The sequence below is a fragment of the Podarcis liolepis genome (assembly GCF_965112155.1).
Source record: "Podarcis liolepis genome assembly, chromosome: 10".
Classification (NCBI taxonomy): domain Eukaryota; kingdom Metazoa; phylum Chordata; class Lepidosauria; order Squamata; family Lacertidae; genus Podarcis; species Podarcis liolepis.
This window is the reverse complement of record NC_139562.1, coordinates 38716182-38860360: the sequence shown is the minus strand read 5'-3', so window position 1 is coordinate 38860360 and position 144179 is coordinate 38716182. Positions and strand designations below refer to the sequence as shown.

The 144179-nt window shown below is 41.4% G+C and overlaps 3 protein-coding genes across 8 annotated transcripts in view; 1 reads left to right on the top strand and 2 right to left on the bottom strand.

Annotated features, from left to right (window-relative positions):
- Positions 1-49679: 49679 nt before the first annotated feature.
- RASSF9 (Ras association domain family member 9) lies at positions 49680-87741 on the bottom strand. Of its 4 annotated transcripts, none has more exons than XR_014516534.1 (3): positions 87516-87741; positions 50675-54634; positions 49680-50628 (listed from the first exon to the last, which is right to left on the bottom strand). XR_014516534.1 is itself a non-coding variant. In XM_083463104.1 (2 exons), the coding sequence occupies exons 1-2, from the start codon at positions 87560-87562 to the stop codon at positions 53368-53370; spliced, it is 1314 nt and encodes a 437-aa protein (XP_083319230.1). In that variant the 5' UTR covers positions 87563-87741; the 3' UTR covers positions 49680-53367. The 4 variants fall into 4 exon arrangements, 2 of the variants coding, with proteins under 2 accessions (XP_083319230.1, XP_083319231.1); XR_014516535.1 differs by lacking the exon at positions 87516-87741 and adding an exon at positions 86882-87039; XM_083463104.1 differs by having other exon boundaries at positions 49680-54634.
- A 19924-nt stretch (positions 87742-107665) lies between these two features.
- On the top strand, positions 107666-121314 carry NTS (neurotensin). The gene is made up of 4 exons (XM_083462518.1): positions 107666-107929; positions 112837-112898; positions 119293-119517; positions 120950-121314. The coding sequence occupies exons 1-4, from the start codon at positions 107860-107862 to the stop codon at positions 121094-121096; spliced, it is 504 nt and encodes a 167-aa protein (XP_083318644.1). The 5' UTR covers positions 107666-107859; the 3' UTR covers positions 121097-121314.
- A 19275-nt stretch (positions 121315-140589) lies between these two features.
- The window catches only part of MGAT4C (MGAT4 family member C), a 287250-nt gene continuing 283660 nt past the window's right edge, over positions 140590-144179 (bottom strand). For all 3 annotated transcript variants that reach the window (XM_083463101.1, XM_083463102.1, XM_083463103.1), the window contains one exon: positions 140590-144179. This exon is cut by the window's right edge and continues 4756 nt beyond it. The gene's annotated coding sequence lies outside the window, so the exon portion shown is untranslated.

Sequence of the window (144179 nt, the reverse complement as noted above, 5' to 3'; positions counted from 1 at the left end):
AAGGTGTCAATTAAAACGGGCTTTAAAGGGTTAAAAACATATAAGAGGAGCCTTCTTTAAAAGTTTTATACTTGAAGAATAAAAAGCAGAAAATCATACTTGTGGTTTAAAACATACACACTAAAGAATATGAATAGTAGGACAGAAGTTTAGTACAATTAAAAAACTGGGAGATGTAGTTTCCTCCAAAATCAATCCTCCTATGTACCCAAATGTAACTTACAATTAGGCTTTAGACTCCATATTTGCTTTGCACATAAATGAGTCAAATTATGTCTTTCTGTGAGGAAAAACACCATCTGCATATTTCTGGCTAAGCCGGGACAATTTATTGCAGTGCTTTGCGCATTTAGGATAATGCCCAAAGGATTGTGACTCATGCAACAGAAATTAATATTACATTGGTGAATGGTGATAGATAGATGTTTGTCATGCCACTTTTCAAGTAATTCTCAAGTTGTCTCAAGGGAAAGTGGGAAGTGAAGTAGTTTTCTCTGATGAGACACTAAATTTTCACTATCTTGATTCAAGTTCCCAGCATGAAGAGAGAAAAGGTATTCACCCCTTTGTGACCTTAAAGCAGGTGTTGAACACCTTTCTAACCCATCTTAATGGCTACTTTTGGTATTGTTACATGTAGTGGGGAGCAGAGAGATGGCATGCTAAATATAGATAGATGGAAGGGAGAATCTTTTCTTCTGGAAGGCAAGTTCCTAAACAAAAGTGGCAGAGAGAAAAATCACACAAGAAGAAAAGAGACCAAATCCATTCTCAGGTGAAATGCTTTATCTTGCAAAGGGATAAAATACATGGAGGCTTTATGGCTGTGTATGTGAAGATCACAACAAGTGAGAGGGAGAGTAGTGAGCAAAGGCTAAAGATGGGTTGAGAAGATAGAACAAGTGAACAAAAGAGAGAGGGAATTTGTGGGCCACTGGAAATTGCCGGTCTTCAGCTCCCATAACCTGTAACCATTGCCTATACTGGCTGAAACTGGTGAGAATTGGCATGTAATACCAGGGGGAGGTTTCCCCCTGTGGCAGAAATTCCCTTTGCAGGTTTAACAACAGAGGCTCACCCCAAAGTCCCAATCAGTCAAACTTTATTCAGTAATACATTGCAGGACAAAGTTCAAAGAGTCTGTGAGAGCACACAAACACTATTCCAACACTATTCCAACACTACTCCAGCACCTCACCACCTCTCATTCAGCCACGGCCTTGAAAATCAATTTACTCAGCCCATTTTCACTATATGCATCATAGCCTTGCTTACATGGAATTGTTTTTCACTTTAACATTCAGCCTTTAGGTTCCCCCTTAATTGATTTGTACCAGTTTTGTAGTCTTGCGTCTGTGACACTTGCCTCTTTGAGAATGCGTTTGACAGAAATTCCACATTACTCCTCCACTGCATAGTAGAATGTATATTCACTTGGCTTCAACAGAGGAAGAGGCAAGATAGCTAGACCAGCTATTGACATAGCTAGGAACATCCTTTCCTCCCTGTTGGTGGTTGAAGAACACAGCAACCACCCAGGTTTTATCTGTTTGCTTGTTTTTTGGTAAGTCACTCTGAGGATAAAATAATCCAAATGAATAATTGGTTGTGCCCAACAATAAGCCTCAGTTGCTGTTCTGCATATTGGCTTCCTTCCAAGCCAACCATCAATGACACACACAGTTCAATGACATCTTTTCCAATGCCTTTCACAAGGGCTGTGCCACTCAGTAAGCAGCTAGTCACACCAGACATATTAGCAGAAGCTCCAAGAACCACAAATCTCTATAGCTAGAAATGCAAGCACTCAGTGTGTGTGTGTGTGTGGCCTTTAACAAACCCACTGAGAGCAAGCCCTACAAAGTTTTGGTTGGTGATGGTGGTGGGTTAAGATGGATGCATTGCTTCCCCCCCCCCCTTCTGCCTTCATTTCTCTAGAATTGATACACACCCTTTCGTGTTATGAATTGAGAGCAGTGCCTCAATGCTGCTGAGAAAAATATTAGTGCAAATACCTAGCCTTGCTCAGAGTAATTTCTTTTATTACCAGATGCCTGACTAATAGTTCTTAGGATATCTCCTGCACAAGGGCTAATTAATATTTGCGGTTCCACAACCGTTTTTCATCTCTTGCCCATCTCTTTTATATTTACCCCAATTGAATTTCCCAGACATGATTCTCCAATTATCTCAGCATTACTCCCTAATCCTCTCATTATGGATATTGACAACTACTGACGGATTTTTTCCAGTGGCATATTAGGACTGGCTCCTGGATTACTTTACTGTGTTTGTTGTAGCTGGCATGCTTTATAACAAGGTATAGGAGGATAAAGAAAGCCAGGTACATTCAGAGATTAAATTGCATTATGTACATACATAATATGATGGCTATGGTCTAGCTGCTGGAGTATATTGGCTCATGACATGCTGATTTTTTTTTCCATGCTGAAAAAAATAGAATCTATTGAAAATCTTTGGCAGGTGCTTCAATCTGTCCCAAGTGAAATGAGTGAGATGTACAAACATTTGTACTTGGCTCCAAGTTTTGGATGGTCCTTGGGCACGACAGCCTCCCTGGGTGCCCTTCCCTTCAATGAGCCTGTATCGCTTCATCATCATTTTAATCAGCTTCTGCTGTTCCTTTTACATAACACCACCACCATTTGCTTGCTTGCCAGGCTAAGAGTCAATGAGCAAGCAGGCAGTGACATCTGCTGCTTCTCCTTCCCACCATCACCATTTTCTGGGTCAGAGGGACTGGTGGATGGGCAAGCAGACTACAATAGAGAAAAGGAGAAGCACCTTGGGCTGTGGGCCCTCAGCAGATGCTAAACTGTACCATCACATGATACCAGTCCTGGACTGTGTTCTTGCTTCAGAGAAATTACTCTTAATTATGAAATTAAATTTTAAAACATTTCGACAGTGGAATTTGCTGCCAAGGAGTGTGGTGGAGTCTCCTTTTTTGGAGGTCTTTAAGCAGAGGCTTGACAACCATATGTCAGGAGTGCTCTGATGTTGTTTCCTGCTTGGCAGGGGGTTGAACTCTATGGCCCTTGTGGTCTCTTCCAACTCTATGATTCTATGATTCTATGATTCCTATGCAATCACAATTCCCCATACCTAAATTTTCAAGCTAAACTTCAAATCACACACACACAAAAGCAGCATAAAAAGAGTACATTCTATGCTTGTAGTTTGGGGGATACACATGCTTATTTCGATAAACATCTAAGGACCATGGGAAGCCATGGATATTTCTTAAGGAGGGTTGCAAAGTTAATGGTCCAAAGAAAACTAAGCAGCATCAGATAACAGGCCTATTGTTTCTGGTAGATCTGCTTGAAGGTGGCAATGGTAAAACCAATCCTCAAGAAGCCCTCCCTTTCTAAGTAATTACCAGCCAGTTGGCAGTGTCCCTTTCCTGGACAAGGTTCTTGAGAGGGTGGTTGCAGACCAGATCCAGACACTCTTGCAGGAAATGGACCTTTTCTGCAGTGGTCTCCTGCTAGTGGAATGCTCCCCCAGTACCTTCATACATATTTGTAAGGGTCTGACAAAAACATCTCTCTTCTCTCAGGTCTTTGATTAATTAAACAAACGAAACTGAAGTGGGGTTATTGTTTTTGTTTATTATGTTATGTACGGTAATTTTGTGTTTTTGTATTATAAACCACCCTGTGACCCTGAAGGGCAGTATAAAAATTTAACAAACAACAGTGATGAAGACTGGGTGATGGCAAAGCTAGAGTAGACTTGGCCTCTGAAAAAACTTGCATTCCAGGTCAGTCCCTCCATGAGGTGAACAATAAAAGCTCTGTTTGAAGTCTAAAGACCAACCATTTTAATGGTCAATCATTTAGGAGCTGAGCTCAATCACACACCAATTAATCAGTCAATGTCGTCAACCCTACTTTATAAAGACTGGAATGTAAAAGTGTCCAAAACGTTCCTGTTCCTGATGTCTTGATGGTACCTCTTAAAAAAAAAAAATAAAAAACATTTTCCCCTATTAAATATGTTAACAAATACATAAAGAGAAATGAGGAAGCACAGGAAGCACCTGTCTTCCATGAAAAGATAGATGCTTAGTAACCAAGCATAGTAATCCACAAACTGACGTCATATCTTCCACCATTGACCTGACAGGTTACTGTGCTAGTTCATGCTTGATAGGAAGCATAGACCATAAAGATTGCCTGTTGCCAAATGAATGGTATACCAGCTTTCTTTCTGCTACCACTACATATGTTTTAGAGATTTCTGCAACCATTTAAAACAAAAAATGGGATATTTTAGAAAAGTAAACTTTTCTAAAATGATCATAATGCTGTTTCCCACGATTCCCACGTAGGATAAGAAGTGTTCTGCTGGACCACTCCAAAAGTCTATTTACTACAGCATCCTTTTTCCCATAGTGGCCAACCAGATACCTATGGGATGCTGATAAGCAGGGCATAGGCATATAATAACTTAAGAAGAGTCTGATGGATCAGGCCAATTGCCTACCTGGTTTGCATCCTGTTCTCATAGTGGCCATCCAGATGCTTGTGAGAAACTCAAATACAAGAGTGCTTTGCCTTCCAATGGTTTCCAGCAACTGGCATTCAGAAGCACCACTCTTCCAACCTTGGAGCTAGACAGTGAAGGCAGAACACAATAGCCCTCTCTTGCTATTAACCCACAGCAACAGATATTCAGGGACACAATTGCTTCCATTAATTTAGATATATTGGCTAACACCTAGCAATAGACCTGTTTTCCATGAATTTGTCTAAAGTTTTCTAAGCTTGTGGCCATCACCACCCAATCCCAGAAATCAATGTCACATTGCAGGAAGAATTATTTTCTTTTGTCTGCCCTGAATTGCCTGTCAATCAATTTAACTGGATAACCTTAAGAGTGTGTGTGTGTGTGTGTGTGTGTGTGTGTGTGTGTATGGGGGAGGGAGAGAGAAATCATGTTTCTCTTTCAACATGTTGCTTTGTGAAGCCTGTTGGAATTCCCTAGACTATTCCCACCTTGTTTTAAGTTTTAATTGATAGCAATGTTATCATAGGGGAGGGATCTAAAACATGTGAATCATTTATTGAAAAAAAAATTATCTGCCAAATCTGCAAAGAATGCACCTGTGAGATGTATAATTTGTATTGATTGATGGATCAATTGGTATAGAGCACTCAGAATATCTGATTGCCACCTAAATCTTATTTTCTGTCTGGCTTCATATATTCACTATTAGTTTGCATGAAATTTTAAATTCACACAGACTAATTACAGCTATAATAGCAACCACCGTTGTCCTTTTCATCAAGGGATCTTAGATAAGGCCTGACTTCGTGGGAGTACCAATTAAATACAATTAGAACTGGAGCAACCTCCCTTTTGTGTCAAAACACTTGGCAGAATTTATGCTATCTTTGCAAGATGCAAATTTACTACCTTTTCAGATGTCTGATAAATTTCGTCTGCCTTATTTGAACTGAGGAATGGAAACTGAGAACAGCTACTGAAATTCAGACAAAATTTAAAACGAATATTGTAATTCCATTGCTTCTGCAATCTGATACAAATACTATTATAGCACTTTTTGACATCTACCGCAATTATGCCTCATCTTTCCATGAATTAGTACTATGTATTTTTTATTATATCTATAAACCTTTTAGGTAACAAAATGGCTGGTGGGGGTAACCAAAACATATTTAGCATTTTTCAAACATCCAGGATATAAATTCCATAATCAAGGTTTATTTGCACTGAGTGACTGGGGCAACCCAGTCAGATGAGCAGGGCACAAGTAATAAATAAATATGATTATTATTCATTACCTTGTCTGCTTATGGAATTGTAGAACTGAAGTGTTGGAAATTCAACTAAAGCATCCATGGCCATCCAACCTCTGCTTTAAAATCTCCAAAGAAGAAGTCTCCACCACATCCCAAGGGAGTCTGTTACAATGTCTAACAGCTGTTACTGTCAGAAAGTTCTTCCTAATGTTTAGTCTGAATCTCCTTTCTTGTAACTTGAAGACATTGATATGGGTCCCATCCCCCAGAGCAAAAGAAAACAAGCTTGTTCCATCTTCCATGTGGCAGCCCTTAAGATATTGGAAGATGGCTATCATATCACCTTTTTTCCAGCCTAAACATCAACTGTTCTTCATATGGTTTGTTTTCCAGACTCTTGGTCCGTTCTCCTCTGCAACTGCTGCTTGACACTTAGTGGCTATACAGTACTGGAATAAGAAGGCATTCTGGATTGTTTTTATCAGTGCTATTTTTCTATAAAAGAGGCACCAGAACTCACCATGAACACCTCCCCCGTTCTCTTAAAATGGCAATTGCGCCCACCTGAGAGGTGCCGGAGCAGAGTTCTAATGAATTCTGGCTGAAAAAAAGCCCTGGTTTTTATTATAGTTAAAGTACAAACAAGGACAATTAAAAAGTGCCACGATTTAGTCAAAGTTGAAGCACTTTTAACTTAACAGGTTAAACACTTGCTGGAATGAATATGGCTTCAATTTTTCCACTGTATCTGGAATCCATCCCACCTGATAGTGAGCATATTCCCACTGCAGCTAACATTCAGTCGTGTGTGGTTCTGCTTCCTAAATGTCTTGTGCGAGGGCTAAATCTCAAAAAAAATTAAGGGGGGGTTATCATTATTTATTATTATATTATGCATTTTGTGTTCTTATTTTGTAAACCACCCTGTGATCTTTGGATGAAAGGCAATATATGAATTAAACAAACAAACAAACAAACAGAACTAACTAACTAACTAACTAGTTAACTAACTAATTCATTTCTTTCTTTGACATTTGGCACAGCATAACTGTCATAATGCACTTTAACGTGGGAATCCTATTTAGGGAACCCAGAACAGGTCTGACACACACATTTTATGACTGTTGATTATGCTGCAGATATGAACTATCAAACTCTGACCTAACTGGAATTTCCTTCACTCCAATGGCTTTGTGCCCAAATGAGCAGATTCTAGCTGATGAAAGTGTGAATGACACATACTAGGAAGTTGTCCACCATAACAAGACAATGCCTTCTCACCAAGAGTTGCTTTTACATCCTGGTTCTGAATATATTTTCTGGAAAGAATACAACATTTCTTCTATATGGATAGGACCCAGTAGTTTGACATCACTGAGCAATGTGACTATGGGCCATGTATTGGTTTCTTACTCTTCCTCATCTAACTATGGGCTGCAATTCAGTGATATGAGTGTGCACATAGTATTGAAGAAGAAGAAAAAGGTTCTATCTCTGGGAAATCCACACAGAGCTGGGAAAAATTCAGGTCCAAAACTTTGGAGAGTTTATTTTAATTAGTGTAGACAGCATTGAGCTCATATATATGACAGTTCCTGCCTTAGGTCTCTAGTCCATCTATCAAATAAGAACCATCTGTTATTAATCATATCTAAGTTCACCCCATCATTCATCTATTATGTTAAGGCATGAGTGCTAAGACTACAACAGTAGTATCACCCACAATGCTTGGCAAAAACCTGAGATTTGAAGAAAGTATGAACAAAGAATATATTGGCAGTGGAACATAAGAGAAAGACCTCCCCACCCCACCCAAAAAAGAAAAAAGAAACAAAAACAGGGCGCTCTTGGAGCAGGACTTAATGGATTGAGTTTTACGTAACAGATTCATCAAAGATAGCATTTTGACCATGTCTAATTTGCAGGAAACTAAGAAAAGTCCCTAAAACAAAATCTGAACTTCTTGGCAAGAATTATAGGGAAAGAGTAAGCAATATTTCTTATACTCCTGACCCGATTCATCTTTGTAGCCACATCAGGCAGTACTTCTGAACTGATGTCACTGTTTGATATAAAGTACATCACATCAGTATTGTCCAGTGTGTACCTAAGACAGTCTTTGTCCTTCACTTCCCTTTGTTCTTACAACACGATCCCCTGAAGCAGCTCTCTTTATTCTATGAGATCAAAAGAAGAACACGCAGATGGAGATTTAGACTCTAGCTCACCTGAAAAGAGAACAATGCATTGAAAACCCAAACATCCCAGCACTTTTAGACAGTGGCCTATGTCTTGCATTGTGAAAGCTGTATCTCAATTGCTCATGATGTGTCTGGTTTGCAGGGCATTTTGTCTAATTAATGGCTTGTTTCTGAATTGTGACATATAATTGGACACCTGTCTTTTGCAGGAAACTTATAATTATTACATGCTGAGCAAGGAAACAATACAGTTGGGAATTCTTCTGTGTGCTTTATCGACCAGATTTTGTGTTTTCTTTTCAAGTACGGTAGCTTTTATCTCAATCCACACTCTTCTTCCAGATGCCTACAGTCATCTGCTTAAGTGAGATTTACTTTGGGGGAATGGTTCAGGGAAAATGGGTTATACCCCTCCCTGAGTGTTATAGTCTTGATGCAATTTGCCCACCCTTCTGCAGCTGTTTTTAAAAGAAATTTAGAGAAATGCATAGCTTACCATGAATCTTCAACATTTCATCTAGTGTATCCCTTAGACCCATTAGGTGACTGTATGATAAACAATCAATATTAATATATTTACTACAGGGAATAGGATTCTATAGACTTCTAGGTATTGTTGGATTCCAACTCCCATCAGCCCCAGTTTGGATGGCCAATGATCACAGATGATGGGAGCTGGAGTCCAATAACATCTGAGGGGCCTCAGATTCCCTGGTCCTATTTTACAGCAACACAACAAAGCACTCCTTTTAATCATCACCACCATTGTCATCAACTCTTGAGTGTTTTAGATACTCATTCATCATCTTAATGATATAGTTTAAATTTGGTAAATAAAAATGTGAACAAATATGGCAAAATCCTACAAATAATTTATTCCAAAACCAAATATGGTATCCATAGCTTGAGCCACATAAATGGGAAAGGGCCCAGTGGTATTCCCCTGCCAGCTCATTGTGGGAACAACAGATTCAGTCATGTATCAGTGATTTTTGCCTTCCCCTGTGTTCTGTGCTGCATTTATGAGGCATTAGGATATCCATTTGAATGAAAGAGAAAGAACATGGGGCAAGAAGCCTTGGGTTTTTGCCATTCTTTTGAAGTCCTAACTTTAGAGATCAAACACCCCTCTCTCTCTCTCTCTCTCTCTCTCTCTCTCTCTCTCTCTCTCTCACACACACACACACACACACACACACAGCTTCCTAGATTGGGACTGTAAGGACTGGTTCACAGAGAAGTCCCTTCCCATCGGCTTCTACAGCTGTTGGTGTATCTTCAGATAGATCAGGGGTCTGCAACCTTTAAGACAAAAAGAGCCACTTGGACCCGTTTCCGAAGGGAAAAAAAACTGGGAGCCGCAAAACCATTGCGACATTTAAAACAAATATATCTCCAGAGCCGCGATCTGACAGCGGGCGGGAAGGTGACGTTGGGACTAACGCACGCACCGCCCCCATGCGACGTCACAGCCAGTACAGCGCCCGCCACAGTGGGGAGTGTCGGGGCGCACAATGCGCCTCCTCCCCTCGCTAGTATCCGCCCCGGAGCCGCGGTAAAGGTGTAAAAGAGCCACATGCGGCTCCGGAGCCGCGGGTTGCAGACCCCTGAGATAGATGTTCATAGAATCATAGAACTGTAGAGTTGGAAAGGACCCTGAGGATCATCTAGTGTTGTGAAGGTGTCCTGGTTGTAAGTGGTCGGTTGCTCTGCCACCTCCGCTGTTTGTTCCCACCAGCCCATATTGTGCCTGCAGCTCAGCTCCTGTGCTCCTGGAAGAGCTGGCACTTGATAATTAGTCTCCACCTCTACGTTCCTGTAGACCTGCCTCTGTTACACTCTCTGTTTGTAATGTTGGATCCACCCCATGCTGTGTTGTGTTGGCGTTTCTTTCTGGAGTGTCAGGGTTGAAAAGTTCTTGTACAGGTTTGGTTGCTTGTGAGTAATGCAGCATGTGGAAGGCCCCAGATGGGTTTTGAGAGACACACTTAGACATGGCACAACCACTACTTGTAATCACACACACACACTTGGAACATAAACATACGGCAGGGATGGGAAACTTGTGGCCCTTCATATATTGTTGGATTCCAACTCTCATGAGCTTCAGCCAATGGTCAGTCCAACAACAGCTGAAGGGCCACACGTTTCCCATCACTAACATAGGAATGCCCATAGTGCCTCAAGACAACTGATCCACTTGGCTCAGCATGCTGCTTTCCAACAATGCCACTAGCCAGGTACAGTGGTACCTCAGGTTAAGTACTTAATTTGTTCCGGAGGTCCGTACTTAACCTGAAACTGTTCTCAACCTGAAGCACCACTTTAGCTAATGGGGCCTCCTGCTGCTGCCGCACCGCTGGAGCACGATTTCTGTTCTCATCCTGAAGCAAAGTTCTTAACCTGAAGCACTATTTCTGGGTTAGCGGAGTCTGTAACCTGAAGCGTATGTAACCTGAATCGTATGTAACCCAAGGTACCACTGTACTTCAGGCAATCTCACAAGGTGAGAAGATATACTTGAGGTGCAGCATATGCTTTACATGTACCATATCCTAAACTCGATCTTTTGCATCTGCAGTGAAAAGTACCTCAGGAGAATAGCCCTGCCTGAAAGCTTGGAGAGACACTTTTAGGACATGAATAATACACAATTAAACCAGTGGATTGGCCCACTCTGTCCTAAATTTAGAAAATAGTGTAAATATCACTCCTAATCCCTATAGTGGTGATATCCACTCTAATCCCCTCATTTAGTAGCATTCAGAATTTAAAGAGTTGATAGCCTCTGTGAACTGAAAATTACTAGTTCCATGTCCGGGAAGAATTTGTGGAGTCGTAGAGAAAGTTAGGATCAGCTTTGTATATAACAGAAAGTACTTATGTGGATGAGTGATTCTGAAAAAGACACAGAGATAAAAGATGCCAGGTCAGAATGAAGATCTAGCCTTGCACACATTCCTTATATAATTTATATTATGAGCCTGTACTCCACATAATGAAGCAAATGGGGCTGATTCATGTCATGACCTCACACATGACTCGGATTGCGATATTAACAAGGCATGTCAAGGCAGATCAGTTTTCAACCTTCTAAGTATCTCTGCTGCCTCTAGTCAACCCCCCACTCCCTGCCAAAAGTTAAATGCACACCTTTCCCTCTCTCTTTTTTTGGAGAAATGAAAGCAAGCTATGGGAAGGTGAGGGGTGTAGAAAAGAAGTGGGGGAGATGGACCTCTCATTTTGATGGGGGCCTCTAGCTTTTAATCAGAGTGAATTATATTTCCTACACAATGATCTCTAGAAAAGAAGTTGAAGTAAAAAATATTGAGTTTTGGCTGTGCAAGCAGGGCACAAGCCACTAAGTTAGACAAGGGTGGCTTCCTTCCCATTCATTCTTTTGCCAAACAGTTAAAACTATAGGCTCTTTCTTCTTCACATAGGGTACTACCAGGAATATATATTTCAAATAATACAATAGCCCTAAGAAATTTTGGAAGTTTTCTTACCTTCCCTCATCTTTTTCTTACCCTTCCCTCATCTGCTCAGTTTTCCAACTACATGCCCGTCCCCCAAAAGGAAACCTTGAGGGAAAAGTAGCTTCTGTTTTCTCACCTGCAAATGGTAAAGGCTGCCTTTGTGGGAGAAATATCTATATTTCTGTAATATGGCACAGTTCATGCCCTCAGATGTAGTGGAGGCTGGTCCATCAGGGTGAATGGGGCACTACCTAGACTTAGCTTGCTGGCAGGCAGGCAGCCCCCCCCCATTCTATTACTTACACATTGTCCAGCTGATGACACCAGAATTGTTTGGTTCTGCCTGTCATTGGGTCTGGCTCCACCTACTGTTGGCCTCCCTGATTTCTGGCCTACCGGTCACAATGGGCACAAACCACCACTGGTCAGAAGAGGTGATCATGACTGTAATTTGCATCCATTTCTGGCAGAAAACAAGTTAGCAACTTCTATTCTTTTGTTGTTGTTGTTCCCTTCATGAAAATACTTGGATGAATCCGATTGAAATTTGGTATGCTTGATCCTCTCTGGAGAGGCTCCATTGCTTACAAATTTAATCTACTTATGTGAAAAGGAAAAAAAAAAGATGCACCATCACCATCAATAATAATAACAATTATTATTATTATTATTATTATTATTATTATTATTATTATTATTATTATCATCACAATCATCTGAGGCAAAACAGTGTTTCCAATTTAACAGATCAGATTTAGACACCCCCCCACACACACCCCAAATTGAATTTGAACAACTCAGAGCACATCTGAAACAGACTGGGCTGCTTCTAATCACTATAAATATGTGGCTTTTGTGGCTGCTGTACCCTGTTTATATTGACATGTGGAGTTTGCCCATTTCCCTTGTACAAATCCATCCTTGGAGAAGGACACACTAAAAAGGAAAAGGAGAAATGTAATTCACTCATCTGTCCTTTCATCAAAATTTGCTAAAATGGAGTGAAAAATCATTTTTTCAATAGCTCCATCATTTCTTTTACCAGGTCAAACTGGTCATCTGAAGCAATTGTACTTTAAATGCAAGCTGTCAGATCATTTACACACCTCATGATTGGTAAGCTACCCAATGACTACCTGGTTAGGTCTGCTCACCTTACAAAGTATATGAGAGTGAGGGATTGTGCTATGCTTTCAACAAAGCTTATGAATCACACTTAAATGAATGGTGATATCTGCATTCACGTGACACTAACCATTTTCATGAAACAAAAAGGGAGATAGAACTTCACTGTTGGCACCCATTCTCTTTTCCGTCTTGCCTTCTGTGGGAGCAATATGACTCTGATACCTAGGTTGTAAATCTTTATGAAATCTCAGCTAGTTATTTAAGTTTTCCCAGTGACTAATGAATTGCAATATATTAAAAAGAGAAATTTTATGTTTATGGGATGAGTCATGCCGGATCCTGTTGAGAGTTTGCGCTAATTTATTACAGTCACCCCTGAACAACACTACTAAGTTGCTCATAAGCTCCTTTAAAAAGTTTGTTTTGCAGACAGAGTACAACTTTTCTTTTCCTGTTTAAAAGATGAAACCCTGTAATCATTCCTTGCTACACACACTTAAGTAATTCTGCCAGCTACAGAAAACTAGTGTACGTATTTTGAAGATGGCTCCTCTAGCTCAGATAGATTTCCAGCCGTTAAAATATGCCCTGATTATGTCAGTAGTCTACCAGCCTAGAACATGGAAATCATGCTGAACTACACCAATTACTCAGCATGTCTAATTCTTTTAAGCCAGGATGAAGGCAGCCACACAGCAATACACCCACTGGTTATTTTACATAAAACCATTTATATTCCCCTGGAAATGGCCCCCAAGATCATTTGGTCACAGTGATAGTTATCCTGAAGATGTGCAGGTAATCCTGCTGACATAAAAAGCACAGTCTTCATTTAAGTTAAAGCAAGAAAAGTTTTAATTCTTTCTAATAGTTTTTCCTTTCTTTCACCTGGATAGTGTAAGGTTTGGGATTTTCTAATACTCCCCCCCCCCAAACCATGGTCATGTGTTTAGTTAACAGAACCACAAGGAAAAACATCAGGGCTAATGAAGCAATAGATAGACACAGACACAGAATATTCAGATTAAAAAAAATACTTTGTATCTGACCAGCATATTCAGCTGTCCAAAAAACTTCACATGCATTACTTAGCTGTAATCCTTACAACCACTCTCTAAGGCAGGAGTGGTGAACTTGTGGCCCTCCAGATGTTGTTGGACTAAAAATCACATCATCACAGACTATAGGCCATGCTGGAGGAGGCTGTTGGGTGCTGGAGTCCAATAATATCTGGAGGACCACAAATTAACTGCTCTAATGTAACTCACAAGTCATTGTCCTCCATACTGCAAATGTGGCTTTCCTAGGTCCACCTAGGAAAGTCAGGGGCTTGCTGATTCAGAACTCAGACTCTTTGCCACTGAGCTACACCAGTTCTCAACCATAGTGGTTGGGAAAATGAGTAAGTGTGTCAAAAGAAATAGCTGTCCAATGTTTCTATTTGGTCACATGTTTGTAGTTATTGGGGCGGGGACCGTGAAGCTTGCAAGTGTGATGCAGGAACCACAAATGGTAGTGGTATAGCTTCATTCAATCCAATCTTGTTCTCCCAGATTTAATTAGCCCTGGGCTGGCCGTTTTAGGGATACCTCATAAATTGGAATATACACACTACTCCTAGGCAATGGCAATGCACTTATGATCTCCAATGTATAAAGGCACATCTTACTAGAGCTCCTCAAGTTCTTAGCACTCTAGTGAAGGGATTTTTCGATTTCCCAGGATGCCTTGCCTTGTTTAGAGGGGAATTCGGATGGCAAACTGTGCCCACTCCACTAGCAAAATAACCCTTCATTCACTTACCCAGTAAGCCCCATCGAACTCTAGGCATCTTACTTCCAGAGCTTTTTTTCTAGGGTAAAAAAACAGTTCTGGTACTCACCTTTTCTCAACACTAATTTAAATGCCAGCATTTCTCCTCCTCACCTACTCTTTCCCTCAGTTGGCTTAAAAAGCAAACGCCCTCTTTCCCTCTCCCAGTTCTAAACCTCCTTCTCATTCCCCAGCCTCACCACTTCCTTTCTCAACTCCCTCCAGCCCTTTCTCTCCCCAAACATAAGAATGCCAAAGTGTTTCTAAACATCCCCTCACTGCCCCAGATGGCTTGCTGTCTCTGTGCCTCTCACTCTTTATTTCACACACCCTAACCTGCTCTTCCTTCCCCTTCATGGTCACTCTTCAGGGCAGGGTCATTGGCTATTGCTAGACGCAGGAAATTAATGCAGCTGTGGGGTTGGGGCTGACACACACAGACACTGACGCAGACACACACACACACACACACAGAGAGAGAGAGAGAGAGAGAGAGAGAGAGAGAGAGAGAGAGAGAGAGAGAGACTTTGTGTGCATGATTTGAGGAGTAAAAAGTGCCGGTACTGTGTACCATTGATTACTACCAGGAAAAAAGCACCACTTACTTCTAAGTCACACTAAGGATTGTGCTGTTAGGCCAGATTCAGTTTTATTTATTTCTATTTATTTACTTAAAAACATTTATAAACTGTTTGATGTTTTTAAAAACTAAGCAGTGTACAGTGCTCTCTTTTTTAAGCATACTGCCTAAAACCAATAAAACAGCAATATAAAATAGATATCAGGAGGCATATAAGGCATCAACGGTCACATGTGTCTGATAGAAAATACTTCTAATTCATTGCAGTGACTTTACATGGTCATGTTTGAAAGCTCTTTGCCTTCACATCACAGTGACATTCTCAATGCCAGCATAGCATAGTGCCTTGGGGCAGCTGGTGCTAGCTTTGAGATTATCTGTGCAAAGAGTAGCTTTCAGATATAAATGGCTTTCAAATGTCATAGCCACCATCAAAAAGTGCATCTGTACAGAAGAGGATCCCACCCCCCTTAGCTTCTGCAGTAGTCCATATGTCACCAGCAATGTCTAGGCCTAAACTTTGAATTTTCTTTCATGAGCACCAGGGGAGAAACTCAGTTGAGCTGTCTGCATTGAATAAATTCCTAAAGTAGATGTCAGAAGAGGAAGACATTGTGTGGGTCTCTGTTCTGACATGAGCCATAAATAATAATAAATGCCATTACCATTCTGCTTAGATCCAGGAGAGAGGGAAGCATCTTCAATCCTCTCACCTCACCTAGACTGTTTTCAAGGGAAGTCCTACAGAGAGTGCATCACAGTAATCTAGATGTGTGGTTACAACAGCATGCAGCAGAATGGCACGGCTATTCAGATACAGGAGCAGCCAGAGCCGACACACCAGCCTGAACTAGTAGCTATTCTTTGCCACACAAGCCTAAAGTGTTGGTCTTGGATCCAGGAGTATCCCCAGTCTGAACCTGCTCCTTCAGGGGAGTGCAGCTCCAAGAAGAGGATGTATACCCAATTCTTGGACCTGGAAACCACCAGCTGAAAGTTTAGTTTGGAAGGTCCCTGTGGGGAAAGTGTGAAGGCCAGAAGAAGAAAACAAGCATTTCCCCTTTCTTTGACTGCAGTAACCAAGTTTACATTACTTTGTTTCAGTTTTGACAGTGTAAATCACTGAAGTTCAGACTCCTGTCAGATTGTCAGCAATCACAAAGCAGCCTCAGAAATGTGCACATACTTAGTGAGAAAATGACAAGGTAATGACTAACTATGACAAAAGTATATAGGTTTGGATGGGCAAATCTATCATGAGGTTGTACCAATTAACGCCCTGGAAAGAGCTTGAATTCTTTCACACAAAACTAATCACAGTTATTATGTGGTAAGTTAGGATTTCTGAAAACATGAAGTCACCATGTGCCAATAGTTTGCAACTGATCAAAAGGAATATATAAAATTCAAAGCAATTTTTCAAGCTGAATATATGAAAGGTTGCAGGTAGCAGGGGACTTATGTTGCTTAGATCATTCAGAATTAATGCAAACATATATTTAGCTTAACTCTCTCTGACAAGATTAGGTTAACTCTCTCTGGCAAATTAGGAATGGGCTCACCTAAAATAAGTGAATCTTAATTAAGCCCAAATTAAGTTGTTTTACACACAGGCCAATTCAAAATCAAAGGTCTCATCGAGCTCCTAAAGATGTCATCAGGAATATGAAATCCTCATTCCAATTTCCTCATGCCAATACATCCCTTCCAAGCTCATCATTCTGTTGCTCCCTTTCCTCTGTTTAAAAGTTATCTGATAGCAGCAAGGGATTGGGAGAGAAATTCGAACCTACTTAATTTGCACTTTCTGAAACAATATACGAACTGAAGCAGAGCAATCCTTTGATATTTGTACTTCTCCAAAATTTGTAATGCAATTCTCCAGCCAGGTAATGTGTACCAAAATGCACATACTATGGTAAAGGTTGCATATGAGTGCTGACATAATGAAAACAGAATGCACAAATGCATGATATTATGGGAAATAGTATGTCCTGAACTCTTGGCCTACCTGGCAGCAAGTCAGTATGTCAAGTCCCCAGTCCAGGGCCAATCCACAAGCCCAAAGTCCAAACTGAAGCACAATCCCACAGAGATCCTGCAACATCCAAGCTAAGGACCATCAACATGAACAGCTGAGTAGACAAAGTGCTTCTGCTCTGCTGCGCTTTGGTACTTTGCATACTGATTGAGGCATCTGGGCTTGATGAGACATGGGACCATCACCTGTCCCAAGCCTACTTCAGCTGAGGAACCACACAACTCTTCCCAGAGCTAGCAACCCCACCTGGCCAGCTAGTGAGCTGGGCTGTGGGCCCTTGTCTGCTTCAGCCTCGTGGAGTGCCCCTCCCACTGCTCCCTATGCCTCAGAGCCTGCTGTGTTCTATGAGACAGGGCCCCCTCTGGCTCTGGGGATGGGTCCTGCTGGTCTGGTTCCTGTGCACTGACCTCCATCCCCTCGTCATCCTCCATCACAAACAAGATATGAAATGGAATCATTCAAACAGAGGACTGACCTCAGTAAAGTAGAATAATGAGGGTTGCTGCAGCAGCCTTGGTTAAGTTCCAGAACACTTGAGTAAGTTCTTGGCATCTGTAAGGATCCAGAATATCTAGCTGCTTCATGGCCTAATGAAAGCTAAAAGTGCAGCCCTGATCACCCTTGGCAGGTATGCTTTAGTAGAAAAGGTCTGCTGAAAGTGCAATATCAGTCAACCATAATCTTCAGAGACATGTGGTCTCAGCTTGTAATTAGATTGCTAGTTTCAATTCCCAGTTCCAAACTTCAACTGCATTACTATATGTGACAAGTGCATCAACAGACTTCACCTGTATTGCTATCGGTGATACCTGTACCAGCAAAGATTTCAGCATATCATCCCAGAGATTAAACAGGGAATGAACGGTTGTCTGAAACCAACAGAGAGGTACTTAAAGAGCAGCAATGCACAACATGCGACCTCCAGATGTTGCTGGATATTTCTCTTACTATTGGCCAGGCTGGCTTGGGTCGATGGGAGTTGGAGTCCAACAACATCTGGTGGCCACTGGTTCCCAAAACTGCTACCACAGAAATACACTTGTGCTATAAAACCTTAGTCATAAAGCAGCAGTTATATTGGGCATGCCCAAGCTATAGCTAAGGTGTGTTTCTTCGCTTTCCATTATAAAAAATTCCCAATTTATATGCGGAAACTTTCAAGCTGAAACTTGATGGACAGATTAAGTACCAGAGACAAGTTTAGTATCTGAAAAATCTGAGTGACTTGAAGATATAGAGCCAGAGATTCAGGCAATGATTGAAGGAAGTTTACATCTAATTGAAGGTTTTTAAATTATGCCAATAAAGTATGTAAAGGAACAGAAGCATGTTCACAGGCATTTCTGTGATGAAACCTTGTGTGTGCTTTGGAATCACAATAGTACCATGTATTTTTGTGTGTGATGCACAAAAAGCTGAACAAATAATAAATATTAATATTGGTATTGGCATGAGTTAGTTATTTGTTCAAAATGAAATGTTCAATTAAATTAGTTAATATTAACCAAATGGAGTAGATAATATGAAATTCTCTATCTTACCAATCAAAAGATGATTTACTAAAAAAATGCTACAACATTGGAAGTATGCTCCACTGGATTCAGTAGGACTTACACCTGGGTAGACATTATATGCTACTCTTCTTTCTTAGAATGAAGAAAAAATACTGTCACCCTGGCTATTTAGTGAGGTGTAAATACTGAATAGATAACCCACATATTATTTCATGTTGAACAGTAAAGCAATCATGGATTGCTGTGCTCGTTCATGCCCCACATGTTTATAACAAACAGCATTTGAAATAAAGCCTTGATTCTGTTAATGATTCTGTCATCTTTAACCACACCTTTAAACTCATCCTCATGTACCAGAATGTATTTCTGATATTACTGAGACTAGAACGCATGATTAATGATAAATGCTTAAGGCTATTTTGACTGTAAGTCCTGGAAGACCTGCTCCCTGCTTTGCAGGCTTTCCCCCACCTGACCTGGGAGGGTAGGGCCCGGACTGACTCCAGCTAAAAAAGCAGGGGCTGCTGAACAGGCTGTTGGGCTGGAGTGTTTTGTTGGGGGAGGGGTTGTTGCTGTTGGTTTTTCCTATCTTTATTAAAGATCTTATTGTGATTTATGTGGAAATTGTTCAGTTCGGTTGTGTATTTTTGATGTTTTATTTATTGTTCATGACTACTTTTGTTAGGTTGTAGTTATGTATTTTATTCATGTTGTAAGCCGTCCTGAGCATGGTTTGAACTGTGGGAAGTCAGCTTACAAATAAAATTATGTCTGTATCTATGTTAAGTGTTTTGCAGCTAGGGGGTTCTGGATGTGCTTAAAGGAGTTTTCCTGATCTTTATAACAGACTATACATTATCTTGTACTTGGGCCCTATAATAATTTATGATTACAAAGCACAAATGCACAGAAATAAAGAAGATTTAACATCAGATGAAAGGGGGGGGGGTCGACGAAATTTGCTTGAAGGTATATAGGTTTGTCTCAGAGTCTGAAAACTTACTGAGTTAAGATGTTATCATAAAACACCTTTTAGTGAATAAACAAAAGTAATCCCTTTGAGTTGGATCCAATTTTTATTCATTTTATGCCCTATTAATGATCAGCTAACTAATGTAATGCTTCAGTTCGAGAAACATGATATACTGATGCATTTTAAATTTAAAATCCCCTAGTAGAGGTGCTTATGATAAAGCCCCTATTATTGTAATTCACTGTAATGCAGAGATGACATCTGATTACTTCAATAAAGAATGGGCTCTTTTGTTCAGTTTACAATCCGACTTTGAAATCGCTTGGAAGAAAAGAGGGGAATAATGTCACACTGGAGGGCTCATGAACGCGAGTTTGATTTTCATTCACGAATATGGGACCCTGGGCTATTTTCTATTGAAGTCCTAACTTTTATATCAAAGTTCCATTTCCATGTAATTTAGCAACAGATAGGGTTACGAGCTTGGGTGTTCTGTGCAGCTACCAAGTAGTTCAAAGGATACGGCTCTCTGAGACTCAAAGGGTTGGGTCCAAAGGGGATTTCTGTATCGTCGTTTCACCACTTTACACATTGCGCTGCATCAAGTGATGTGTGCGCAAAAAGTGGCCCAGAATTGAGATCAGTTTCTCTGCTTGCACTTCCACAGGTGGAAAAATCAACACTGCTGTTGAACTTGCCTATTTCCACCTTGTATAAACCCTTGCATAAGCTGTTGCAAAACAGGACTACTGCTTGTTTTACTCCCTAGACACGAACTGAGCACAGTAACTGTTTTACCACTTCCTCCTTATCCTCACATAGTGTACCATGAAGGCAGCATGTTCCAGCTAGATGCAAATAGTGCTACAAGAATCTTTGTGCTCATAAATTTTTCGGGAAAGCCTGGGAAGCTGGCCCTGCTGTATGTGATCCTGAGTATCATTGCAATAAAAGTTCTCATAGCTTCTCAATTGGTAGTTTCTGCATAGCAGACCCCCCCCCCCCGGTCTAAATTTAGTTTGCAGTTTTAAAACTATATGAGACAATAATAAAACTATACGAGGCAGTAATAAACTGACTGCTTCCCACAAATTAAAGGATGAGCAGGATGGATGTGTGCTAAAGGTGCATGTATGGGCATCAGGTATCTTGCTGGTTTTCAAGGGGATGACTCTACACACTTTAACAATGTACTCTTATTCTTGTCTAAAGTGTATAGAGTCATCCCCTTGAAAACCAGCAAGATACCTGATGCCCATACATACACCTTTAGCACACATGCATCCTGTTCATCCTATAGTTTAACTAAACTATAGAATTCACCAGCACAAAATGTGGTGATAGCTACTAGGTCACTTAGGTCATGACTACTTAGGTCACTTGAAAAGGATCTTCCACTGGCCACTTGTCATGGCAGCTGCATTCAACCTTTGTAAACCAGTTAATGGGGGACAACCATAAGAGAGGACTATTGTATTCATGTACTGCTAGTGGTATACCCAGAGGCATCTGGCTGGCCACTGGATGCTGCACTAGGATAAGTCAGATGCATAAGGAACCTTATTATGTTCTAATGCCATACCCTGAGTTATTTTGCTTGCTGTCTTTTCTGAAGCACTTTTCCAGTTCAATTCTACCTCCAGCTATATGGCTGTTTTGTAAAGCATCTGTTATCATCAAAAGTTTATCATTATTTATATAACTTGAATACATTTGTAACTAAAATATTTAAAAAATATATTCATACATTTGAAGTCAATATGTGATTTTAGAAATAATATTTTTAAAGATAAGGTTTTTGCTCTGTAGTATGTCCTGCAGTGTAAACATAAAGGAGACGCAGATATCACAACAGCTACTTTGGGAAATAGAATCAAAGACCCTCAGAGTCTGTAGGTATCTCAAAGGCCATCTAGTCTCAAAGGCCATCTAGTCTAAAGCCCTGCCAATGCAGAAATCTAGTCTTTGTTGAAGGCAGGTTGTGTGAACCAGTGACTAGTGCATTGGTGCCACCTCTGTTGTCATGGACTTGATCAAGGTGTAATCTTTTGACTCATCCAGCAATTAAAAGCTACATGGATGATCAAATGGGGAATGGAAAATGTTATTGGTCAAAATGTGGTTCTAGTAAAATTTATGTCTTATGGAATATTCAGATTTATTGGGCAGTGTGAGGTTGGCATCACACTCATACAACTAAAAGGAAAGGGGAATATTGGTGTTAGATTGAAGCCAGGTTCCACCTACCCTGGGCAGAAAGGCTCTTTGCACCATACAAAGCTTTGGATCCAGCAGATTGCGGGAGGGAATGTTTTTCAATCCCCCCCATGCTTTGTAGACCCCAGTGCTACCTCCCACATTATTTTGGAAGCCCACAACCCTGAGAGCAGGAGTAAAGTCTGGATCCAACCATCACTACACCATTCAGGATACAGGTTTATGTAACAGCAGCACTGAAAATGGGAGAAAGGATTTATTATCAAATTGCCTCCAAGAAGTATGGCAAATAGCATTATCTACGTGTTTGTTCATTTTTCAAACCAGTCCACATGTCTATATATGCTTAAAAAACAGAGACTAATCTCATGTACTTTTCATTAGCCTCATGCTAAATTAACATGATCTTGTTTGTTGAAATGCCCTAGGCGGTCATTTAATCCAAAATAGGTTCTAAGCCAAAACACCACTAGATAGCATCAGAATGGAAGAGCTCTGGCGGTTAATAGCATGGCCTTCAGTGGCAGGGCAGGAGCTGCCACTATGAGTGAATCAACAACAACTATCTGTAATACAATATTCATGCCTAAAAAGCACAGAAATGAAATAGAAGCCTTCCATCTGCTGTTGTGTTCAATGCATCTGGTCCATGACCAACATAGCACAACACATGCATGCAGTTATTTGTGACAAAGGAGAGCAGAGGGAATTTCCTGGTCTGAATATTTTAGTATCTAACAAAAACACAACAAGGCTGTTTAAATGAATGCAGGAGAGTTTCTGGTGTGTTTGTATGCACCTTCCCTCTCAAATACCAGTAGTTTATTCATGCTAAATTCCAACTGTGATGTATTCATCTTGTGTTTTCTTCACATTGACAGCTCAGTTTGGATCACCTATTCCTGATCTGTGTCAATATAGCTATAGAAACTGGAAAGCTGTTTGTTTGTTCATTTTTAAAACCAGTCCACATTTCTGTTTACATTTTGACACCTCTTCATAGGATCATATAACTGTGGAGTTGGAAGGAAACCAAGGGTCATCTAGTCCAGCCATCTGCAATGCAAGAACGTTTTTGCCCAATGTGGGGCTTGAACCCCTGACCCAGAGATTAAGAGTCTCATATTCTACTGACTGAGCTCTTAAGATATCTTAACCACATTCTTGCAGATCAAGAAGCAAGTTTTTATCTATGTTTGTATACAATTGAATCTCTTGACAGGATTGTTATTATTATTATTTCCTGTACATGACTGCTCAGAAGTAAACCTCACCAAGTACACACTTACTTGGAAGTAAGTCTCATTGATTAGGATTGCAGTCCTAACATATGTGAGACTTCGCTCATGATACATGGACATCATGTTACTGAACTTGAACCCTCACATTTTCACCATAGGTCAACAGGCCTTTTTATAAAGTGGTACCTCGCGTTAAGTACTTAATTTGTTCTGGAGGTCTGTACTTAACCTGAAACTGTTCTTAACCTGAAGCATGACTTTAGCTAATGGGGCCTCCTGCTGCTGCCGCGCCACCAGAGCATGATTTCTGCTCTCACCCTGAAGCAAAGTTCTTAACCTGAAGCACTATTTCTGGTTTAGCGGAGTCTGTAACCTGAAGCGTATGTAACCTGAAGCGTATGTAACCCGAGGTACCACTGTATATTGTTTGAAAGGTACTAATGTATTTGAAACATGTAGGAAATGCAAGCATGGCTGCCAGTGTGGTGTAGTGGTTAAGAGTGGTAGTCTCGAAATCTGGTGAACCGGGTTCGCGTCTCCGCTCCTCCACATGCAGCTGCAGGGTGACCTTGGGCTAGTCACACTTCTTTGAAGTCTCTCAGCCCCACTCACCTCACAGAGTGTTTGTTGTGGGGGAGGAAGGGAAAGGAGAATGTTAGCCACTTTGAGACTCCTTCGGGTAGTGATAAAGTGGGATATCAAATCCAAACTACTACTACTACTACTACTACTACTACTACTATTCTTCTTCTTCTTCTTCTTCTTCTTCTTCTTCTTCTTCTTCTTCTTCTTCTTCTTCTTCATGATAGGCCAAGGTACATGGGCGCACGTTGCTTGCATGTTTGCCAAACCTTCAAACATTACAATACAGACGCAAAAACAGAGACATGTCTGACTTGCAAGGCTAACATGGGAGCCTACCTTTTGTACAGCATGAGAAGCAGGCCTTGTCTTGGATTTCTGGTCTTACATGTTTCCTAGTCATCTGGGTTAGTGCCTACCTACATTTGCAGTTTGCCATACAGCTCAAGGATATCTCTGTTTTTATCAACAGCGGTACTTGGTCATTAAAACTTACAGAATCCTGGGGGCAAAACTGGAGATTAGAAAACAAAGCTTCTTAGCAGAGATTTAAGGCAACAAAGATTTATAGCAAATGAGATTAGTTCTGCATTAGCAATCTTGTCTGAACCTTTCAAAGTTCCACTGCTAATGCTGAGGCAGTCATTTCAGGCAAGAAATTCCCTGGTTCTTTTTATCCGTGAGGGAGCAAAAACAGTTCACCTGGGATGACATCTAAACCCAACAGTGCAAAAATTTCCACTGGAATGTCAACTCTGAATATCCTGGTGGAATTATAGCCTATGAACTTCCACCTCTGAGCTTCAATTGCATCTCCATAAAAACTAACCAAGACCAGCCTCTAAACAAGTTGTGCCAACTTTCATGGCACAATTTTGTCTTTTTACTACCAACATCAGCCAAGATGCCCCTCCACATGTTTTGGACTACAAGTCCCATCAACCCCAGCCAACATAGAAGTGATATGTAGTTCAAAACATCTGGGGGGGGGCACCAGGTTGGATGAGGCTGATCTAGGTTTTTTACAGCGTGAAGGGAGCAGTTCAAAAGTCTAGTTCCCTTGATTTTTTCTGTACAAACTTTTTAACAAGGACAAAAAATGTGCTACTAAATATGTGAGCCGCTTCATACACATAAGCATACAAAGAGAGATTTGTATGGAGGGGGAGAGAGAGACTCTTTTAATGATTGGGATCCCACATTAGAAAAAAAGCACTACAATTCCAACTTTTTGACTTTTCATTTCAGACTCCAAAAGCAAAGTTGGCATCAAGGATAAGCATATAGTTGGGCATCGGCCAAAGGCCAACACAACACTCCAGCAAGGGGCACACTAACAACAGCACCCTTGGCTGCTGCAGTCCAGCTCACCGTGGGAAGAAGCCCCTGGAGGTTTCCAAAACCTGGAGATGACATTGCCAAAAGGAGAACTCAGTGACCAACATAGCAGATGAGGAGATCTGGCCACTGAAAATGGTCCTAGCTCCAGCACTGTGAAGTTTCATCAAATGGAATGAAGCAGTGTTGTCTCACAATGCTCAAATTACTAAATAAGGAGAGCTTGTAGGATATGACCAACATCCCATCTAGTCTAGCAGTCCTGGTCTCTTGCTCTTCTACTTTTAAGGCTAACTGGGTTCTGGGAGATGGAGGGTCTGAAATGCTTTCTAATGACACCATGTCAGCCAGCTGCCACTCCAGTTCTGCTTCCTCTTCCTCCTCTCCCATTATTTCCCAACTTTCTCCCTCATCTGCCTTTGAGCTGAGACTTCTCCCAAACCACTGTCTTCCTCTTCCTCCTCCCTGGAAGGGTCAGGATGGAGAGGCGGTCTTCACCATTCCTCCTCTGTCCAGTCCCTGACAATACAGGAAGCCCACAAGCAAGACCTGAAGCATCAAGGTCCTATGCAGTGTTTAGGGATGGTGTCTGATAAACAACAAAGCCTGCACAGTTCAGACACAGAGACTGGGAAGCTACTTTGTGATCCTTTCCCTGACGCCACCAACGGACCATCTGCTTTTGCATGCGCTTCTCTCCCACATACAGCCATTGTGTGCCATATGCACAGTTCAATATTTGATTAAGAGCAAAATAAAAGCTTGTCATAGACCTAATTAGATATACATGCAACCAGATGATTGCTGTTATTAAGCAAAGCTGTCTTTAAAGGCTCTGGCTTAAACACCCAGCTCAGTAAAAATCATACTTTTAAGTTTTCAAGTGTGCCCTGCAATTGCATTGTAATGTTTTTGAAAAGCATGCTAAGAAAAGCCTTTTAAAGCTCTTTGTTACTTTCTGTAGCAGGTTATAAATAATTTCCTGCAGAGCCAGGTTAGGTAAGGGTAGTTTAGACTTAGCTTTGAAAATTTAAACGAACCCTTGAACATATTTGATGTTCAAAAGGTGCCCATGTTGTGCTATAACAATATACATTTTTGTGCAGTGAATTTTTTCCATAATTTTCCAAGAGAAAATGCATAGTAGTGTAAATGTTGGCAAAATGGAATAAAGTGCTGTGTGACTGCAGTGAAGGTTCCAACTAGTTCACAGTTAAGTAAGGAGAAAGTTTCTATTGCATACCAGGCATGTCTCTTAAAGAGGTGGGCTGCATACAGAACACCCCTTCCCTCTTTTTGGCTTAACAATGAACAGCTAAACTTCTGGGTCAAAACATATTTCTGAGGTTTAGGGTCAGAGGCCCAAGCAAATGAATTTGGGGTAATATTGGAGGTTAGCCACCCAGGGTGTGTAGGGTTGTAACCTTAAATTCTCACCCCTGCAGAGTTTTGCTTTTGATAAAGAGACATCAGAGTTCAGTGTTACTTTCTGATATGAAGCCTTTAACTGAGTGGTGAGGCAAATTTATTATTATTTTTAGAAAGGTTCATAGACCACTCTATTGCAAAACTCTCTAAGCTGTGCACAGCATAAAAATATAAATAAAACCGTTGAAATCCACATAACCATTTAACCCCTCCTCCCCAAATATACCATATTTACTCGATTCTGCTACTCACCTTTTCTGACCAAATTATGTTGCAAAAGTTAAGGTGTGCATTAGATCTGATGGCACATTTACATTCCCCAGCACATACTTTTTTTTGGTTTCAAGGTTCTGAAAATTGAGGTGTGCATTAGATTCAATGGTGCATTAGACTTGAGAAATATTTGTCATAAAACAATTATTAATACAACACAAATAAACTCATTAAAACTTAAAAACACAGAATATACATATAAAAAAACCTGGATAGGTTTGCACAAGCATAGGGACATTTTAATGTAGTTATCCTTCATATTCTGACTTCAGGAGCAGAGTTGAGCCACGAAAATAGATTACAGGTCTAAACCCTGACATGACCTGGCACAAATTAAGTCCCAGCTGTTACTCATACAAAAAGCCCCTTAGGCATCTCTGCTTCAAGACTCTTTAACAGAAGATGAGAAGGAGCAGTGCTGGAAGACATGGCCCCATTTGATTACTGTCTTTGCACCCTCCCTCTTTATAAATGCACTACAAGCAGTAATAAAACCAGTTTAGCTTTGGGTGTCCCCTTTTCCATCCCCCAAAGCACTTGAGCACACCCAGCTCAATTATTACCTGTTGGGAAGATGTGAGAGAAGACAGTGGGCCAATTTCTGACAGCGAGGAAGTGAGATTGCAAAATACAGAATGCAAATCTGTTAGTATATTAAGAGCAGGGGGGACGGGGGATGACACAATGAATGGGAATGACCCAGGGAAAGCTCTGGAAGAGCTACATCAGCTTATGCTTGCCATACGTCTGGGGTTCCCCAGACATGTCCTCTTTTCAATGGCCAACATCTCCATCTGGGTTTTTTTTTTTTGCAGTTTACAAGAAATGTCTGTGGGTTTTGTTTGTTTTTTGTATATATTGCTGGCTCAGCCTTCCTGATCCCCCAGCTGAGCCAGCCATATATATATATATGTCCTCTTTTTTGCTCTTCCAATTATGGCAACCTTACATCAGTTGGACCTCTGTGTGCCATCAACCCTCCATAAATGGGTGAAGTTGTTCACTGGTGTAGAATAGGAAGACCAGGTGTGGAGGAGGGAGAGGAACATGAAGAGGAAGTGGGGGAAGAAGAAGAATGCAGGGAGCATGCATGACTAATGGCTAAGGATGTTGGGAGTTGTAGTTCAGCAATATCTGGAGGTCCAAAGTCCTATACGCTTTATATAACCTTTACCACTATGTCATATTTGCAGTGAAAATGACCCCTGGAAACTATTTATCATGAGGTGAGAGGAGGGAACCAGATATTTGCACCCACAGTAGCTTCTGGTGTTGCAAACAATAGGAAGGTATTATTCGGCCTGTGTGTGTGTGCATTTAACATAATGGGTAGTTATCTTTCTTACAATTATACCTCCTACCTACCTCCTACCCTCACCTGTCCTATGTCTAGTTGAAAAGCTAAGACCCAATTCCATATATCATAAAAAGGTTACATCTAGCATTTCAATGGCACCTGAATATACCCACTCCATTAACTGTAATATTATCCATTACATTCCCCCCTTTCCCTCTAAGTCACTGGGTTCTCTCTTGCGAGGTAAAATAACTGCATTTATATAATGTAGCAATTTAAAATATATGGTCTTTTAGGCAGTGATTCAGAAGTATGTGATTCAGATAATATCTCATTTTCTGCCATTTGGTTGATGATTTCAATGCGGTAGTTGCCTAATGAAGTCCACTCTGAGTTGAATGACTGCAAATGTGAATCCACTGCTTAATCTTTCTCCCCTTTTCATAGTAAAGAAAGCTTTCTAATATGCAGTATAAGTGGTCTTTAAATGCTTGGTTGAGGCAAGATAGTCTCCAGTACCAGCAACAAATCTTCAGCGTAGAATTAGTATAAATCAGGAATTGGGAACTTTGTGGCCTTTCAGATGTTTTTGGACTTTTGACTCCCATCAATCCTAGTCATTATGACCTAGAGTCGAGGGATGATGGCAGTTGTGGTCCATCAACATCTGGAGAGCTGCAGGTTCTCTATCCTTTTTATAGAAAGTTACAAGTATAGGTTTCCCACTATTCACATTATACAGGTGTATAAAGATCATGACCAGTGTAGTTTTTCAGAGTTGCATAGTGGAAGGAAAACCATTGCTGGTCTTTATGTAGACACTTGTTTTCTAGTTCTTGTTCCAAGGTTTTGCAATGTCTTTAAAAATGTTTGTGTGTATTCAGCAGGAACAACTGATACCACCTTCAAGCCAAAAGCAATTGCATGAGGGATCCAGTTTTTATTGGAGTAGTGTTTCTGCAGAGATGCAGTTAACCTTTCCCACCTACCTAAAGTGCAAAGTTATTAACTGCCCAACGAGAGGAATACATACCACTTCAGATTTGGAACCTGCTGTAGCTTCCTCCAGTTTGTACCCATAACCTCAGTATAGGTCTTCTTGCCTTTACCAGCCAGCTAATCGGCAACTCAACACAAGCTTTGCCAGAGAACCAGTTACCATTTTCCATTGATATAGACAAGAAAACAGCCCGGCCCTCTGCTTTGGGCTAAAGACTTATGGCACTCAGAAGTCATTTGTTATCCTAATACTTTTCTAGTTGTGGCCCATTGAGAGCCATATTTCCTCAAGAAATAAACATTTTAATTTTTTTGTGTTTGCCAAGAACTGCACTGCAATATCCAGAAAACTGTAAAATCTGAGGGGTATCTATCAGCTAATTAAGTTCATAATGAACAATGGGTTCCACTTCTCCCAAACACAAGGGTACAACTATTCCTCATAAGATGTATCATGATAATTTAAAATTAATATGGTTCAAAGGCACATGGGGCCACCATCTTGCTAAAGCTAAGCAGGTCTGGCTTTAGTCAGAGTTGAAATGCGTGACCATCTGGGAGCCCTATGTCTAGGGTTCAATGAACACCTTGGGTTCAATGATGGAATAAAGGCAGAATATAAATGAATAAAACCATGTTAATGTAAAATATTTATTGTTGTTGTTGTTGTTGTTGTTATTATTATTATTATTATTATTATTATTATTATTATTATTATTATTACTACTACTACTACTACTACTATATTGATGTCCACGGTGGCAAAATGTCCTTCTGGTATACTTGTGGACAATAGAACTACTTTTTAAGTAGCTGAAAATGTCTTTTGATCTTTGTGGTGTTCTCTCTGTCTGGAAATGCACACTCAATACTGTGACAAAAGTAAAGACATGCAAGATTTCTGGCAGAATGCCTATTAAAATTGTTGGCCCTGGAGCTATTGACACAAAAGGACTCCCCCCACCCCCAGGAACTACCCAGCACAATGATCAAACAAAAGGGAAAAGTAATGAAGCTACAAATATTTGTTAAACAAGACATATGTTAATTAAAAGAAGCTACAACCTTGGATTAGAAATTGTTTCTCCAGGGAGTTTTATTATCCATGAGGAAGAACAGTGTTGCAACTCCTGGGATTCTCAAATTAGCAAAACTACAATCTGTTTTTGTTAGGAAAATTTCCCATGGGATTCTAGATTTTCCACCCCCCACTCCTTCCTTTCCCCTAGTTACTCAAGTGTCATGAAAAATCAGAATAAACCTCATCAGGGGAAAAAATACAGCAGCCAAACACTGTAGGAAGTAGAAAAGGTTGATGGATCATTGCATGGAAGCTCAGATAAGCATTCCAGGCTCCCTTCATTGCACAAAGGGGATCTCATGCAATCAAGAGGTAGTGGGGAAGCACAGCTGGCCTGGTAAGGTCTCACAGCTTCCTGCGGACAACCACACATCAGGGGTCGAAGTCCCAGGGCACCTTATGTGTGTTGACTTTTCCCTAACAGATGCCCACACGTAATGCATGAACATCTGGACATGGCCAGGGGAAGCCATGTAATCTCAGGGGAAAGCCTCACCAATTCTTGATCATGTGAGTGAGTAATGTGTGAAAGGGACATCACTTACGCAGGATTATATAGTAGTAGTAGTAGTAGTAGTAGTAGTAGTAATAATAATAATAATAATATTAATAATAATAATAAATTATTTATACCCCGCCCACCCCAGCCAAAACCGGGCTAACACCAAACATAAAAACAATTGAGTAGAATACAGCTTAAAAACCAAAATTAAAATGCAACATTAAAACATTAAAATGCAGCCTCATTTCAGTGGAACTCAATCAAAAACTTTTTGGGGGATAAAAAGTCAAGTCTTCACCAAGGCTAACTATCCAGACTGGTCCTACTTGGGGCAGAAAAAAGCCAGGGAAGTCCCCAAATAGGAGTTCCAACACAGAAGGAGAAAGGAAAAATGAAAGAGGGGGAGGGAATCAAATTGATTCCAAGCCAAAGGTCAGGCGGAACAACTCTTAATGAGAAGAGAGTACTCTGTGATAAAACTGAAAGGAGTTTCATGTAAATGAGGTTTGAAAAATGAGTTCACTTAAGTCCTTTGTGGGTGCCGCATGAGGGAGGGCACCTCTTCCGTATATTATCTTTATTCCACATGACTTTGCAACAAAGGTTTTGGGAAGTCTCCTCTACTTGTAGATGCTCCTTGTGTGATTTTAAATCCTGCTTGCGCAGGTTTCTAAATTGCAAAATGAGCCCTCATGAATAGAAAAGGCTCCTTGCTGAAGACCACCCTGTAGAGCTCCATGTGGAATCAAGACAGCATGCCAGAGAGGGTGAGGGACTTGGCACTGCACGCTTGCAAGTTTGTTATTCTCAGAAGTGTAGCAAACACCTCAATCTACTATATATTTTGTAAAGCTGTTTGTTTCCTATGCATTTGGATACCTTTTAAGATATCGTAACCAAATGTTGCATGATGGTTCCTGAATCTAGGAGCAGTTTTTCATCTGTGTTTGAGTGCAATTGGATGCCATTTTGACTCAAGATTTTAACCACTGGTCTCAACCACACCCAAACCGCTTTGTTTCTTTCTTCCTTACATCTCCTGATCAATGCAGTGAATGAGACTGCTAGCAGGGGTATAAATAAACAGTAAAGAACAGTAAAGCATGCCACTGCATGTTGCTGCTATGACCTTCTTGGTGGTTTGATTAGCTCAATCCCATAAATGGCTTCCCTTGCCGCTTGTAATATTTCCAGCTGCAAAAAGGATTCCTGGCAGTCTTCTTTTAATTTTTTAAAATTAATTTTCTCAATAAACAATCATTACATTGATTAGGATAGATAGTAGGGGGCTAGTCTCCAATCCGGTTGCCACCACTAGGGGGGTAAGACAGGGCTGTTTGCTTGCCCCTGCTCTGTTTAACTTCTATATTAATTCGCTAGTGGAGCATATGGCAAATGCTGATTTCCATCCACCAAAACTGGCAGGACGAGCCTTAAATGTCCTACTGTATGCGGACGATGCCGCCCTATTAGCTACCTCCCCCATCGGATTAAGGAGGATGCTTCGAGCTCTTCATGAATATGAGACCCAACACGAGCTCCAATTAAATTATGCCAAGACCAAAATAATGGTCTTTGCTGCTCGACCAAAACCTAATTTATGGTCAATTAATGGTATTCCTTTAGAGCAGGTCAGTTGCTTCAAGTACCTGGGTCAGGTTGTAAGATCAAATAGGTCCTTCCTGGCGCACAGAGAATACATAGCCTCAAACGCATCCAAAGCAGCCCTGGTGATTAGAACCCTGTACTCCAAGAAACAGGCACAAACTGTCAATGTTGCCTTACGTCTCTTTAAAATGAAAGTCCTCCCTCTTCTGCTGGTGGGCATTGCCTTGGGCTCACGTAGGGATTTTGAAAAATTGGAATCTATCCAAACCCAATTCCTCAGGGCCATACTCAGGATCCCCCCCTCCGTGGCAGGCGCGATCATGAGATTGGAAACCGGTTGCCAAGCCTTTAGGTATGTGGCCCTGAAAGCAAAGCTATGGCTATGGCTCAAGCTCTGTTTCAGACCGGTGGGTTTGGCCCCCTTGATTCTGAGGGATAACTTTAAATCTCCATGGGAAGGGGAGATAGTGGAGGAAGTGCAGAAGTGTGGGTTGTCCTCCCTTTATATAGAGTCCATGACGTATAGCCACGCAAAGGCGGTGATCGCGCAAAGATTAAGGGATATTGCCAGACAGGAGGACATAGCCCGTGTGAAACCTGGGTTGTTTCTGGGGGAGCAGTTGTATCGGGCTGCTCCAGCTCGCTACCTGGCGGATATCCACTACGTGGAATACCGCAGACTATTTACTGCGGCTAGGCTGAATGTTCTTGACTCGGCGGTCCTGAAGGGAAGATATGGAGGAGTTCCATATGACCAGAGATTATGCCACTGTGCATTGGGTGAGGTAGAATCCACAGAGCACATTTTATTGAGCTGTCCCTTCTACAACGATTTAAGACAGTATCTTATAACTCCATACTTACCCCAGCTCAGTTCCCGACAAAGAGGAAAGCAGACAGCATATCTGCTAAATAAGTCTTCTGGGAAAACAACCATGTCAGTGGCTAAATTTCTTTTCCTGGCACTCAAGTGTCGGAAACGTATAACTGAATGCTTTGATGTGGGTTATCTGTGAGAGGTCTATTTCTGTGGCCCTACCTTACTTATGTATCTCCTATGATGTTATAGTTTATAATTATTGTGCAATGTTTTAATTCTGACTATCGGTCGAATAAAGAAATTGATTGATTGAATCATTACATTAAAAATAAAATAAAATAAAAAAGACACAAAATAAAACAGGGAAACCATCTATATTCACTCTTAATATTACTCCATGTTTCAGGATTCCTCAAATCCCTTGGTTTCCCTCCCCTCCCTCCCCTGGTTCCTTTGTATTATTTTCATTTATGCATGTCAACAAAAAAAAATCTCTATCTCTAATTACATCCTTATTTAAACATTCTCCATAACATTACAAGTGGTTGTTTTTTTAATCCACCTGGCAGTCTTCCTTGATCTCCAGATGTTTGGGACTACAACTTGTATCACCCCTAACCACTGGTTGTGCTGGCTGGGCCTGGTGGAGTCCATAACATTTGGAGGGCACTTGGCTGGGGGATGGTTGGTTCCTAGAGTACTATTTAAGGCCCCAAGTGTTGGCAATACCAGACCTTTACATTTAAGTTTCTCATCATTTTAGGACCTGGGCCCAAATACCTGTGTCCCTACATGCCAGTGGTGGATGTTCCATTAGGAAAAATGGGGCATTGCCCCACCAAGCTCAGCGTACCCTCAGTCAGCCTGCACCTTTCTGCCTTCTTTCAGTTTCCGCTTGCTTAGACACAGTCTTTCTCTTATAAAACACAACAAGGAGGAGGGCAGGACAAAGCTTAATTGGCTCTGCTGGCCATTGGCTCTGGCTGAATCTTTCATTGGCCTTACACCCTGTCAGTCAAAATGGGCACCAGTCACCACCACTGTGACATGCATTTTATTTTAGACAACATTAACAGAACTTTGCACTTACTATAATGATACATGCATTTTGGTGGTCTTATAAAGAACTTACATCAAACAATCTCTTTTTGAGGGATGTCTTCTGTAGATTGCAGTTATCGTAAGGAGATGTGGAGAGGGATTGTAACATTATAACTTGTTTTAATTGGTCTGTCTTGTCCTATTGGAAACTTTATGTGGCTTTCAGTGTTTAAACGGTGGAAACACCAACTGAGTCACACCATATTCTAACACTCTACCATAACACAAGTCTACTTTTATTCATTGTGTATAAGAGAAGGGTGGGTTTGGATAGTGTGTGTGTGTGTGTGTGTGTGTGTGTGTGTGTGTGTGTGTGTTGACCTGGATTGTCCTGCAAATTGGCTTTTATTGAGCATCAATGCACATTTGTAATCTCCTTTCACATGCTCCTTCTTGCAGAAGTGGCATACGGTGAATCCAACCCCATAGCAAAGCTCACAGTGGCATGATCAGTTCCTATGCAATATGGAAACATTATCCAGTTCCATTGTAGTTTAAACCACACTGAAGGATCCCATAATTTTTAAACTGCAGGATAGGGTTTTCTGAAAGTCACCTGGGTATTAGCCACGCCACTCCCTTTGAAATTAATATTAAAGCATTAAGTATAAATCCCAACCGGAGGCATCTTCTGAAAATAAAGGCTTATATAAAGTGTCCCAGATGGAGTGTTGCTGATTAAATGAGTTTCTCTGTTCAAACATATAACATTGGGACCAAAATATGGAGTCATTTGCTAACTCAAAAGCTTTAGGACTACTTAGGACCTTTTAAACTAAAACCAGTGATCTTGCCTCAGTCTGCATCTATTAACATGGAAAGCATATTTCCTAATTGTTGCTGGTACGATGGTGATTAGTTATACAGTGGTACCTTGGGTTAAGTACTTAATTCGTTCCGGAGGTCCGTTCTTAAAATGAAACTGTTCTTAACCTTGAAGCACCACTTTAGCTAATGGGGCCTCCTGCTGCCGCCACGCTGCTGGAGCACAATTTCTGTTCTCATCCTGAAACAAAGTTCTTAACCCAAGGTAATATTCTGGGTTAGCGGAGTCTGTAACCTGAAGCGTATGTAATCTGAAGCATATGTAACCCGAGGTACCACTGTACCACACAATGCTTTACAGAGAAATATGAGCAAAACATAGGTCACTATTCTGGTTATATTTCAGTCTATGGTCTGAAGCAGTAATGCTTCTGACCACAAGTTGTTGGAAAGGACAGCACTCTTTTCCTTGGCTCTTACTTGAGGGTTTCCCACAGGCTTCTGGGTTGCCACTGTGAGAACAAAATGCTAGCCTAGATGGACCATTTGCCTGACACATCAGGCTCTTCCTATATGGAAAGTGGTCAAGGCTCCAACTCTCCCTAAATACTGGGGCTGTTTCTATATTCTGGTGCCTAAGGTAAATTACAGCTCATAGTTATTGCTTTCTGGGAATGTTATTTATTTTTATTGTGTTTATATCCCACCTTACATCATGGAACCCTGAGGGTTCCCATGAGGTCATCCATCCAGGCCTTGACCAGACACAGGCCTCCTTATCTTCAGCTAGGTGGTGGCCTCATGAACTTTCATTTTTGTCAGCATCGTTATCTAGCATTGCAATTCTCCAGGTTTCCTTTCTTCCTCATGCTCCAATCTGCCAATCTGGCTGGCACATTTACACCATGCCAACTGCCACCTTGCCTCTTTCCCTTTCCATCATGGTTTGTGGGAATGACTCAACTGGAAGCAGGTCAGGGAAGCAACACAGCTCTACCACACTATCTACTGCTGAATAGATTCATCTTGTCTGTAGTTCATGTGTAGGACTGTGTGCTGTGCATGCAGTACAGCCCAAGCTGGTTTGATATTTTGGACAGTAGTCTAAAATTAGCTATCTGCACCAGTGGGCATGTAACAATTTGAGTACCAGTCTAAGACTGGAGAGACCCAGGGTTGAAATCTACTTATCCATGAAGTTCAATGGATGCTCTTAGACCAGGAACAATCTCTCAGGGTTGGTATAATGTGAGGATGATTTCCATTCAGCTAGAGAACTACAAAACCAGCGCTGCTAATTCAAAAGACTTGGGACTACTTTGTGAACTAAAGGCTCTGATCTTACCTTTTTTAAAACAAGTCTGCTTTGATGGAAGCTAATAACATTCCTTCTACACTCTCTTCTACAAAGCAACATACATTCACCCAGGCTGGGGACCATAAACACGGTTTCAAGAAACAGTTATTTCACCATCATTCTAACCCTCCAAGGTGGTGGCCCCCAAAGCTGCAAGAGGCAATAAAAACATATGCAGGAGATGGAATAAAGTTTTGTGCAACTGTGGGGAGGCCTTCAGGCAGTGATCTTTGCTATTAGATATGTGAGTTACAAGCATGCCCTCCCCTCTGTGCAATGCTTGTTGGAATGAAAAGGGAGAGAGGAAGAGGTCAAGGTAGCAAGCCATGAATAAATACAGTCTTGAGTATGTAGTTTTTGATGTTGCTTCAAGTTGAGAGCAGACATACACGAAACACAAGCTACATATGCATTTTCCAGTAAATGAGTGAAAGACAAGGGAACAGAACACCTTTTAGTTATGTCTATTCATAAAGGCCAGAGGTTAGTTATGTCTCAATGGAGCGAGTGCTAGGAGTGAGTTACAAATACCCTTTATTACTACAGAAGGGATGTATACGGTTCAATATAAAGGAATGAGGCATTTTTCTAAAACAGGGTTGTTATAATTCAGACATTTTTCTCTCTCCAGTGAGGGGTCCTTCTAAGGCTTTGAAAAAGCTTATTTCTTGTTGGGTTCAATCCTTTAGATATGATGATAGTTGCTTTGTGCCTTTGTGTAACATCAGTATCAGCAAAAACAGTGCCCAGCATTATCCTGAGGGGGAAAAATGCAGCCTTATAAGCTTCTGCCTTATCTTTCATACACAGATTTCACAGTGGCACAACTCTGACGCCTTTTGCACAGCGTGCTTCTCCAAGTACAGAATTCAGTTCCTGGGTTTATCTTCGCTTCCTGTCTAATCGTCTCCTTGTTTTGACACAATGCCACTAAAATATCTCTTGAAAGCTAATTTAGATTAAAAGTAATCCTCCAAACATCATTGTCACGACACTCCAGGAGAATCAAGCTGAATTGACAAGAGAAATGGATACAATATTCTTCATGTTTTGCTAGAGGAGCTAGAGGAAGAGAAGGGAAATATTGTTGCATGAAACATTGACAGGGAAGCTGGAAGCAGAGATTTGTGTTCATATCCACAGGTAAAACCTACAGACCAATTAAATGGTGATATTTGGACTCCAACTCTTTAGACACCAATTGGATTGATATCCAAATGCTGCATATGAACACAAACAAGCTTCTACTGCAATTCAGTTATTCCCTGTGAAGCACAGAAGCACCAAAATATAAGATGTCAAAAGGGGGCAGGCAAATCCTCCAAGTGATGCTGAAATTAAAAGCAAATCATCATCATTTTGCAGCAGATTATTATTTTACAAAGAAATATGATCAGCAGACATCTGCATTTCACCTTCTCAGCAGCAAGAAGATATTATCCCACTTAATGTAGCATAGTACACATAGAGGGGAGATGGGGAATCTGTGGCCTTCTGGTAGTTGTTACACCAATCCCCAGCAGCTGCGGCCAACAACACTTGGAAGCCCACACTGGAGGCTAACACTGACTTAGGTTAGGCTGTGTTCCATGTAGTTGTCAGGGACTGGGCAGAGGAGGAATGGTGGGGACCGCCTCCCCATCCTGACCCTTCCAGGACGGAGGAAGAGAAAGACAGTATAGATTTACAACAGGGGTTTGAGGGAGGTATCAGCTCAGAGGCAGATGAGAGGGAAAGCTGGGAAATCATGGGAGAGCCGCAACAACACCCGGCTGATACGTTGTCATGAGAAAGCCTTCCAGACCCTCCATCTCCCAGAACTTGGCAAGCCTTACAAGTAGGAGAGCAAAGAGCTCAAAGACAGAGGGCACATAGCAGCACCCATAGAAGTGATGAATGAGGAAGTGGGAGAGATGGGGGGGGTGGAGATTCACTCGGGACAACTCCATTATCCAAGAGGCTGGGTTCTATAGCCTCTCTCTGTAAAGACTGAAATAAAAAAAGATGGTAAGAAACTTTTCCTTGTCTTTATACTTTCCTGGGCAATCAGCTGGGAGCTGCTGATAGCATCCTGGCATTAGTATTGTTACAAGGCAACCTACTCTCTGAGCAGTGAGAGACTCAGAGGTTCCAGAGCTTACCCGGGTAACGGTTTCCTCAAAATGAAGGCCAGCAGAGTCTGTGGTGTCTTAATGATATACCTATATACAAACGGAGCATAGAATGGAGGGGCTCACAGCACTAATACTCCCATAGATTTTGTTTCCTCTTTAGGTTTCCAGAGAAGCTCGCCAAGTTCAGTTTAGGCTCAGCACAGAGCAAAACATGTCTACCCCTCTGCAGCTTCTAGCTTTCTGCCTTTTCAGCTCTCTCTCACACAGCTTTCTAGCCCAGCCCACCTTTGGTCTAATGTTCTCCATCACATAGCTATAGCTATTGCAAGCAACTCATTCTCTGAAGTGGCCAGCTATGGTAAGAAAAGAAACTGGTCTGACCAGTTTGGCAACTTCCTCTCAGGTTCTAGATTCTAACCGTCACTACATACAGAATACCATCCATTGGGAGGGACCCAGGGCAGCAGCACCCCCCCCCAAAAAAAATCCCCTCTCATATCACTATATTTGGACATACTGTATTAAGATAAATGTTTTTACTTCCAACATAAATTTGTCAATTTGTCTCTCCACGCCTTTATTTTGGGGATGGTGGCTTCACACAGAACCTCTTCACCCCAAATGGCTTTTTCGCTTCAATGGAGTGGTGAGCATCAGATGCACAAAAGGGCTCATTGCAGGATGCTTAGGATTTCAGATGAGAGTTGTTGCCTGCTACCTGGCACTAGGTGGTATAATATTTGCTTTGCGATAGCCAGCAAATAAAAACTCAGCATGCACAGGATTTATTTTCAAGCAAAGGGCTTCAAATCAGAGTACTAATCCCACTTACAGTTAGTGTGGCCAATTTAGTTTTTTCCAGGTACTCTGGTGGCTAAAACTTGAGAGGCGAATTTATTTATGTCCTGCCTTTATTTCTGAACGGGGATACAGCAAAGCGAAATAAAACAAACCGAATGATTTTCCTGCACAGGAATTAATGCATGTTTGGCACCTAAAACTGAAACAGAATATCTAAATATTAGCAGCGGCAGTCATACATACAAAAGAATTATGAGAGTATTTTGAACATGCAGGGCTTATCCACACTTACCTTTCCTCTGCTCTTTCTAGGCAGAGACTGTACTTTAAATCTCGGCTTTCCCTGTGAAAATCTACTCTTTAGCACTCAATCAGAGAAAATGTTAATCTGCAGAAAACCCAAACTGATCTTTCCTCTGACTGAGCTGTAAAGAGCAGGATAAGTGTGGATAAGCCCTGACTTATTTTTTAAGTTGTGAGTTAAGGGTAGAAATCTAACTTGAATGTTAAGAAGGCAAGAAAACTTCACTGATACCCACATAGCTAATCCCAATTATAGAATGTCATTACAGACATACTGGCTCAGAAAAGAAATTCAATGGAAACACCAATAAGATCAACTGAAATTCCAAAGTACTAATTCATGTCAGATTACTCCGTAGCTCTCTATCCTTTCCATGTCTTGCTGTCATTTTCTCTCTTCCCCCTTCCACATACACAATTTAATATTTTCTATCATTTTTCTTTACCTCACTAGTCCTTTGTTCTTGAGCATCCTATTTTTTCTGACCTCTGAGGGTCAGAAAACCATGTTCTTTATATTATATCTATTCTTTTTTTTTAAAAAAAAAATATTAATTTAGTTTTTCCTCAACTCACTTCCTCTTTGATTTGGCATGTTCCTTCCTTTTTATCTTTCAGTCAGCAGTTTCAGTATCCCTCCTATTGACTCCAGCCACAGCAGAAGAGGGAGAGCATTGTTGTATAATCAAAGAGTGTTTTCCACGTCCTGTGATTCTGACCTTATTGACTCTTTAAATCTTTTTTTTTTGCGGACCTAAAATCTTCAGTTAAATAGAACTGCAGGATCATCCCCCTCCATTCATGCACACCAGACAAAAAATAAAAAACACCTGAGCACAAAGTAAGTTAAATAACTTTAAAGCTAAAGGGAAGAAAGCAGAGCAGACCATCACTGGGACCAAAAAAAAAAAAAAAAGGTTGCATATATCTGGGGGCATAAGTTAATTGCAAGTTGTGTCCCACATTCACCTGGCTTCCAATTACTTTCTTGCTTTTTGTGACCTCAGTATTTTCTGCATTTTCTGCATTTATTTCAATATGTTTTCACTTCCAACCTGATTATAGAAAGCGGCCATTCTGCTTAGAAAAAAACTGCAGGTGATTTGGCTATATAGAAGAAACCCAGCAATTTCACCAGGGCACCTTTTCATAAAACTGGCTACAACAAAGATCAGATTGACCCTTCATGCAACAGGACACAAAATTACATCCTTTCATGGATGCCTCTTTGGAGAGTCCCACTGCAGTCACTACAACAGGTGGGTGTTACAACCCCAGCTTCAAAGAGCAACAGGGAGAGAAGAAGAGGGGCTTCTGTGTGGTCCTACAGCTCAGACTGTGTTAGATAACAGAGCCCCAGAGCCAAGATTGGATGTGCAAGTCTGGCAACCCTCTGAGCTGGACCCCCCCCCATCATCAGACCCTTCTTATATAATGGGTTGTGTTTGCCAGTGGCCTCTTGATCACACCGTCCATTGTGCCTGTGAGTTTGGACCCACTAGGCAATGGAGGGTTGGCATAAGATGGATATGGGTATGCCAAAAGTTTTGTTATGATACCAGCTTCCATCATGGATTCACAATAGGACAAGTACAACTTGCTACTCTGCCCAAAACATCAGAAAAGTCTAAATCAGGGGTAACCTACGTACTACTCCCCAGATGTTGATTGACTAACAGTCTCATCATTCATGGGCTTTGCCTGTATTGACAGGGGCTAATGGGAGCTTGAGACCAGCAGTATCTTGAGGGCACCACTTTGGCTGGCCATGGTTTATAGAATGCAATGCTCAATAACACCTAGTCTGCTGCAAAAGAAGCAGCGGGTTTCAATGTCCAGATAATGGTTTGCTCTATAACATTTGCCCATAGGCTTTTTTCTCCTCTTATCTTTCACTGGCTCATTTTAATTGCTGCGGCTGAGTGAAAAGAATAAAACAAGCAAAAAAAACCCCCTGAAAACAGAAGCAAACAAAGGCAGAATTTGTCAATAAAAAGCTAACCGTTTCAGGCATTTCTTAGGTCCCCAGTTTCCTGTAAGTTGTTGGGTTTCACAAGCTCCTTTCCAAGCTTTCCGTAATACATAATTATTGCACAAATCCACACAGTTAAAAAGAACAACCCCAAACTCTCCGGCAATCTAAGGAAACTATGAGTATAATAATACATCAAACATTTAGCGCCATTTTAAATATGAATTGTAACCTATGTTGCAAGCCATTTTATTGTTACCATTTATTATTTATTAAATTTGTACACTGTCCTTCATCTGAAGATCACAGGGCAGTTCACAGCATAAGAATACAAAATGAGAATACAAAATAAATAAGAACAAAAACAAAAATACAAACCAATAACACCCCTTGCACAAATACAATTAAAAGTATATAAAATGTTAATCAGCCAAAGGCCTCTTTAAAAAGAAACATTTTTGTCGGGTGCCTAAAGACATGTAACAAGAGCACCAGGTGAGCCTCCTCAAACATAATTCTGGAAATGGCCATCCGAGTACATCCAAGCTACAAAGTGGTGTCATCTGCCCCTAACTCGGGCAGCCACTCCAGAGGAATAAGGTAAAGGTAAAGGGACCCCTGACCATTAAGTCCAGTCATGGCCAACTCTGGGGTTGCGGCACTCATCTCGCTTTATTGGCCGAGGGAGCCAGAGTACAGCTTCCAGGTCATGTGGCCAGCATGACTAAGCTGCTTCTGGCAAACCAGAGCAGTGCAGGGAAACACCGTTTACCTTCCCGCCAGAGAAGTACCTATTTATCTACTTTGCACTTTGACATGCTTTCGAACTGCTAGGTGGGCAGGAGCAGGGACTGAGCAATAGGAGCTCACCCCATCGCGGGGATTCGAACCGCTGACCTTCTGATCAGCAAGCCCTAGGCTCTGTGGTTTAGACCACAGCACCACCCGCATCCCCAGAGGAATACCATGCTATCAAAAGCCACTGAGAACTCAGGAAGTAATAACAAGGAGAAATTGTCTCTGCCTCTTTCTTTTGCCTCTCTGCATGGTGACAAAGGTCACCATACAGGGTGATCAAACCAATTTCTGTGCCAAACCAGGCCTAAACCCCAATTTAAATGGATCTAGAAAATCATTTTCCTTCAAGAGCACCTGGATTTGCCATAGCCAGAAACTACAAACACCTGTCTATACATGCAGCTGAAGTTAGCAGTGTCCATGGGGGAAGATTTTAAATGTATACAATTACACTCATAGGCCTTATTGCTGTCTCAGTTTAGCACAAGTCTAATCTGTATTCCCATTTCCTAGTTCATGGCTACATGAAGCCACATGCCCATTGAGAGGATATTAACATATGGACGGTGTGAGTTGTGGAATGTAGGCAGCTGGCTTTGTAGTCATCAGGTGATGGCCGTACAAAACTATGAAAAATGTGGGGGGGGGGGGACAAAAGTTTGTCATCATAAAAAGAAATAAAGATCTATATTGAAACTTCCATAATAACTTACAAGTGTGGAGCTAGTCAAGCAATGTTGTGAGCAAAATCCAGAACGAAATGCATCTGAAAGGAGTCACAGAGCTATTTTGTGTGTTATTTTGAACCCTAATGTGCCATTAGTGGTTTGTTTCCACAATTATGAAAACTGTGTCACCTCAGATCATAATTCTCTGTCATGGTTCTTGTAAAAAATTTCCCACAACAACTTATATTATTCCAATTTCACTGATGATTTATGTGTCCTGCTCTTACTGAAGTGGGTGAGCTCCCTTCTCAGAACAAAAGTGCAAAAGGCAGGTGGCCCTTAAATACTGCAGGACTCTCAAAAACATGGAACAGAAGGAAACTAACAGCAACCATTGGTTTCTGATAGAAGGAATAACAAATTAAAGTGCCAGAACTGTATAGCTGCCTCAGTTATTGCTCTTGGCAGTGCTTTCTGATTCACTGCTGTCATCTTTTTTACAAATAGGAGTAAATGCATTGGCAAAATGTAATCATAAAGCATTTAGGGCATTCATAAGTACACAGGTAGCTGAACAATTTGCTCCCTTTCAGTGTAAAAACAATGCAGTGGTTATGTATTAGCTTTCAGACATGAAGTGAAAATCAATAGTACACACGAACATTTCATTTTGCTAGTATCTGGGGCTATGCAATTTTCTGATTTGGTTTCTCTACAGGAGGAGCCCACACAGGTTAGGAACCAAGAGTGCAGTCTGGCACTGTTAAAATCAATGGACTTTTTTTGCCATGGATCTATTCATTAGAGAGAGAGGGAGGGAAGGAGGGAGAGACCAGTACAATATGGAGAAAATTGTTCTCCTCTCATAACAGTAGAACATGTAGACATCCAATGAAGCTGAGTGTTGGAAGATTCAGGACAGATTAAAGAAAGTACTTGTACATGCAGTACAGTTAAACTATGGAATTCACTCCCACAAGAGGCTGTGATGGCCTCCTAGATGGCTTTAAAAGAGGATTAGATAAATTCATGGAGGACAAAGCCGTCAATGGCTACAAGCTATGATAGCTATGCTCTGCCTCCTGCTATGTTTGAATCCTGGGATGACTTGAATATACCTGATTTGATTTGGATCCAGGATTCAGCCAGAGCAGTTCCACAGCTCTAACTGCATTCTTCCCTGTGAACTAGCACAATGTTGTGTCATCTGCTGTAGCCTTTGCCCACATGGTGTCCTCCAGATGTTTTGGACGATGACTCCCACCAGCTCCAGCCAGCATAGCAACATGCTTCCGTGATGCCACCAATATGCAATCATATCCAATCTGCAAATATCTGTGCTGGGATAGAGGACTGCATTCTAAGAACACAAAACGTTCTGGTGTAGCCAACCTGTTGTTTCATAAGTGTTGCCGTCAGGAGGGTAGTTTAGAAGAGGAAAGACTTTTCAATCGGTGAAACTTATTAACAGCAGAGTTAAAATATGTTACTGCAGAGGATAATTCGTTCATGGGTGCTATCTTCCAAATTACCAAGGCATGAAATAAATTTAAGCATTTAAAAAGTATGTTAATGAAAGTAATTCCCTATACATCTATTTGCAAAATCTAATGTATACAGCACTATATATCTATGGTATATACAGATCTGGATCCATTTATCTGTCATAGAGTTTAACTCTTTTCAGAACTGGATACTGCGTTTGAAAAGAGATCATGTAAGCAGGTTCAAGACCTGCTCTCCCCTAAATAAACAAATAAAGTGGTGCATGACTTTAGCCATCTTCAGACTTTGAAGGGAAGCATTGCCGGATGACAGTCTAATAATCTGGCAGATCCATGTTCTAGATCCAAAGCCATTATCTTGAGGCTTGAGCTGTTGTTAATTATGGGGTGCATTTAAAATACCATTGTGCAAAATGTTAGTCCAATGGGACATTACATGTGCACTAGGTAAAGGGTAAAGGGACCCCTGACCATTAGGTCCAGTCGTGACCGACTCTGGGGTTGTGGCACTCATCTCACTTTATTGGCCGAGGGAGCCGGCGTACAGCTTCTGGGTCATGTGGCCAGCATGACTAAACTGCTTCTGGCAAACCAGAGCAGCACACGGAAACGCCATTTACCTTCCCGCCGGAGCAGTACCTATTTATCTACTTGCACTTTGACGTACTTTCGAACTGCTAGGTTGGCAGGAGCAGGGACCGAGCAACTGGAGCTCACCCCATTGCGGGGATTCGAACCGCCGACCTTCTGATCGGCAAGTCCTAGGCTCTGTGGTTTAACCCACAGCACCACCCATGTCCCACACATGTGCACTAGATTCCATGTCCCACACATGTGCACTAGATTCCAGTTATTTATTTTTTTCACAAAAAATAAATAAATACTGAATTAGGGGGGAATCAATAAGTATCCATTTTAATCTAGTAAACCAATGTGTTTAATTTTTGTCAATGTTTGCCCAGACAATTTAACCAATGAGTGTTTTTGCTTTACTCAAGCAAACATACAAGTTTGTATGTTCAAGAAATGTCTAGAATGAAATAAAAGTTTCCATTTAAATCATGAGCAGCCTAAGAAGAAGCATCAATTGCTCCCACATATGCCTCAGCTTTAATTCTCAATCAATACGCCATTAACTAAAATTCTGATGAGCTCGTGTGAGGCAGCCTGTGAATGTTGTGATTCAGACAAGAACATGATAGACGCATCACTTCAACATCCCTCCCCAAAAAATTGTGTCTGGAGACTGTGGTAAAATAATTCCCTTATTAGACACTAGGCCTGTCAGTCACAAAACTGAACAGACACACCAGCTTGCTCCACCCGCCCTTTAAGGTATGGCATGCTCCTTATAGGACAAGCTTGGGGAACAATTTTTGCAGACACACTGCCTGCAGTTCTGTTTGTTTCTGAAACTCCAGGAGAACCCAGATTTGCTTCTAAGTGATTTTGAAAGAGTTACTCATCTCAGCAATCTCTCAAATCCCTGTGAATTAGCCTGATTTGGCTCAGGACTCACCTGAATCTCAAACACACCCCTACTTATCAGCTTGTCTTAGATTTTCAGAGGAGGCTCCAAAAGGACAAATAAGGACAGGGTGAAAGGGAACTTTTATACATCCCACTAGAAGGGTGTCTTTTTGGGTAGAGGGATCCATGTGGCCTTGGAGGGAAATGTTCAGTGTGAAAAGAATGAAGAATCCCCCCCCCATCCCTGCTGACTGTCAATTTCTTCCTTCATACGATCACCAACGAAACAATCAATAGTCTGCAAGCTAAAAAGGTCAGTATCAATATTAAAACCCCAGGCCGTCTTGTTCTGATGGTTTTGACATTTGCTCTAAGTATGTCTAAATGAACCTCTCTGCTGAGCATCACAAAAATACCTTTCCATGCCTCCATGTCTGAACAATAGCTGATGTCCTTATGGATTCTTCTGAAAGGGAAGTAGTTGATGTGATTAAGATATACTGTTTTTTATGAGAGTCATCATACCAGTTCTATTGCTTGGCAGCAATGTGTGGCTGTACCCTTATTTATACAACAGCAGGATGCTAAATTGGAGGGAGATATTATACCACTTGAAAATCTCATCTGAGGGAATATCCCCATTGCAAGAAGAAAGTTGACTTCTGTTGGCTTTTTTAAAAAACCAAGGACATCACCTAAAATTCATTTCTACCCCTGCTTACAGAAGGGCTGCCTAGTTTTTCTTACCTCCTGCATTCCACCTACTAGAGGAACATGTATGTTTGCCTAAGGTTGTAGGCAGAACTGAGAAACAGGTTGTTTTGTAGAGCTTGAGGACCAGCCATTATACGTTTTCTGCTTGGCTATAACCTGAAATCTGCAAAGCACCTGTGAAGGCCTCATTTGAATGTCTGCCAGTCCTTTGCATACTCAATATTAAGCCTCTTACTAAATGCAGAGATGGATGACATGAGCTTGTGATTCTCAGAAACTGGAATCAGGGGCATGTTGCCTCCACCAAAGGAGATAGTAGCCATGGACAGCCTTATTCTCCATGAATTTTCTACTTGTCTCTTAAAGCCAGGCAAGTTGGTGGCTATCACTACTTCTTGTAGGAGTGACTACCATAGGTAATGAAGCTCCATGTCAAAAAGTACTTTATTTTATCTGTCATTAATCTTCCAACATTCAGCTTCATTGGATGTTGCTGAGGGAGAAAAGTTTTTCTCTGCTCACTTTCTCCACAACACACACTATTTTATACACTTCATATCTCTTCTTACTCACCTTTTCTCTGAACTGAAACACCCCAAACATTATAAGCTTTCCTCATTGGGGAGTTTTCCATGCCCTTCATCATTTTGGTTGCAATGAAGGTGACTTGTAGGAATGTAGGAAGCTGTCTTACAACTAGTCAGACCATTGGTTCATTTAGGACAGTACTGTCTACAATGATTGGCAGTGCTACTAGGCTTACAGACAGACTCCCAGCGCTACCTTGAGATGCCAGGGATTAAACTGGGCACCTTTCACATGCAAAGCATGTAACTAAGTTACTGCAACTGAGTTACAACCCTTCCCTGTAGAAGACATGGGTAGTTTAAAGGAAGGTTGAGGTCTCCTAGCAGATCTCAAAGCAATCTGCAGTAGTTCATCAAGTACCTATTGACTCCCAATTGTTTAACAACAGCAATGACAAGGCTCCCCTCCCACCATAAATCAAGGCTGTCAAAATGAGAAAAAACAAAAATGGATTGCTGTGTGAGAAGACTCTTGTACTGAGCACATGTGCAAAATAGGCTCATCATGTTGCACGTGACTCAGTGGATCTTGGGGTTCAAGTAAGAAAAAAACATATTAAATCCTGCACACTTAAAAGCCGGCCAACCCTGACCTAAGAGATGTAACAGTAAGGGCCAGAATGAATGATCCATTTTCAGTCACCTTAAAGCCTTAGGAATATCCAGTGGGATTTTGTTTAATTTATTTTCTTTAAATAGTTTGCCACAGTGCTTTTGGAAGCCCCTTCCTATTCAATATAATTTGCAATGTGACATGTGGAACTTCTGTTAGAACATAGGCCCAAAGTCCACTCAGACTTGTGAAACTATGGCTGCTTACACACCATACATTTAAAGCGTTGTTTTCCCCCAGTGAATCCTGGGAACTATAGTTTGTCCCTCAATGGCAAATTCCCAACATCCTTAACAAGCTATAGTTCTCAGGGTTCTTTCTTGGGGGGGGGGCGTACTTGAATTGTATGATGAATAGCCTGGGTATGCTCTTCAACCTCAGCCACAAGATATGCCCATGTTTTCTCTCCAGCTGGGTGCGTGAACACATATAAACACACATAATGATTATTTATTTCTTTATTCCATCTCTACACCTTTTTTTTTAGAGGCTTCTTTTCCTTGCTCCTTTCTTCCTGTTACAAAATGAACTCCATTTATTATGAAGATGTGCTGATAGGCTTGTCTTTTACAACTTGCAATGACTCAGTGCTCTTCCTTAGTAAAGTACTCACCTATGAATACAACATCTGCACCCATAGTAAAATAACCAGTTTGTCCTGCGTCCAAACAAAAACAAAGTACTTCAGAGAGACCTGCCTCCAGCACATAAACAATTTTCATTGTCAATATTTTAAGTGTTGTATTAACAAATCTTCTTAGCTCAGACTACTGAATGATAAGTGAACCAGAGAAAGCAGCAGCCTGGCTAAAAGTAGCCATGTAGCATATTATGAAAACTACATGGGTTAGTTAATCTTGTCAAAGGGCTACAGAATTAAACTGACTAATGATTCTTCATGTAATCCTGTATTTGAATTAATGTATAGATTTGAAGATGTTTCAATTACAAAAGTGTGGTAATGCATTAAACACCTTAATCACATTAAGCATTATTCTAAAATATAAATATATATTTTTGCTTGTATATTCTCATTTCAAAGTTGGCAGAGATCAAATTCATTCATGAAACACCGATGAGAGAGGGCAAGATGTGTTTACCTTCTGCTTTAAAAAGTTCAATTTATTTCAGTAGGAAAGTAAAGCATGTGAATAGTAGCTCCTATTGAAATCAATCTACACATATTTATATTTCAAATAACTGCATGGAGGCCTAGAAAACAGCCATCATGGGAGTAGTCATGTCCAGCTTCATTGGACATCCATACATTCTAGTGTTATGAGAGAGGGAGAACAACTTCCCTCTAAAAACTTTCTCTGTGTCTTACAAATTTGTATAAACTCATGCCGCCTCTTATTAACCTTTTATCCCTTTTTTATAATAATTTTTATTAGTTTTCAATTACAACAATCCAATAATAGCCTCATTATAACAATGCCAAATTATAATATAATTAATAATACCAATCATTGAGATGCCAAATTATACAATTTAGGTGGCGCCCTGCATACTAGAATTGATGGTTTGATGATTTACTTTATTTTTGCTTTCCAAAATCCTTATTAACCTTTTCTCTAAATGGAAAAGCCACAGATGCTGTATCCTTCTTCTCATAGGGGAGCTGTTTCATCCCTTTGTTATTTCTCCTTGATCCTTTCTGAACCCTTTCTAGCTCTACAATATCCGTTTTGAGGTGAGACTATGAATGAAAGCAAGTGCTGATCCTTATGCACCAAAAGGACATTACCCATGCCCAAAATACATATATCAGCATGCTCAAATGTAAATAATAATAATAATAATAATAATAATAATAATAATAATAATAATAATAATAATAATAATAATAATAATGTTTAAGGGGCCAAAAAGTGGTCATAGAATGCTGAATGCATGTTGTTTAGGGCAGGGAAGATGACTGCAGTATCCTCGAGGAAGTTATGGTGGACTGACCGGGACCTTGAACATGAACATTCCACACAGTAATAACAAAAAGGCAGGATTCTTTATTTCTTCAACTTCACTTTATTTTCAAAAACACATATAGCGCAACTGTAATTACTGCCCATGTACATTTCTATGCAACTGAATGTTAATTAAGTTAAGTTACGAGGCAGTCGTCTAGATAAAAAAGACCTGTTAAATGATCTGTCAGTTACCATAAATATTTTAATTTAAACATCTCTCTTTAATCTGGAGACATAGTGATAGAGCTTAAGAAGTTATTTTGTACATGTTACTATAGGAGAATACAGACAACAATAAATGATTATTAGTTGAGAGGTTTCAGCGTCTGGCCCTGAACAACTAAAGTTATTTGCACTTAATTCCCATTAGCATTAATGAGGCATGTTAGTCATGCTGAAGTCAAGTTCTGTTGATTCCAATGGGATTTCAGCCCAGCTAACTTCTATTGGATTGGGGCCTGTGTCTCACCTAACTTGGTACATTGCCACCATCACAGCAGTCGAGGATCCTCTGTCACTTTATGAGAACAGATCGTTCATGAAAAGCCTAACACACTAATTTATTTTTTACGAAATTAAGTTGCAGAATAAATCTCCCCTATCCCATTCCTGAAAAACTCATTCCCTTGACCCAAAACTCTGTGGTGTATATATGACCACTTGGAATACACCAGAGTTGTTGGACAAGGATGATTATGTAGAAGTGAGTCCCAGACAAAGTTTACTTTCACATTGTGTGTTAGAAGGGCAGAGTCTAGTGACTTAATCACCACTCAGGCATACTGAAATCAGAATGCAAAATTACATGCCAAGTCTGCAACCTTAAGCATTAGGAGTAAGCCCTGGTAAATTCATTGTTGCATGGCCTATTCGGATAGATGTTTGGTGATAGCTCAATATCACCATGAAAGCATGGGTTACCCATGTTCCCTTTGATCACTGTTCCCAGTTTTCCAGGTTTTGCACAAAGGCAAGAATTACACATCTCTTGGATATGGGTACAAACAACCTTCTCTTCCTCTTTTACTGAGACCTGGTTGCAGGGGATGAGGAAGAACAAGTCCTTTATTCCTCCTCTGTTGCTACTTTCATGAAAAGTACAAATCCGGTATTACCGGATTCCAAACAATGTACTGAGAGACAACGGTTGTGAAGTAGATGCAGATACCCTTCTTCCTACTATTTTTTTAGTCTTGTCTCACACTCTTCCCAGAGGAGCACACCTTGGCAATATCTGGTTGCAGGTTAGGTTGTTTATTTGCATAACTTGGCTGCTCCCTATTCTATAAGTAATGAACAAATACAAAAACTAGGCTTCCTCAACCTCAGCCCTCCAAATGTTTTTGGCCTACAATACCCATCATCCCTGACCACTGGTCCTGGGAGTTGTAGGCCAAAAACATCTGGAGGGCTGAGGTTGAGGAAGCCTGACAAAGACTCACAAGAAAGATAGAGAAGGGATGACAATGTTAAATTGGTTGACCCAACCAACAAGAACATTTTAACACATGCCAGAACAACAACAAAAAAGTAGATGTAGGGAGGGAAGAGAAACATCATGGAAGCAGGGTGGGAATCAACTTTTACATTAAGTTTGAATTAATTTGATGTTAATTTGTTTGAAAAGCAATAAAAAGTAATTGGCAAAAAAATGAGATGTAGAAAAGTATGCATGTGAAAGTTTGTCCTATTTCTTTCAGTGGGAATGGGGAACTTGTGGCCCTCCAGACATTTTGACTCAAAATACCATTAGACTCAACTGTCAGGGATGGTGGGAGCTGTATACTACATTTCCAGAGCCACAGGTTCCCTGCCCCTCATTGCACTATGCACTGAAGAAAGTCCCAATGTCTATCACCCTGCACCTCCCCAAATCAAGAACGTATTAACTCTAAAAATTGCAAAGAAGGGTGCATGGGAAGTAAAAATCGGCCCTTAAGTGTAGGTGAAATTCACTCAGTCAAATAAGTCCTCAAAGTTAATTATCACAATGTGAGGGCAAGAAGAACTAGCAAACTACAGCTTGTACAACATGAAAGACCTGAATTTATAAACATAAACTGCAGGAATACACCAGACAACAAATTAATGAGAGATATTAAACTGTTCTTAATATTTGAGATTTGAGAATTACATTGCAAATCGCAAAAAATAAAAAATAAAATGTTCAGAAGCGTTAATAAATTACTACAAATCTATGATAGCTGGCCAGTAATTTATGTGTTTCCATTAAGAAATGATAGTTTAGAAAGTTCAATAATAAAGCATTTAATATCGTGTCAAACAATGCAGCCACATTTTTTTAAAAAAGGCAGTCAACCAAAAATTCTAAATGAAAAATCTCTTCATAACATCCTGACCGTAGCCTGAAGAATTCAGAAAAAGGTTTTCCTTGTCAAGCTATTATTATTAGATTTATTAACCAACCTTCACCTTAAGGTTCTGGGGTGGATTACAACAACATAAGCAATACAAATTAAAACCAAACCATAATTTTTAGAAAGGTTTTATCAAGTGTCTTTTTCCAGCCATTTTGAAAACAAACAAACCTCCCAATTAGAACGCAATGAATATAGCTTCTGTTTAGGCATTCTAAATATTTCTATTTTGTTGTTGTCTAAAAGCAGGCTTCTCACACAGGTGTTCCATCTGGCAGCCATGTACTGTAGCCGACCAGTTTTTTTTTTAACAGATGGCATACATACTGCTTGAAGCCTGGGTCTAACATTTTGACAGGCCTGGTCTAAAATATCAGTTCAGGAGCTAACGAAATTCATTCTTGTCTATGTCTTCATGCCCAGGACCTTGATATCGGATACATTTTGTTGGACGTTTGCAGTAACAATAAGCAATATACCAAATAAAGGGTCCCAGGTCTTATTTCGTCCTGTGGCAGTGTAAAACCTATTCATTTACTCTTCAGTTGAATAATATGGAGGAAAGAAGCAGCTGATCTGTAAAATGTGCATCAGCTTCAGAGAGATGGAAGACCAATTTTTCAGAAGCAAACAATGGGTAAAGGTGCTCATAAGGAACTACTGCAACTCAAAGTTGTGGAAGCTCCTAAATATTGTTTTGTGCATAACAAAGTCCCAGGTATATTGTATATGGAGTTTGTGGTTCATCAAATAATTCCCCTTCCCCCTTCTATGGCTAGGCCTAACCCTACGTTTGTCAGCTTTGCTCTGCACACAGGGCAGGGAAGCTCTTTCAAAGGTTATAACATGTATAATGTGATGTCCACACTGGTCTTTTATATGGTCAAGTGAGCAAGGTTATCATCACCAGAGATGTTATAATGCATTGGCAGTGGGTTCTATGTAAAATACTGAGAAACAATACTTCACGGAAAACTGGTGTACAAACAGATGATGTACAAATGTATACTGTATAACCCATAGGGTAGCTGCTTTTCCTGATTTAGATTTCAGTTCATCGCCACCAAAGTCTATTTGGTTTTTATTATTATTAAATGCCTCTGAACTGTCCTACAGGAACTTTGCTATTAGGCTGAACGGACTAAATTATTTCTATCAGTAAGTTTAGAACATATGAAAATCAGCTATAATTTTTATTTTTATGACAAGGAGTTCTCTAACTTGGAAGCTCTTATGCCACCAGAACTTGGCCCCATAAGAAGATACCACTTATCTACCTCATCCTAATGTTTCTCCAGGGCATTATATATTACTAATTTGTTCTCAGGAAAGCAAGGACAGTTTTCAGCTATGTAGACAACAGCAACGTCTCCCCTATTGCTGTTTCCGAGTCCTGACTGTGAGTGGAACTGATTCCAGTATCAGAGTCTGTATCATTTATGTCTAGACTAGTCACTTTGTGAAGGAGATCAGTCCCTGTAAAACTCTTGGTGGAAATTTCACTGTCCTTTGCTTGCTCCTCATTAGGTGGGTGCCTGATTTCACTTTTGGCCTTAGCATGCAAAGCATTAAGCTCTTCCACAATCAGTTCATACTCCTTTTCCTTCTTTTGAAGCATCAGGTCCCTATATTTTAACTCCTGCTGGATGCAGTTTAGTTGAGAATGGATCCTTAAGGCATCTTTCATGCTTTTCTCCAATTCGTTCTTGACACTTCCTACATCGGAACTCTCCATTTCCTCCTTAGGCGGTTCCTCTGTCCTCATGTCTCCGTTTCTTCCAATGTCATTAACCTCTCGTTCAATTTCAGCAGAGAGCTTTTCAATAAGCTCTTTGTGGTGCTTTAGTCCTTCTTCCACTTGTAACAACCCCTCTCCTTTGCCCGAGCTTTCTGGCATCTGCTGGTTGCTGTGAGGCATGTCTGTTTCTTCTTCAGCATCACTGGATGTCGCCATTAAATAAGACTCCTGCACATAATTTCCTCCATCACCTTCAAGCTGATCTAGGTGAAATTTGGCTTCACACTGTTCGATTTCTAGATCCAGTTCCTTCATTCTGTTGATTTGCTGGTGAATGGTGTGGTCCTGAGAAAGGATCAAGTGGATGAGAGTCTCTATGTTGTCCCTCTCTTGCAGGACTCCTTCTTGTTTAAGTTTGGCCAGCTTCCGGAAGGTTTTCCTAACAATCCTCTTTTGCTTGTCCACTGGCAACATCTTCATGTAATTGGCCGGGCTCAGGTCCCAGGGTTTTTCAAGATTTGGTACGAGCTTGGCTTCAGCTGTCCTCCACAATGGAAACGGGGGGAAGGCATCTGCCTTGACCAAGACAAAGTGCAAATTAGGCTGCTCTTCCCCCCAGGCTTTCCAGAGTCTCAGCATTTTAGTGAGAGGTGGAAGGACCCTCTCAGAACCTCTCCATTTTTCTATGATGCAGTAATCCTTGGGCTGTCCAAAAAGAAACTTCTTTTCTGCATAGGTGGCTTGATGTTCCTCAAGCAGAGCTTCAATTACTTGAGTGCAAGTTGTGCGCTTTGTCAATCCGCTAACAATTTTCTCTTCCTGACAAACCCAGACCACAATTTCTCGCTCTGTAGAACCCATCTCTTTTTCTGGTGACCTGGAATTAAAGAAAGCAAATATTATACAAAGCACTTGCTATCTCTGAAGCTTTGAACATGATACGTATTTGAGGTGTTTAAACTGTGGGTAGATTTCAACCTTTTAAAACCATCATGGAGGGTGGGGGTGAGGAAATTCACAAGTTCAAAGAGGTTATGGCTGTGATCTGCATGCTCATTAAAGCTACTCTTTATATTAACATGCGGGAAGTAACTCTATGTAGTTTCACGTTCAATTCTTTATAGCTGTCCATGGTAGCTTGCTAGCTGATACAGAACAATGATGTATAATAATAATAATAATAATAATAATAATAATAATAATAATATATGCAACACTTCCTCCCAAAGGAGCCCAGGAAATCTTACAGAGGAAACTGCAGCCACCTCAGTTTCTGCTCCCAGACTTTGGAACTCCCTTCCTTGATAAGCTAGACTGGCTCCCTCCTTGCTGTCCTTTCGCCAGCATGTGAAGACGGTTTTATTCTGACAGACTTTGAGGAACTGACTGGTTATTTTTTTGAAATAAAAAGCTTTTAATAGTGTGGCACTGTTGCTAGCCGTACTTTAATAGACTTGCTTTTGTATTGTTTAAATTTTGTTATAGTTTAATTGCATTTTGACTATAATCTTTAGTAGATTTTTAGCTTTCTGTGTTTTATACGTGTTTGTTTTAATTTTTGTGAGCTGCCTTGAGTCCTGGTTCTGGGAGAAAGGTAGGAAATACATACATACATACATACATACAACCACCAGTAGCAAGCAGGGGGAGGTCACCCACCCAAGGAAAATTGCATTTACCCTAGAGTACATGGTACATAATTGGCATTATCCAGACACAAGCCAGGTCTGCTCAGCCTTGCACCCCATGTCCCATGGAGCTCAGTAGGACTTGCATCTCAGTAGACAAAGTTATTTTCAGTGGAACTTTTTCTAGCGTTCCCCCATTACTCAGAACTGTATTCTGACAGTGAAAGCTGCTGTGGGAACTTTGTTGAAATGAAAGGCTGGAAATCTTTAAAATAAATAAGTGAATACATTTGAATCCTGAACAGGCATGTACAGTGCATTGACAGCTCTTTGCTGCACTTCTTAATGCCATCCTCTTAATGCAATGCAGCAGGATGGTGCATATGTGCTGTATGTGCAAGCTTACTCGTCTCTGGATTAGTGAGGCCAATATACTCCTCTCAGGAGTAGTGCTTCAAGGTAACAAGCTTTAATTTATTATAAGGCTGATTATACATCTACAAAGTTTGCTATAAGGGTGCTGAGAGTTGCTAAGAGATCCCTATTTCCACCATAGCTACAGCTCCCAGAATTCTCTGGACTGTTAAACAATTCTGATAATCGTAACTTTGTGATTCTCAAGAGAGGTTGTCCGCAATGAGCATTCTGTACATTGAAAGTGACAGACAGACAAATTTTGATGAAATTGTGGGTGATTTTGCTATGAGGAAGGCTAGGGAGAAAACATTTTAGCCTTACTGTATTTGATGGTTGTAGTTTACTTCCATTTTAAAACTAACTTTTTAATGACAGCATAAAGTAGATTCTAAAAGTGTCACACTGTCAGGTAATCATGGTCATATTATTTACACTTCCCAGGCAATATAATTTGTAAACTCAAGGTGTTTTTTTCAGGATAACATAATTACAAAAGTTTTTCAGTGTTAATTCTATGCATTTTTAAAAATCACCATGGTATTTAAGTTAACAATAACATCTTATGTCCTGTAGAGGAGAAATTGAGAATTGCAGAATTTTAAATACCCATCAGCATCCTTCACTTCACTCAATTTTATTTGCGCGTAGAGGTCCCCAAGACACCCCCCCAAAAGAAAAACACAATTGACACTTAATTTTTGTTTAAGGTTTTTGGCATAATTTTGGCCACAACTTTATTCAAATTGTCAAATTACAGCAATGTGAGTGGTTGCTTCGGCATTGGTAGCACTAACTGACCCCACACGGGGACAGCTCTGACATTTGCACACACACCCCCCCCTGCGAAGTCAGCAAGGGTAAGTCACCTGGGGAGAGAGACGGGACTGGGAACCATGCCTCACCTCTCCCCAGAATGCTCCCAGGGGCTCTTGTGTGGCCCTAGCCCCTTGCCAGGGGGTTTCGTACAAAAGCATGGGGAGCCCCTGGGTTCCTTTAACGGAAAACCCTTGAAGCAGCAGCAACAGCATTTTGGATGGGCAGGCACAGCCGAATCCATACCCCTCCACCAACCAATTCCAAGACCAATGCCTAACCGCAAACCTTACAAGTTGTGATGATTTGCTACGCAGTAGGCAAAAACCAAGTGGCACACACTAATCAGCCAAATGGACAAAATTCCTACTAGGCCCCTGCCCCAAAGCAAACGACCCCATGACAGGCATAGCAAGGTCAAGCAAACAGCCTAAAATTAGGGAAGGGAGGGCGGGTGATCCGAAGTAAGCAGCGAAAAGAGGGAGTTCCTCGCTGCGAGCATTGTATTTAACAAACAGGGCTGTCAATCAACAAATGGCAACATCTAGATTTCCCCAGTAGAAGCCCGCCCCTGCTTAAAGGATGGCAAAAACATTTGCCTAGTAACGGTGAGGTGTCTTGTCAGCCCCGCCCGCAACCTGTGCTTTCCATGAGGAGAACACACTTTAGAACACTTTTCTCCTAGTCATGAGGATGGGGGATTGGGGGGGGGGCTCTCTTCATCTAAATCCAGCCCTGTCTGTGAAGGGAATAGGGGCCTCCTAACAACTCTCAGCACCCTTAACAAACTACATTTCCTAAGCTCCTTTGGGGGGAAGCCATGTAGTAGTGCAGATGGAGTCAGGGAGGGGAAATCCTGAAAAAGACCAATGACTTAGCATGTTCAATGGACACAGAATGCTGACACAGAATGTTGGAGGTGGAGGGAAACCAGAAAACTAGGAGGGAAGGGGTGGATGAAATGGAGTATCTTGAAAGAGGGTTTGGCCAGCTTGCTCTAATCCTGAACAGAAGCACTCCACAGCACAATGCTTCTCTGCAGGCCCCCTTGTTAATATTTGATTCTCAAACAAAGTAACTGACATGGGGCCTCTCCCAATCAAAAGGTCTGTGGAAGGCTGCAAAAAGGATGTGATGGAAAGGTTGACAGTTGCAAGCGGTTGTTAATCTACAAGAGAAGTCAGCTTGACACAGGTCGAAGTTTAGAAATGTGAAAGTATACCAATACATTTCTCTCAGTAACCACTCAATTTACCCCTCCCTCACACACAAAACACTGGGAACTCAAACATTGCACACTTGTAAGCCTCCTCCCACCTGTTCTGCACGCAGTCATATTTCCCATTGTTATGCTGTGCCACACAGATTACACTCCTCCATCCCGTTGGCTTGCTATCCAGAACTAACATTTAACTCCCTAGTTCCCATGCTGCCTTAAGGCTGTGCTGGCTGCTACGTAATATTGGTAGCAGCAGCCTAATTCAAAGGAAAGCTGCAGGGATTGAGGAAGGGTTGGTGTGACTATTAAAAGTACGCTTTCTCAAATGTACCAAGTATTTTATAGTCTGAATATTGTCTATGTTTTGCATCAACAGAATTAAAAATGTGTGAAGCACACAGGAACTTTGGGAGCTGCTTTATACTAAGTTCATCTTAGCTCAGTTGTCTGCATTGACTGGCTGTGACTCTCCAGATCTCTTCCAGATGAACCTGGAGATTGAAGCTGGAACCTTCTGCATGCAAAACATAGATGCTGTACCACTGAGCCACACACCTTTCCTTGTATTTTTCACTTTTCATCCTGTTTAATGTTTATAACAACATCATGGTAGTATTGTTGTTTTGCTGATTAAAAAAAGAATGAGTTAGTGACTGTGGGTGTCACCATTGGGTGGCCCCAGAGATCTCAATCTTTTGCAGGAAGCCCTAAATATAGCTTGGCCTCTGCAGTGAATGGGAGAGAGTTTTCCAGAGCCTGAGAAGGCTGACACAGGGAACAGAGAGCAAGAAGCCAGAAGAAGAAAAAATTAGTTTGTTGTCCTCTCACTTTTTTATGCCCCAAGAGCTGTGTGTGCTGGGGGTAAGGATAATAAAATCCTGACAGAAACAAGTCAACGTTAGTCCCACGTCCGGAATGGAAATCAGTCCAGCAAATATGATCAGTATTTGCTGTTGACACTTTCTTTCCTCAAATGATACAGATTGTTTTACGTCTCCCGCATCCCATTTGTATTATGTTACCCATGCATTGAAATGAATAGGGTAGATTAAACATAATGGAAACATTAAAAAAATGATTCTGGATCTTTGGGTGACATCTGTGTGGGCATGAGCCAATTGTGCCCAAGTCACTGTGGACCAGACTATTCCCAATCCATGTCCCTTTTGCATTTGTCCATTCCATCTCACTTTCACATCCATCTATGAATTGTTTATTTTAGGGGGGGGGATCCATATTTAAATCCACCTTTCTTTGAACAGAGAGCTGCATTGTAGCATTTCAAGACACACAAAAGCCAATGGATAGTACTGTATGTTCCATTCCACATGTTTGTCTGGGAGGTACAGGTCATGTTGTTAATTCATATTGCAATTCCAAACAGCAAATTCCTCAGGTATTCCTAGAATTCTGCTGCATATAGAGCCAGTAGTTGTGACACACATTCACATCAGAGACTCATTGTTTTTATGCAACTCATTCAAACAGTCATGAGCTATCATGGAGGTTTTTCTACGAAAAAAATGAAGTGTTGGAGTGACCATCATTTTGGCAAAGTATAGTTCTGCATAGATATAATTGTGAAACAGTGAGCTGCAACCAATGTTAGTCATATTCAGAGTAGGCCAATTGGGTGATTTTTAAGTTTTATTCAGAATAGATCTACTGAAATTAATGGTCCTAACTTAGTCATGTTAATTACTTTCAATGGGTCTACACTGTGTAAAACTTAGCTGAATACCACCCAGTGAAATTAATGGACACGATTAATTCAGACCCATTAATTTTAGCAGGTCTGTTCTAAGTAGAACTTGGTTGCCTACAACCCAGTGATACTATTTTATTTTTACAGCTATCAATTTAAGTACATCGATTCATAACATAGGGAAAGGAAAGAGTGAAAGACCCAGTCCGACAACATTATTTCTGAATGTGTCACCAGATACAAAATAAATATCTGCCACCTTTTGGGATGTTTACATAGCCCGAGATGCCGTATAAATGCCATTGTGAGCTCACAAACTGGCTGTTAAAATAGAACGTATATATAAATTGCAACAGAGACAACAGGTGAGCACTAAATGTCAACAAATTCTGAGCTGTATTTGCCTTAAGTTTCAGCAATCATAAAAAGTTAGTCCCACAAATGGAACAGTTTCTGAAGGTGTTTCGATATTCTGTGGCTAAAATGAAAAGCAAAGTAACCCATGATGATTATGCACATTAACACAAGAGTTATCAAGTACAAATAACTAGCAGGTGCTGATAAAAAAGAGAAAGGAGCAGTCTACCAGGAACTATTCAGCTCTATGGAACTATTTGACACCTGTTTGAAATCTCACCTCCATATACCTGACCACAGCAGAAGTGGTCAACCCTTCTATTTTATCTAGTATTGATTAAGATAATAGTACAGGCTGCTGCATTGATACAGAAATCCTGCAAAGCTTCGGGGAGGATATTCTGGATGCCAAGATTTCTATGGGCTTCTATGGCTGAAAAAAATGGAATGCCACACCTCACCATGTTCCTAAACATTTATTAGTATTTTTCTCTGCTGCACAAATGAATCCATCGATTATATTGTTGTTAATTGTTGTTAATTGTAACAATTATATTGTTGTTAACCTAGGGTCATTTCCATTTGGCACATGTTTTAAATATTCATAGTAGGTCAAAATCTTTATTTCACCAACCAAAGCATCATGACATAGGGTGAAAGGCTGCAAGTTCTCCAGAACTCTCCATCAAGTTATGGAGTAGACAAAGAACTTTTTTGGGGGGGGAGGGATGGTGGTTGATGGTAGGACCATGAGTTTGTATCTGGTCAATGTCTTAAAATGGAAAATAGCAGGAGGCAGCAGATAGTAGAAGCCAAAGTAGCAATAGTGCCATATGATGTGAGATATTGTTATTGCATCACCCTCCTGGCTATGGTGATATTGCTGCTCCCTGGTATGGGCCAATCAGATGTTAGCAAGGGCAGATAAGCACAAGACTGGCAGCAGGTGGAGGGGGTATAACACCTGGGCCCACAGCTGCTGACAATCCATGGCTTCCTCCACCCTCACTGCTGCTCCACCTCATCCTTGGCAAGGGACAGCACCACTGCAGCCAGGAAGGTGGTCCAGCCAGGAAGGTGGTCCAGTAGTGGCATCCCACCTTACGTAACATGAATGCCGTTTGGATAACTCTACTTTTTAGTTGGAGTGAAATTTCTCTTAGGGAATAAAGTCCAATCTTCACAAGATCCTCTTCCTCCATTTTAAGGTTCCGCTGTTCAGTGGTGAAATTCAGTATTTTCCACATCACATAAAATATTTCCCCTCTATTTGCTTTTTAAAAAACCTAGCATATCACCTTGAATTAATTTCCACATTGGTTGACATTAAGACTGCCTAGGTTTACTTTATTTGTGCTTTCCACCTATCAGAGAACCTGTGTTTTCTCCCATGTGTGAAGATCTGGTTTAATAACAGCCTTAGTAACAGCCGTTTTTTGTATTGGGAGAGATGGGGAAATCGGCTGTTGTTTTGTTGGCCACTCAATAAGGATGAGAAATTAAAGCAAATCAAATGGAACAACTGTATGTTGCCCTTTCTATAACACAAATTGTTAATGGCTATTTTTAGGCACACAACTTTAAGGGTCCTTGAGAATGAAAACCTGGAAACCTCACAAGAGCTAAATAATGGCAGGGAGCAGTAACTTTGCAAGAAATGAAAAGAGCAGTTGTAACATGTGATTATGTGATAAAAGATTGTATCATACTCTGGCTAAGCATTTTTAAATTCCAAAAGATTCATTTTGAAATGTTGCTCTGCTTCTAAGGTGGTTGGGTGCGCATGGTATATGTCTGTATCTTTAGACAGCTTCCTGGAGCAGCTTTAATCCTAAACAGGAATAGTTGCCTAGAGAGTGGAAATATCTAAGCAAAGGATGGGCAGGAATCTGCCAGGAAATGCTTTATGCATAGGATGTCCTGCTACAGGGCAGGGACTTGTGCCAGATGATTCACTACATTCCCTTCCAACCCCACAGCTGTGCTTCTATGATATACCCACCCTAAATGAAACCTGCATTAGCCTTGATTTCCTTCAGTTGTCATATGACATGCTTTCTAAATTTCATAAACAAATACCAAGAAGAAGTGTAAGGAACCTCCAACTTCAAGAATGCTTGTATTGTTTTGAAGCTACAGAATGGCTAATCTGTGGTGTCACCATTACGGTTCATGTTAAGCACAACAGTCCTATTTTCAGTTTTTAGAGACCCACTATAAGGCTTCTGGTTGTGGCTACTGCTTTTTAGCCTGGGGAACACCTTCAATCTTTGCAAACCCTCCAGAGGTCATATGCCAGTGGTGCCTTTGGCCACCATACACTTGCACACACTCTCTCATATACATGCAAAAAAGCTAAAGGTTAAGTCTAGTCAAAGGCGACTATGGGGTGCAGTACTCATCTCACTTTCAGGCCGAAGGAGCTGGTGTTTGTCCAGAGACAGCTTTCCGGGTCATGTGGCCAACATGACTAAAACGCTTCTGGTGCAACGGAATACCATTTACATGGCCCCATTCTGATGCAGATCAACTGAGAAGATTACTCATCACTGGGGATGTCAGAGGAATCTGTTCAAATGCCCTAGCAATCTGTTTCCTTCCATCAACTCAGTTTGCATAGACTTGTGCAAAATAAACCAATTGCAACACTGGAAAGTCAAACCAGATGAAAAGGTGAACGAATATCATAGCTGGATGAGACATGTTTCTACATACCTAGTTATCATCCCCTCTGTGCTCCTCAAATGATTGATCTGATGACTTGGGAGGGAGAGATGTGCTATGTACCTCTGTCCTAGACAAATTGCTGTTGCAGACCAGCCCTTTAATCTTCTCAATAGAGGAATAATAATAATGAGATATGAATACTGAATACAATTATGGTAACAATTTTAAGTTGTACTCGAGAATGTACATTTATTTATTACCTTAAGCAATCTGGAGGAGTCTGTGGAGACAGAGGTTTGGCAAGATACAAAATAATAAAAATAAAAATGGTGATAATAGCTAGAGAAGGAGGCTGGCAGCTTTGGTGTCTCAGCTGTGCCAAACTAAAGAGTAATATAGGAACCATGGGAGAAACAGCAAACTTGCTTACAGAAAGAGAGAGAGAGATGTAAGAACAGTGGAAATAACATTTTTTAAAAAAGAAAAGTACTCTTATTAGCACCACTTGATCTTTACTATTTTTTTCTGATAGGGACTGACCTGATCTTCCCTTATCACATAACACAGTTTTCCATGGGCTTTCACACTTCCCAAATGTTTTGATGCAGTTTTCAGTTCAAAAAGCATGCTCAAAACAAAACACATTTTAAAATATGGTCTTAAATAGGTATTAAAGGGTGCAATCATATGATCCGTGGGAGGCCATATGACTTTGCAGGTGTTTCTGTTTCATGTCAGCCATGACACGGAGAAAGGATCACATAGAGGGGAAAGGGTATATAGGAAAAACTTGGCAGAGAAAAGGAAAAGGGCATTTTGGGGACTGATTAGGAGTGGCGTTGGATTCAGTGAATTCCAAGCCCTCCCATTATCTCAGTATGCCATGACGGTGGTAGATGGAATAAATGCCAGCCTTGGACGTGGCATACTAACCCCTCCCAACCTTTTACCCTGGCAGGCATGAGACTGGCTGGGCTTGGGAACTGGTAGTTCTATTGCCTCCTCCAACCTCATCGGTTTGCTTTGCCCATAAGAATTTGAAAACAACAACACATTAACACGGAAATAGGATGAAACGGACTTATGGAAAGCTGACACAGACCAGAAACAGACTGATTCACTCATCCTTAAGCACTATTAGATATTTCATATAAGGCTGATGCAAATATCTCAGCCTAAGGAGATAATGTAGTAAATTTGAATGGAAGCCCAGTAGGCAAGGTAGAAATCCATGAATAGTTACAGAGAAGATAAAATAGGAATGTAAGAAGAGGTTGCCTTGTACTTTTATAATTTCCTGGCAGTCTTCCATGTCTTGATCTGCTTTCCAGAATGGGTAGCGTACCATGGCCTAAGGTGTTTTTGTTTTTTTGTTTTTTTAACAATAATTACACTTCAAAATGAAATTTGGTAGACAATAAGGAGTATTCACTGACACGGATTCAATTCTAAAATAGAATCTCAGTGGCTTATTGTTCCATATTTGATTATGCAAGACAGGGTGAGCCTTGGATGACCATTATGATAATCTGATCTGCTGTCCTTTGCTTAACCAGGAGTAGTGTCAACAGCAATTGTTGTTGAAACGAAAGCTATTGCAGCAACAGATGTTCTCAAATTCCAGGAGGCTCCAAGTTCAATCCCTGAGAAAGACCCCTGAAACCCTGGAGAGTCACTGCCAGAGTGTAGACAGTACTGAAGGAGATGGAACCAATAGTCTGATTCAGTGTAAGGCAGATTTCTGAGTGTTTCCAAAAACTCTGCCACCACAGTAGCTGGATAGGATTGGGAAATGTTTCTGTTGCAGGTTCAATCCCTGGCAAACCATGGAGAGATGGTGCTAGTCAGTGTAAACAATACCAGTCTAGGTGGATCTATGACAGGATTCCTCAAACTTGGCCCTCCAGATGTTTTGAGACTACAATTCCCATCATCCCTGACCACTGGTCCTGCTAGTTAGGGATCATGGGAGTCGTAGGCCAAAAACATCTGGAGGGCCGAGTTTGAGGAACCCTGATCTATGGCCTGACTCAGGAGGATGTCAGCTTCCTATGTTCCCTCTGCTCCTACAGTACATCAATCATGAACCCACAGTACCCATGCAAGTAAGGCACTAATCAACAGCTGATGACAATGGGAATGTCAGACAATGTCATCCTACTCAGGTTACGCCCCTTCCATATAAAATCCACAAGAATGCAGGTGGGAAATCTCTGCTTAGAGCTTCTTGTGGTCTCATGGTTAGCAGGCCTAAATGGAGGCTTCTCAGGAGAAGGCCTCATGTTTTTGAGATACTCTCTGTTACACACAGAGACATACAAGTTCAGAACACAGACTGCAACACGTATCTAGTTATATATGTCGGAGATGAACAAGCCCTGCTTCAAGAGGGAGGGGTGAAAGCCATATGGCTAAGAAGGACTGAAAGTTATAGTAGCACACAGGAGGCAACAGCATCAACAGACTATTCACTCAGTAGGAAAGAAAAGACTTTGTGAAACAGGCACTGTGGATTTGAGCTCCACTGCTGAGAGATGCTAATGCATCCTTCACAAGGCAAAGCCCAACTTTTGGACATACTGACAGCAAAAATAACATTAATTTCTTCAACAGGTAATAGAAGGTAGAGTTCCATGGATGCAGGATGGGGGACCTGTAGCCCTCCAGATGTTGTTGGGGCTCCCACCATTCCAAGCTAGCAGGACCAAGTGTCAGGGATGATGGGAACATCATCCAGGAACATCTGCAGAGCCACAGGTTCCTAGCCCTGCACTAGAGCAACTCATAAACTATAGAGCAGACAAAAGAATACCTTATGATATGATTATGTGTATTCTCCTAGCCAATGACACAACCCCTTGCCAGCCTCTCACTTACCCATTCCATATAGAACAGAACTGAAGCAGAAGAGGATTTAGGAGTGATTGTATCTGCCCCAGCCTGCACAACCCTGGATTTATTATCATTTACGGTCATTTGGTTTCCTTTACCGCTTCTTTCATGTAAAGCATGCTATTAATTCAAAACTTATCAAGCAGTGCCATGCAGCTGTAATATCTCAAACATCTGTTCTTTGTCATCTCACATTTCAGAAAATTAAGTCAGTAAGATCTAATATCATATGGTCTTTTCAGGCAAATTACATCATAATTCTTTAATTATAGCTAATCCTGGTAATACCCAACAAAGAAGCTCTGAACTTAGCTTCTGCTTGTTCAGTAACCATTTAATACCATAAGGGGTTGTGTTTCTTTGTTCTTCTGTCCAAAAATGGAGCTTATGTAAAAATAATGATTATTAATAATGAGTTGCTTCATTACATATGTTTGCATTAAGAAATAAGCAGCTTCCATTGCCATTTGAGGACTGATTCTACATGTTCAGAAATATAATATGGTATGGCTCTCCTAGGACTGCACCATTTCAGAATGCATTTCTACACAACGAAAACATCAAGGTAAGGAGTACTTGTTGAACGTTGTGTCTGAACTGAAGAGAAGACAACATGTATGTATTGCTATGTAAAGAGATGTTAATGGGAAGCAAAGGTCTTCTGGTGAGTCCCAGCTCGGAAACCTGTGAAGTTGGAAAAGAGAGGGACCGAGAGAAGACACATAAACTACATGTATTGTTTGATCACCACTGAGTAACAAGAAGCAGCTAGCGATGGGTGGGGAATCCATGCACAGTCAGATTTTCACTCTTGTACAGATTTACATATATGAGGTGGTCCAATGGCTGCCTGTCCATTTTCATTAAAAAAGTAATTTCAGCCACCTAGGAGCAGCTACCTGGTGTGTGGGGCTCCTGTTGCTCATGTGTGTTGAAATCAGTAGAGCAAATCCCACGGGGATTAACAGGTCTTGATGATATGCCTCACACTCTTACAGAAATTTAGCATATTTTATGTGCATTTTACATTCAAATCTCCCTTAGAGTTTCGGGGGGAATTCAACAACAACAAAATAAAATGTGTATAAAATACACAAAATTCCCCATGAATGATAGAACAACATCACTTAAATGGACTTGCTGCATTGATTTCAATATGTGCAACAGCAGGAGACCCATTTGCTAGTTAGCGGCTTGTAGGCTGCTGTACTTACTTTTTGAACACAGATCTATCTATCGACCCACTATCTATCGGACCCACCTGGCAAGCAGGTGGGAATTTCCCCTTTATTTTGTACATTACATTTGTGTAGATTTCTAAAGAATTATACAGATTTGTCCTCAGAAACCCACACAGCAATGGGATGGATTGGAATCTATTCCCATTCTGTGATGAGCTGAATTTTAATTTAATTTTATTATTTATTAAATATAGTCATCGCTTGTCACCCAAAGGTCTCCAGGCAACTCACAGCAAAGAAAAATATACAATATATAATACCATAGTGTATCATACAACAAACACCCGTGGAAAAACAAAAAAGCACACATATCAGCTTTAGATAGTCGTACCTTGGTTCTTGAACGCCTTGTGACTCAAACCTTTTGGCTCCCAAACGCTGCAAACCTGGAAGTGAGTATTCCAGTTTGCGAACTTTTTTGGAAGCCAAATGTCCGACGCGGAAGCTGCACCAATCAGAAGCTGCACCTTGGTTTTCGAACATTTTCAGAAGTCGAACGGACTTCCGGAACAGATTCCGTTTGAGAACCAAGGTACGACTGTAGTAGCAAAAAATAGTAATAATACTCAAATGATAAACAAAGCAATGCTTTAAATAAAAAAATTCCTTCCAGTAGCACCTTAAAGACCAACTAAGTTAGTTCTTGGTATGAGCTTTCGTGTGCATGCACACTTCTTCAGATACACAGAAGAATACATGTGTATCTGAAGAAGTGTGCATGCACACGAAAGCTCATACCAAGAACTAACTTAGTTGGTCTTTAAGGTGCTACTGGAAGGAATTTTTTTATTTTGACTATGGCAGACCAACACGGCTACCTATCTACTACTGAAAGCAATGCTTTGATCCCCTAGCAAATAAACAAAACCTCAGCCTCCTCCTAGTCTAAAAATCACGCACATCAAACCAGCAATTTTCCCCATTTAACTTCCCCACCCCACCCTGAAGTCTGGTGTCAAGGCCAGTTGTTACAAAGCAGTGGTCAGTGGGTCTAGTGTCCTCCAGGGATGGTCTGTCATCTCTCCTCTCCCTTCAGGGGCAGCAGTAGCAAAGCAAAGCAGGAAGGTGGTAACAAAAGTTTTGCCTGCTTTGCAGTTGACCCAGCTACTGCTCCTCTCCTGCTTCAGTCTTGGCCCCCTCCCTATAGGCAGCCCAAACAGATCTGGCGTTAGGACATGTCTCTCCTAAACTCAGGTGCTGCAGCTTCAGTGCCAACCCCCACCCCAGATAGTATAGTATACTAACTAGCTGCCGTTTAAAGTAAAGTTTCTAAGATGAGATCACTTCTACTTTCAATCTATAGAAATCAAAGACATATTCAGGTCTGGCTTTCCCCCTGGAGTTTTCCCTATTTTTTATACTGCAAAAACTAAATAAATATGGATTTATCAAAGGGCCTTAAGGCAGAGCTGTTCAAGTTATGACTGCATTTTGTTTGAAACTCAAAGCTTTTCAAGCTCCATGCTTATGGGGTGGTGAAACTTAGGTATGCTGGGGATATTGTTTGTTATGGTATTTTCACTTTCATGCTGGAGGTAAAAAAAGAGCTAAAATGAAAAATCTAAAGGAGAGAGAGAGAGAGAGAGAGAGAGAGAGAGAGAGAGAGAGAAAGAAAGAAAGAAAGAAAGAAAGAAAGAAAGAAAGAAAGAACATGTACACACAGAGAGAGACTGAATACCCACATTACTATCTTAGCTTCTTTCCAGCAAGTTCTGGTAGCATACAGATGAAGAAGATACAGTGGTACCTCAGGTTAAGTACTTAATTCGTTCTGGAGGTCCGTTCCTAACCTGAAACTGTTCTTAACCTGAAGCACCACTTTAGCAAATGGGGCCTCCTGCTGCCACCGCACCACCGGAGCACAATTTCTGTTCTCATCCTGAAGCAAAGTTCTTAACCTGAAGCACTATTTCTGGGTTAGCGGAGTCTGTAACCTGAAGCGTATGTAACCTGAGGTACCACTGTAATCACATTTGCCATACTCATTTTAGATACCTTATGATGGAGATGCAGGAATCAAACAGGTACCGTATGTGAACAACTTCTACAGCTGCCTGGATCAAGCACACAAGCCATGGTTCTCTGGGCTTGACTAATCTGTGATGACTTTTGTGCTCTGAGGCTAATGCAACATCTCAGCGGATAGAATGTTCAAAGCCCACAATGTCCGAGTTGCCTCAGATGCTGTGAATCTTGTTAGCAAAGTTCATCTATTTCTGGCCTATCTCGAACAATCAAACAGCACTGCAAACGTACAGATGAAATAACCTGTTGTTTGATAGGAAAGAGTATTTTCCATGGTCTGTTGGAGCACTATGACCAAAGAGCAATGAACTAAGGAGAACCATGATGCATAACTGAATCTGGATTTCATTGCTTGAGAACACATACCCCAAATACTTTACAGGAATAAAGCTTGAACAAATAATCAGCCTGAAAGGAGTTAGTCTGAACAAAGCACTGACCTTTGATGCAGTATGTTCCATGTTAGGTTGCTATCTGGGCAGTTACTCCAGGAAACTGACATGTTTGCACTTCAACATTTCAATATCGTTTACGCAGCATAACATAGTAGCTCAACCAAAGCACATTCACAAAGGACTCAGCAAAGAAGTTAGTCAAAATTATTCTTTAAAACCACCCTGATTCTGCACACATTTAGGCCATGTTCACACCATACATTTAAAGCACTATGATACCACTTTGAACAGTCATGACTTCTCCCAAAGGATTCTGGGACTGTAGTTTATTAAGGGTTCTGAGAGTTGTTAGGAGAACTGTATCCCTCAAAACTACAAAGTTCCCTGTGAAGAGGGATCGGTTGTTAAAAAACCAATCTGAGAATTGTAGCTCTGGGAGAGGAAAAGAGGTTTCCTAACAACTCTCAGCCCCCTTAACAAACTACAGCTCCCAGAATTCTTTGGGGGAGCCATGATTGTTAAAGTGATATCATAGTGCTTTAAATGTATGGTGTGAATGTGGCCTCAGAAACAAGTCCTACTGTTTTCCACAGAACTTCCAAGTATGTGACTAAGAATGGAATGGGGACATTTAAGAATAATTAAAATCTTGGCCTGAAAGTCTTCCTGGAGGTAAAAAATAATAATAAATGAGTAATTACTGAGAGACCACATGATTAATTATAATTTAGTTTTTAGGATAACTGACTGATGAAAGAAGTGAGCAATGGAACTGCTACATATTTTGCCATGATAAATCAAAATGGATTGTATCTGACCAAGTTTTCCTCGAAGTAGACTTACTAAAATGAATGAACCTAAGTTAGCCATGACTATTAATTTCAATGGGCTTACTCTGACTAGAGTATACAACCCAATGCACTAGCAAAATGCTCTGGAAAGCAAAGGGGTTTAGTGGATGGTGAGCCACAGAGTTTTGCCATGTACAGCAATGCAATATACTGTATGCCAGTATGGCCCCTCTCAGGCTGCCCAGTGTCGGGACTAGAGATGTGTAGGCTTTTTCTCTTGTGCAACAGAGTCCCTAACCATTCATTTATATGGGATAAAGTAAAGGTGTGTGCTCTTTGTGGCTAGAGCTAAGCATGCTGTCCTCGCTTCCTCGCAGAGAGAGTAGTTTATTTTTATTTATTTGCCTTTCCCCCAACAATTGCCAAAGGCTGCATCACATTTCATTTGCCTCATAGAACTTAGGCAGTCAGTATGAGTCAAATGGCTCACCACAAAACTGTGCCAATTGAGACTGCATGCAGGGACATGCTTAACCTTTCAAAAATAAGTCATTGTAGTAGTCAGAGGGCCTGGAACTCTTCTGAGTATGCAGAAGCGGAAACCATTGGTTGCTTCAACAGTCTTGTAAAGACATCAGGATATTATGGGTGTGTTTTTTTTTCTTTTATATGCTTCCTGTGTTTTTATATTGGTTTTAGGTTATGGTTTTGTTTCTTTTAATATATTGTTTATTTTTCAGACTATACACTGCTTAGAGTTTTTAAGAATATGAAATGGTTGACAAATTCTTTTAAATACATGTAAATAAACAGGAGTTTGGATGCAGAATAAGCTAAGCAAATCTATTTTATTTATGTATTTATTATTTCCATTTTACAACTTACTATCTGAAGATCTTGAAGCAGTTTACAATAAATAGAAACACAGGTATGAGTACAATCAAAACCATAGCAAATGATTTACATAAAAGTGAAATGGCTACATATACTGTATCAATAAATAGAAACACAATGTTGTTCTAAATAAAGCCAGAAAGCCCAATGGGCTCTTGCCCCACTCACCCTGCTCATCTCTTATCTCTCGCCTGAGAGCACCAAGTTTTATATCGGAGCAGGCTTTTACCCTCATTTGGTGTTATAAACCTACTTCCCTCTATGCACTCCCAACTACATAATCGTAACAGGCTTGGTGCTGCACAACCGCAGCTCCTGAGAAATCAGCACTGGTAGCAGAAAATAGTAGATTCTTTCCAGAACAGATACCCCCTCCCCAAATTCTCCCCAGTCTAATGTAAGTCCTGGGATGGGCTTGCCTGTGATTAACTCAGCTCTTCTGAAATACTGATTTAGATCAAAGAATAGATATGTCACATGCAATGCAGTCATGACAGTTATCATTGACTGTACAATTACCCCACTATCCTCTCAGCTATCTCCAAAGGTGTATAAGGACTGGGATTCACTTATCACATATGCACAATTTGTAAGGTGCTCTATTAATATGAAGGGGGGTTTTTAGTGCAAAATTTAAATGGCTTACAGTGCAATATTCAGCTTAATTTCTCTAGACAGATATATGCTAAAAACACTGCCCATAGGCTGAGTGCAGTGAGCACTTGTTACACTGCTGGTTTTCATTCCAGTAATGGCTCTCTATCTGCAAGCCTACACTGTTAGTACATCTATTCTTCTTCTTTACTTGTCACAAAAAGTTTGCTTACACCATGCATCCTCTACCCTTAAGGTAACACTGCTGGGGGTTTTCTTTGGTAATTCATACCTGAAGCTCAAATCCAGCCACCTGTCTGACACGTTGAAATTCATTCTTATGTATGCAAAGGCACTGTAAGGTTACTGGCAATCATTCCAAATATCTTATTGCGAAGAAGGCAAAATGCCAACAGATAAGTTGAGTGCAGTGTCACTCGTATATTGCAGCCTAAACTGCAGCTAAGGTTAGCCTTGGATTTATTTTCTACAAAAGTGCAGGCGCTGCTGCTGCTGCTTTTATGATCCTCCTTTCAGCCTAAGGTCTCAGGACACATAATTGCAAGAGTACTTAAAAAAAATGGAACAAAAACATATTTTACACAAATAAGTAGGAAGCCTCGGAATTACAATTATAGATTTAATTATAGTCTACACAGACTCTACTAAGGAAAACCAACAACCATTATGCATGTTCTTGCTTGAGGGGGGAAAACAACAAGAAAACTATACATCATATTTCCTCAAACATAGGGCTGGACAGAAAATAGATTGTGGTCCATTAAGCAGTTTCTTAATGGACAAGACAAGAATGATGGACAAGGTGGATCTTTATTTGACCTAGCGCCTATATGACAATGGCTCTATATACATCTTCACCATTTGGTGGCATCTCACCATAAAGAAAGTTAAGTAATATGTTTCCCTCACAAGATGATCTAAATCCATCTTCATAATGGGCTCCTGAGATCTGAAGCAATAAAATATCCTTTGAATTATTATTATTATTCCCTGTAGTGAAGACAACAAAGAAACTAGTATGCATAAATACACCTGTTTGGACTCCACTCTCATCTCCACCCCAATAAAATCTGGCTGCCTTCCAGTCACCCTTGAATCAGTTAAATTATGTAGGAATGTCTTGTATCAAAGCCGAGGAAAAGAAAATGGATAGGCTCATGCCTAATTTATTTTGAAAGTGACCCAATGGCCCTTCCACCTGCTGGGAGGAAACTAACCAAACCAGTCTTTCCCTTGGAAACAGTCTACGAAAATAAAGCCTTTAGGGACCTGTTACCATATACTATACTGGGGTCCAGGCCAGAGACCTTTCAAAAGCTATCTAGTTTATCCTTCCTTTCCGTTCCTGCCAGCATGGTCCTTTCCTTCCTGAGGCAGCTTCATTTTTCTAGAGGAACGAATGGACCATCCCTACCAGAGGCAACTCATATTTTCTTATCTCTGTCAAAACACTGTCCCTCTGTTTCCTGTGAGTGTCAAATCTTTACATCACCCATGCTCGAGAAGGGCATGTCAACAGGCTGCGGTAGCCAACATGGTTCCCTCCAGTTGTTGTCTGGCTCCAATTCCCATCAGACCCAGCCAGCATGGCCTGTGCTCTGGGATGGTGAAGTCCAGCATCATTTGCACCATGTTGGCTATGCCTGAGCTAGGAGCAATAATTGTTGGCTATGCCTCAGCTAGAACCTCTGAACCTTCAAAATAATAGGCTCAGGTAAAATGATTGTGTGTAGGGTTGCCATATTTCAAACAGTGAAAATCTGGACAAAAACATTGTTGAGCTTTTTTTAGTTTTCCCAAAGTTGTTGACTATTTTCTATAAAAACGGCACTACTGACATGGGTTGCCATCTGTCCAGATTTTCCAAGACATTTAGCCAATTTCTGCCTGGACACTACTACAGATATGTCCAGGAAATTCAGCAACCCTAACTGTGTGCAGCTTCAAGCATTGGGCTTTTGGTGGAAGTTCTTCCTAAACATTTTGAGATCCATTGCCCCACATGTTCCAAAAGACATGAGCAGGTTTTTAGTTCAGGCCCTAAATTAGGAATCCTGCAAACTAAATCATTACCTACAATCATATGTAATTTCTTTTGCACTCGGTGAATCATTAAGTATGGGGAGACAGCTTATTTACATCTGCTTAACTATACAGCGCTTGGCAATTTGGATGAACCAATCATTACTTCAAGGATACCAGGCTAGGACCTGCTTAACTACAGCATGGCGCCCAACCCCTGCTTGATCCTTTACTCCCTCAAGGAAGGAGTTGCGTTTTCTCCTGCAAGCCTTCTGTCAGTCTTGCTTTTTCAGAAGGGAAGACAAAATATACCTCCCTTGGCCAGGAAGCTGTTTTCTATCCATGCAGGAAATCCTAGCACATAATTATCACCAACACAAGGAACAATAGGTGTGAGAAGTGCACCTACTTTGCCATCCAGAAACATAGAGATAAATAATAATTAAGGATACATTTCTCTTTAGAATTATATCTTTTTGCAGTGTTATATAAATTTGCCATCATCTTGGGGGAAACTACTATTTTGGTTTATGGAAGGCTGTCCAAAAAGGACAAGTCTCAGACTGGCTCAGAAGTGTCCACTGTCTTCCCTGAAACAAGCATAGTTCAAAAGTGGTCTAAATGCAACTCAGAAGATGGAGGTTTTCAAAACAGAAGTTGATTGGTCATCTGTCAGGAATTCTTTAGCTGTGATTCTTGCATTCATAGAATCATAGAATTGTGCAGTTGAAAGGGAGCCACAGGGTCATTTAGTTCACCCCACTGAACTGCAGGAATCTCAGCTAGATCATACATGACAGATGACAATCAAAACCCTGCTTAAAGACCTCCAAAGAAGGAGAGTCTACCATCTCTTGTAGCAGTGTGTTCCACTGTCAAACAGTTCTTACTGTCAGAAGGTTCTTCCTGATGTTTATTCAGAATATCCTGTCTTGTAACATACATCCATTAGTTCAAGTCTTACTCTCTGGAGCAGAAGAAAACAAGCTTGTTCCACCCTCCATGTGATAGCCCTTTAGATATTTGGAGATGGAAATCATATCACCTCTTAGTCTCCTCTTTATAAGGCTAAACATACTCCATTCCATGAACTGCTGCTCATTAGACCTGATTTCTAGACCCTTCATCATCTTGATTGCCCTCTTCTGCACACATTTCAGCTTGTCAATATCCTTCTTAAATTGTGGCACCCAGAACTGGACACAGTACTCCAGGTGTGGTTTGACTACGGCAGAATTGAGTAGGACTATTATGTCCATTGATCAAGACACTTCTATTGATGCAGCCTAGAATAGCATTAGCTTTTTTTTTTTTTGCTGCTCCATCACATTGTTGACTCCCCATTAACAATGTTGGCTTGTGGTCTACTAACATCCCTAGATCCTTGTCATATGTACTATCGGCAATTCAAGTGTTCCTCATTTTATATTTGTGGTGCTGATTCTTCCTACCTAAGTGTAGAACCTTACCTTTGTCTCTGCAAGGCATCTAACTAGGAGACCCTTGGAGTCCCTTCCACTTCTATAGTTCTGTGATTCGATGAAAGTGACTTTCATTTCAACAGATACTATACATTTAGTAAAAACTATTGAAAGCAGTGACACTCACTCACAAGCAAATGAATGCAACATTCATTTTGGTGACCTGTTTGCACAGTCTAGTCTTAAAATGAAATCAGACCTTAAATGATATTTACATTCCTAATTCATAAGGATGCTTCAAGAACTGATGTTTTCAGAACATGTGATTACAGAGTTTGCAGATTATGTCTGAAGATTAGGTTTGTGAAATATATTTATGTATTTATCTTATTATTCTGTATATGCCCAAGGAACTTTTTGTCCCTATGATTATTGCCCTGTGAGTAAATAACCAGCTTCTAAATGCACTTATCCTCACAACACCTAAGTGAAGCAATAAACGGCTGCCTTTCAACCACCATCCCATCTTAAAAAAAAAAAAAAACAACTAGGTCAGATTTGCAGAGAAGTTTCATGTGCTACTTTTGAAAATGCAGGAAGCTGTGTTGCAGACATACTCCAATTTTTATTTATACTAATAGCAAATTTTCCTTCTAACATTACGCTTTCCCATAAATAATTTGCCCAACTCTTCTGTAGAGTTTCTCTTAGAAGGTGGTATCAACTGCTATGAAGGTACTTCTCTAGGGATAAAAATGCATGAATCACAAAGTGGTTCAAAGTCACAGCTCAGAGTACCTACAGCAGTAGAAGTTACACTGTTCAGTCCTGGGTTTACCCTAACACTCACAGAAAGCTCTTGCAACCTGACAATGTTGGTTCCACCCCCCATTCAATGCAATATTGGAAGCAGAGTCGCATTCACTGAACTGTAAGGATTTTGCTATCCCTGACCTGAATGTACCAACACATAATTGACTTTCTTCCAGGTTAAGCACAGGTCTCCAGTAGGTGTTTCAGACAACTGCATTGATGATGTATGTATGGAAATTAAGTAGGATGGAAATTACGTAGGTTATCAGAGGTGAGCATTCATCTCTGCACATTGCATAGAAGCAAGGGAAGAAAAAGCACAAGTTCATTCCCTGCATTGCTATTATTATTATTATTTTCCTGCATTGCTATTGTTGATTAATTTATATACTGCTCAGTACCAGAACTTGTTTCTTCTAAGTGGTTTACAAAATATAAATATTAAAAACCAAGCACATAAATTGAATTTAAAATGGTTAAAATATACAATAAAGCTGTATGATTTTTTTAAAAGTAAAAACAGAAGATCTAGTTCAAGGGAACAGGAATATGCTTACACAGCTGCAAGCGCCTGCAGGATGCAAACACAGACTGGGTCTCTCAAATTTCAACAGAGAGGGCATTCAATAGATCTGGTGCAATACAGTGGTACCTCTGGTTATGTACTTAATTCGTTCTGGAGGTCCATTCTTAACCTGAAACTGTTCTTAACCTAAAGCACCACTTCAGCTAATGGGGCCTCCTGCTGCTGCCGCGCCGCTGCCATGTGATTTCTGTTCTCATCCTGAAGCAAAGTTCTTAACCTGAGGTACTATTTCTGGGTTAGTGGAATCTGTAACCTGAAGTGTATGTAACCCAAGGTACCACTGTAAGTGGAAAAGGCCACCTTCACATTGCCAGTTGGGCCATGGCAACATTAGCAGGGTTCCATTTGTTGACTTCAGTGCCTTTACAGGGTAAAAAGGTAAAGGTAAAGGTAAAGGACCCTGACAGTTAGGTCCAGTTGTGAATGACTCTGGGGTTGTGGTGCTCATCTCGCTTTACTGGCCGAGGGAGCTGACGTTTGTCCGCAGTTTTTCTGGGTCATGTGCCCAGCATGACTAAGCCACTTCTGGCAAAACCAGAGCACTGCATGGAAATGCCGTTTGCCTTCCCGATGGAGCGGTACCTATTTATCTACTTGCACTTTGACGTGCTTTTGAACTGCTAGGTTGGTAGGAGCTGGGACCGAGCAATGGGAGCTCACCCCGTCACGGGGATTTGAACCGCCGACCTTCTGATCGGCAAGCCCTAGGCTCAGCGGTTTAGACCACAGTGCCATCCACATAGAGGGGAAATCAGCAGTCCAGAGTATTTTAGCAGTTTATATGTAACTCTCAAGACCTTAAAGCTGGCTCAGTAGCTAATAGGCAGCAAGAGCAGATCCATCAGTACAGGTGTGATGTGTGCCCAATAAAAGACACCACTCAGCACCCAGGCTGTGGGCATTCTGCAGCAGTGGCACCTCTGGATCAGCCATAAGAGAAGCCCGATATATGATGCACTATAGAGAATCTCAGAAATATTTCCCCTGTGGGTGAGATTGTGTCCCTGGACCAAGAGTATGGAAGAAATGAACAACAAAAGTACCAAAACAGTAGCCTGAGGATGCTCCTAGAGTCATCAATGTCACTGGTGGCTCAAGTGGCTGCAGTAATGAGGAGCATCTCTTACCAGTTTTGGCTGGTACATCAGCTTTGGCTGTGTCTGGACAGGGACAGCTTAGCCACAGTGACTTGTGTCTTGCTAACCTAATGCCTTGATTACTGTGATGTGCTCTATGTGGACCCACCTCTAGCTGCAGTCTGGAAGCTGAAGCTAGCGTAGAATGCAACAGTTAAGCTAATGAGCCAGGGACATGTAACACCCTTGTTAAAAGACCTGTACTGTGTCAATTAGCTAACAGGACAGGTTCCAGGTTCTAATATTAACTGACAATTTCTTAACTAGCTAGGGACCAGCTTATCTGAGAAAATGCCTTCCATATAAAACTGTCTGCTTCCTGCAGTCATTCTCAGTCATCTCCCACAACCTGCAAATGTTCATGGGCAACAACTCACAACAGAGTCTTCCCTGTCATGACACTTTTTTTGGGGGTAATAAGCATCTCCCAGACATAAAGCAAACATTAACCTGGCTACACTTTTGATGAATGTTGAAAACCATCCTGTTCATCTTGGTGTGTGCTGGAAGGCATTATGGTTTTTTAAATGGTTTTTCTGATTATATTGGACACCTTTTTTTTTGATTTTTAAGTATATTGTATATTTGTTTTGCTACATGCCACTTTGAAATGGTGCTCTTGCTGTGAGAATCACAGGCAGCACACACATATTTTAAAATAAATAGCCATCAACAACAATATCTCCTACTCCTCACTGTATGAAGTGACCTCTATTGAAAATTTCCAGTGAAGCAATCCTGCTAGCCATCTGAAACTGTGTTGACCTCTAGTCCCTCTTCACAACTGCCATTGAACATTCATTTCTAAATAAGTGTCTGAGAAGTTTAGAGGTACTATCTGTTCTTTCTACAGGATTCATAAAGTATACTGTACTTCCCCTACAAGAAAACTGTGGTTTCTTAACTCAAGTGATTATTTCTGAGTAAGTGTTTTATTAGCTTCTATCCAAGCCAGCTCTTTCTCTTTCTCCAGATTATGCAGTCTTATGCTCGAGTCCATTAGTCATGTAATTTAGCCTGCCGGAATGAAATTGTTGCCTGCCTTTCTAAAGTGGTAGATAATTAACTGTTGCAGGGGAAGGTATTTGTGCTTTGCCATTGAAAGAAAACTCTTCCTGGGTAAATGAGTAAGAATCCAGATATTGCTAGAATTTCTTTTGCTAACTAGCAGTCTGATCCTGTGCGTGCTTTAGTTAAACACCAGTGCAGGCTTGTCCATTAGGACTGATGGGGCATTGCCCTACCAACCTCAGTCTGCCCTCATTTAGTTCTCACCTGCCTGTCTTCTAACTTACAACTAGTCCAGGGGTTCCCTATTGCCAGCTTTCTCCTCCTCAGTGTTGCCCTTGCAGAACTCAGTAGGGAGGAGGATGGGGACAAAACTCAAATTGTTTGGCTCTGCCCATCATTGGCTCAGGCCCCACCTACTGTTAGCATTTCTGCCTTCTGCACCATCAGTCCTAATGGTTACCAGCCACTACTGTTAAATTCATGGGGTATTGCATTCAAGAGTATTCTCAAGAAGTGGAAGCCAATGAAATGGAAAACCGAGCATGGCTTCATGAGCCATCGTGCATTAAGGACTCCATTTGGGAAGGAACACATGTTTCGCATGCAAAAGGTCCCAGGATCAACTTTGGAACTCTCTGCCTATGGATATCAGGCAGGACTCTTTATTGTATGCTTTTTGGTGCCTGCTAAAACATTCTTGTGTAGACAAGTCTACTCAGATGTTTAGGAAGTTGATGCAAGTTTTAATCTGCTTTTGGTCTATTGCTGTTTTAATTTTTTGGAAGTTTTGCATTATTGTTGTTAATTCTTCTTATTGCTAATGTATTTGTTTCATTTTTTTGTAAACCACTTTAAGCGGGGGTTGTTTTTTTAACCAAATCAAGTGGTATAGAAATTTTTGTGAAATAAATAAACAGAATCCCTGTAAGGATGGTAGAGAAAGACTTCTGTATGAAACCCCAGAGAGCCACTGCCAGTCAGTGGAGACAGTATTGAGTTTGATAGACCAATGGTCTGAGTTGATATAAGAAAGCTTCCTATGTCCCTGTGTGTTTTGACATGCATGCAGAAAGAGGGGAGTGGAATTGTACCTGCTGGCTCAACCACATCTGGCATAACCCATGTGTGCAAGAGTCTGTGAATCCACAATATGTAGGTTTGACAGGGATCACTGAAAGAGAATGTCTCAGATTTGCAAACAGAGAGTATGCGTGTACACTCTGCATTCCTCTGAAGAATCTTTATAATGACTACAGCTTTGGAACTCAGAGTCAGTTTCCCCACCTCTGCTTCACTGCATTGGTTGCCGTTTGGCAGGGACAATGACGCCTGTCTGCCTTCTTTAATTAAAGGTTACTAGGAAAATGCAGAATTAATATGTGATGGCAAGCATATGGTCCTGTTAGTATGCTATTTGGGTGACTTCCGAGCAAGCACGTACTGGATGAGATTGCTCACTGGCAAGCATTTCTTAGCAATCTCTGGGTACTTACTGATTTAAGCGTCAGAAAGAGTTTTCTCTCAGTGGCAAAGAAAGCACAAGTATTTGTGCCTTAAGTGTTAATGATCGACTGCTTTCGGAAAGCAGGCAACAGTTTCTTTCTAGTGGAGTAGATTGCATGACTAATGGTATTATATGCAATACTACCTAAGCCAGAGAAAGAGGAAAATTGGGTTAAAGAACATACATTGATAAATACTCATATAGGGCTGAGAGCATGTGGACACAGAAGTTATGCTGAATGCATGCTGTGAGTAAGGAAAATGGACCCAATCCTGCAGCCCTTCCATGTATTCATGTTAATGCAAGAAGAGTTTTATGGTACCTTAAAGATTAGTAGAACTATTGTGGCATGAGCTTTAATGGACTAGAGCCCACCTCATCAGATGCATGGAAGTTTATCACCAGTTGCCCAGCATTTGTCTATCTTTCTTTGCACAAATTTGGAACATATATTTTGGGCTTCTGTTAAGTGGAGCTGTTTCACAAGTTTGTGTGGATAAGAATCACAGTCACAAAACATTCAGTACTACTTTTATATCAGAATGATGAATAACAATAACATCATATCTATTGTGAATTTAAGAAAGAGATGGCTGTAATAAAGCTGTGTTGGTTTTCCCCTTAAAAAGAAACGGTGAGCTTGTGGGCCTACAGATATTGTTGGATATCAGCCCCAAACAACCTGATAGGAGTTGATTGGCAACATATGGAGGGCTACAAGTACCCCAGTCTTGTCCTAGGATAGCTGGCATAACAGCTTGTTGCAAAGATAGCCTAACCTGTAAAAGGCACTATTCCCCTCGCCCTTTCTCTTCTGTGACTGCATATATGTGCAATGAGAGAAAGTGAAGGATAGTGGTTAGAGCAACTTTCTCCACACCTGATGTCCTTCAGGTGTTAGTGGGCAACAACACTCCTCAACCTCAGTCAGGATGGACGATGGTCAAGTGGGGAAGTCAGGGTTCGAGTGATAGACTAGGACCAACGAGGCTTGGATTCAAATCCCTGTTGTCCCATGAAGCTTGCAGGATTAGCTCAGGCCAATCACCAACTCTGAACTTAACCATTGCACAGGATTGTTGTAAGGATCAAATAGTGGCAGGGCGAGACAACCTTGTGTGCAGCACTGAGCTATAAAAAAAGTACTAAATAAACTGATAACAGCAAGTGTGCAAGTAAATGTGCTTGTAGGCAGTCTTCCTCTTCCTTCCTCCCTCCCTCTCAGCCTCCAGTGCCTGTCTATCCTGTGTAAGATGCCCTTGAACAAATATTGGGGTTTCCACTGAGCATACTGATACCTCCCTATTGCTTCTCAATGGCCCTGTTTTGGCTACATGGTAGCAGCATACAAGGATGCTACATAGTAGCAGTGTACAGTATTAAGGATGACCAAAAGTCACCTCGTATCTGTGCATTAAAAAGAAAGATCAATTTCTGAGTTCCAACCACGCTGTGTTCTAATGAATCCAATCAGTGTTTAAGGTTCTAAGCCACTCTCTGTAAAATGAAGCTCTGTGCTCTCCCATTCACTATCATGGAGAATCTAAAAAGAGCTTTAACTTTCTCCCCCTTTGGCTACAGTGGATGAAATTTATGAACATAGTAATGGTTTAAGCTGGGGGACGCGGGTGGCGCTGTGGGTAAAAGCCTCAGCGCCTAGGGCTTGCCGATCGAAAGGTCGGCGGTTCGAATCCCCGCGGCGGGGTGCGCTCCCGCTGCTCGGTCCCAGCGCCTGCCAACCTAGCAGTTCGAAAGCACCCCCGGGTGCAAGTAGATAAATAGGTACCGCTTACCAGCGGGAAGGTAAACGGCGTTCCGTGTGCTGCGCTGGCTCGCCAGATGCAGCTTTGTCACGCTGGCCACGTGACCCGGAAGTGTCTCCGGACAGCGCTGGCCCCCGGCCTATAGATGTGAGATGGGCGCACAAACCCCAGAGTCTGTCAAGACTGGCCCGTTCGGGCAGGGGTACCTTTACCTTTACCTTTAATGGTTTAAGCCAGGAGTCAGCAAGCATTTTCAGTAGGGGGCCAGTCCACTGTCCCTCAGACCTTGTGGGGGGCCAGACTATATTTTGAAAAAAAATATATGAACGAATTCCTATGCCCCACAAATAACCCAGAGATGCATTTTAATAAAAGCACACATTCTACTCATGTAAAAACACCAGGCAGGCCCCACAAACAACCAAGAGATGCATTTTAAATAAAAGGACACATTCTACTCATGTAAAAACACACTGATTCCCGGGACCGTCCACGGGCTGGATTTAGAAGGTGATTGGGCTGGATCCGGCCCCCGGGCCTTAGTTTGCCTACCCATGGACTTTAAGCTGGCTAAGCTGTAGGGCCAGAACCTTTTTGTGGGTAAAGTTACGAATGTAACTTTCCTTTATAACCCGTTATAAAGGGTGTGTGAGAGTGGTGGTTTGTCTTTACATATTTAAGAGCTGGCAAAATGGGTATGCTTGCTTGTACTACTACTATTATTATTTTTAAAAATGTAGCTTGCTAGACCTGACTTTGTTGTTTGCAGATCTACACTGAAAAAGCAGCCACACATTTCTATGCATATATATATATATTTAGTTTATAGCTGAAAATTGTTTATAGCAAAATCACAAACTTTCACCTTGGTCAATCATTTATATCTATACTTTATCCCCTACCAGGTTAGCAAAATTTGCACGAACTATATATTTAAATTATTGGATTGAGACTCACATAGAGATTTTTAAAAAGAAACTTGTTGTATTATCTATATGTATAATAAAGACAGAGTAGACAGAATATGTTGAAAAACACACACAATATAATGTTCTAGTGTGCAATCCCCCTCTGCTAAGGTATCCTCCTCTGCAGTCAAAACATTCCTAAAAGATTAGCTCCTCGCAAGAAGAGGAGAATCCAGCCTGTCATCATCCAGATTACAGCATGGCAGAAAGAGACAGCCAGAGATACAGATGACCAGCACAGCCTTCAGGGTAAGGAACACATTCAGGAAGCCAAGCCCCAATGGATCAAACATGCTGGCCATGCCACATTGCCACACACTTCTGGGGAAGGTGAAAACCTATTTGCTACCAATCCATTTGATGCAATGGCAAATTGGCACTGGTCACATTGAAATGATCGCCCCTCTTTTCAGAAGAGGGTGGATGCAGTGGCCCTCTAGTTATGGGCCACTGCATCCACCCAAGCCTTCTAGAATTGCAACAAGCATGAAAGGGCACGTGTCTGCCAAATTATACATTCAAAACATGGAAATGATCATTGCTTTCACATAAGGCCAATGGCCACAACAACCACAGTAACTGTAACTCCTCAAAAATGATCTGTCCCAAATTCAATTCTTCATTTGGGTATACAAATCATTTTTCTCTATGATGTGACTATGCCTCTACCATCTTCAGAACACATTGGAATACAGTGCTGAAAATTCTAAACAAGCAGCAGGAAAAATGCCATTTTTTTTGACTAAGCACAAAATGTCCTTAGTTCCCCCCATCACTTGTGGTGACAAAAATATTGTCTGTATTAGAAATTATAACTAAATGGATCCCTGTGATCATAGAGAGTACAATGCTGAACACCAGGTGTTGTGAGACCACGTAACAGGGAAAATATGCTGCCTTCATAAAATCATAGGAATTTCAATGGTCATCTAGTCAAATCTGCTGCCACAGCATCCCAGAAAGGTCACCATCCAGCTTCTGCATGAAAACCTCATATGAAAGTTGATCCTTCCAGGTTGGCTTGTTCCATTGCTGAACACCTCATACAATCAGAAAACTCTTTCTAATATTTACTCAAAACCCTCTTTCTTGTAATTTGAAACTGTTGGTGTAAGTTCTACCATCTTGAGCAACAGAAGGCAAGTTTGCTGCATCCCCCATGTGGCAGTCCTTCAAATATTTGAAAACAGCCTCTTTGTTGCCTCTTTTAAATATATACAACTGCTTCCACCTTCCTTGTAGAACTTGGCCTGTCACCCACCACCATTACCCCCAAAGGACATTTTATCCTGCTTGCATCTCCAAGTAGCTCTGGGAGGGATCCCTGCATGAAATCCTGGAGAGACACTGCCAGGCAGTGTTGTCAGAATTTATCTAGATAGACCAAATGATCTGACTCAATATAAGTCAGTGTCTTCTGCCCTGTGTTCTTCCTTTTCAAGAGGATGTTTCTGACCACTGTTAGGTAAAGGACCCCTGACCATTAGGTCCAGTCGTGACCGACTCTGGGGTTGCGGTGCTCAGCTCGCTTTATTGGCCAAGGGAGCTTCTGGGTCATGTGGCCAGCATGACTAAGCCGCTTCTGGCAAACGAGAGCAGCGCATGGAAATGCCGTTTACCTTCCCGCCGGAGCAGTACCTATTTATCTACTTGCACTTTGACGTGCTTTCAAACTGCTAGGTTGGCAGGAGCAGGGACTGAGCAACGGGAGCTCACCGTGACGTTCTGATTGGCAAGTCCTAGGCTCTGTGGTTTAACACACAGCACTGCCCACGTCCCGTAATAAAGCAGTAATTGGCCCAAAGTCACATCCAGTGAGCTTCATGGCTGAGGGGGGATTTGAACCCTGGTGTCTTCCAGGTCATAGTCCAACACTCTAACCATTACACCATACTGACCACTGTTAGAAACTGAATAAAAGGACCATTTGCTCTCAACAGGAACACTCTGCTTCCATCTGCTTCAAATAATCTTGACCTCTTTGGCTAATTAAACAATATATTGCCTTTTAAACTGGGGGGGTGTCACTGTTTTTGTTTGTTATTATGGTAATTATTTTTGTGTTTTCATTTGTAAACTGCCCTGTGACTTTCAAATGAAGGGTTGTACAGAAATTTAATAAATCATCATCATCTTTGCTTGACTGAGTAAACTGAAACATACATACAGTGGTACCTCTGGTTAAGAACTTAATTCGTTCTGGTGGTCCGTTCTTAATCTGAAACTGTTCTTAACCTGAGGTACCAGTTTAGCTAATGGGGCCTCCTCCTGTTGCCGCACGATTTCTGTTCTCATCCTGAAGCAAAGTTCTTAACCCTAGGTACTATGTCTGGGTTAGCGGAGTCTGTAACCTGAAGCATCTGCAACCCGAGGTACCACTGTACTAGAAATGTAAGGATGCTTAGAACTCCTGCCTAAACTTCACTGAAGTCATTTAGATGAATGGGACTTTTTAATATACAAGCATGTTAGAATAGAATGAAAAATCAGAGATAAAATATGGATGGCACTCATGTAACTCCGTGGGGCTTAAAAAACTATTTCTTGGATAGTTGTTGATAATTTCAAATGTATTTCTATGGACATTCATGTGGAGTTATGAGATGTCTATTGAGTTCCCCAGAACTGGAAACAATGGGCCTCACAACACTTCTGTGGATTACAAATGAGTGCATTATGAGTACTTGCATGTACCAAACCACAAGGACTAGCTGGCACTATTTGTTCAAAAGTAGCAGAGCCAGGAACAAAAAGAAAAAGGAAAATCAATTTCCAAGCTTACTGTTCTATATACCAATTAAAACTTTGATGGACAGATCCTACTTAGGGGAAGATTTTACTTAGGTTTGAAAAGGCAGCAACTACTCAGGGAAATGATTCCTATCTCATCACAACTTTTCAGATTTACAAAACATCCTTTTTCCATCTCTCTTGGCAGCCTTTAAATTATCAGACACAGATCTCTACCAGGAGCAAGCTGTAGACAATTGTCCTCTGGTTCCAGTACTGTAGTGCAAGAAAGGGTGCCTTTGTTTACTTTCCAGATTTTGCCCTTTGTTATTGTGCCAAGACTTACCCTCCACCCCTACCTCATGGTTCAACAAGAACGTGATAGAACCACAGCAGATTTGGGGGCTAACACTAATTTTTGAGGAAAACAAAGGCTGCAGTCCCCAATGCCATCCCCCAAAACTCCCCCAAAAACTTCTGAAAATGTGTCACTTGTTTGTAATTTAATTGGAAAGGAATATATCCAAGTGTAGGCCTCTGAAACTTTCTGCATATATCTGCCCACCACCATCGCAGCTCACTGTAGAGTTTTCTAAATTAGCTTCTTACACTGCAATTCTATGCATATTTGCTCAGAAGGAAATCCTACATAGCTTTTGCAATCTAAAGCAGCTATCATTTTCTAACATTAACAGAAAACTCATGAACAAATCATTGTTCTCAAACACAGAGACATGCTCATTTATTTTTGCCTGCACTTGTGAATGATAACCACTGATAATATACTGATAGAGGCAGAGAGAGATTATTGCAGATTATTGGCCTTATCATGGAATGTGACCACAGTCCTAAAGAGGCCAAGGCACACAAATGTAAATAAAACCAATTAATACATACAGGTTTGGGGGCGGGGAGAGAACACAGAATTCACTTGGGGGGGAGAGACTATGCAACATAGTTTTTAACTAAAATAAAATAGAAAACATCCCAATAGAACTTAAATCGGAATTACAGAAACAAGGAAACAATGCAGTTCAACAATAGGCACTTTAGCTATTCCATCTCAAGTTCAAGGTCACTGTAATTGCCAAAGCAACAGAAAAAATATCATGTTCGCTCCAAGGAAACTTACACTTAAGATGTAAAGCCACACCAGCAGTTAAAAATAATTACACAATTCTGGAGCATGCAATTTTCTCTTTAGAGCATTGGAAAGAACATGTAGAAGCAAGTGTGGCTATTGGGGGTAGGGGGACGGATAGGAGCACTTGAAATATGAGGGAGGGGAACATGAAGTTCTGCCCTTGTTAGGACAGACTAGGCTATTCAAAACGAACCAACTCTTATCCCCAGTAAAAAAATGGTAACAGAAATTTAAATGATGCATTAGGAATCATAGATCCCAAACTCTGCGCTCAGAACAGATTAAAACCCCAAAAAATAAAAAGAAAGCAAACCCATCATCCAGCCCGCCAAACACAACAAACTTCTCATTACAGTACAAAACTTACACTGAAAAGCGAGCGTAGCCTGCTGAGAAGCGAGAGTGGATTCCTGAGAGCTTTCAGGCAAATGTTGGGCAAAGTTTAGGTGGGACACGAACAAAAATATGAGCCGCCCCCTTCAATGGACGAGCGAGTCCCCGCTGTTTGCAGCCAGCCAACTAGTGCGCGCAGAAACTTATCAGCTTCCAGATAAGGGGCGCTGTAACGTTTGCGTTTAGTTCCCACTCCTAGCCAGGACGTATTCATCCCACCCTGGAGTTTTCTCGGGCATTCTTTCACACGTTCAGTTTGCAGGAGGAAATGAAGTAGTAGTAGTAGTAGTAGTAGTAGTAGTAGTAGTAGTAGTAGTAGTAGTAAAGTCGTGCTCCAGTATCCGAGTGCTTACACGCACCTTTTTATAAAGGGGGAGGGGAGGGATAAGAGTGGGGTGGAATTTTCCTATTGAAAAGCCATGGTTGGAGAAGCCAACTCATAGGCAGGGGGAAAGTGCAAAAAGGGGGAGAAAGAGACACACACCCGTCTTGAGTTTATATAGGCACCTTCCGCCGAAGAGTTAATCTTCGGATGACCGTCTTGTAAGCGAAAGCTCGGCTGTGTGTGAATCAAACAGGTACAAGAGAATCTCCAAACAACTCCTTACCTATTTTTGTGCCGGGTCTTTAAGAGATTCCTTCCAAAAGGAGCCATGGTAGGTCCCAAAAGCAGGAGCTTCCTGCTGCTGCTGCTGCTACTCCAGCTTGTTAATAGTCACCCAGCGTCGAAGTTGTGCAACCCGTTGCTAACTTTGAACTCCTGCCTCCTTGTTTGTTGCTGCTGCTCTTCTGGAGCCCTGCCCAGCAGCCGCGATCTTGAAGGAGGTGTTTAGGAACAGGCGGGAGGAGGGGATGGGTGTCGAGAGAGGAAGGGCGAAACCCGAGGTGGAAGGGGGAAGAGGAGCGATGGCGAGGGGGAGCAATATGCTGCTAAACTTTCCGAGCTGCTAACTTAAAAAGAAAGAAAGCAGGATCAGTAAAACCAGAGTGTTTGGGAGCGCGGGGCAGAGGGGGTTTAACAAAGCAAAACGGAAAGCCAACTTTTTGTTTTGTTTTGTTGGGGGTGAGCAAGCAAGGTGGAGAGCATCAGAACACTAAAGGATAGGATAATAGAATTGTAGAGTTGCCAAGGACCACAAGGGTCATCTAGTCCAACCCCCTGCAAGGCAGGAATCGTTTGCCCAATATGAGACTTGAACCCATGACACTGAGATTAAGAATCTCATGCTCTACTGACTGAACTACCAGATAGGATTCCACTGGCTGCATCAATTTAGCATTGCCCTACAGTGGTACCTCTGGTTGCGAACGGGATCCGTTCTGGAGCCCCGTTCGCAACATGAGCAGAACGCAACTGTGTGTGCGCTGGTCGCGATTTTCCGCTTCTGCGCATGCGCGTGATGTCATTTTGCGCGTCTGCGCATGCGCAAGCAGCGGAACCTGGAAGTAACCCTTTCCGGTACTTCCGGGTCATCACGGGACGTATCCTGAAAGAACGTAACATGAAGCGGACGTAACAAGAGGTATGACTGTATTTTGAAAATAAAAAATAAAAAATGAGGATGCTAGGACACTATGATGGCCATTAAAAGCAAATACATGCAATTTGTCTCAAATTTTACCCCTGAAGAAGAGGACACATCTTGGAAAAAGAGGACACATGAACATATCTCTGCCTCCCCAGAGAAGATCACCTGCCACCAACTCTGTAAAGACCTTCCAAAGCCTTTAAAATAGTCTAGTCTTCTAAGTTTTTAATTCTGTCTTAAATTGTGGTTCTGTTTTATTTTTATTTTTGCTGGAGTTTGTTTGTTCTATATGTTGACTTTTGGGGAGAGGATTTTTTTTTGCTCTTAGTTTTTTGTATAACTCTTGTAAGCAGACAGAAATAGAAGGGAAGATTTCTCCATGAGAGAGGGGAGAGTGGATTTGTGGAAGTATCTGTACCTTGAACACAGTGCGGTGGGAAAGATATCTCAAGCACGTTAGGATGCAATTCTGACTCTCCCTGAGAATAAGGCACATTACATTCAATAGGACCTCCTTCTAGATATGATTAGTACTGCAGCCTGGGAGTAGCATCAGACATTAATAGAAATAATAGGAGTGGGAATGGGGAAATGTGTATGCTCTTGGAATGGTTACAGCATATATTTTCTTTCCCTGGGGAAGGTATAAGAGAAGAGTCCTGACTTTGAAAGTTAATTATATACTTGAATACAGGAAACATGGTTCATTCACCCTTCCTGTAGTGCCGGATTTATGTATAGGCTAAGAAGGCTGAAGACTAGGGCCTCTAAATCTAGGGGGCTCACCAGCAGGCAGTCTCCCGTCTCCCAAAATTGCAAACCCAAGACTTCATACAGGTGGGTAGCCAGCCATGTTGGTCTGCCCTAGTCAAAACAAAATAAAAAAATTCCTTCCAGTAGCACCTTAGAGACCAGCTAAGTTTGTTATTGTTATGAGCTTTCGTGTGCATGGTGTGGCTTGCCAGTTCCTGCTCCAGGTGGATCACGTTTAGGCAAAACTCTCCACTATGACCTGTCCGTCTTGGGTGGCCCTGCACGACATAGCTCATAGCTTCTCTGAGTTATTCAAGCCCCTTTGCCACGACAAGGCAGTGATCCATGATATTACTAAAGTGCAAAGTTACTTTTAAGGCCCCTTCCAGTGTCTCCTGAGAAACATGAGAGCCTTGTGTTTGTATTTCTTCTACTGCCACAACAACATAGCAATGTAGCATCTCTCCATGCCAGCACTTCCCAAGCATCATGAGGGTCAACACTAGTGTGGGAGGCAGGCGCATTGCTGGATCTTCCCACGTAGCCTGGTACTTTCAACATGACAGCAGTGGAATGAAAAAGAAAGGACATTCCTGCAGCTCCTATGCATGCTATTCAAGTATTTATTAAGTATATATGATTTTTTTTTCATTCCATCAAACACTTGTAACCAACTATTCATTTGAAAAGCTCTAAGAACAGCTTACAAATCAACAAAATTAAGACAATCTAAAAAGACAAATCACAAAAGGAAAATGGATGGTGAGGGAAGAGGAAAACAAACTCAAATATCAAATTATTGATGTTTTCAATGACCAATTTGAATGAAAACTAACTGTTCACAGTTAAAAACAAAACAGGCCTTGTCAACCCCTGAGAAAAATTAAACAAAACATGATGACTGTACCTTACTGGACTGGTAGTGTGGCAACCATTTTTCGTTTTTCACAGTGCCCCAGATCTAATGTTATTACAGAACACTGCAGAGAAGAATGACAGTTGACACAAAAATATTTAGAGAGCATTTGGCAAAATGTCTGCAGGTTGTTTGCTTATTTTTGGAGGTGGGTAGTGAGAAAAAGATGAATTTTATTTTTTTAAAAAACTCCCCCAAGAAATTTCAAGTCAGCTCTAAATGCAATGTAAACATTTATGGCATGAAAATATGGACACACAAAACTCCCAAGTCAGCTTTGTGGCACAAATCTAAAGTACCCCTGAACAAGAAAGTCATCTTTCCCTCTGAGGACAGGGGTCAAAAAAGCAGGCAACCAGCTGTGTATTATGCATCCAGCCTATACAGGATCTCACCGTTATCCCCATCAACTCTAGGGGAGATGACAGCAGATTGACAGAAACTGAAATTACCTGTGAGAGGCAGTGTGGAAATGAGATATAGAGGACAAATGAACAGGTGTAAAAACCCATCAAATGAGGGTGTTGTGCATCTTCTTTAATCATTTTTTACACATCACAGACATAAAGAGTTAGAAGGCAGCTTTGATAATTTTGGGTATGTTTTACTATTTTATCTCTTATGCTTTGTTGGTATTATTATTCTTTCTGACACTTTAACAGAGTCCTATAGTGCAGGGACTGTGCAAAAAGCTTTAAATTAGAATCCCAATTCTTTTCTCCTGTTACTCTCTCATTGAAGGAATGGGGAGGGTCATGAGGCACATTCTGCCTTTTTAACATTATGGGCTGCTTTGCTCACTGACAAGTGAAAAAAATAATAACATAATTTGCATGAAGATAATAACTTGGAAGTCAATTGTGATGCTCTAACAACAACCTATATTTTCCTCCTCTCACCTCCCCCATATAGAAGGAAGAGTTTTCCTTGTCAAATTTTTGTAAATTTGTGAAACAGCCATGAATGATGGCAAAAAAAATGAATGCCAGCATCATCCCTCATGCTGCTATAGTGGGTATCTCAATCAGCCTATCTCGTTCAGCATTTCGTTTTTTTAAAAATGTGTCCTTGTTTTTTTTAAGGTTTTCTTGGATATAGAGGTGTGATAGCTCCATACTGTCCTTTTCTAAGGTTTTTGCTGCTGATTTCTTTTACAAATGCATTTGTTTTTAATGGTTGGACTTATCCATGAATGTTTTGAACAGGAGAAGGGCATGCTTTACGCCAGTCCCTAAACCATGGTCTGGCACCTCATTTTGTAGTTTTTCATCATATGCTGAAGATACGTAAGCGGAGCCTGCAGGATCAGGCCCCCAGCCCATCTATCATCATCATCTTCATCAATAATATACCGCCCTATACCTGCAAGTCTCAGGGCACTTCATAGAATAAAATAAAAATATAAACCACAAAATACATAATCAAAATAAAAACAACAACCCCCCCAAACCCCACATTTTAAAAGGTTCAAACCCCACATTTTAAAAGGTTATCTAGTTGAGCATCCTGGAACTGGCACAATACCAGCAACTGGTATTCAGGAGCACCTCATTACTTTGACCTTTGACACCAGAGAGAGATATTTCTAGGAATCACCATATTTTCTTGATAGTTCGTTTGTTTCTATTGAAATTAGTAGGGTAGCGTTAAGCTGTTGTGACCTGCTCTGGGACCTCATGATGAAGGGTGAGTAAAAATTAGGAAGGAAGTTAATATTTTGATGCAGAGAAAGGAAGAAGTTGAGTGACTAGGGAAATAGGGACCTGTTGTTTGCATGAAGAGGTTCATTGTGTAATTGTGGCAAAGAATGAAATAAAAGAATGGTGTCTAGTATTGTAGCTACACCAACCTTCACTGGACAATGTTGGAACTCATTCCATGGATTACCTATTACCAACAGGTTTGGGAATACCCTACATACTTTCAGTTAATACCATGGCACTAAACTGTGACTACAAAAAGAAGAGACAGAGGAGAGGAGAGGAGAGGAGAAGAAAAGAAAAAAGAAAAGAAAAGAAAAGAAAAGAAAAGAAAAGAAAAGAAAAGAAAAGAAAAGAAAAGAAGCAAATAAATCCCCTAAACTTGGCAATTGCACAGCTGTCCTTGTTTCATATCTCCATAGAAAGCTTTCTACTGATACCTCAAAACTGGGGTTTAATTCAACCGGAGGGAATTTCCGCACCATTCAATGGTGACAAATATTTCTCAACCACCTGAAATGCCTGCCAGTCTTTTCTTGGCACAGAAACCTCATTCCGCAGCTGGGAATTTCTCCAATACACATTAACTTACTTTCCCCTCCCTTTCCCCTCTTTCTTTGTCTGACTTACAATATTATAGGCAGATTGTTTCAACAGGCAGTTTTACATTATGGTCCTAGGTTTCTCTTATTACAAAGATAAAAGGTAACATTAGGCTTATCTGACATTTGTACAATTAGCCAATTACTACTGCAGAACAGAAAGTGGTGTAGCGTGGTGTCTAAGAAGCTGCACTACAAATGAGGAAATCTGTGATCTCAATCTCGTTCCTGACATAAATACCCAAAGTAGTATTAACCAAGCTCTCAGGTTGGAGTAAAACCTGTGTTGGGACCACGGTACAGTCAATCCATTTAACACATGTCCAGCTCAGGATTTCTAGCTTTTGAAAGAGGGCTGTGGCCCAGAATCAGAGCATCTGCTTTGCATGTAGAAGGTCTCAGGTTCAATCCCTGGCATCTCCAGGCAGGGCTGGGAATGTAGCCTGTCCGATACCTTGAATAACTGCTGCCAGTCAGTGTGGACAATACTGAACTAGATGGACCAATGGGTTTTTTAAAACTTAAGATAAGACAGCTTCCTATGGGCCCTTCTGGATGTCAATATATTGTGCATTCACGATAATTTGCAGTCATGATAGTACTGGGGTGGTTTGATGTATTCAAGACTATTTGCACCTGCAAAAGTTTCAGAGAGGACATACTGCTTTCATTCCCAGTCAGTTCATGCCCTGTTCAGCTTCCTGCTGAAATCCTGTCATTTTTTATACCACAAACATTCCAGGAGCTTTGGTCTCGCTTTTGTTGTGCAATAGTGCAAGAGTGCCCCTCCAGATGACAATGGGGCAGTAACTTTGGGGAAAGGATCACAGAACAAGGAATAAAGTGGAATGGTGTGTGGACTTTCAGTGCAAATCCACCACGAATGTGGGAGCCGCCCCAGGCATTAGGCAGGGTGAGGCCACTGCTTCAGGTGGCAGAAGCACACATACACACCCCGGAGTGGGCACGCCCACAGGTGCCCTGCCATCAACACCAATCGGGGGTGTGATTATGTCCATTTGGGAGAGATGTCACTCCAAATGGTTGTGATCTTGCCCAACATTTGTACTGATGGCGGTGCCGCTTCTGTAATTCAGCAAAAACTGTGAAATTGATACTGAGCACGGAAGTCCACAACTTGAGCAGCTCATATATTGCCCTATTGATCCATTCAAGTTTTTCAGTTATTCAATGGAACAATTCTAGCTAATTGCAATGAATAATCTCCTTGAGGTTCAAAAGAGGAGAGGAGAGTAAAACCATTTGTATTTGGGTATCGCATAGCAAGAATTAACAAAGTTCTGAATATTCCAGCTCTGAGCCCATCCCACTTGATCAGCAGTGCCAGAGGCTCAAAGCCATGGCATATTAACGGATATGCCAATCACAAAAAGTTACCTCTTTTGCCCTTAAACTTCATGTCCAAGCCACAGGTACAGTGGTACCGTGGGTTACAAATGCTTCGGGTTACAAACGCTTCAGGTGACAAACTCTGCTAACCAGGAAGTAGTACCCCAGTTGAGAATTTTGCCCCAGGATGAGAACGGAAATCACATGCTGGCGGCGCGGTGACAGCAGGAGGTCCTATTAGTAAAAGTGGAAAAGTGTGCCTCAGGTTAAGAATGGTTCTGGGTTAAGAACGGACCTCCAGAATGAATTAAGTTCATAACCTGAGTTACCACTGTATAGGGTATTTCCAAGGCTGGGAAGTATAGTTAGAGGTCAACTCCAGTAGTCAAACCCAAAGAAGCAAGAAAAAAAGAAAAGAAATTTAAACTTCAAAGAGTGAGTCTGGAATATTTAAAATGGCACAAAAATGAGGAGATAGTTCGCTCTACGTGGGGCTGCCCTTGAGACTGACCCAGAAACTCCACGGGTGCAGAATGCCGCGGCGAGACTCCTTATGGGGTCTTCGCTGCGAGAGCACATTCATCTGGTATTATACCAGTTGCACTGGCTCCCGGTGGAGTACAGGATCAGGTTTAAGGTGCTGGTTTTAACCTTTAAAGCCCTATACGGCCTAGGACCCTCGTACCTACGGGACCGCCTCTCCTGGTATGCCCCACAGAGAAACCTACGGTCTGCAAATAATAACATCCTCAAGGTCCCAGGCCTCAGAGAGGTTAGGCTGGCCTCAACTAGAGCCAGGGCCTTCTCGGCTGCGGCTCCAAACTGGTGGAATGCTCTGTCACAAGAGACTAGGGCCCTGCGGGACCTGACATCTTTCCGCAGGGCCTGCAAGACAGAGTTGTTCCGCCAGGCTTTTGGTCAGGGCGCAGCCTGACTCCCTCCTCTGGCAACCTGCACAGAATTTTGTTTAATCGGTTGCCATCAATTTGATTTTAACTAATTTTTATAATGAAATATTTTTAGAATGTGTTATTATTTGATTGTTTATTTGATTGTTGTTAGCCGCCCTGAGCCCGGCTTTGGCTGGGGAGGGCGGGATATAAATAAAAATTATTATTATTATTATTATTATTATAGTTTTAGAGTAGTTGCTGCAGCAGCACTAAGTTAAGCAGGTGGCAACCCAAAGGGAACAATGTGTAAAACAGGGGTGCAAATGTAATAAACCACAACAGCAACAACAACAACAACTATTATTGCTATTGTTCAATCCCACTCGTATCTCTGAGCAGTATGAGATTCCAGGAGTTCCAGGCACTTACACAGGGTTCATCTTTCCTTCAGAATGAGGGACAGCGGAGTCTTTAGGATATATGGTTTAATTACACATATATACAACTTGAGCCTATGATGGAGAGGATTACAGCATTAACACCGAGAGAGGGTCTTGCTTCTCCCACAGCAACAGCCTTCGATTCCCACACCTGAGAGGATCTGTAGGGATGGAGGTGTTCTTTCAAATGTTTGATGCCTAACTTGTTTGCCTTGGTTTGGGCCCAGAAATGAACTGGTAACCAGTCCACATGTTCTAAATGGAACCCAGTTTTGCAGCTGGTGGTTATGGGAGTTGGAGTTCAAAATATCTGGAGGGCACCACAGAGTCAGAAGAATGTGCTTAGGGCCCTCAAACTTCAAGTTGGTATGCCTGTTGTAGGTGCCACCTCCTGACTCAGGGTTCCTGTGCTTCTGATAGTTGTCTGACAGGAAGTTTGTTTTTACTAAGTATATATTTCCCCATTACAGTGCTCCAGGATGTCTCTTCCATCTAGCGATTATAGGTACAGAAAACCCTTTAAGGCCAGGTGTGAGACTATTATGACGACTGAACTTTCTTTGAAATATGCACCTAGTTCTCTCCTCAACTGGATGTTTGTTTTTATTTCTTGTTTGTATAAAATTTTTATATACCACTCTTTACCAAAATTGGTTCCAGGACAGTCAACAAAATGATGATAAAAGTACCATAATAAAGCAACTACCAAATAAAAGTGGCGGTTGAGGTTTTAAATGTGTGGAATACTTTTTAAAGCCTGGGAGAATGAGAAAGGATTTGTCTGGTGCCTGAGAAAAGGAAATGTTGGTGCCAAGTGATCTTTCCTGCAGAGGATGTTCCATTGTTGGACACATAGTCAAAGAGGGTCTTTCTCAGGGGTCGGCAGAGTTTTACCTGCCTGGGCTGGTCAAGTCCCACAGAGATCTCTCTGTGGGCTGGGTCGTGTGTGTGAGAGAGAGAGTGTGTGTGTGTGCGCGCAATTTCCGGCGTCTGCATCCGCACAGACACAATTTCTGGCATCTGCATGTGCACAGACGGGATTTTCGGCGCCGCAGAAGTGAGTCCCCGTGCCACACTGGTTTAGCACAACGTGTGGTGACTCACCGAGTGGGCAGCTCGGTTTGTGGGCAGGTCGTGGGCTGGTTAAACTGCCCCCATGGGCTGCAGGTTGCTGACCCTAAGTATTTCTGGTTGCTACCTGTTTCATTTGACAAGTTGCAGCAGAGAGAAGGACCTCAGAGTGTGGGAACAATGATCTCGGTGGAACTGCACCTTTATATAGCATACTCCTCAACTGGGGGTTGGCAATTCAAGATGCTGTTAGACTGCAGGCAGATCACATAGTAACATGGATTACATCCTGCTGTTGGAGAGTCTGTTGCTATCATTGCAGTCATGCAATATCAGTCCTATACACATTATAGATCACACTCCAGTTTCATATTTATTGCAAACACAATCCCCCAATCTGGCATATTAATCCTCAGTTTTTAACTCCTCAGCATGGTGCAGAGAAAATTAGACAGGCACTTACAAATCATTTCAAGGAAAATGATACTCCTGTTATTTCCACAAAAATTAAATCGGAGATGATGAAAACAATTCTTAAAGGAATCTGCATTAAGGATCGAAATGAAATGGGGTATGCAGGAGATAAACAAATTACAAAAATAATGAATTACAAATTCATTTTAATCAATTCGGTTCTAAGGAAAGTGATGGCGAAACTTTGAGAGACCATGTGCCCAAACTGCAACCCAAAATCCACTTATTTATCGCAAAGAGCCAACATGGCAATTTAATATGGGATAATAATGATTGTCTGCATGTACACATACAAAAACAAACAAACAAACAAACAAACCCAGCCAGACGTTTTGTGAGTGGCTATTATAAATTCTATAAAGATTTGCTAATTCCTCAAAGAAAACTATTTTTTCATGAAATTTTAGAGGGTGCTCCTTTAAAGACATGGAAAGATTCTAGAATTATATTTTTGTCCAAAGCTCATAAAAACCCTTGTATCTAGATTCCTATCACCCTATTTCCTTATTAAATCATGATCGCAAAACTTTTATCACCATGGATAGCTCAGCTGGTTACAGTTTGGTGTTGATAATGACAATGTTGCATCATTGATTGATGTATAGGAAAGCTCCATATTCCTTCATTGCGGGAGGTGGGACCAGGTAATCCTCAGGATCCCTTCCAATGCTACATTTCTATGATAATTACTCAAGATTAAATAAAGAATTACCTAAATGAATCTTGATCAATCTGGTTGATTCCCAGTCACCAAACTGCTGACCATATTGGAAGCGTTTTAAATATAACCAATCCATAAACAGCGCCTCTGTGAGGATAATTCAACATTCATGGTGGTAAACGCTTTGACAACAGCTATAAAATCTGTAATGAATTGGACTCTTTTCATATAGTTTCAGGGCTAAAGGCAAATTATAAGAGGTCTGAAATGTTCTGCTTTCATGTGCCTCCTTTAGAGCAAAGACAAGCCTCGGCTCATTTGGATGTTATGTTTCACCGTGAGGAAATACGTCATTTACATAAATACATTTTTTGTAGCCACAAACATGAAAAACAAACCTGTTTGAAATTCACCAGAAATCATTTAGATGGTTCTCTAGTAATCTGAACACCTGTTCAGATTACTTGAGAACTATCTAAATGATTTCTGGTGAATCTCAAACAGGTTTGTTTTTCATGTTTGTGGCTACAAAAAATGTTCTGCCCATCCATGCTTGTTCCCCACATTACCAGTATGGATTCCAGGAAAAGTAATTAGCAACTTGGCAAAGGAAACATTGGGGCCATTGTTTTTGTGAACATAAGGGAGGCGTGGGAGATCTGAGGAAGAGAGCTGGGAGCGGGCCCAAGCGCCGCTCATTGGTCAGTTGGGCCAGACCCGGGGAACACCTGTCTGAAGCCTGCTGGGATTGGCCAACTGCCAGCAGCTGGATGATCTGGCCAGCCATTTGTCAGATCACTGGCCTGGCCTGTGGCCTGGTTGCAATACCACCACCATAGAAGATGAGCAGACTTAATAAATGAATGGTGCGAATGCAGTCTAACAGTGTAATTATATGTATGTGTACTCAGAAGTGAGCCCCATTTAGTACAGTAGGACTTACTCTGGGTACATTTATATAGGATTGCAGCCTGAAGGAGCAATCCCTTCTCAACAGGCAGGTGGGTTTTGCAAGCCTGATGATAGCACACTGCAGACTGACAATGGTTATTTCAATAAGTAGCAAGAGACATGTACTTTCATCTGTGCACACATGCTAATTATTTTGTTTGCAGCATGCCATATTTGCAAAGAACCAGACTGATTTAGTTTGATGACTGTTATTATGTATGGTTATCCCTGGTATAACTTACTATTAAAGCAAAGGCAAAATATGCATGTCTCTTTATCAGTTGATATGCGGAGTCTGTATATAAAAATTAATTCATAGTGTTTCATAGAGTTCCCATCAAACCAGAGACAGAAGGCTGTGGTCACTGGTGAGAATTTGTGATATGTCCAATCTGTTACTGTCTGTTTCAAACAGGCTGGGACATCTCCCCTGTCAATCTGACGTTGTGCAATATATCCACTTATGGGTATTTGAAGGATCTGAATCTTTCCCCAACTAGGTAAGGAATCAAAACCAGGGCACAAGACTATGATCGCATTGAAATTAAGCCTTATTACATTTTTTAAAATCATTGTCTTATTTTCAGACTGCACTCCTATAAATATACACACCAGGGAGTAAATGCTGTTGGACACAGTGAGACTTACTTACGACTCAGCATGCATAGGAATTGTACTGTAAAAACAGCAGAGTTAATAGATCTAATCAAAAGCATTCAAGAAATGGCATGTGGATGCCATGACTAATCACCCTTCCTAACTTACAAGTCATGAAACAATAAATCATAATTTTGCAAAAATGTTATTTAGCAAACAACTCTAAATTTTCAGTGGTTTCCAAACAGGTATTAATCAATTACTGGATGAATCATTTGGGAGATGTGTGATACTGCTTTGAAAACAAAACAACAATCCCTAACATGATGAAAGTAAAGCTCTGATCTTCAGACTGTCCTGCCAAAGCAAATCTTACTCATTTCTGGCAGTGCCAGGTATTTTGACTTCCCAAGCAAAAGGATTTCTGGATGTTCCAGCTTCCTCCCACTTCAACCAGCCCTCTGGACTTTGCAGTACCAACTATATCATTGTGAGCTTTGCCTAATTGCTTGTGCATTTTCCTTTCCCACCAAATAACTTTGAGATTCTGGAGTGCAGCATTCATGTCCTGCTCTAGCTGCTTAGTACCACCATCATGCCATCTTCTCTTGCTTCTACAGGTGTCCCCATTCTTAACCAGCTGAGATTCAGGGCTTACCTAGATGGAAGCTTTCTCAATGGATGGTTTAGACCAGGCCCTGCTTGCGTGCATCTGGTTGAGAATAGGATGCTGGACTAGGCGGGCCACTCTCCTGATCTAGCAGTGCTGTTCTTATGAATGCAAAGCTGGAAGTGAATGAAAGGCACTTCTGAAAATCCTTTGGGTCCCTTCAACCTCCTGATTCGCTACAGGAGAGATGTACCAACTACCTTATTCTAATTGTGCCAGAAAGCCTGCTTACCATTTTGACAAGTGGCAACAATTGAGGCCTGATGGGATCAAAAAGCAGGGTGGGTGGGGGTGGAGGCATCCTTGGCTCTCGTGTGACTGCTGGATAATGTGTTTCCTCCATTGGCTGCATGAGAGGCCCGTAAAGGTAAAATATTTTTTTGGCCAATTGCAGGCCACCTGTAAATTTGAAAGGCCTAATCACATGCCAGTTTGGGGCAAGTCACTCAAGGTGGACCTGAATGAAGCCTTTCCTTGTTTGGCTTCAAACAAGTTCACCTGCTATCCATAAAAACTGATTGTGCTTGCACCGGGCAGTGCAGACAGCAAATGGATGTCCCTTATCCTACCCAAATTCTGGCCCTTCTTGAAGGAAACGAGCAGTTTGTTTGAAAGTATTTGCTATGGAATTACTGGGTCACCATATTCAGTGCCATGGAGGAATTTCCCTGCAGACAAAATTGGGCTTGTCTGCAATAGTCACAACTTGCTAGCAGAAAAAGGCATTGGGTTGGATCCTTAGTCTTCTTGAGTAGGTGGGTTGTAACCCCACCCCCATTTCCTCCGTCTGTGTATCAGGTACCAAATTAAAAGGGTACAGGGGGAAGATTCTGTCCAGTACTCAGACAGGGGCTATCAGGTCATAGAACTCCCCAAAATGGCATCCTGGAGAGATTGCCCATACATGGTGCTCATCATAGGGTGATCCAAAAACCCAGGATCAACCCTGTAGCAAACAAGCTGGTTGATTCAGGATACACACCCAATGACTTTGCCAAACATACTGACATCTGTGATCAATAAAGTTGTCACCAATTTGGTTCCATTATATTAGTCCTGTTGTTATACAACCCAGCCCACTGCGCCTGGGAACACAATTGCTGATTTGGCTCCATCTTTCGAGATCCCATTTTGTCATCTAGACTAGCAAAGATCTGTTTGGGCATTGTCGTCAGAAAGTCTATGTAGTTTGCTGGCAAGTAGCATGTCTGAGCTCTTCACCCCCGCCCACTGCCCCCCACCTTGCCAAAAGAACACTGTGCGACTCCACTGAGTTTCCAGCCAATTAAGATGCTCAGGCTCACACATGTCTGCATTTGTGTAGCAACAAGAGTTCTGCTTGAATCAGAAATGTGTGCTTATGCATCTGGATGGGATTGTAGCTATACCTGTGATTTTACTGGCAGCTTTTGAGGCTGACAGGTTGGGGAAGGCGTGATTACAGCCAGCATAGGGAGCAGCAATGGATGGCATTGTGGGGCATTGCTGTTCACCTGTAGGCATGATTGAAATTTCATGTTTCATCCTTGCAATTAGAGAAGATCAAGGCCACTGTATGGTTGGTTTGTATTATCATGACCTCTTCAGGTCAAACCTTTGAATATGCCCAAGATAAATTGATGCAGTGATGGAGCTTCATGCTCCGGCACTGGGGGGCGGAGAGCAGGTGGGGACGGGGCTGACGAGCATCCTGGGGGTGCGACACGCCGCCCGCAGGGGTGTGGTGCGCGCTGCCTGTGAGGACGTGGCACCCAACTCAGGGGGGGAACAGCCATGATGGCACCATGCCGGGATCGTGCTGCCGGGGGCGGTGCGCTCCCTCCACACTCCTCCTCCTCCACCAGTGAATTGATGCAAAATCTTTGCACTTAAAAATGCACGGACCAAAGTTAAAGCTCAAAATGCAGAACACTGTAGCAGAGGTACCATTGATGAATGAGATCTAACAGCTTACAGCACAATCTTAACCATATCTACTCAGAAGTAAAGCCGATTGACTTCATTGAGACATTCTCTCAGATAAGTGGATTTAAAATTGCAGCCATAGCTGGGCATAGTGTTAAGCAAATGACAATGCAATTCTGTTCATGAGTTGCACTGGCTAGCTATGATCAAATTACAACAAACCCCATTATGTTTGCATAATTTTTCTCCAGTCAGTGTGATTCATATACCACCTTACCTAGGATAGAGTTGTGGGTATGGTGAAGCAACATTTTAGCCAGATGGGTATGTTTCCTCAGTGAGAGGGATTGGTGAAACTCTCTATTTCAATTTCTCTGCTTTGTTCACCACCACTGATCAACCAAGCAGGCACATTGCAGCTTCCTGAGAACTTGTGGTTGCCAAGTGCACTGCTCCTTTCACAAGTAATGTATTTCCAAAGTGCTTGCTGCCACCATACAGACACCAGTAAATACCTACTGAGTGCAGTATTACTAGCACTGGTTCTACAGCAGGACTCAAAGCTTTATTAGGACTGCACTGTTGTCTATGGATTCCAAATTCACAGCTGATTCAACTGGTATTTTTATTGTTGTTTATTTGCTTCTTTCCCAGGCTGCTTCCTTATATGTCACACTCAACCTTGTACTTTAGATCAAGCAGGCAGTGCACTTGATCTTAGCCTTGCTTTCTCCATCTGTCAAGCCATCAAGTGAGGTACAGGCTGAAGATGCACAGCTGAGGGAGCATGTGGCTTGTGAAGCTCAGTTGTGCTCATCCAGAGGCATTTATTTACGCTCTTCATTACAAAACATGCATATTGCTCCTTATAGGCATAATGAGAACTAATCACTGAATATTGCTATACTGTTTGGCATAGACTGCTCTTATAAATGTGTAGCAGGGGTCACAAGTGTGTCATCTGCAGGTACCTCTGTGCTCACCAACATCCACAACTTAAATATCCTGTTAACTCTGGCTCAATGGTACTCCTGGGTAAGCATGCAAAGCATTGCAGCCTTTTTATAATCCACACCAGTCTATCAGACAAAGATTAACACCCCAGGAGCTCTTGTCTTCAAAGATTTGCACCCTGTCCCGCTAAGAAAACCTCTTCATGAAAATTCACCAGCATTTTAGTGCCAATTTCTCATTATATACACATTTTTGTATGCAATTTTCCAACTCACACATTCTTGCAAATGATTTCCCCCATTATAATTCATTTTTCCCAACATAATGTACTAATATATGCATTTATTGGTGCACATTACTCTCCTATATGCATTTTTGTACACATTACAGTGGTACTTTGGGTTACAGATACTTCAGGTTACATACGCTTCAGGTTACAGACTCCGCTAACCCAGAAATAGTACCTCGGGTTAAGAACTTCGCTTCAGGATGAGAACAGAAATCGGGTGGTGGTGGTGCAGCAGCAGCAGCGGGAGGCCCCATTAGCTAAAATGGTACTTCAGGTTAAGAACAGTTTCAGGTTAAGAACAGACCTCCAGAACGAATTAAGTTCTTAAACCAAGGTATCACTGTATTTGGCTAGACAACTGCAGTGCAAAATTCAGAGAAATGTGAATTTCAATGGATGGTTGTGCTTCAGCTAATATATTGTTTTAGAATATGAGACTTATGAGGTGGGTTCACCTTTAAATGTGAACTGAATCAAATTTCTCCCCCATCCCTAGGAGAAAACAGTAAGAACAAGCAGCCTCACACTTTGCTCTTTAAATGTCTTCCCATTTCTATCATTATTGGTCACAATTCAGTTTTGTTTGGGAGAAAATGAAACTGCGACCTGGATCAATAGTGCCAGACCACTTCCAGCCTGTTAAAAATATAGCAAGGACAGACTGTGCATTTTGAGGGAAATGCAAAGGTGCAGAAGACTTTGGGTATCAAAACACTCTTGTCTGCTAAGGTGCCAAATTTGAGATAAAAATAGAGGAGAAAGCCAAAGGCTATTAGCTGGAACGGAAATGCATAATAGACTGAATCATGAATTGTTCTGGGACACAACCTCAAGAGCATGCGCGGTCCTTTTTGGACCCAATCATTTGCCTACTTAAACCAGAGAGAGAGAAAAGTCATCCCATTGTTTAAAATGGCATGATCTTGTAGATGGTGCCAGAGTATGCAGCATTAGTCCTCTAGGGGATATAGTTGATTCCCTTAATGAAATTGCCATGTTGATTCTCATTGTACGCTAAAGGTAAAGGGACCCCTGACAATTAAGTCCACCCGCATATGACTCTGGAGTTGCAGTGCTCATCTTGCTTTACAGGCCGAGGGAGCTGGAGTTTGTCCGCTTCCGCAGACAGTTTTTCTGGATCATGTGGCTAAGCATGGTGAAACTAGAACAGCACACAGAAACGTCGTTTAGCTTCCCGCCAGAGCGGTACCTATTTATCTACTTGCACTGGCATGCTTTTGAACTGCTAGGTTGGTGCTGTGGGTTAAACCACTATACTGCTTGGGCTTGCTGATCGAAAGGTCAGTGGTTCGGATCTCCACAATGGGGTGAGCTCCCGTTGTTTGGTCCCAGCTCCTGCCAACCTAGCATTGTATGCTAATGAATGTTAATTATTAAATCAAACACTGTCAGAACAGGATTTTATTTATTTCGTTTGTTTTTAAAACTCTCTAGTCTTCGGTGAGGAAATGAAGTATGGGAGGAGGCTTAAAGCAACCCAGAACTGTTGAAATGAGGCTGCTATTCTAGACTCACTTACTTGGGAGTAAGTCAAATTGAACTCAGTAGGACTAAGTAGATATGTGCATCATTGTTCTGAGCTTAGGTCCACATCAAGGGAAGGGATAGTGACTTGCTATGGTGGTGCAATTTCTTTGTCATGGGTATTGACGGTGCACTATAAATTATAAATAATACTAGTACATCTAATGAGGATGGTGTAAGTTATCAGCAACTCTTTTGACAAATCAGGTGATCTTTCTTTCCTGGTAACCCATTATGCATAACAGGTTGTAAAATTAATCCCTCATCTTTTGCTTTCAGATTGCATTGAAGCCCATATCATACCTGCCAACATTTCTCCAATGAAAATAGGCACATCCTATTTAGTAGTAGTAGTAGTAGTAGTAGTAATAATAATAATAATAATAATAATAATAATAATAATAATTTTACTATTTAGACCCTGCCCATCTAACTCAGTTGCCCCAGCCACCCTGGGCAGCTTCCAATATATCTAAAAACATAACAAGACATTAAACATAAAAAACCTATACAGGGCTGCCTTCAGATGGCTTGGGTGGTGGATACCCTCCAACATTTCTTCAATGAAAACAGGGTCATCCTAAGGAAAAGCGGGACATTCCAGGATCCAATCAGAAACCAGGATGGCTTCTGTAAATCTGGGACGGTCCCTGGAAAATAGGGACACTTGGAGGGTCTGTCGTATGTACTGTCAAGCTGTGTGTGTAGAGGCCCCCGTTTGTGTGTTCATCTTGCACCCAGCTGGCGTTGCCAGCTGATGATATCCCACTCTACACCCCATGCCAGAAAATGACTTTTCTTTCTGCAATGTTTTGTCACGACTGCCTATTTTCTTTTTGCCTTTTTTTGAAAAGAACATTTATCTACTTAGCAGCAAAACGACTACCTTCCAAAAAGAAAATAAAACTATAAAACTGCTTGAAGGGGTGTGTTTCCTGATGTTAAGAGTAAGCAGGTCTCTCTCACAGCACGTTTCTCTACAATACCCTTAGGCCTGGCTGCAATCTGAAACAGATATACTGGAGAGTAAAATGGGGCTTCCTTCTGAATAGACATGCAGAGAATTGCACTCTAAGACTGTGTATACACCATGCATTCAAAACACCCCTCTTAAGAAATCATGGAAACTGTAGATTTCCCCTTTCAGAGCTTAAATTTGAAAGACCCTTAGGAAATTACAGTTCTGAGGTTTCTTAGGAAATATTTTTAAGATGTTCTTTAAATGTATGTTGCAAACTTCCCAAATCTCTGTCCTGTCTTCAGGAAGTAGAGTCTTGAGGGTGGGGTGGTGATGGAGGAATTACATTTGAAATCAATATTCTAGTCAAGTTTTAGGCTGTAATTCTAACCACACTTACCTGGGAGTAAGCCCAGCTGAATATAATGGGACTTGCTTCTGAGTATGCATGACTCAGATTGCAGGCTATAGCATCATGTTCTTTTCCTATACCTGTTTATCCTCATCTTCACCATTAATGAAATCCATGTTTCATTTCTTGCTGAGTGATCATGTCCATTGCAGCATGCACTCCAAGCCAAGTAAGTTACGGCAGAAAATGCAAACAAACAAACTTGAGAAATGTTTCACAAGCATGCCTTACACAGTCAATGTTCTACCACACACTGAAGTCACCACTTGTCGTGCTGGTTTGTACAATAAGCTCAATGGAGCAAAGTGTATTTTGACCACATGGTGGTTAGAGTTTTTCTCATACTTCCACTATGCCCCCTAATGGAAAAAAGGTAGATAGATGAATAAACTTGACTTATTATGCCAACCATGGCCAAGTGTATGTTCATTTCATTCATCTTCTGGGTCTATCTAATAATATCCTGTGCAATGTTCATATTAAATCATTCAATAATTCTTTAAGAGCTTAGTTTTTGATTATTTTTTCCCTCCTGAAGTATGAAGTTTGCATATTTTGATGTGCAACTGATTATGTTGAAAGAAACAAAGTCACATACATGTTTGTAAATCAATTTTTTTAAATTAAATATCAGCAAGGGTGCAGTCCTACGCATACTTGCTTGTGAATAGTCCCCTTCAACTTACTGGGGTTTCTTCTGGATAGACATGTAAAGTTAACTGGACCACATATCGAAACAAACAAACAAAAATCCTTACAGTAGCACCTTAGAGACCAGCTAAGTTTGTTCTTGGTACGAGCTTTTGTGTGCATGCACACTTCTTCAGATACACTGAAAGAGAAGTCACCAGACCCTTATACAGTGGTACATCTGGTTACGTACTTAATTTGTTCCGGAGGTCCGTTCTTAACCTGAAACCGTTCTTAACCTGAAGCACCACTTTAGCTAATGGGGCCTCCCGCTGCTGCTGTGCTGCTGCTGTGCTGCTGCTGCACGATTTCTGTTCTCATCCTGAAGCAAAGTTCTTAACCCGAGGTACTATTTCTGGGTTAGCGGAGTCTGTAACCTGAAGCGTATGTAACCCGAGGTACCACTGTATATAGTGAGAGGGTGGGAAGGGGTATTACTCAGACATGTGGTGGGAATGGGTGATTAGCTGATAGGTGTGGTAAACCAGTTGACGACTGTAAACGACTGCAATATGTCAATTGTATTCTTGTTCCCCTCCATCAAATACGTAAAATGATAACATTTTGAATACATTACCAGTGTATCCATCTTGGAATCTTTGATGAGATACATTTAAATATTATTGCACCTCATTGGGGACTGGGCCATTGATCCAGAAGAACCTGCTGGATCAGGCCAATGGCCCATCTAGACCACCATCCTGTTCACACAGGGGTCAGCCAGTTGCCTGTGGGGATAAGCATTCAAAATAACAGTAATTACACACACACACACACACACACACACATTTATAGGCAGCAATGCTTCAGAATACCAGTTGCTGGAAATCAGCAGAGGGGAAGAGTGCTTTTGTGTTCAGGTTTTGCTTGAGGGATCCCCACAGGCAACTGGCCGGCCATTGTGTGAACAGTTTCCTGGACTAGAAGGGTCGTTGGCTTGATCCAGGAGGCTCTTCTCATGTTCTTAGGTTCAATGATCCAATTCCCAATGCGGCACAATATTTATTATTATTATTATTATTATTATTATTATTATTATTATTATTATTATTATTAGGAATAATGATGCTGGTACATCATACCTACCGGATAACTGAGTCACTACTTATATCGTCTAAGTTGCATAGGACATATGCATCACAGTTCGACTTTCTTGTTATTGTTGTTCCTCTTATCGCCCGATGCCTCCCGGTGTCCCTCTCCCTCTCTCTGCGTCAAGAAGCGCGGAGCGCAATTAACGAAGCGCGTCAGTTTCACTCCGGAGAAGGGGAGGGAGGCGAGGAAGGAGGAGCGGGCGAGTGGGTGGGTGGGTGTTTCATTAAAAGACAGTGGCTGTTATGCGTTTATGACATCAGCCCCCTCGCTTATATACTTAGGGAATGACCCAGAGCTACCTTTATGGTCCAGACCTTCTGAAATCAGCTCAAGGCAGTAGGAAAGCCGAAAGACTTCTCAACTCTCTCTCTCTCCCTCTCTCTCTTTCTCTCTTTTCCGTGCGTTTCCCTCCCTCTCTCCGCGTGTGTGTCTCCCTCTCTCGCTCACACAGCTTGTCCTTTCTTTGTACGGACTTTACTTTCTAGAGGGAAAGAAGCATGGCAAAACTGAGGGTGCAGCTAGTGTGCGCGATGCTCTTGGCGCTCGCCTCCTGGAGCCTGTGCTCAGGTAAGTCCCCTTACTGCAGCCTCTCTCTGCAGGGCGAACGGCAAGGGGCGCCTCTTTTCGGGCTTGCCTCCCTCTCTGGCGAGGAGGAGGACGCGGGGCGATTTTATGCTAAGCTGGGAGAGCCGCATGCAGGGGAGTCTGCGTTGCGAAATGCCTAGTCAACCGCGAAATACTTGGCCAGTTTCAAAGATTGGGCGCTCAGCAGGGCGGATGCTGTGGTGGAGCCTCTCTCAGGAGGTGTCTAAAACTCGGAGATTTATTGCAGTGTGCGTGTGCGCGCAAGACTAACATACAACTTTCGAGGGAGCGTGTGCGTGTGATTGCCAACGCGCGCGCGCTTTTCCTCTCTGCATTGCTAAAAAAACGGACCAAATGTACCAAAATAGTTCACTATAAGCTATCTTGATACAGTTGGTCCCATCGAGGAAGATTCATTCTAGGACTCTGAAAACTGATGAACCACACCTGAAACCGACTGAAAAATTCCTATGGCTTAATCCAGGCTTGGATAGGCTTGCCGTGCGCTCAGTTCTACACATGGAGAAAGAAGGTGATTCTTGATCAAAACTGAAAGAAGACCCTTTAATGTGAAACAAACAATAGATCAATTTTGAAGACAGGCAACTGGGCTCTGGTCCTCAGGTCTACTATAAGTTTGCTGGCTAGTTTTAGGGCAAGTCACCTTTTTAACCTGTAATTCAGTTCTTTTTTGGTAAAATATAATGAGGAAAGTAATCTATCTCATAGGCTGTTGTGAGAACGAGGGTGCTTTCAGATGGGCACTTAATATTGTTAATGGGTTGTTCAAATATAAAAGGGTTATTGTCAACAGGTGGTGCACATATATGTGTGTACACACACACACACACACACACACACACACAGTGCTATTTTTCTTGAAAAAGAGGTTCACTATGAAAACCTCCCTCGTTTTCTTAGAATGGCAATGGCACCCACCTTAGAGGTGCCAGAACTGAGTTCCCTGCATTTCCCCCAGAAAAAGCAAATCTTGATTAAGTGAGGTGGAGGTTGAATTGGGCTGGCATTTTGATGCCTTGACATCTTATGGATGCTGTGAAAAGCATGGCATACCCAGGGCACACCCATCCATAATCAACTCCTATCTGAAAGCACCCTGAATAGGATAAGAGTGTATGGTTACTTGATTTGGCTCATAAGGTGAGGAATGGCTGCAAGGTAAAAGAGAAGGTTCTTTCTGAAACTTTGGGCAAGATTTCCTGGAAGGGCAAACTGCATCTTTCCAGTCTGTCCATAGCTGAAACTCATCAATGACATGGTTGATTTCACATGAATTTAAAGGATCAGAAATAACTTTTCTCAATGAAAATGCGGGTTTAAATAAATGTAGCGGCAGATCACCATAAAGAAATAAAGAAAACATAGGGATATTTAATGCAAATATACTGCTTTAAATCAACTCTCCTCACCTCCCAAGAATTATCTTTTAGTAACTTGTACTTTGGAATATCATTTCCCATAATGAAAAAAGCTGCAGTGTGCATAATGCAAAATAGTCTGATATTCCTATGATACACAGAGAGATATAAACTAAGGTAAACCAAGTTCAAATCAAATGTACATGTGTTTCATGACTATTCATGAAATATTTCATGGAGTAAAGATGTATTTTGTATTCAGCTGCTTCATGTAGAGTTCAAAACTCTATGATACATAGTTCAAGACTAGAGCAAAAGTATTCCCAATCTCATTTAAAATGCTTATGCCTTAAACCTTTGTATCTTTATGTGGATGTAGTGAAGTAGCAACCCAGAATCCAGTGCAGTTACAGTGAAGGAATTCTTTTTTTTAAATCAGTGAGGTTTAAAGTTAAACACACTTCAATTTTTGTGTCATGCTGAACCCAATGAATCTTACTTTCAAAAACAGTGTTTAGGGGAGCACCTAACAGCTCTCTCCCTTTTCAAAATCAGTTTTTATCTCCCTTTTTATTAGTATATTGCATTTTCCTACCAAAAGAAATGTCAAAAGTACATAAACCATTGTTTAAGGGCTTTACAGATATTGGGTACTATAATAGCCCAGTTGATAACATGGATACTTTGATATAAACTGTTCTCATCCCAGTGTCAGAAACAGAGCTTTCTCAACTTTTTAATTTTTTAAAATAAATTCTCTGTTACCAATTGTGCTGTTAAGTGTTAAGAAAGATGTTTTAAGAAAAGTGGCATTTAGATCTACTTAAAACAGCAGGAGCTGTTTTCTTCAATGGCACAGCACTTCTCTTTTGCAAATGTTCTATTGCAATCCGCTGTTATTATAAAGCCAAGGGAACACTTATGCAAATATTCCATATTTCAATTTGAGAACATTGCTTTCCTTGTACTTGATCATCTCAAGCACAATCTAGTGATAAGTACTTTTAAATCCCACTGGATTCCAATGGGAAGTGCAAGCACTTGCCAGAAAGCTTTCATTAAAACCAGTGCAGTGCCTTAAGTTTGACAGAATCATACCAGTGATATCCATAGACAGTCCATAGAACATTGAATGATTGCCATAGGACTCACTGAGCTTTTAATCTGAATACTCAGATTTACATATTTATAGTTAGAACTGGACAACAAATAAAGTGGAACACAGCAGGGTAGCAAACACTACTACCATTCATCTCTTTAACCCTTAGGACATGATATGTCAAGTATGACATGAGGTTGAAGGTGACTCTAAGTTTCAAAATCTGATTGTGATTTCATGGAATTAAAACAGGATGCTTTTCATACAGATTATAGTAGCAGTTATCAAGTGTAACTATCATTTTCAGTTGTCATTAGCATCATTATTCTAATGTGCACATCTCTGAGTTGTTTTCACTTATTCTGGAGATATACAGTGGTACCTCAGGTTACATACACTTCAGCTTACAGACTCTGCTAGTCCAGAAATATTACCTTGGGTTAAGAACTTTGCTTCAGGATGAGAACAGAAATCGTGCGGTGGTGGCATGGCAGCAGTGGGAGGCCCCATTAGCTAAAGTGGTGCTTCAGGTTAAGAACAGTTTCAGGTCAAGAACGGACCTCCAGAACGGATTAAGTACGTAACCAGAGGTACCACTGTATGCGCATAGTATTACTTTTGCCTAGATAGATATTTTCCCAGATCTTCCACAGTTCACCCGTAATTTTTTTTGAAGGATTGTTTTTCCTTACAGGAAGATGCACACTAATACGATTTCTTAAATTTACTCACATGCCTATATACCCACATGTGAGAGCTAGTGGGGTGTAGTGGTTAAGAGTGGTAGACTTGTAATCTGGTGAACTGGGTTCGCTTCCCTGCTCCTCCACATGCAGCTGCTGTGTGACCTTGGGCTAGTCACATTTATCTGAAGTCTCTCAGCCTCACACACCTCACAGAGTGTTTGTTGTGCGGGAGGAAGGGAAAGGAGATTGTTAGCCGCTTTGAGACTCCTTAGGTTAATGATAAAGCAGGATATCAAATCCAAACTCCTCCTCCTCCTCTTCCTCCTCCTCCTCCTCCTCCTCCTCCTCCTCCTCCCTACCCCAATGTTCTTTGTTATTATACACCAAGTTGTCCAGATTCCTTCACTACAATATAACTGCCTACTTTGGGCAGCATTCTTTCAGCAATATCATTTCTCATATGATTTGTATTGCAATCTAGCTCCATTAGAGATGATGAAAAAAATGTTGATTTTAAGCAGATGTGGCTTGCACCTATAAGTTGGCATCTGTCTGCCACTTATAATTTATACCATAGACCTATTAATAACACTATGCCGAAGATACTGTGTTCATTGTGTGAACTTAATACTGTAATAGATATGATCAACAGATTATTCTGTTTAAATTTTACTAGGTTAAATCACTATAAGTATTATTGGGTGGTTCCAACCAAGTCATTAGTTTTAATAAGTCCATTTCATTGTTGTTGTCAGCTACTGGTGCCCTTGGAAAAACCCAGTGGCAACATAATACCCCTTAAGTATCTTCATACATGTTTGTATATCTTGGCCCCCAATCCTAGTTATGACTTAAAACAGTTAATGATTACATTTTATTGCTATCAATGGCACAGTGATCTTGATCTTATTCATATTTATTTAGAGAGAAGTCCCAGTACTTTCAATGAAACTCAATCTCAATAATTGTGCATAGGGTTGCAGCCTTAGCCACAGCAAACCATAGCTGCATTGGGGCCAAATGAACTTAGTTGCTCTTCTCCTTCCTCTCTTGGAATGCAATAAATTTCCCCCTGCAATTCAGTGTTGAAATAAATTACTTCTTATTCATGGATCGGTCCTCCAGACTTATCCTTCCCTTGGGGAAAAAGGGGGGAAAGAACTTCAAGACTTGCTAGCATGCTAGTATAGCGGTCACCTATGTTAGCAGAAAACTCTAAACCCCATTGGAACCATAAATCTCTTACTGTTCTAGTCACGTGGATCCATACATACAAACTCACTGAATATGGAATGTTTATTGTGAAAAGTGTCCTTTCTGCCAAAAAAAAGTTCAACGCTATTTGACCTCTTGGATTTAAATATTTTCAGGATGTGCCTCTGGGTAAATGTAGTAGGAACTTAAAATAATTAAGTCATTAAACCTACCCCCCCACCCCAAAGAATCAATGGGTTCTGAGCCCTAAAATGGTGGTGGAGCCCTAAAAAGTTGCAGTGGACCAATAATAAGCTGCTTTCATGAGTGAGCTGCACTTTTCCAGAGAGAGAGAGACTACATAAATCAGGGAATGTGTATTAAAGAACAAACCACTTGCCAAGCATTTATTTTAGCCAGTGCTTAACCCTAAAATCCCTTTAAAGGATATTCCTAAATCCTATGTGTTGAAACCGAAATGCTAGTGATTTATAATGAAATAGCAAACATATGTTTCTGATTAACTCACAGATTCAGAAGAGGAAATGAAAGCCTTAGAAGCTGATTTATTGACCAATATGTATACATCAAAGGTAATGTTTTTCCCCTTTTTGCCACAGAATGCATGAATTCTCAAACATATTTGTTTTAGCATACAATCATAAAACCACAGTTTTACAATATTCTATACAAGGTATTGTGCAAAAATTCTCTTCAATTTCAAAGACAGTAGAAAACCAAAATGTATGGGTGAAGGGATAGTGAAAAATTGATGTTTTCTCAGCTGAACTGTTGATACATGTACTGAACAGCCAGCATGGAATTATGGCCTGAGGTACATTTATTTGAGGAAGATATATTCCTGGGCAGAATATACCTGATGAAAGTTAAGGTAACATAAAATCAAATAATGATTTTGAAAAGGTGTGCAATTAGCATATCAAGCCAGTGAAAATCCATCCCAAGAACTGCTAGTTTTATCCATTTTTAGTGAACCACAAATTGACAGAAAAATTACTTCCATGGCATGAAATCAGTGAATGATGGTTCCTTCATTTTGAGGATATTGTATCCTTCATGTTTGGTCTCAAATGGATGGCCTCAGGATCCCACAGGTGACATATCAAAATGTGGAACATATGGTTTGACAGGCAGGTAGCCAAAGAAAGGGTACCCAAGTAATATCTCCTTAACGTAAGTGAATAGTTAATGCTTTGCCATCGAAAGATTTATTGCACAGGTTAAAAGCAGGATCTTTGAGACACAAATGGCTATCCCCCCACTCCAAAAGAAAACTTAATCAAAATTTTAATCTAAATTTTGGCAAGCTATAGTTAGTATTACCATTTTCCAAGTCTTTCACCTGAAATCCATATGATCAGGACCTTTGTCTTTGCTGGATCAGATGATTGCAATCTTGTGGCCTTGGTAGAAATAGCATTTGTGCTGCTATTACTAATTGCTCTAAAAGAGTTCTCTAATACAATTTGGGGGGGGGGAGATTCTCTCCCTCACACACACACGAGCCACAGGGTTGTGTTTTGTTAGGATGATGCCTCAACAAAATACTTTTTCTTTGTTAAACTGGGTGATACCTTGGAGGAAAATTTAGACTAATCCTTACTGGAAGACGTGATCAAAGGCATCAAAAGGCAATATACACTCTCACCTATGGCTAAAAGAGTCTTCACACTGAAGTGAAGCATAGAAGATGGGAGCCTGTGGTCCTCCAAACGTTTTTAGACTAGAACTCCCATCATGTCTTATTATTGGTGATGTTGGTTGTGATTGACATTAGTTGGAGGCCACAGGCTCCCCAGCTCAGTTATACATGGTTGCTGAGGCATTAGCAGCTGCCCTAAATTGCCAGGGAAAAGTATAAAACAGAAAGAAAACATGAATATTTGTATATGGGGAAGGGGAGACAACCAAAGAACCTTTCTGACACAAAAATGAGCAAATTGGTTTCAACAAAAAGAGATGCAAATGCAAAGTGAAGTTGTGTGGACCCATAAAGACAAACAGATTTATTGTGGCATAAACTTCCATGGGCGGCTCTAGTCATTAAGCCTAGTCTTCAAGGTGACTCATGACTTTTTGTCTGCGTTTGCTACAGCAGACTAACTCAGCTAACCCCCTTTCGGATTTATAACAAAGGGAATTGCTGGCACTTTTTAATTTAGATATTTGAAAGTGGAATGACAAATACATCATAACTTCTGATGTACATGCTTTTTCCTTCCCTGGGCCACCACCGCCTACTGTCACCTCAAACAGGTTTTTGAAGGCCAAATTCTCCAAAGCCTGTTGAACATAAATGATGGTGGGCTGAACTCTGGCACTCTGGCAACTATGGATCTAACAATCTACCAACAGCTATCTGAAATAGCAATCATCTAATTCCCCACCCTCTTTTACTCTGATAAAATACGTGGATAGCACATTGGTAAAGCATACCAGAGGATGGCATTAATGAGGCAAACCTTTTCTTCTGGTTTGTGTGATATCCTTTGGGATGAATTATCATGGCTAGGTTCACAACCCATCCAATGGCCTCAAACTGAACAGCATAAAGGGATGAAGAGAAATAAACATGAAAGAAAACTGAGTGCTACAAACCTCAGGACTGAGCAACAAAGTATCCAACTGCTATGCTGTCTCAATTTTGAACATTTTAAAAAAATAATTCAGAAATCTTAAATTTATTTCTGGCAGGGTGCATGCACTTTCGTGAATGCTTTATTTCTTTTTCTTTTTTCCTCTTTTTAAATTAGTGTTCTCCTGTGATGAAACGATTCCCTGGACAGGGTTTTTCTCTTGTTTTGAAAGCCAGATCTCTTGCACGCATCGTTCAGCAAATTGCTCCACAACTCTTGAAAACTTCACACCCTGATTCTCTTTAGGGCTTCTTCAGATGAAGTGTTTATTGAGCATTCATCCCAGTTTGCTAGTGCAAAGCATATGCAGAGGTTAAATTATGGTCTCCCATTCAGAGCATTCATCCTGCTTTGTGTGTGGGGTGTTCATATGTCATTTCATTACTCATTAATTCACTGTCCAGTGCAATTCATTTTTGCTCACCTAACTTCAAAAAGTGGTTTGATTATTATTAATATTTTTAAAAAAGGTTTTGTTGAGCAACATAGCCCATTCAATCCACTTCAATTGAGCAAGCCTAAATCTCTGAATCCTTCCCACAAAATAGTTACTTTCTGGAGGCACCATTATTTTTCATTCATTCATTTTCATGGGGAGCCTGCTTGTCCCTCCAGATGTTGTTGGGCTCCAACTCCTATCAGCCATAGAAAGAAGGTCCAAGGATCAAGGACAATAGGAGTTCTAGACCAGTAATCTGGAGGGCAGTAAACCCATAAGAATAGCCTGCTGGAGCAAGACAATGATCCTGCAAGGCCTCTCCTCTTCCCAGAGGGGAGGGGTTGTGAGTGGGAGCAGCTTCCTGCAGCAGCAGGGAGGCGTATTTGGCTCCCTGTTTCTGATTTGCCCCGCTGCCGTGACAAAGCCCTTCAGCCGGCCAATAGGGCTGGCTGGTGGGTGGGGTTAGCTGCATTTAAGCAGCCGTGGCAGCGCTCTGTCCCCAGTCTATTCCTGCTTGCATCTCCCGCCCTCCTTCCCTTTAGGTCAGTTTCCTCTGTGTATTGACCTTGCTATGGACTTCAGTTGGTTGCCTTGGTTGCCCAAAGGACCTGGTAGGACTTTTTTATCCATTTAGCAAATTGGCACCAGCCTCTTGGTTTTTTCGCCTACCTCATAGCAACTTGTCACAACTTTCTGGTATTTGTGGTTAGGCATTGGAATATGTGTACTGTGTTGGAGGATTGGGCATGCCCATCATCTATCCCTCCTCTTTTGGGTATTCCATTAAAGGAATCCGGCAGTCGTGGATCCTGTCAGATGCCCAGCTGGTGGCTAGGGCCATGGCACAACCCCTGGTGACATCATGGGGAAGCTTCCAGTTGTATTTGCATCAACAAGCTCCTCCCACTGGTTGTTAACCCTGAAATGACTCCCTGCTGAGCAGGGTGGAGTCATGTATTGCTGTTTTATCCAATGCCTAAGCCAATACTACTCACATGATGTAACCAATAAAGATGTGGCCTTATTTTGCCCATTAACCAAAAATAATGTGTCTTTGTTTCTTATTATAATCCTATGCGGGTGGTAGGTCTTCGACTCACAACCTGTCCTCACAGTGGCCAACCAGTTGCCTGTGGGAAACCAGTGAGCAAAATAAGACCACAGAAGCATGCTCCTGCCTCATGGTTTCCAGCAACTGGTATCTGGAAGCATTGTTGCTGTCAGCTGTGGAGGTAGAGCAAGCAAACATGGCTAGTAGCCACTGATAGTCCACAAATTTGTCTCGTTCTCTTTTAATGCCATCAAAGTTGGTGGCCATTGCTGCTTTCTAGGGGAGTGAGTTCAACAGTTTGACTAGATGCTGCATGAAGATGTAGTTGCTTTTATTTCTCCTGAATTTTCTAACATTCAACTTCGTTGGATTTCCACACATTCTAGTGTTATGGAAGAGGGACAAAAGCTTTCCTCTAGTCACTTTCTCCGTACCAAGCATAATTTTATAAACTTCGTTCATGTTGCCTCTTGCTTGCTTTTTTCTCTGAACTAAAAAGTCACAAATGCTGCCGTCTTTCTTGACAGGGGATTCATTCATCCCCTTTGGTTACCATTTTGGTTACCCATCCTTGCTTTGGATCATCAAAGTCAGCAGCTGTTGCCTTAAGAGTGCTTACCTGAGCATTCAGGGTTGTATCCAGCTAAGCAGATAGAGCTAGCCCACTGAAAGTAATGAATCCATTATCATCATATCCAATAACTTCAATCTGTCAGTTCTGCATGGAACAAGCAGTGGATACAAACCCCCTGCAAAACAGAGATGTATATGAGTACCTTAATAATTGTTCATGTTCATGCTCAATAAAAAAATATCATTTAGATGAAATCCTAAACAATCTTTCAGAAGACCAAGCTTTGCCACTTTTTTGTTTTGCTTCCTGGAACTATCTGTTATTGCATCCCGGTAATTAAGTTGTCAAACGATCCTGCAAGGCTTGGACAGGTTCAGTTCCAAAGTAACCTTGCTTCAAAATGTCTTTCTTAATTAATTAAAATTGTCACTTCATGGGTAAAAGAAATTCAGGGAGGTCTTGACTGCAATTTCAAAACAAAACTTTGATAAATTTAATATTGGTGGGATGAAAAGGCTCAGTTTAGATCACAGAGTGGGTGCAGTCAGGCTGTCAGAAGCCATGGATCATTTTAGAGGAGATCATTGTCTTAAAAGAGGCACTACTGGATCTTAGAAAGAATCCTGAATATGTGGATTTAATCACATAATGTATTTCAGTTTTCCATTGTGGATATTGTGATGACAAAAATAATAGATTAAATAAACACAAGCTTTTTGTGATACTATATAGAAAACACACTCATTTATGTCTGCTAGCAAGTTTCAATCCTTCATCCTACAAATGAAGGGACAAAGGAAGATGTGGGAAACCTGTGGTCCTCTAGAAGTTGTTGGATTCCAACTCCCGTCAGTCCTGGCCACCATGGCCCAAGGTCAGGGATAATGAGAGCTTAGCAGCATCCAGAGGGCCACATATACACCATCCCTAATTTATATGTACATACAAAAGAAATTCTGAATGTTAGAAGTAAGCTTTCCACTTTGAAAAATCTCTTACGGCTCTCTTGAATTGTCACTTATCCAACAGCACAGATGTAACAAGGTTTATTTTAACTGGCAAAATAGCAGAAGTCTGGGGAAATGTTTTGCATTTGGAGCCAACAATTCAGTGTCTGTACATCCATGGTGGAAAATTGCTCGATAGACTGAAAGTACTCTAGAGAGAGAATTGTATCTTTTTTCCAAACTAATTAACAAAATTAGTTACAAAGTGTTAATGAGCCGACAAAAAAACCTTCCCAGTGTAGTAAAAGTGAAGTGTTTTGATGTTAACACACTTTCCTCATTTGCATTCTTAAAAGCAAGGAACATTGTTTAGGTAAGCAGTGAAAGTGAGACTGACTAAAACAGAAAAACTGGTGATCCGTAATCGAAATGTCATGCTCAAAGTGGGAAAAGTGGCTCATCTGTAAGTGATGGAACTTAGAAGTTCTCCAGATAAAATGCATCCAGTATTAAAACAGCCAAAGTTTACTTGAGTTACTTAAGGGATTCATCTCTATTTACAAACCACAAAGACTTTGTAAATAATGTCCAAACCAACCTTAGAGCTATCAGGATCCAGGTAACATTTTTAAGAAGCATCAGCGCAAATGTAGATATTCAAGATATGATTAAAAGTTAAGGACACTGGATTGTAACCATTTCATTTCTACTCAAATTACACCTATGAAAATCTATATCCATTCACTTCAATAGGTTGACTTTGAGTATGACTGGCATTGAATACAACCATAAGCTCAGATCACTCAAAGACTGAGCAATGACAGTTGGGAGTGGACAGGCCTAGGAGGTAGATATTTGATTAACTGCCCATGACTGGGTTGGGAAGATGAACCCTATAATTTTTTTTCATGTATGCTATCACTAGCATGCCATCATTTTGGCCCAGATGGTGAGCTTAACAAGCTGCCAGGATCTAGAGCTTTGTGAATATCACTGTGACTCTCAGAATCAAGGGAAATGAAATTCTGATATGCTGAGAAGCATCTCTAACCTTGTGTCAGCTTGCAGCTTGAATGACAGCTGCTGAATTTGCGCTATATAGGCAGGGTGGATGGCAGAACAGAATAGCAGGCAAAACCTAATCCTCACAGTTAAACCTTCAGCCTCCTGTGACATATGAAGCACTTCTTAGCATACAGGAACAACAGCTATATGGAAGCCTGAGAGCACATTCAAAAACCTTATTCTGTTATTCAAGTGGCACTATCTACTGATAACAGGCAAGAACATCTGACATGCTGTGCCTGTTGATCTTTCAGATAAACAAGGCGAAGCCTCCTCAGTGGAAAATGACCCTTCTAAATATCTGTGACCTCATCAGCAACATAAACAACCAGGAAGAGGATGTGGGTGATGTTGAAGAAGAAGACCTCCTGTCAAGAAGACAGTTTCCCTCTACTCTTGATGGCTCTAGTTTGGAAGCATTGTTGACGTTGTACCAGCTTCAGAAAGTCTGCCACAGCAGAACCTTTCAGCACTGGGAGGTAAGTCAAATCATGCTGGGGACCCAAGTTTTGCTTTACTTTGATCATATTACTATGAAAAAACATTTTTATTCATACAGTGCACAGATGAAATCATTTGTGTGTTTTTTAATGTTAAACAACAACTGATGAACTCCTTTTACCGGTCCACAATAGAAAGTGTCCTTTCATATTGTATCACAGTGTGGTATGCTGGCCTGACAGCCACAGACAGAAAGTCTCTACAGAGGGTGGTGAATAAAGCACATGGTATCATGGGCTGTCCCCCGAGTCCGCTAGATGACATCGCAAGGGATTGTTGCCTTAGGAGAGTGAGAAAAATTCTCAGGGATGACTCACACCCCAGCCATCACCTCTTTAATCTTCTACCCTTGGGCAGGAGATATAGAAGTATAATCAGCCGTACCAACAGGCTAAAAAAATAGCTTCTATCTGTGGACTGTTAGGCTGTTGAACAAGAAATAACATAGTGAAATTGATTTGTGAGGTGGTGCGTTGTTCGATAAGAGATTGAATGTTTTGTGGGGGAGGCTTGTTTAATTTCATTGTACACAGGCTGTACAATGACAATAAAGGTATTATTATTCTTTTCCAGTTAGCAAGGTATTGAATGAAGACCACCCATAGTTTAACAGGTCTTCAGGCTGGTATTTTTATTCCTTGATTAGGAATGTCATAGATTTATTCCTAAATGATGAAGGAAATTGTATTGGACCCATTCTTGCCCTTAAACCTCAGAGTCTGACTTCTGAAGCACAGTATGCTAAGTAATACTTTAAAAGACAAGGCATTAAAAAAGTACGAAGTCCCATCTCCTTGACTACTGCAAATCCCCAACTAGTTCCCATACATCTAGAAATAGATGGAAATAGTTCAAAAGGAGAGGGAGTGCAGGTAACATCCAGTCAGTCTTTATTTCTGCATGCAATACTTTTCTGATCCTTAGGACACGAAGGGTATTATTTTATTATTATTCATTTCACTTCTATACAGCTTTCTATTTTTAAGGGGGGAGGGAATCTCAAAGCAGTTTACAAGACATTAAAACATCAAATAAAACAATCCAGAATAAAACATTCAAACATTGGAAGTAAGTCAGATATAAATTATACATTCGAAACAACACAATTAACAGGAAACTAAAATATTTTCTTAAATATTTCAAATGATTTCTCCAGTTGGAGTTGGGGGGGATCCCTATTGGGTAATGGGAGTTGTTGGGGAAAGCTGGTGTAATTGTTCACTCATGTTGACAATTCTATAGTAATTGATTAGGTCATATTACACGGTATTAACTTTAGGCAGCATAGATGATAGATGATAGATAGATGATAGATAGATAGATGATAGATAGATATGATTCAGATGTGCTCCTCTCACCAAAAATCCATAGGAAAACAATGATTCCATATTATCTTGTTATTACCAACAGTTACTTCAGCAAGATGTTTATGACCCTGAAAATGCAAGCCAAGATAAAGATCTGATGAAGAGGAAAACTCCTTACATTCTGAAACGGCAACTGCACGTCAACAAAGCCCGACGACCATACATACTGAAGAGGAGTTCATATTACTGACTCAGCAGTTAAAGTAGTGTTTATTTAGTTTCTAAGTAACTGTGCTTTATGGTTACCTTATTTCAACCTTAAATCTTATTTGTGTGGAAAATAGATTATGGAAAGTGACTGTGTCTTTCTTGCCACTGTTGTTTCTTGGTTGTGATTTTTTCCTACTTAAAATTCATTGGAATAATACATTTGAAAATAAATCTAGTTTCTAAGCATTATGCATTGTACACCACTGAGAATTTTGAAGAGTTGGCAACATTGTTTACTCTGTGATACACAATCCTTTCAGCAAGTAGAAGAGCATAGTTGTATAAAGCCTTTCAAGGATATTTCATAATTCAAGCCATGTTGAATTATCCATAGTTATTACACAAGTAAATTGCAATATAAAACATTTTGACATTCATGATGATGAGTTATTCCATCAGTTACTATAGAATGCTTATTAATAAATTCATAACACCCAAATGCATTTTTATCGTCCATTCTAGCTCAAACTGATTCAGAAAATGAAGGACAAAGCCCATAGAAATTATATACACCTTAAACCCCAGACAAATCAGGGGGATTGACAGCACAATCCTATGTTCAGAAGTAAATCCCATTCTATCCATTGGGGCTGGATGCAAAGGATTGGAGTCTTTATGACACAATTAAAGCTCCAATCCTTTACTCATTTTCTTGGGGGCAGAGACAGAAATAGCTGTCAATTTCAGTTCTATCCATTTCTCATTTTTTCCCCAATCTAAAATTCAGTTCTCCACATTTCTGCACCAATTTCCATTTTCTGTCTCTAAAAAAATCCTCATGAATTTTTATCAGCATTTTTTGTATGAATGTCTCCTAACACAGAAATGTATGTATGCAGTTCTAACTAACGTACACAGTGTTGTAAGTAATTTATCCTAATATAATGCATTTTGTATGATATTTTCACAAATAGCCTCATCTTTAGGCACACTTTCCCCTAATATATACCTTAGAGAAATATTATTTGGTCAGAGAACTGCATCACATAATTCAGATACATGCACATTTCAAAGGATAGCTGTGCTTTTGTTCTCATATTGTTTCAGAAAGTGTGGACTCTGATAGATTTGGCTTTCAATTGGAACTGAATTGAATTTTCTTCCCCAGCCCCACTTTGGAGTAAGTGCCATTGAACTCAGTGTGACTTACTTCTGCAATGACATGCCTTGGATTGTACTGTGAATTTATAAGGAGCACTTAACTGTCTTAGGATCACTATCTCCTATGCACTAGAACCCAATGGACACAGTTTGGAAATGAAATATTGTCAACTGGTTTGGAGAGCAAAAAGTATGGGGCTGGGCTTGATTTCTTAACTGGAAGCTACACTGATTGCTTTGATATGGAAATTGATAGGATAGGTTATAAAGTGCTTCAGGTGCTCCATTTTACTGAACTCGTATGGCTAGGATATGATAGGATATGATTTTAAGTTATAGAGAACTCTTCATCAGGCATGAAGTGAATATTCACTTCATGAAGTGAAAGAAGAGTGAAACTGGATGTGAAACTTCCTGCAAAGTGGGAAGAGTACAAAGGTTCACTAATGTGGGGGAACTCAAGGGCAAATCCTTACTCAGTCTTTAAGCTCATTAGGTATCGTTGAACCAGTTGCTATCATTCAGCTTAACCTACCCTCACAGAGGGTATAGAATACAAATTTCATACTGATAATGTAATTTTGTTAATATAAAAACACATTCTAAGCAAATGAAAGGTGCTAAAATGTTTTCAAAAACCTAATGAGACTCATACATTCACTAAAATTGGATTATACTTAGAATTCCTGAAAGCAGAACTATCACCAGACCATATGCCAAGATAAAGTAAGCACTTTTAATACCACACTGATCAATCAAAGCATCAGTATCGGACTGATAACAGCTCTGCATGTTCTCAGGCTGTGGTTCCTCTCACCATCTGCTGCCTTTCAAGTGGAGATACCAGCACTGGAACCTGGGAATTTCTTTGTGAAAAACACATTATTTTCACCAAGCTATGAATGAGCAATGGGGAATCAATGGTCCTGCTAGACTACCACTCCCATCTTAACTGGCCATGTTGACTGGGGCTGATGAGAGCTGGAGCCCACCACCATCTGGAAGGTCACAGGTTCTCACTCCTTCCATGAGCCCTTCCCAGCTCAAAATATGATAAGACTTTTTGAACTGCAGGTCTTTGTATTTTGAATACCCTCCCTACAAATTTACCCCATCACTAGCCCTTATTAGTGCAGGTTCTGAAGGTTCCAAAAAGGTTGGAAAGCCAGTGAAACAATCTAGGCAGAAAACAAATGGTAGATAACATAAAGGAAATCCCAGTGGCACAGGGAAGCAGCAAGTAGAAATGATGATGGATACAAGAGTGAATGGATGCTTGTGTTACATACATGCCCACTGAAAGTGAGAGATAAAATGAAGTCCATTGGGAATTGGACTGGAAAGAAGGAAGATGTAATATCACAATGCTACCAAAGCCTTCACAATTGGTCTGTGAGTTCCTTTCTTATTTCATGCTGGTAGGATATCATAAGCATAGGAGCTTTAAGATTAGGATTGTCAAGAGACACTGCAATATTTATTTTATTTACAAAAAAGCATATGCCATTATTTCATAAATAAATATCAAATAATCAAAAATAATACATAAAACCACACAATACAACAATATATAAGGTTAAGATAAGAAAGCAATTTACTATTGTGGAAATATGTATTTTTAGTTACCTGCTGAGGCATGGGAGAATAGAAGAGTTTTGAGCAGGCATATAAAATACGAAATAGAAGGTACATGACATCTTAATGACTTCCACCAATAAAACCAAGATTTTAGTTTGATATTGTGTGACCAAGCCATGACAGCCCCAGCCCCCAGGAATCATAAGAAAGGAATAAACACTCTGACGTGTTATGGAATTAAAATTAGGCCACAACTTTATTAAACTTCCGAATGTAGGAAGACATTGGCTTAGGCTGTGGGCATGTATCCCTCCCAGTCCCCCAGCTGGGGGAACAGGGGCACATCAGGGTAAATTTAACAGAACCACCTTTACCATTGGGGCATTGTAAAGATCCCAAGATCTCCTGCAACAATTTTGCAATTTTTTTTTTGCAGATAAAGTCACTCAGATTTGGAAGGAGGTAGACACCACCGTGGGAGCAGGGCCGGGCCGGGAGAGTGCTAGAGCCCTGTCTGGTCGAGTTGCATGGAATCAATTTCAATCCGTTACCCCTGAGGATGTGGACAGGCTGCTTGGATGCGTGAAACCAACTGTCTCCTTGATCCTTGCCCATCCTGGCTAATAAAAGCAAGCCAGGAAGAGCTGGGCGATGGGTCCTGAGGGGTGGTGAATGCTTCCCACTATGAGGGAGTGTTCCCAGACCTGCTGAAAGAGGCGGTCATTAAACCGTTTCTTAAAAAAAAACTTTAGACCCAGCCAGTATGGACAACTATTGCCCAGTCTCAAATCTTCCATTCTTGGGCAAGGTGATTGAGTGGGTGGCATGCCTGGAGGATGTGGACCATTTGGGTCCCTTCCAATTCAGGCCTCATCATGGGACTGATGATCTCTGGCTGGCTAGGGACAAAAGTGAGAGCTATTTCCTAGTTTTGCTGGATCTCTCAGTGGCTTTTGATACAATCGACCATAACATCCTTCTGGACCGTCTAGAGGAGCTGGGAGCTGGGGGCACTGTTATACAGTGGTTCCGCTCCTTCCTCCTGGGCCATGTCCACAAAGTGGTGGTGGAGGATGAGTGTTCAGACCCCTGGGCCCTCACTTGTGTGGTGCCTCAGGGTTCCGTCCTCTCCCTCATGATTTTTAACATCTACATGAAGCCACTGGGCGACATCATCAGGGAGTTTGGGCTGAGTGTCCACCAATATGCAGATGATACCCAGCTCTACCTATCTTTTAAATCGGAACCAGTGAAGGCAGTAAAGTCCTGTGTGAGTGCCTAGAGGCAGTTGGAGGATGGATGGTGGCTAATGGATTGAGGTTGAATCCTGACAAGACAAAAGTACTGTTCTATGCAGCCTACAGTATGTTTAAAACACCTTATCCCCCAATGACTCTTGTAAACTTCACAGAGCTACAATTCCTAGGACACTTAAGAAATTAATGTTCCTGGAATTTTTATTTTTTTTGGGGGGGGGAGGTTGTGTGCTTTAAATAGTTTTAAATGTATGGTGTTGTATGCAGCCAAAATCAAAACAACTCCCTGACTTGCTTCTGAGCTGCTTGCTTAGAATAAATTTACATCTCAGCAGGCAACAATTTAACACTGCACTTTCACTCTTCTGATTTTCATAGGGAAATTTACTCCCTCTGGTCAGAGTTCTACTATGCCTCAGTATCTTTTGCTGTAGTTCTATTAGTTTCCCCCCTCAGTAAATGATAGAGGACTTTACAGTTCTGTGAGCACATGTTGAAGCTCAAACCAAACCCTTACACTGAACAGAAAGCAGTGAGTAACCTCACAGACCCATCCTCTATGGATCTCTAATCCTCTTAAAAGCTATCCAAGTTGGTGAATATCATCACATCTTGTACTAATGAATTTTGTAAGTTAATAATAGTGTGTGAAGAGTCACTTACTTTTGCCTGTCCTGAACCTACTATCCACCATTCTCTCTGAATTATAATAGAATGAGAGAGGGAGGTGAAAATGTTACCAAGTCAACTTTCGCCATGAGATGCATCATTTGCAGAACAGAGCTGAGAGGAAGACAGACTGAAGATGCAATGCTATGGATTTTAAATCAACCACAACTTTATTACAAAGCCCTAAAAAAGCTATTATAAACAGTGTGTTACAGGGTAGGTGAGCTTATTTCATTTCCTTTGTGAATCGGCGCCTGTCACTTGATAACAGAAGACCCAAATTCTATCATTTAAATGTCACTCAGTTTTAAATGTTCTGTGACTACTTTAGAGGAATTTTCTACTTTCGACCAGAGTAATGTGGGGTGTGTGAATTGTTCTTACTTCTTCTGTCAGTCTAACTCTAAATAAAAACTCAACACTTAAGAGTGTTTATGTGAAAGCTGGCATGCATTCTGAAAACCTGGGTTGCCTATACGTACAGTGGTACCTCGGGTTATATACGCTTCAGGTTACATACGCTTCAGGTTACAGACTCCGCTAACCAGAAATAGTACTTCAGGTTAAGGACTTTGCTTCAGGATGAGAACAGAAATCGTGCTCCGGCAGCGTGGTGGCAGCGGGAGGCCCCATTAGCTAAAGTGGTGCTTCAGGTTAAGAACGGACCTCTGGAACAAATTAAGTACTTAACCTGAGGTACCACTGTATATGTTTGGCTACATTCACTAGATTTTCAGTCCTTTCCCTTATGGGCTAAAGATTCCTTCCTGATTGGACTCCAGGTCTGATTGGATACACTTTCAATCAGAACTGGGGTCCAATCAGGAAGGACTGGTTAGCTGGGAGATCATAAAAGCCCACCTCAAGGAAAAGTGAATTTCACAAGCTCTAAAATTCTTCTTCAGCTATAATTAAAATTAAAACTGGAGATGAATTCCAGGTTTCCACCCACAAGTCCCCACTAGCTGGAATTACCTGGAATTCCACCTGGAATTGACTTATTTTGCGAGTAGAAGGAGCCACAATAGAAGATGGAGAACAGAGAGGTGAGAAGGATTTCCTCTTTCCATCCCATTTGCTCCCTTATTGTGATGGGTTAGGCAAAGTGCATCAGGGTACAAAGCCCAGGAACTATGGAAGATGCTGTTCTCCTAAGGATTGCTGCAGTGTGGGACTCCCACTGTATGATAAAATAAATTATGACCCCTTGAGGTAAGATAAAAGAGGCTAAGTGCAGAGCAAGGTCTCATGAGAATGAATTTCTTACCTAACTTCTGAAGATCCCAAGACTTTGGGTCAGAACTGAGTTAGACCATCTATCTCCATCATTGACAACACTGATTGACAACGGTTCTCCAGCGATCCGAACAAGGATATTCCCAGCTCTACCAGGAAATGCCAAGGGTGGGAACTTAGGAAACTTCCATATGCTTGGTTCATCTAGCTCAATATTGTCTACACTGACTGGCAGAGGCATTTCAGGGTTTCAGGCAGGGTTTTCGCACAGCCCTATCTGGAGGTGCCAGGGATTGATCTTTGGCAAGCAAAGTGAATACTCTACCACTGAGTTATGGCCCTTTCTCAAACTTTGAAGAACATATCTCCATTTCTAAATGAGCAGAGATGGGAAATGCAACTGATTTGTTTTAGCCGTGACAAATCATTTTGCAGATAACGGGATTTAATCAACATCTTCCGTGGGCCATTCTGAGGACCAGTATAAGTGACGACACACCAAGCAGTAAAGCTCATCTGAACTATTTCCCTACAGAAAACTATGCTTACTGTGCCCAGGAAAGTCCAATTTGTTCTCTTTTGTCCAGACGTGGTTCAGCTATGCTTGAGTGAGTCCTGTGAGTCAATGACTAAATTTCACCTTGTCATAAATATTCGTACCCATCAAAACCATGGGACAGAATGAAAGATGAGCAAAAGAAAACAGCAAAATGTATCTAAATAGAGTTTTGTGCACTTCAAAGGCACGGCATAGCATCACTGCACATAACTATGAGAACTTTACCCCTCACAGAACTACTTTTCTGAGCACTCTACAGGTCCCATGATTCTTTGGAAAATCTGCTTTAAATGTGTTTTAAAGGTATGGTGTGTACACAGCAGTTATGTTCTTATGACATTGTACCTCATATTTTAGGGAACTCTAATCACTCAGGGCAGCAGTTCTTTGTAGAAATGAATATACTCAGTTTCATAGTGACGTGAATTGGAAAACTGAGCATTAAAAAAAAAAGCTTCCGCATTGATTACCAATAAAATTAAGTGAGTATTCCATTTTGAGATGAAATTTTAGAGGCCAAAACAAAATGATTTATTTGTATTCATGTCATTTTTTTATGTTATAGCATCATCTGGTGGATATTTCTAGGAACAACTATTTAACGAAATAAAATTGTTGTGGCTCCGAGGGGGAGAAGTGGATGCATAAAAACATAGTAGGACTCCTGCTGGATGAGACCACAAGGCATATCAAGTTCAGTATTCTGTTTTCATAGAGGCCAACCAGATGACAACTCAGTCCTTGCAACCAGCACCTGAACTGGAAACAGAAAGCACCATTTTGGAGGACTGACTGATACGACTGGCAGTTCCTGGTATGACAAAAAGACTACCAAAAAACCTCTCTGCCTAAGTCAATGCAGATATGTTTATTTATTGCTGTACATGTGCAGTTGATGGTCATCCCCACATTTCCTTTTTGTGCAGTTGTCAGCCTGCCAGGTCTCTTGGGACAGTTTTTTCAGTTATGGTGCATCTCACAAATGAATAGGGCATGTAAAGAAGTAAACTACAGTTGACCATAAACTACAGTTCAGTTTGTTTTAGTTTTATTTACTACAGTAAGGTAAATAAGATGGGCATTACTTAAGTCCACTAATTTTGGTAGGATATCATCAAATAAAATGCCATCTGCTGAACTTCCAGTGTTAACAATTTCTGTCAGTACCAATTAAAATCAAAGTAAGTACTCCATTTTGATTGTTTTAATATTGTTTTCTAAATTAATTTATTAGATTTCTTCACCATAAGCTCCCAGGGCAGATTGCAACAATATAATATACAATTATAAAAACAGAACAGTTACAATTAGGAAAAAAATCCAGTAAAACTATCCAGCTAGAACAGCACAGCACAGCTTCAAGAAAAGGGGTGCTTCCACAAAACAAGGGTCAGGGCAAAGAGGTGTAACTTCAGCATATGGTGAAAGCTATACAAAAAAGACGCTAGTCTAACCCCCATGGGGATGGAACTCCACAAGTTAGGAGCTGCCACAAGCAAAGCTTTGACCAGGCCACCATTCCCCACACTTTGAGAATGGTGGAGCTACAATGAGAGCCCCCTCTCAGTGGCGTAGCGTGGGGGGTGCAGGGGGGGCCGGCCGCACCGGGCGCAACATCTGGGGGTTAGGGTTAGGGGGTGCAAATCCACGGGGTGCAAATTACTTGCCTTGCCCCGGGTGCTGACAACCCACGCTACGCCACTGCCCCCTCTGCAGATCATAACCCACCAGATGGTCTGTAGACATCTAAGCAGCTTTGCAGTTATTTGGGAGACCTAAGTTGTTCAGGGCTTTAATCACTAATGTGAGAACTCTGAATTGGGTCTCCTAATGAACTAGCAATGGGTGCAGCTGTTTTAAAATGTGTGTGTGTGTGTGTGTGTGAGAGAGAGAGAGAGAGAGAGAGAGAGAGAGAGAGAGAGATGAGCTCTAAATGGAATCCTGGCCAGTAGTCTGGCTGCGGTATTTTGGACTAGTTGAATATTCTGAATCATCCTCAACAGCGGCCCCATACAGTTTTCAAGTTAGCAGAGCAGGAAGTAGAGTGGTCATTCATATCACAGATGGCGTATATTTCGATCAATCCACACTATGGAAGCAAGCTAAGCAACCCTGGATGCTTGTGTTATGTACTCAGGGTTAACCTTTGTGCATTTTGCATTCAAGAACTGAAAAGCATAAAAAGAGCTTCAAAACAGGAATTTGTGCTATGTCAATTCGGGGAATTCATGGCATTTGAAGTGTGTTGTGTAACTTAAGGCAGACACATGAAAACGTTAGGAAAGATCAGCAAGTAAAGTAAAAGAAAGGTCTGAACTATTTCTGCAGCAAGCAAGAATCCAAGTGGCCACTAGGTGCTACTCCTACTCCAAATATCCAGTGGAAAATACAAATACAAATCAAGAAGCAGCACTCTGTGAATATGAATTATATGTTCATTTGCAAACAAGCTATTTATTCATTTTGTTTTATACTGGCAATCACTACACCTTTCAGCAAATTCCCCATAATGGAAACAATTAAGCATAAAGAATAGTGTGGTTTCTTAGGGTCACTTCTTGCTATCTTTGGGCAAATATCTGACGGCTTATTTACCTGTCTAGGCCTATATTTTTGTGAGCCTCCATTTTTGTAGACTTGTGGCAAATTAAAAATATAAGAGCCACGCTGCATCAGACCAAAGGGCCATCTATTTCAGCATCTTGTTCTCTCAGTGGCCAACCAAATGCGTACCTGTCAACTGCCCTGATTTGACCAGGACACCTCAGAATTATAGAAGCCATTCCAACTTCTGATTGGTTCCCAAGTGTGCTCAGTATGCTGACAAAACTTTGGGAGTGGGGCCCGGAAAGATGTGTAACCTGATTTTCTTCTGCAGCATGTTGGAGGGTATGAAAATGTCCATGGGAAGCCTGCAAGCAGATTTTGAATGTAATAGCATCCTCCCCACTTGTGAATCTTAGCAACTGGTGTTCAGAGGAATATGTGCCATGTGAAGGTTTACTTTCCTTTTTTTTGTCCTGTATCTTCCAACATTCAGCTTCAGTGGATGTCCTCAAGTTCTAGTGCTATGAGAGAGGAAGAAAACTTTCTACTGGGAGATAATTGATACTGGCTGGTTCTTCATGCCAGAATAATGTGAAGACTGGTACTAACTGGGACATTCACAGAAAGCTTAAGTCAAGGATGGGGAACGTGTAGCCCACCAGATATTGTCAGACTCCAACACTCAACCCGCTAAGCCAATATGATAATTGATAAGGGGTTATGTAAATTGTAGTTCAGGAAATCTAGAGGACCATAGGTTCCTTATCTATGGGATGATGGCTAATTATCCATGTTGGGGGGGGGGGGTGTAATTCCAGTCATTTCTCTCGACATGGTGTTTCTTACATACCCTTGGGTAGTTCCATCACACACACAAGAGTTATTTTTATTTGATCTTTAAAAATGGCATAGATTACTTTTCAAACAAAATGCTTCCCAACGTGATTATACAAAATAGAACCATAATACAACTTTAAAATCAAGTTAGAAACAGACATTTCTTTATAGTGCAAAACTTTACAAAAACCAGCATGAACAAACATAACCATGCAAACAAACGAAACTAAAACAAAACCCAGATATAGCACAAAGTAGCCATTAAAAGCAGCAACTAAAATATAGATTTTGAAGGCCTGCTTAAAGGTGTTAATGGGTAGAGCATCCCCAACTCCATGTAGAATTGAGTTCTTTTACTATGGAGTTACTGCCAGAACCACTAGAACTGAATAGCAATGAGCCTTGGGTCAAATTAGGGCATATATTTTCTTCCAGTGAAAGCTTAGCTTTTTAATACATTTGCATAAGGATTCTGTCTAAGGATTAGGAATGTGTTCTTAATTCCATATTTCCTAGATTCTCAGAAATGGAACTGATGTGTCATCATCATCATTATCATCCTAAGGCTGGTTCAAGCATCTTCCATTGCTCAGCACCGGATTTAGGGTGGTATGCCCACAGGGTGCCAAACTAAAGTGGTGCAAAATTGAGTAGATCCATAATTGAGAAGATCCATTTGGGGGCACCAAAATTTGGACTTGGTCAGGGCACCATATTAGGAAAGATTGCCGAAGTCTGCCCCTCCATTGCTTAGGTTGTGACCCCATACATTGTGGGTTGGGAACCTCAGGTCCTGGAGCCAAGTCCAGGCCTCTCTATTTTACCCCCAGAATTCTCCCTAGACTACAGTCTTCACCAGCCCTGTTTACTGCCTCATCAAGTGCTTTTTGTCAGACAGGGGATTGGTATTTGAGCTGTCATGATGACTCCTGCTTTGATGTGAGTGAGGGCTGCAGAACCCTCTGACTTTTGTGTGCTAAAGGATAGCCTACTGAATGAAGGTGAGAGTTGCATCCATTGATCTGCCCATTTGTTGTTGCCTCTTTGACCTCACACACCTTTGCCTCTTGTCCTGCCCACCAACAGCATGAAGGTTTGCTGATGAGGGAATGTGGTCTTCAGATGAAAACATTTTCCCCACTCCTTCCATGCACTTAACTGTCAAGCACAGCAATGCATTCCTGTAGATACAATATTGGGGAAAGTGCCTTGATGTGATGATATGCATGATCACATCCAGATTATATTTTAGTGGTGTGTGTGTGCATATGTTCCCTTTAGATATTTTCAATCACTGGCATATATTGGAGTAGGCAATGGGAATACATGTTCGCATCCATGTGTACCATATGTCATGTTAATAGAGCCAGTGCTATGCATTATTTCACAGACACCCAAAGAATCCGACCCTGTCTTTGTAATCTTTGAGATAAATGCTGATTTGTCTATGGCTCTCTGAGCCTTTAAAAAAAACATAACTGTTAGGGATTGATTAGCTGCTTGTGCGTAAAAACGTGCTCCCTCAGAGTTTGTGCGACCCCACAAACCTCCGTGTGTGACGGAGCTCCTCAGACATGTCTGCTCTAGTCACTAGTAGAGTCCGACAGTGGCTGTCTGCGGAAGCGTTTCCAGCAAAGGAGCTCCTTAACGGAAACGCGTCTCCTGGACTCACGGCGTGACAGTTTCCGGCGAGGTGTGGGTCTCCCTATGGGAGACTCAGATACCTCCCCACTGTTCTCGCTGGAAGCTTCCCTGAGCCCTCCCTCCTGCTCGCATTCCCTCAGAGACCCACTCCTCCCCCTGCTGGTCCCTGCTTCAGCTGTTGAGTCTCTTTCTTCCTCCCTGAGTCCCTCCACCACCTGATGCTCCGATGGCAGTTCCCTGACATCCACCTCCCCTCTAGGGCCCCCCTCACCCCCTCCCATTTCCTCTCCCCTGGGAGGTGAAGGGCTAAAACCCCGAAACGAATCTTCCTCATCTTCCGACGTCTCGAACAATTCCCTCCATCGATCGTCGTCCTGGCTCGCTGAATCCTCTTCCTCTTCAGAATCTGGGAACCCCTCCAACTCCTCTTCCTCGTCGGTGGTGGCAAAGTATTCCCTTCGGAACCTCGCTACAGGCTGAGGTTTACGTGGGAACCTCTGATGAAAAGTCTCTATTAAAACTTCGTCATTGACATCCTCTGCCCTAACCCAGGTGTTTTCCGACTCCGGTTCCCCTTCCCACATTACCAAATACTCTACTTGATCTCCCTTCCACCTGGAATCGAGGATCTCCGCTACATGGTAGCTGTGTTCCTTCTCCTCCATTGCTGGTCCCCTAGTGACCCTCCCTTCACTGTCTCCTCTATACGGTGACAGCAACGACCTGTGAAAAACTGGGTGCAGCTTCATGTGGTTCGGTAACCGGAGCCTGAAAGCCACTGGATTGACCTGCTGCATGACTTCAAACGGACCCAGCCTTTTGGGTCTTAATTTCTTACAACCTCCTTTGAACGGCAACCCTTGGGTTGACAGCCACACCTGGTCCCCCACCCTGATGCTTTCACCTTCCCTTCGGTTTTTGTCTGCCTGCCTCTTATATTCCTCCTTAGCCCTGTTTAAGTTGAGTTGGAGCTGGCGATGGATCGCTTCCATTTCTTCAACGAACTGTTCTGCAGCTGGAACGCTCCAGTTCTCCCCCTCCCCCCCTGGGAAGGCTCTGGGATGGCACCCGTGATTAGCCAAAAAGGGGCTCATCCCCGTGGACACGTTCTCTGCATTGTTGTAGGCAAATTCTGCCAACGCCAGCTTCTCCACCCAATCATTCTCTCTGTCATTAACATAACACCTCAAATATTGTTGGAGAACCCCATTTGCTCTTTCCGCCTGCCCGTTGGTTTCTGGATGACGGGCCGTTGAAAAATTAACCTCTACATGCAGTAAGCTCATGAGCTTCCTCCAGAACCTGGAAGTAAATTGTTTCCCTCGGTCTGAAACCACCCTCAAGGGGGCGCCATGCAACCGAAACACATTCTCTACAAACAATTTGGCTGTTTCTTCTGCTGTGACCGCATGTGAGCAGGCTATAAAGTGGGCCATTTTAGTTAACAGGTCTACTACAACCATGATGGCTGTTTTCCCTCTAGACCTTGGCAGATCAGTCATGAAATCTATTGCCACTGCTTCCCACGGTCTTTCAGGTGTGGGCAGTGGTTCTAATAAACCAGCCGGCGCCCGCCTCTCCCCCTTGGCTCTTTGGCATTGTTCACACCCTCTCACATACTCCCGCACATCTTCCCTGACCTTGGGCCACCAAAATTCCCTGGTAACCAGCCACATGGTCTTGTGTTGCCCAAAATGCCCTGCTGTGGGGCTATCGTGCAGCTGCTTGAGTACCTTCTCCCTCAATTCCCCTTCAGGTATATATAACGCTCCCTTATAATACAATGCCCCGTTTCTCTCCTCAAAACCACCGGATTTGTCTTCCTCCCTCCTGAGATCCCTGAGTTTGTCCTGGGCGTATGCATCCTGCACCGTACCCTCTACCAATTCCCTTTGCCCCACCAAAGTCGCCCCACACACCCAGCGGTCCTCTGGAATGATATGGGTTTCTTCGGGTGCTCCCTCCCCCTCCAAATATTCAGGTTTGCGTGAGAGAGCATCCGCCCTAACATTCTCTGGGCCTGGCACGTAACAAATCTCAAAGTTAAATTTGGAGAACTCCTGGGCCCATCTCAACTGCCTTTGGTTGAGCACTCGCGCAGTTCTCCAATACTCTAGATTTTTATGGTCCGTGCACACTTGCACCTTATGTTGTGCACCAACTAGCAGATGCCTCCATCTCCGGAACGCCTCATGAATAGCAAGAAGTTCTCGGTCGTACACCGTGTAGTTCCTCTCGGATTTGTTCAGCTTTCGCGAAAAGAAGGCACACGGTCGCCACTCTGACTTCTCCTTCCCCGGCTGCAGAAGAAGCACCGCCCCTATGGCTCTGTCAGATGCGTCTGTTTCAACCCTTAGCTTCTTTCGTAAATCCACATGCAGAAGTTGTTCTTCAGAGGCGAAGGCCCTTTTCAGCTCCTCAAACGCTCGCTCCGCCTCCGCCGTCCATACAAACTTCTTTTTACTGCTGAGACAGTCAGTGATGGGCGCCGTCAGATGGGCGAAGTTGCGGATGAACTTACGATAAAAGTTTCCAAACCCTAGGAACCTCTGCACATCCTTCTTGGTTTTGGGTGTTTTCCATTCCAGCACTGCCTGTACCTTACCGGGATCCATGGCCAATCCCTTGTCTGACAGGCGGTACCCCAGGAATTCCACCTCCTTGGTATGGAACCGACACTTCTCCAGTTTGACCCACAGCCTGTTGGCTTGCAGTCTGCTCAACACTTCTCTGACGTCTCTCACATGTTGCTCCTCATTCTCCGAATACACCAACACATCATCTAGGAAAGCAACGCAATTCTTGTAGAGCAAAGGGCCCAGTACGTGGTTCATAAAAGATTGAAAACACGCTGAGCCTGCTTGTAATCCAAATGGCATAACGAGGTATTCAAATGCCCCCAAAGGGGTAAACATGGTGGTTTTCCATTCATCCCCTTTCCTTATGCGTATCAGGTTGTACGCCCCCCTTAGATCCAGCTTTGTAAAAATCTTTCCCTTCCTCACCCTGGTCAAAATATCATCAATTCTGGGCATAGGGAAAGCCACCGGTTCAGTCACTGCATTTAACCTCCTAAAATCGCATACAAGTCTCGGCTTGTCCGCGTTTTTTTTGTCCACAAAAAACACTGGGCTACCCCCTGCTGCTTTGGACTCTCTGATGAAGCCTCTCTTCAGGTTCTTGTCAATAAACCCTCGCAACTCCTGCATTTCTCTGTCTGACATGGCATACAACTTGCCCACGGGAAGCTGTGCTCCAGGGAGTAAATTGATCTGGCAATCAAAGGGTCTATGAGGTGGTAGTTGGTCAGCTTCCTTCTCGCTGAACACGTCGCTGAGATCTGCATACTGTGGTGGTACCTTCACCTTCTCCATTACTTCAGTCCCTGCTAGGGTGGCTTGGGCCCCTGCTGAACCCTTTTCCCCTTTGCAGTGTTCTAAGCAATGTGCTGAACCAAAGGACACCACTCTTTGATGCCAGCCAACCAGCGGATCATGTAGAGCTAGCCAGCTCATTCCCAAAATAATGGGAGCGCCTCCCAGGGTGGCCACATTAAACGCTATCAGTTCTGTGTGCCTTGCCACCCTCATTATCATTGGGACAGTCTGCAAGCTGACTCCTCCTCCCAACAACTCCCTGCCATCAATCGTGGTCACCTGCAGGGGGTTGCTTAAAGGGATAGTCTGTATCTGGTGTTCAGCAGCAAACTCCTTGCTCATAAAATTGCAGGAGCTGCCTGAGTCCAATAGCGCCTTTATTTTTAGGGGGTGCCCATTTTGCAGCTCTAGCGACACTTCAATCACTAGAGCAGGTCGAGGAGCTTCTGGCACGGGCACTTTCACTGCTCTTTGGCCTGGCTGCAGTGCCCCGATTGTGGCAACCAGGCGTTGGCTTTTACCTGCTCCGTTCCCCCCTGTTCTCCCCCCTCAACAGCTCCCACCATCCCTTGCCATTCCTTCCTCTGGGGGCAGACTCTGGCAAAGTGGCCTGGCTGTTGGCAGAGATAGCATTTCCGGGGGCCCTTTCCCTCCTTCTTAGCCCCCTCGCTGGTTTTTGAAAATGCGCGCGCGCGCGCTGTTCCGATTTCCATCGGCTCTGCCGGCGGGAAAGCTGGCTCAGGAATGTCTGGAATGCGGAACTCCTTCCAACGTTCCCCTCTCCCTTCCCGCCTCTCCAAGGCTCTTGCCTCCTGCCGCGCTCCTATGGTCAGCGCAGATTTGGTCAGCTGATCCATAGACTCCGCCCTGGGGCTCCGTGACAGCTCGTCTTTCACCGCCGAAGAAAGACCTTCTTCAAATAGCATTTGAATGGGTGCCGCCGATAAATCCCAACTCAGTCTGTGAATCAGCATGGTAAACTCAGTCCAGTACTCACGGACAGATCGACTTCCCTGCTTACAAGCCATTAGCTGTCTGCGCACCGCCCCTTCCTCAATATCGCTGGAAAACATGATATCCATTGCACGAAAGAACTTCCTCGTGTCCTTTAGTATGTCATTGTGCGTTGCCATTAGGGGTCGAACCCAGTCTCTCGCCCCTTTCTCAAGATGCCCAATTACGAAAGCAACTCGCGATTCCTCATCAGGGAACTCATCAAACTGCACATTAATGGCATATTGCATCTCTGTCCTAAAGGCATGGTAATCCTTGGGGTCCCCCCCAAATTTTTGCACCAATCCTGGTACCTTTCTGGGGAATTGAGTGGCTCTCCCCTTCTTGTCTGCATCCTGAGCCCTTCTCTCCTCCAGCCTCGCCGTCTGCAGCGCCAGTTGGACCTCCAACGCTCGGTATCTATCTTCCAAGCTTGGACCAGCTCCAGCCCCCGCTCCTCCGGTTCCGGTTGGTTCGCTCATGATGCTTTCTCTTGCACAGGCAGCGTACAGAGACTGTTGGACTGCTGTTAGGGATTGATTAGCTGCTTGTGCGTAAAAACGTGCTCCCTCAGAGTTTGTGCGACCCCACAAACCTCCGTGTGTGACGGAGCTCCTCAGACATGTCTGCTCTAGTCACTAGTAGAGTCCGACAGTGGCTGTCTGCGGAAGCGTTTCCAGCAAAGGAGCTCCTTAACGGAAACGCGTCTCCTGGACTCACGGCGTGACAGTTTCCGGCGAGGTGTGGGTCTCCCTATGGGAGACTCAGATACCTCCCCACTGTTCTCGCTGGAAGCTTCCCTGAGCCCTCCCTCCTGCTCGCATTCCCTCAGAGACCCACTCCTCCCCCTGCTGGTCCCTGCTTCAGCTGTTGAGTCTCTTTCTTCCTCCCTGAGTCCCTCCACCACCTGATGCTCCGATGGCAGTTCCCTGACAATAACAGTCATGATCAAGAACAAAGAGGAAGAGGGGAAGACAATGACACCCCAAATCTATATGGAAACTGAAGACATAAATGAAGATTTATATTTTTCTTGCTCTTATCTGGTCTAAAGGAGAAATGGAACTGTGTTGGACTCTGATATCATGAAATGAGAGTTTTAAAAAGGAGAGGTTGTGTGTGTGTGTGTGTGTGTGTGTGTGTGTGTAGACACTTTATCACCATGGAAGCTGCAAAATCACACTTTTCAAGACAGATCTCTGTGCCATATGGAAGGACGTCTCTGTTTCACAACAAACAGAAAACAAATAAACAGTTAGTTAAGATGTCAAACAATTTTACTAATTGTTTTAGCTGTCCCTGCTGTTCCTTCTTTCACAGTTACAGTAAAGAATGGAAGATTAGCACATAGGTTAGGGAGGAGCAGCCATAGTTGTAGATATGTACTTTGCATGTAGATTCAGTCCCTGTTACTTCTTCATTTACTGACAGACATATATAATCCATATTTTTTCAGCCCCTTTTCCTAAGACCTGGTCTAGATTTGCCATGCAATGAAGAAAATGTAAAAAGAACATAGAAGAGCTGCTGGATCAGGCCAAAGGCCCATCTTGTTCAGCATCCTGCTCTCACAATGAAAACGCAGATGCCTAAGGGAAGCTTCTGAACAGGATCTGAGTGCATCAGCACCAGTAATTCCGTGGCCTACACCTTCTTCTGTTGGAGGCAGCAAACAGCCATTGTGACTAGCAGCCATTGATAACTTAATTCCCCGTGTATTTGTCTAATCCCTCCTCAGTAAAATACTGAGGTTCTAGAGTGAATTCTACAACAAGTTGGGATGCTGTTAAAAAGTTTCCCTGACCACCATTTTACTGCCACCGCAATGTTCAATATCTTGCATCATTCCAAGCTACAGTAGTGGGCACTGGCCACCACCAAAAGAAGGAAACAAGCAGAGAATAATTGGCGAGAATTCTGCAATCTTTGTATTCTTCCAAGTCTTTAATTCTGGTCATATTTTTATGTGCATTTTAGATCTTGACATTAATTCCCCGCCCCCATTCCTGGTTCCCAAGCTATTATCTACACTAATCTCATGCTGCTTGTTTGTTTTGGTGTTTTGTTTTGTTTTTTAAAAAAGCTGTGTTTTACTTTATGCTGAGCTCTGAGTCTTTAAGGAATTTATGTTGTGATTGTTTTATTTAATTGCATTTGTGTGTTTCACTGCCCAGGGTACCTTGGTTGTCTGGTCTAGAAATTTAAATCAATCAATGAGTGATTTATTTTTTTTAATTGCCTTGGCCAAGTCTTTGCCCATTAAGTCAAGACATGTGCCTTGGCATGTGGCTGGATGCCAGAAAGAAAATAACATTGCTGGCAAAATTCAGCTATGTTCTGCAAGTGGTTTTACAAACTGAGATTCTATTTTTGTGAGATGTTGCTTTCTGTCAACAAATAATACACCATTGATTATGCCCCGCCATCTACATTGCATTTTCTTTGCACTGAAATGAGTGGGATGGGATAATGTAATGATAACATACTTTACACAATTTACATAATTATTTATGTAAATTATATAATTTCACCACAGCAGGCAGTGAGATGAATGGCAGAAGATGAACTGCAGAGTGGCAGAAACAGTATTGCATGTGTCGAATACAGGCAAACAGAAGAGTATGGTTTCTTTAGGCCCTACACACAAGTTGTACTCTCATTTTGTAGTAGAGCAAGGGTGCATACACATTGTATGCACAGCTACTTCCTCAACTGAGCTGCCTTTTCTCCCCACTGGCTTGATGAGGAAAGCAACATTCACAGCTCTGAGTGACTCTTCACTTTCTGAACATAGCAGCTCTACTTGCCCAGGGCATGGCTTTGTAAAACTGAACACATTATGGTAATTGATAGAGGAAGCAAGGTGAAGGCAAGTGCTGTCTGAGCAGCCATCTTTTTCTTAGAGGGGTTAATAGAATAATGGTGCTTCTGGCAGAAAGGAGCATTGCTCAGGCTTGCAATAGGTCAAAAGAAAGGGTTCAGTTCTTCAAAGAATATATAGCTATCTGATCTAGTAGCCTGGCAACCTGTTGTATTTTCATGCGATGAAATTGCTGATGAATATTTCAGCCAGTCTTCTGGCATAAATTGCTCTTTTGGTTTGTTGTTTTTATTTGGTGTATTAATTTGTATGCATTGCAACAACTACCGTAATAGTTTGAAAAAGCTGCCTTTGAATCGAGATTCAGTCATTTATTGAATATTAACAGAACAAATTTAAGAAGTAGTTCCATTGTTTCTAGAGTCTGCATCTTTGGAATTCTATCACATTTTATCTTATTGTACACCACTTTGAAGGGTTCTGGCTTTGATGTGGTTTATAAATCTTTAAAACAACAACAACCTGTACTTCCCCCCACTTATAATTCTGTTAGCTGTCCTTTTAGTTGAAGGTGTAAATTAGAAATCATGTAAATGAATAAGTAAAATCTATTTGATGTCATTGTTAACCCTTCAAAACAGTGTATAAGATATTTTTGAAACTCTATCCAACAATAACCAATGTGGGCATTTTATGATCCAAAGGAAATATCTGTCTAGTAATAATAACAGTATTGCACTCAAGCATAGAATGGACAATGCTCTGATTTGTTTCATACCATTTGCAAGCAGAACTTGTCCAGCTGGCAGCACCCTCCTTAATGCAAAATGTCATGCATATTTAACCCTATCCCCCCCCCATCTTGGATCAATACTGCACCAGAATTTTTGACAACTGATATGAATTAATTTCAATAGACACAATAGTTGTCATACCCCTGTTTGTACTCAGAAGAAATGGACACTGCTTCAGCATTTGACGGGAAGCAGCAAATATAGAAAATTATAGCCAGCTTCCCAAATAACACAGTATATGATTTCCCACACAAGCTAATAAATAACTGCCATTTATGGTTTAAATGCATTGACAAAATTGTTTCAAGCATGGGACATTTAGTTCACTGTGTGACTGTAAACTCACTCAATTACACATGACTTTGATTAAATGGACTTATTACATCTTGGTATGTTGTGTACTGCTTGTGCCAATGTGGGATGTGTTTGGAATATGTGGTGTGTACACACAGAGAGACTCATGTTGCATTTCTAAGACTGTTTTCCTTTATTTTCCACACAAGCTTATAATATTTAGTCTTCTCTGATCAGGTTCCTTCATCACCAATATGGGCAATGAGACAAAGAAGAATGGCAGTATGTTTAAGAATTATGTCTAGCCATAAAATTAGCCAGTTACTATAGAAGGTAATTTTAAAAATAGTTAGCCTTTTATGTATATTTAGATGTGTGTTGATTTAAACTTAGTGGCTATTTTTTTTAATTTAGAGAAATTGCAGGCGCATTTGAACTTGAGCCTCCAGAAGGTATTTAAAATGCCTTGTTTGACCAGGGATTAGAGAGGTGGATGGTTGTGAAGGAATTTGAGAAATCAAACAGAGATTCTTCTCTTTGGGAAAGAGAAGCTTTCTGGAGTGCTGCAGTGCTATTCACTAGACCATTTATTTAGTGGGACATTGTGCTTTTAAAAGGCCTTTGCCTAACCACCCACAAAAGTTAGCAGGATTTATGAGAAGAAAGCTATGAGGTTCCTACCTCTTGGAGCCACATGAATAATCTACCCTTGTGAAACAGCCTTACAGTTACATACAGTGCTGTGTTTGATTTCTTTTCCTGTTGGCATGTTTGCTCAGGACAGGCATTCTTCCCACTAAATGTTGTTGGTTTTTTTTACCAACTTTATGCAAATGACACCAACACATTTGCAAGCACAGATGACCACAACATTCCTGGGAGTATTGGTACAATCATCTTTTGTGCTTGCTTTAATGGGCTGAGGATTGGGAAGCGAATCGAACTCAAAAAATGAATTTTTCATCCAGAGAGGAACAAGCCAACCAGAAAATATATCTCCAGATTTGAAAATTGTTTATGCCATAAAGTTTATGGAGAATAATCTTTGCAGGGTGAATAGGTCTATTCAGATGTTACTTATTGAACAGAAATTGGTGAAGGGGTTGACATACACACAGCAGTTATATTGTCTGGTCATCTCATGTAATATAGCTAAACTGTGTGGTGTGCCCAGATTCTGATGGCATCCTGCAGCCCTGCTTTCTGCAGTTGAGCTATGGGTCATGTACATAGGTTGCAGTCAATAGCACAATGAAATGCAATGGGTCATAGCACAGAGGGAGAGCATGTGATTTGTATGCAGAAGGGTCCAGGATCAATCCCTGCCATCATTTCCCAGCTTTAGCCTTTGATTTCAAATTCCTGAGAGCCATTGCTAGGCATTGTGGGCAATATAGAGCAAAGGGACCAGTGTCCTGACTTAATATATTGCAGCTCCAATGCTATCCTAAATTAGATAAAATATAGCTAGCTGCCTTTGTCTCCTGGGTTTTAAAATAAATGTTAAAATAAATCATTTTACTGCAGTTTCAGATAACCGGTCCTCACCCCACCACCCCAATAACTGCTGGTGTTTCAGTCAATAGGCAGTGATAATACGGTGGAACTGGTGTGTCTGAGAAGGCCAACAGGCAGTGGTCTCCTCCACAACCTCTATTTATTGCACCAGTTAGATTTTTTTGCTTCCTTCCCCATGAGTAGCAGCTGATTGAAGAACCATTATTCGTTAGATCCCTTTTGACATGAGCTGCATCCTTTAGAACCAATACACAGAACATATATAAATGACATGAGTTGCTGATTTTCTGTGTGAGTGGGGCACAGATGCAAGTGAAGAAATAAGGTTTATGCCCGAGTTAGGTGCCCAAAAGATAAAGGGGATAACATACAAGGAATGTCTGACTAATAATTAAATTGTTGTAGTCTAGAAACATCCAGACCCTTTCTGGTGCATCTTATTGAAGATTGGATTTTATAAACTGGTGGTGTTCTTATGCTCAATTCAGAGACTGTCCAGAACTAGCAAAGTGTAGCTGTAATAGTTTCTTCTCCCTGGTTCTGGGAAGCAGAATCACTATATTGTCATTTGTTCAGGTAGGACTACGCACATTTTGAGACGTATACCTGGATTTTACTCTAGCATATATTTTTCTAATTTGGCCTCATTTTGTTGTCTACTAGGGGTTTACTAGGGGTCTTAGTAGACGACAAGCTTAACATGAGTCAACAGTGGGATGCAGCAGCAAAAGAAATTAGTGCTCTTGGGGTCTCTTCCAACTCTTCAATTCTATGATTCTATGGACACATGGGCATATTGCAGAAATGTGTTAGAATGTGTGTAGGGCAGGGGTCAGAGCCTGCCACTGAGATGATGCCCTCAACCTTAAGTTCTATGAACACATGACACCCCAGTCCCCACCTTTAAGAGGGCTTCATTCTTTTTTAATTCCTTCTGCCAGGGAAGGACCATTCTCACCCTCCCTTGGCAGTGCTCCAGGTACAGCCTATGCACCTGCACCCACAGCTCAACTTGTGGAAATCCTGTACACATTCTAGTTTCACCATAATAGAAACAAGGAAGACTTAACTTTCAAGTAATGAAGACAGTCTTCCATTCTGTCAGTTAAATCAATATTAGAATGGAAGTTATTTACTGTTGCTTCCATAGAGATTTATCACTGCTGCTGTCACAATTGACATCACTTGTCATGATGAAGACCACCTCCAGCACCGGGCTCAGAAATGCCAATTTCACAGTTCATGCACAGTGACAACTGCTTCAAGCTCAATAAAATGAAATATTGCTGCAGTTTGGTGTTTTGTTTTGTTTTTTTAAAAAATGTCGGATGTACTTATCTTTGAAAGATAACTCAAAAACAGTCGGGGAGAGGAATATGGACTAATTTTTAAAGTGTCTTCCATCCATACTATCCCAACGGCCGATTAACTTGAGCCAAATTTTCTCACACAGAACTTCTGTAAATGCAGGGTTTCTTCGGGGATGTCTTCATCTGTGCACTGGGAATGCATATGCAGAGCGGCTCAGCAAGCCAGGAGAAAGAGTTGAATGCCATCGCTAGATCAAGGGGGGGGGGAGAATGTTAAGGGCATCAGAAGAGGTGTTGTTAAAGGGATGCCCAGAGAGCCTGACCTCTCTGAGTCTTTTATGCACCAGCCTCAGATCTCTTCCCTCTTCTCTGCTTTTTTGGGAATTGAAAAATAATGTTTTACTTTGCTTTCAGGTCAGCTGGGCATGCTGCAGAAGTGCAGTGCCAGTGAGACTGCAGCCTCCACCCGCACCTTAATTTCCACAGAGGCACTCTACACATTTATGCAGATTTGTCCTATGAGCTGGTG

Bases quoted from the DNA above. Each gene is read 5' to 3' on its own strand.
- RASSF9 (XM_083463104.1), bottom strand. From the start codon at position 87,562: ATGGCTCCTTTTGGAAGGAATCTCTTAAAGACCCGGCACAAAAATAG. The intron at 54,635-87,515 runs GTAAGGAGTTGT...CTTTAATTCCAG, and splicing joins AAGACCCGGCACAAAAATAG to GTCACCAGAAAAAGAGATGG.
- NTS (XM_083462518.1), top strand. From the start codon at position 107,860: ATGGCAAAACTGAGGGTGCAGCTAGTGTGCGCGATGCTCTTGGCGCTC. The intron at 107,930-112,836 runs GTAAGTCCCCTT...ATTAACTCACAG, and splicing joins CTCCTGGAGCCTGTGCTCAG to ATTCAGAAGAGGAAATGAAA. The intron at 112,899-119,292 runs GTAATGTTTTTC...TTGATCTTTCAG, and splicing joins CCAATATGTATACATCAAAG to ATAAACAAGGCGAAGCCTCC.